Here is a 113,780-nt window from a genome sequence, read left to right as displayed (position 1 = left end):
AATTCAAGCCATGGCTGTGGGAGAAGAAGAGAAGGAGAGGGTAGGGGTAAGGGTGGAGAAGCAGATGGCCACTTCTCCTGTGTGCTCTAACTAGGAATGGAGCCCAGGACTTCCACACACTGGGCCGATGCTCTACTGCTAGGCCAATTGGCCAGGGCCCTCCTTTCCTAGTAATTGTTGAATTGTCCTTCACTTGTGCAATGCACGTGCACATACAAGTGCACACCCACTTGGATAGCTATGCAAGTAACTTGACTCACAATGACAAGATGATTTATCCTATTTTTTAACCACTGGTGCCAATCTGGTCTACTTAATAAGAGGTTGAAGCAGTCTCAAAACTAAGTAACCTGAGAAGGAATTAAAAAAACAAAGATGATGGAGGTTGGAGGAGGTTAGCAGGATATAACATGGATGTCTCTACATACCTAAAGCCCAACATAGACAGCAGGAAATAAATTGATTTAGTCTGTGTAGTCCCCAGAGGAGACTCAGGATCCTTGGTGAAGTTGCAAAGTAGGCAGGTATAGACTCAATATGAATGAAACTAGTAACTTCCTACTTACTACAGATTTGACAATGAGTGGGCTGCCAGGGTGGTGGAGAGATTCCTCTATCTGAAGGTCCTCAAGCAGACATCAGCCCCTGGAGGAAGGATCTGGACTGAGTAGAAGACTGGCATAGAGCCCCTCTGCAATCACGTATGGACTTCAGTCACTGCTGGACAAGAAGCAGGTGCTGGAGATACAAGATTGAAAATGACACAGACACCGCTGTCTTCTGAGAACCTTTCCAACTTAGGGATTCTGTTCCTCTGGGTTCAGTGCAGGCTGAGGGCAGAACCACAGCTTATACTGCTCTTGTGTGCTCATAAAGCTAAACATAGTGCTGCAAGGCAGACCCAACAGTGAGCAGCTGGAAGGCAAGAATTATACTTTCCATCTGGGACTCCTTAGCACTGAGCAAAATGTCAGGCATTAATTTTGAAGTTAATGAATGTGTGTCCAGAGAATACTAAGTACAAGTCAATAAATGGATCCATGTAATCTACAATATTGACTCACTATTGACAGGGCCCATTCTAACCCCAGGAATCTACATTATGGACAAAGAATTGTCCAAATTTAGTAAGATGCAATTAGTGAATTACTTGACTCCAGTGGCCTCATTGCAACCATACAACCCTTGGATGGTAAGGCCACAGCTCCTCTGAACATCTCCATATCCAAGGGTACCAGCAAGCAGACCATGGGGCTCATTAGGAGATGATTTTACCTCTCATTTCACTTCTTGTCTGAAGAGTGCCACTAACTTGGTTTGGAAGATATCAAAAGTTAACGAGAGAAACCAGCAGGAGAAATGGATGTGATTCTCTGCATTGATTGGTATTCTGCTGGAAAATATTTAACCAAAAATAATGTAATCATTTACCATTTATTTACCTTCTAAACCTGAAGTAAAAATCATTTCAACACCAGCTGAGTCCTCTCTAAAGTCAACAGGTAAAGGTCTCTTCTGCAATATTGATTTCCAGGTATTTTCCACTGATGGAAAGTATGTGGGTAAATGAATTTTTTTATTCCTTTAATTGTCGACCAAACTTAATACATTTTTTTACTTTTTTCACTTTTCTTCAAATACAGTGCACAGCCATCTTCCCCATTGTGAAGAATAATGATTTGCTCACTTTTAAGCTGTGTCTAGTAGTCAGGCTCCTCAACTTTCTTTGGGCCCTGTGTTCTTCTGGTTTGGAGTTAACGTAGAAAAAGTAATTGGGTTAAATCTCGGGCCCCACCTCTGTGTGATGTGGTCAAGTTCCAGAACCTCTCTGAGCCTCTGCTTTTTCTACAGAGAACGGAAGATGAGAACAGCACCACTCCCATGGATTTATGAGGATTAAGGCACAATGCCTTTTACAGAATGAGAAATCAACATTGGTCACGGCAATGTTTTCCTGAGGGGGAGCCATTCCAGCCTCAAAAAATCCAAATCTCCTCGTGCTCTCTTTAACCCTGATATGAGTCTCTCTTTTGAGAGACAGACGTCTGAGTGGATGTCAAAGGTGCACTAAGCCATATATAGTTGGAAGTCTTCCAAACAAAAGAGAATGGAAGGTTTCCCAAGGTTTCTTTTATGATAATGAAAAGCCTACTGCAAGGATCACCATGTTTTTGAGGCCAAGTTCACACATAGGAAAACCAGCCCAAATGGTAAATGAACTCTCCTTGAAAGAGTAGAAATATTTGATAGTGTACCAACTTTTTTTAAATTCTGGGTTTAGATTATGTTTCTTCCCTAGGTCTGGGACTAGGGTGCAGCAAGGGAGAGGCCGAAGGCACAGCATTAAAGGAGGTGTGACCCTGGGAATGAGTGCCTCCTGAAATTTGGCACCTTCACCCCTCCCTTCTCCCACTCTAGTCCAGGATCTACTTTTCTTCATGCATTCCTTCAAATGCATATTTTTTCAGGGTCCGGATTTTCAGAACCAGGTCATGGTGATGGGGACAGGATTGGGGGAAAGCTTGCAGAACCCTTTCTCCACCCAAAGAAGAGGAGTAATCACCTCTGGTCACTGTGGTTTAGTAACTTTTACCACAACATGCTCAGGTTCGTGTCTCCCAACTTTGGTGCGCTGGCACTGAGTCCAAAGGGCTCTTCCAAATGACATCCAGGGCGACTGGTGCTAAGTTACAAGATATCTGACCGGTCCTTGGACAAGAGTCACTTGAATTCCATTAACCGACGTTTTACATTGGAGGAATAAATCCCAATCTGTCTCCCCAGGAAAAATATTATAATTTCATAGAATTTATAGTCAGTCGCTGGACCAGATGAGTCGAGATGAGTTCCTTCAGGGAAGATGATGTCTTCTCACCACTCTGCATCCAGGCACCTAACATCACAGATACTAGGTATTTAATAAATGCCCATGTGGATGAAGAAACACCAAACTTATCAGAAATTAATCCTTGGCCTCTCAGGGCCTAGGCCGTTTAAGTACCAGAAAGGGCAGAGCCAGGAACCTGGCCCAATGATTTAAACACCAACCACTGCCACTTCCTCCCTGCGAAAACCAATTGTTCCTCTGGCTTTTGCTGACGTACACTTGTCCATGTCCTGTTCTGTGAGAGGCTGGGCCTCTAGCTCTCACTGCCTGGCATGACTTTCACCCTCTTCTAGTTCTGCCCTTCCCCTGAGAGACGCATTTCCGCTGGCCCAGCCCTGGCAGAGACAACATCCGCAGCTCTGACCCTGAGCTTCCCGTGATCCTTCCTGTCCTGCCTCCTGCCTGCCCACCCTGCACGCTCAGTGCTGCCTTACAGGAGGGCTTTACTAACAAATCCAGAGACCTGGTGGCATCCTCAGCGGCCATCTTGAGATCTCCACCGTCAGCAGCACACACTGGGGGCTCCACCCAGCAAGCACTGCCCAGGTCCCGCTGCTCCCTCCAGGAGGTGCTCGATGCTCTTCTGCCCCTTAGACCCGTGGGTCAGCTCTCCTCCACCCGCTCTGGCAAGCCCCTGAGTCCTCCACCCACTCTCAGACACAGTGAGTGTGCATGAAGGGAATTATTTTAATCCACTGAAGTGGGCCTCAGAAAATTGCACAGTTAAGTAATTAAAATAATGGGACAAACGCCAGGAAAGAGAAATAAATGCTTATCTCCTACTGGTATGCAAAGAAGCTGGAGCAGGGTGGAGCTGGCCCAAGCGCATGCATGGGTATACGCGCTTGGCATCTGGCAGGTGAACACATTTCCAAGTTTGAAATTGGTGCCGTCAATTGAAGTGATAGCCTCCCTTTGGACTCTTTGCTAGAGTCTTGTGGAAAACATACCAAAATATCATCTATTTTCTCCTTCATTGTCAGTAAGTAAATGGTAACATTTGTTTCTAAGGCACCTGAAGAAAATTTAAGTGAGTGACCGTTTTAATTCAGCTTGACATCTAAGTTATTTTTGTTTATAAGATTGAGACATGTGGAATATTTGAGATACAACCAAAGATGTTAATAAATTACATTTTAAAAGAGCTCTGATGCTTTGCTCACATCCCAGGTCCCACCAAAGCCAGCATGGAAGCCACAGCAAGGGAAACAGAAAGCAGCCACCTGACACAGCACACCAGCCAAACACTGGGGGCTGGGGCGTGGGGTACCAACTGGCTCAGCCTTTCTGATGAGCAGTTTGGCCATAGAAATTAAATAAATAGAAAGCCAAGATTCCTAGATAAAATACGTCACTGAAGCTTTTGTTTATGATAGTGATCACCTGAGAATAAACTTAAATGTCTAACAATAAGAGAATGATTAATGGCCCTGGCCAGTTGGCTCAGTGGATAGAGCGTCGCCCGGGCCTGCAGACGTCTGGGGTTCCAGTCCCAGTCAGGGCACACAAGGGGAATGACCATCTGCTTCTCCCTCTCCATATCCCCCCCACCCCATAGCCAGTGGCTCGGCTGATTTGAGCATCGGCCCTAGATAAGGGTTGCCGGGTAGATACCGGGTAGATACTCTACCAAGAGTCTGTCTTACTGTCTTCCCTCCTCAAAAAAAAAAAAACCATTAAATAAATAGTGATATACACAATAGAATCATAGATGACCATTATCAGCATGTTTTTCTAGTCTAATAATGTGGGGAAGTATACAGTCCTAATATTAAATGGAAAAAGGAGAATACAAAGTTATATATGCATTGTGACTTAAATAATATTAAAATAACCCTTTGCATAAGAACAAAGAGACAAAAAGGAAATTCATTAAGACATAAACACTGTTTATTTCTGGGTGGCATCCTCATGATGGATGAATTTGGTTTTTTGTTTATATGTGAAAGGATAATAGGTGAAATCAGGATTTAGATTTTCATCAATTGCTTTTTCTTTTCCTAGCATCAGCAGCAAGACAGGACAATGCCTAGTGTTTTAGAAATTGTCACCCATGGAAGATCCAAGAACAAAGATACCAAAAGAAATGGTTTGAGTGTAAGACAGAAGTGATCAGAAAGGATGATCAAAAAAACTTTCCTTCATTCTCCACCCTCAGGCTGGCATGGCAACAGAACCATCCCAAGAACAGTGAAAATCCCAGAGTACAGGGGGCCCAGACGTCACCATGAGGCTTGTGGAGGAGAAGGGGCACACAGGTAGCACAGGGAGACATCACAGGGAGAAGCACCGTGAGTAGCAGGTGGCACCAGAGCAGCTGTGGTGTGTGACTGCAGAAGGTGTCTAGGTAGATGGGCTAGGGGCAGCTTATGAAGTCCCCCACACTATGGGTGGGCACAACAGCTAAATATTTCCAAGTTTAAAGAGGGAGTAGCACTTAGCTGGGGTAGCTTTCTGGCCTGTAGTCCTTAAAGAGCCCCACTGCTGAGATAAGGGGACCCCTGGTTGGGGATGCAGGAGGACTTTTTTCTATGGATTATATGGGGCAAGCAGGACCTGAGCTCATGGGGGACATGCCAGGTGGATGTGACTAAGGACAGATGAGACAGATGATGCCAGAAACCCAGCTAGGCAAAAGAAGACACCCTTTCTGCCCTTGACTCGTGATGTTTGTATTAGTCTCCCCCCACCCCGCCTTCAGGCTTGCTTCTAGCCCCAGAGGGGCGAGGAAGCAGGAGGGCAGACAGTCCTCAGTGGGCCTGGGATGTGACCCAAGTGTCTGGGAGAACAGGCCACTTGGAAGTGATTAAATTCTCACAAAAGAGGGCTCAGAGTCAGACATTTATTTGTGTTGTGGAAAATAAAATTATATTTTATACCCCTGAGCTTATGACATATGAAATATTCACTTACCACAACTATTTTTTGTGTTTTTCAAAAATTTTTTTTTACTATTGACCATATTTTATATTTTAAAAGAATATTTTTTAAAAAGCAAAAATAATCAGAAATAACAAAAGAAAGGAAAGCATAGCAACATGAGTGAAGACCCTGAAGAAAGCAGGGCACAGGCTGACGGAAAGTCACCGTGTTCTGAGCGTCATTCACCAGGTGGCCAGAGCTTGTTCTGTGTCTCTGAGAGCTGGAAGCCCCTCTCAAAGCGCACCTGGGACCCTGACCACAGCCTCTGAACTCGTGTGCTTGAGATTCTGTTCATGTAGGAGCAGCTAGGAGTACATGTGAAACTAGTCCTTCTAGCTACTTCCTGCACCCCATCACACTCCCCCCTTGTCTCCTTCCTGCCCCCCAGCAAATCAATATTAGTAAGCTCCCCTGTAGAAGGTCCCCTCTTTTTTTAAAAAACAAACAACTTTTGTTCTCTGAAGAAATAGCAAACAACAGAACAAATACGCCCCCATGCCATGGTGACCTCGAAATGTTTGAAGAACATATTGGGCTCTGTGTTAGTGCTTCCTTGCCCCAGACTAGGCCAAGCCAAGTCCTCAGAGGGTATTTTCCAAGCCTCTTGCTATCCTTCCCGCCCTTCCTGGAAGTTATACCTGGGATTGTCATGGCTACTTAAAAGGCGATGCCTGGAACCAACACTGTGGCTCTATGCTCTGGCCAGAAAGAATAACTCTAACTCTGCTAAGGCTTCAGAGGACATTCAGGAGGGGTCTGTGTTCTTAGGGGCCCCTGCAGTGTCCCAGCCGGCAGTGGGGGACTTAAACCCAAAGCCCTGCCAACGAGTGGCTGTTAGCCTAGGGCTCCCTCTGCTGCACTTGTGCACTTGCTGAGGGCCTGGGCCGCAGGGGCACAGGGCCACTGGTGCCAATCACATCCAGCCACCCAGGAGACCCAGGCCAGTGCCATTTGTGCTGTCACCTAAGGGCCCTGGCAGTGAGGTCTGGAGATAAGAGAATGAGGGAGTACAGAACTCCTTCTTGCTCTGCTGGCCACAGCCCTCCCGGCTCTGCTGTGGGGTCCCCTCTTCTCACCCCAGGTCACACTTGAGGCAGAAACATCTCCCTTCTTTCCTCCACAGATGTTACCTGGTATCTTGGCATCTCCCCTAGCCCTCCCTTCTCACTCTAGATCATCTGTACCTTTGCTACATCTGTGGGCCTTGTCCTCCCTCCAGGATCCCTCTTAGAGCAGATAACCCTCCCCGACATTAGAGGATTTTATCAAACTGCTGCACATCTCCCCTTTCCCTCACAGACCCCATATTGTGCTCAAATCTCAGTAGGAGGCACTCCTTCCGCTGTCAAACCCGGCGCTGCAGGCTGGCTGTGTCAGCCCGCCTCCCGTCCATGCACACCTCGTCCCCTCAGCCTCCCGTCCATGCACACCTCGTCCCCCCGCCTCCCGTCCATGCACACCTCGTCCCCCCACCTCCCGTCCATGCACACCTCGTCCCCTCGCCTCCCGTCCATGCACACCTCGTCCCCTCGCCTCCCGTCCATGCACACCTCGTCCCCTCAGCCTCCCGTCCATGCACACCTCGTCCCCCCGCCTCCCGTCCATGCACACCTCGTCCCCTCGCCTCCCGTCCATGCACACCTCGTCCCCTCAGCCTCCCGTCCATGCACACCTCGTCCCCCCACCTCCCGTCCATGCACACCTCGTCCCCTCAGCCTCCCGTCCATGCACACCTCGTCCCCCCGCCTCCCGTCCATGCACACCTCGTCCCCCCGCCTCCCGTCCATGCACACCTCGTCCCCTCAGCCTCCCGTCCATGCACACCTCGTCCCCCCACCTCCCGTCCATGCACACCTCGTCCCCTCAGCCTCCCGTCCATGCACACCTCGTCCCCTCAGCCTCCCGTCCATGCACACCTCGTCCCCCCGCCTCCCGTCCGTGCACACCTCGTCCCCTCGCCTCCCGTCCATGCACACCTCGTCCCCTCAGCCTCCCGTCCGTGCACACCTCGTCCCCTCGCCTCCCGTCCGTGCACACCTCGTCCCCTCGCCTCCCGTCCGTGCACACCTCGTCCCCTCGCCTCCCGTCCGTGCACACCTCGTCCCCTCAGCCTCCCGTCCGTGCACACCTCGTCCCCTCAGCCTCCCGTCCGTGCACACCTCGTCCCCTCGCCTCCCGTCCGTGCACACCTCGTCCCCTCGCCTCCCGTCCATGCACACCTCGTCCCCTCGCCTCCCGTCCATGCACACCTCGTCCCCTCAGCCTCCCGTCCATGCACACCTCGTCCCCTCAGCCTCCCGTCCATGCACACCTCGTCCCCTCAGCCTCCTCTCTTTGCTGCCTTATCATGTTCCCAGCCGACTTGGGAGCATCTCCCCCACCTGCCTCCACCACCCCATCCCCACAGGCATTGATCTGGCAGCTTCCTTGGGGGCCAGCAATGTCCTAACCTGTTTGTTTTTCCAGGGCTGATGTTTGCAAAAATTTTCTTGGAACCACAACAGAAATCATCCCACATCCTTATGCAATTCCTCCGGGAGGCTTGGACAGATAAATAAAGCCCTCTGCCCCTCCTTTGGTCTACCTTTCCTGGCAGAGCACCTGTGTTTCTCCTGACACCTCCAGCCCCTGCCCACCAGTCAGGGCCTCTCTGGAGCAGCCATGAAGTCCCTGGTCCTGGTCCTCTGCCTTGCTCAGCTCTGGGGCTGCCATTCCGCCCCTCTGACCCTGGGGCTGGGTTATAGAGAACTGAACTGTGATGACCCAGAAACAGAGCAAGCAGCCCTGGTAGCCGTGGACTACATCAATAAGAACCTTCTTCGGGGCTACAAGCACACCTTGAACCAGATTGACAAAGTGAAGGTGTGGCCTCGGGTGAGTGAACCTGCTGTATATGAGCTGAGAGAACTGGTTTGTGGAGTTTAACTGGCTATCTCAAAAGATTACGGACTTCCAGCACAAATGAAACTGCAGAGGGATAAACTGATTTTTTCCTAGGAGGGAAGGAGGGGGGCAGTGTAAGGCAAGAGAGGACACATCCTGTTCTGTCGCCATGGTTCTCAAGGAAAGTGCCGGGAGGTAGGGAGATTTGTAGGAGGAAAAAGGCTATTTTGAAGATCAAAGGTAGAAAGTCTGGCTTGCTAACAGAAACAACAACAAAAACAGTATGCAAGAGACTGAATACTAGTTGCCAAGTTAACACTGGCTGGAAATCACTCATCTTTCTCTGCTTCTATTTCTTTGAATGAAGACAGAGTGAATAAAATTTGATAACTTACCCACTACCTGCCGGGCTCTTTCACATATATTATCTCCTTAACTCCCCCCGCCCCCCAGTTCTGTGTGGTAGATATGGTCTTTACCTTACATAAGCAGAAACAGAGGACCTGACAAATCAGGCTTTATTTTTCCCATGCTCATACAATTGGTCGGCATCGGTCTGGGATTCAATTCCAGACCCGTGTTCCTTCCTCTACACAAGCTGCCTCCTAGACCCCACATTCCAGAGAGAAGTCTTGGTATGAATGAGATTTACCTCCTTACATACTAGACAAGAAACCAATGCAGTCAGTGACAATAAAGATCAAGCTAGAAAACATACCTTGGGGATCAGCTGAGAGACTTGGAAAGGTGGGGGAAAAGCAGCTGTCTACTTGTATATCTGATGAGGAAAAATCTTTTCAGCAAATGTTGATTACAATCCTTCTGCGGACAAGAACCAGTGCCAGGTGCTATATGAAATTGAACAATATGAAATTGCCATTTTTGTATATTAAAAGCAGTCAAATATTGCCATTTTAATAGTTCAACCCAATAGAAAGGTGAGAAAAGGCCTAATTAGTGCACATAAGAGGTTCATAATCTAAGAAGGAAAAGAAACTTCAGGATGCCCGGACTAACATCTGATCTCCTAATGGGACAAAATATCTAAAATCAGGAATGTCCCAGATGAATGTTAGGAGCTCTGCAACTATACTGATGTACAGAGGAAACACTGACTAGTTTAGGGGGAATAACACATAATGTGCATATATGAGGGAAACTTAATAAACAGATACTGTGGTCTTCACTAGAGACAGAGATTGCAAGTTACGTTCCTTGAGAAGCCCAGGAGTGCATGGCTCCTGTTCCCTGCAGCAATGCATGTTTTCAGGAAGTTAACTTGGGCACATCTGCACATCACAAACCATGGGCTTCCTCCAGGAGAGGAGATGCCAAGGCCTCAGGTACTAGTGAGGAAGGCAGAACAGAAATGAGAGGCAAGAAGAACTGGGGTGAAATTTTTAAAAATGGGGCAACCTCATACCTTCCTAATTTTCCAGGCTTTGAAGAAAGGATACAGAAACAGATGAACTGGCAAGAGCAGTTCCAAGGAGTGATACAAGTTCCCCTATCACTGCCTCTCCCACAACTCCTTCTGGTCTATGCTAGTGACTTACCATATTTGTCCATGAATAAGATGCTCCCATGTATAAGGTGCACCTTAATTTTGGGGCCCAAAATTTGAAAAAAAAATGTATTACATAAAGTTATTGAACTCAAGTTTTATTCATCATAAAATCATACAATTCCTCTTCACTGTCAAAACTCCCATTGATTAGCTTGTCCTCATCTATGTCCTATGACAAATCACTGTCTTCAACAATGAGTGCAGAAAATGCAAATTAAAAAACTACAACCACTGTATAAAATGCACCCAGTTTTTAGACCCCAAAATTTTGGGGTAAAGGTTGCATCTTATACATGGGGGAAATACGGTACTTCTTCCTCGGTGTCAGAGAGGGGCACCTCTTCCCCCTCACGGGCAGCAACTTTGCATCAGGCATTTTACAAACCAAAGACAAAAGTCAAAGACTTGTCCTTTAGGAAGGATAAGGAACTGGGGAAGAAAGGAGAGTAGATGATGAGAGTCATTGCCCGATTCTTCCTGGTAAACATACTTGAGCACCTGCCCAGACAACAGAGGAGCACCAGGAAAGCCTGTTGTGGTCCTGTCCGTAAGGCAGGTCAGAGCTGAGTGGAAATGAAGACTCGGAGTAGGAATGACTTCTGTCACCTCTTCAACAGGGTGTGGGTTCAAGACCAGAGGGGGCTCACACTTTGGCCTGATGAACAGGAACAGGGCAACAGGCCGCTCACCTCTTTATCCTATGTCTCCACAGCGGCCCATGGGAGAGGTGTTTGAGCTTGAAATAGACACGCTGGAAACTACCTGCCACGTAATGGACCCCACCCCCGCGGGCAACTGCTCTGTGAGGCAGCTGACGCAGCACGTGAGTGGCACTCTTAGGGTGACGTGAGAGCGATGGCCAGCCAGTTCCACGTGGCTCTGCGCAGAGCAGGCCCGTTTACCCAGCTGCCCAGCCCCCCCTCATGGCTAGCCAGTATGCAGTTTCTAAAACTGCCATTTGAAGCCACCTTCCCTGGAGCTGATCTTTGCAACAGTTCAACTTTCTCATTGTAGCTCTCCCTGCTGCCAGAGAATGTCATGTGTCGATTATCACCCAGTGAAAGTGGCTTTGTGAGGCTCACCTTTGACAGCCATGCCAGAGGGACCCACCCCTCCCTGAGTAGGAATTGAAAAGCCAGCCCCTCTCCAAGGCCCTCATTGTGGGTTTATTTCTCTAGGCTGTGGAAGGAGACTGTGATTTCCACGTGCTGAAACAGGACGGCCAATTTTCCGTGTTGTTTGCAAAATGTGATTCCAGTCCAGGTAGAGATGATTTATCTAATTTTGTTTGACCTTGTAGAGAGGGTGAGAAAGGAACCGATATTGCTATCAATGTGAGTAGCTCTAGCCACTCTGTTGGTGAGGAAAGGGAGAAGCCAGATGTCCTGGTTCTGGGACTGTAGGAAACTATTCTCAATGGAGGTGAAAACCGCCCCTTGCTGAGAGGGGCTCTACAGAAATGTCAGCACGACAGGAGCCACCTGAAAGGTTAGGAAGAAGCTGGGAAAATGCCTGAAGCCATTTGGATCATGTCTTAGCAGAGCTGGGGTGAATGCGGCGAAGAATTACAGTCCCCAACCGGTTCTTCTCTCTGTGCGTAGACTCGGCCGAGGACGTGCGGAAGGTGTGCCCAACCTGCCCCCTACTGGCTCCCCTGAACGATACCAGGGTGGTGCACGCTGTAGACGCTGCACTGACCGCTTTCAATGGTCACAAGAACGGCTCCTATTTTCAGCTTGTGGAAGTTTCCCGGGCTCAACTTGTGGTAAGACTGAAAACTATTGACAAATTGGGCGGTTTGGTGGCACTTCAGGATCGCACGTGAAAGAGCAGTGAGGGACAGAACGGGTGCAGGGGCAGCAAGGGGAAGGCAAGGAGGGTGGTAGACAAAAAGGGAATAAAAATTCTGGAGGGTAAAAGGACCCTGAGTGTCACTTGAGCCAAAAGAATCCTGACTGCCTCTCCATACTGAGCCTCTCCAACCAAACATCCTGGGGCTGTCTGTCCCAGTTCCTCAGTCTAGTTAGCACTAGGGCTTCCCGTTCAGTGTGTGTGTGTGGGGGGGGGGGGGTAAGTTTCCACATTATCCAGAAGTACTCGCCAGAAATTCAGGCGTCTCCACAGCTTTATCATCCATCACCACTGACCATCTGCAGCACTCTTTACACCCGCCTACTCACACAGATAGGCATATGTGGCAGAATCCTAAATTGCCTTTTGAATCACTGGGAAAAAAAATCTAATTATACTGTGGATAGGTTAGCACATTTGAATGCAACAGAATTCTAATATTTAAGAAAACTGACATTCTGGATACAAACCATGGCATAGTGAACAGCACTGTATAGGTGATAATTCTATTAACCAGAATATGCGCTTCTCAGAGCACTCCCTCCCCTAGACTGTACCAAATAACAGATGTTTTATAATTGTAAGTGTCCGTATGCTCCATAAGTATCTTTCATACTTTCATTTCTGTTTTTCATTTGATCCTGCTCTATACAATTTGTGGGGGGAGAAGTATTAATTAATCTCTTTACTTTCCTGCCCCATCTTGGAATAACCTGAACCTTGGGTCTCAAGGTACAGCCCCAAGGTGGGAGGCTGGGGTGGGAGAGCGGGGAGGTCCTCACTCAGGCCAGTGTGAGGGTGGCTGGCCTCTGGGTTCCTGTTTCCTATTTGAAAAGCCACCCTGCTCTGAAGGATGGGCTATGGATTCCTGCACCTGCTTTGGGGGAGACCCCTCCCCGACCTCTGTATACAAGCACTTCAGTAGAACACAAGGTTAACCCATAGCGGCCATGTTTTCTGGCTACTCACTGTGGTCTGTGAAGGGTGCTCCCTGGAGTGTGGAGTGCCATAGCCCTTGCTACTTCCCTCCAGCCTCTCTTTCCCTGCCTTTTTCATGCTAAGTCGTGTTGCCTCATGAGCACTTGCATTTATTTTCATCAGCCTTTGCCAGCTTCAACTTACGTGGAGTTTGCAGTGGTTGCCACTGACTGTGTTGCTAATGTGGTCACAGACCCAGCCAAGTGTAACTTGCCAGCGGAAAAGGTGAGTGAGCCAGGGCCTGGGGACAGCACATCTGGTTGTAGAACAGAACATCCTTAGAGCAAGCTAGTATCTTGGGGCTATGAAAGGAGATCGCAGTGTAAAAACACCTACTCCCAGTGGGGCTGGGCCATGCCAGCCTTTCCTCTGGGGTGTCACCTCTTCCCTTTAAGGCTTGTCCCTAAATCATCTCACCTACTAGAGGTCCCTGGAATTAGGAAAAAGACAGAGACTGTTCTTAACCAAGCCAAGTCATGCCTGGTTATTGGGACTGTGAAGTGCGGATTTTCTCAATATATTTCTTTTCAAGTCCTTGAGCCAATAATGTTCACTTCTAGGAATTTAGCCTAAAAAGATCATCATAGATGTTTGACAGAAATATATCTATATACACATGAAACTAATGCAAATTAATATTGAATGCAAACCGTAATTGAAAAAGAAAAAAAAATAATAAATAAAAATAAAATAAAATTGTTTTATAATTTAAAAATGTATTTATAAAGATGATTTATCATAGATATAAAATGACCCCCAATGTCTAACAAGAGAGCATCATTGAATAAAATAAGGCACATCAATAAATAGAAAATTATACAGACACTAAAAATTGTTTGCAAAGAATGATGTAAGAAAATGCTCTCATATTACACAGAATACAAAATAGAATAGTCACAATGATCCCAATTTTTATATGATATTTAACAGTATTTAAAAATGAGGAAGAAATATATGGATGTTAATGGAAGCTCTCCTGGGTTACCACCATTTGGAGGATTATGGGTGACTTCTCCCACTCTCAAAGCATTTCTGTATTAACCACATTCTAGGTAGAATTACTTTTGATATATCTTCTGTAAGCAGAAACTATAAACTTTATAAAAAGATTTTTAAAAGGGAATTAAGAATTCAAGTTGTTTTTTCTCTTTGACGGTGTATCACTGAAACTGGGCGTGGGGGGGGGGGCGCTATACAGTACTACTGAACCAGCTTAAATAACTCCTGTCTTTCTGGGACAGCAATATGGCTTCTGTAAGGCGACACTCACCGAGAAGGTTGGAGGGGAAGATGTTGCCGTGACCTGCACAGTGTTCCAAACACAGGTAACTGTGTCCTGGGTACACTTACCCTCATCTTCAGAATACAATGACCCCTTGACATGTATGCAGTGTGTTAGTAATTATGGGGCCTTTGCTACCCTGTCCCTCTGAGCCCCACAATGACAACTAGCACCAGGTTTGTAGAACCATCAACCACTGGAAGGATATTTCCGCCATTCCTTCCTTTCCCGTGAGCTGGTGCCCACAGGACAGAGCCACTTTTTATTTGCGGGGGTGGGAGGGTTTTCTCAGTTGCAGAGACTAGTGGCCAAATCTGCCCAGCAGCTCCCAGTGGCTGCAGGTGACACTGCTGGGGAAGGTTAGCCACCAGGTGGGGTGCTTTTGCTCCTGGGACATGTATAAGTTCACAATCCCCAGGACAATAGGCGAGAAGGGGCTACCCAAAGCCAGTTACACTCCTCTGCAGCTCTGACAACAGTCCTTTGCACCTTGGTAGTTCTTTTTTGCTAGATTCCTTGCAAATAAAAATTATTACTGTGAGAGAATTGAGTGGGGTTCCACTCAGAAGCCTGGGGGTAGGCCCTGTCTGAGAGGAGGGATATAACTCGCTGACCCAAGGAAATGATTCTCTCTCCAACCTGTGTCACCACCACAGCCTCAACCAGACAACACCAATGCACCCAACCCTGTGGCGGCCTCAGCTGAGCCTGCGCCTCCTGCTAACCCACCCCCAGCTGCTGTGGTGGTGGGACCTCTGGTGGTGGCAGCTCCCCCTCAATCCCAGCCGGTGCACCGGACACACTATGACCTTCGCCATTCCTTCACGGGTGTGGCCTCAGTGGAGTCGGCCTCAGGAGAAGCATTCCAAGTGGGGAAATCACCTGTGGTGGTGCAGCCTAGCTTGGCTGCTGCTGCCGGTCCAGTGATCCGCCCTTGCCCAGGGAGAGTCAGACACTTCAAGATCTAGAGGAAAGTCAGAGATGAGAAGGATTGGCAGAGAGAACATAGCCACCATTTCGTCCAAGCCTGAGGAGGGGTGGGGCCTTGTCTGCAATCAAAGCAAGTGCTACACGTGGTCTAGATTAATATCAAGCCTTGAATCCCAACTTATCTTCATTCTTCAGAAAACAGAAACAGAGGGGTGATGATTATGTCTGATGAAAAGAGTAAGGCTGGCAACTTGATTGCCATTGTTTTGATGCTAAGCCACCACCATCGTGTTCTCCGCCTTCTTTGACCTCACAAAAACAATTGGAACTGTGACTTTGAAAGGTGCTCTTGTCAAGCTTATATCTGCTTGTTAATAAAAGTGTCTGAAGGATCTTCCTTAATAAAGAAGGTTCTAAGCTGAAATGTAGTCATGATTATTGCCCACCTCCTCCAAGCTCATGTGTGTGGCCTGTCTTCTAACAGCCACACCGCAAGTGTCCCTAAGCAAAAATCAAAGTGAAAATAGAGACAAAATAGGGAAAAATCTGCTTTATTAATACACATAGAGAAAAGTAAGACTAGAATCTGCTCAAAACCCATGGGAGATGCCCATTTCCTTATGAGAAAATAATTCTTTTCATTTCATAAAAGGTCAAAATATTGTTAAAGAAGAACCAAGTGCCTGAACTTTGTATTGACAAACCAACAATTGTTTTCCCCAATACTCAGGGAAGGAGAGATTGGTAATTAACACAAGAACTTCACTTAAATTATATAATTTATTATATATGTTTAAAATAAGTGTTCGCCCTGGCCGGTTGGCTCAGCGGTAGAGCATTGGCCTGGCGTGCGGGGGTCCCGGGTTCGATTCCCGGCCAGGGCACATAGGAGAAGCGCCCATTTGCTTCTCCACCCCCACCCCCTCCTTCCTCTCTGTCTCTCTCTTCCCCTCCCACAGCCAAGGCTCCATGGGAGCAAAGATGGCCCAGGCGCTGGGGATGGCTCCTTGGCCTCTGCCCCAGGCGCTAGAGTGGCTCTGGTCGCGGCAGAGCGACGCCCCGGAGGGGCAGAGCATCACCCCCTGGTGGGCAGAGCATCGCCCCTGGTGGGCGTGCCGGGTGGATCCCGGTCGGGCGCATGCGGGAATCTGTCTGACTGTCTCTCCCCGTTTCCAGCTTCAGAAAAATACAAATAAAATAAAATAAAATAAGTGTTCATTGTACTGTATACACTTCATGTTATGATACAGGATTGGTCTTCCTAGCCAATCCATGTTAAAGCTTCAAGTGAAAACTCAGGTTTACAGTCTGAATAGAAGAGGAATACCTGAACAGGTAAGTCTAGCAGACATTTGTAGACACTGTTCACATGCTCAGATAACATAAAGGAATAAAGAGTTCCTACTATAGAATGGTGCCTAGACAATTTCAATTTTTGTCTGCTAGCATTAGGTTGTTCTGAGCAACCTAAGTGATGGCCCCTTCATATGGAATTTTAAAGGAGTGGGACTAACAACCAGTTGAGTGGCTTCACTTGAACCAAAAAGAGTGAACCAAACATTGACCTCACCTTATCGCTCCTGCTTGCCTAAAGGTTTTGCCATTATTCTGGTACCTAGAAATAATGCCAGGAAGGTGGGAGAACCACTAGGTATCTCAGAAGCCAGGGAAGACAAGGACGGTATGTCATCCTGGCTAAGTGCTGCAGATAGAGCAAGGAGAATGAGGACCAAGAAAAGGCCATGATTCGTTGACCTACTTTGAGGTCATGGTAACCACTGGCAGATGCAGTTCTACTAGAAGGGCTGGGTCAAAGGGCTAGTTGCAGAGGGTTTATGATAAGGAAATGATGGGGCACATGTAGTCTCTTCCAGCAGTTTGATGGTGGAGGGTGGGAGAAAAAAATGTCACTTAAAAGGATGGAAAGAAGGCTTTCTCAAGAAAGAAGAGTTTTGAGCCTATTTAGGGAAAAAGATTGAAAGAGATGGAAGAAGAAAGAAAGGAGATAATGGGGCAGGTTGCCAGGGGAGATATTTAGTGGCGAACTGGACATCAGAAGATTCGAGCAACTCTGTGAAGGATTCTAGTCCTTTCTTGAGGGAGCTTGCAAAAGGATCCTGAAGAATTGCGTTTCACCCAGTGCTGTCCTCACCTCAGTCCACCTTTGTGCACACAAGTGTGGCTGTGAGGGAGCACATGGAATATTAGCTACGATGTTTTCCATGGCAAGTGAGTGATAGATACCCAAAGTAGCTAAATAAAAAGGGAAATGTTATTGGCTTGTGTACTGAGAATTCAAGTGGATGAGTCCTACCGAAGGCACAGTCAGATCCAGGGGTTCTAAAGATGTCATATCTCCTATTCCCTCCCCTCCCCTTCCTTTTCTTCCCATCTCTCAGTAAGGATAACTGTTAGCAGTCTTGTGCCTACATAAGCATTAGTGCCTAAGCCTGAAGAAACAGTTGTGTCAGACAAGAAGGGCCAAGGAAGGAGCTATTCCAAGGGAAGAGCAGGCATGGAGGCCCAGAAGCAGGAAATAGGGTGATGTAGCCAAGGATGAGATAGGAATCTGGGCTGAAGCAAGCCAGAGCAGCGGAGGGGAGCTGTAGAGGATAAAACTGGAGATGTGGACAGGAGCCACGTCATGAGCAGCCTGAGGTCCCCAGAAGGAGATGCAATGCTATTTTCAGTGCAATGGGAAACCATTAAAGGTGGTGACATAATCTGACTTATTCTTATTTTTTATTTATTTTATTTCTTGATTTTAGAGAGAGAAGGAGAGAGCAAGAGAGAGAGAGAGAGAGAGAGAGAGAGAGAGAAACAGGAACATCGATCTGTTCCTGTACATGCCCTGATCAGGGATCAAACCAGCAACCTCTGGGCTTTGGGACAATGTTCTCACCAACAAAGCTATGCCACGAGGGCTGTAATCTGATTTATATTAAAAAAAATCACTCAGGCTTCATGGTTCTCAACCTGGGGATGGGTTGAGTTGTGGTGGGGCAGGATCATCTCCTCCTCAGAAAAATGTTTGGAAGTGGAGGCATTTACTTGGGATACTACTGGGCAGAGGCTAGGAATGCTAAACATTCTGAAATGAACGATGCAGCCTGACCAATGAAGTCCCATCAATGAACTATGACTAATAGATGCTCCAAATGCAATAGTATTCACCTGTTAGTTGCTGTAGGGAAAAAGGGGTAATCGTTGGGCAAGAGGAGCCACAAGATAGGAAGTGACTAGAGCTTTCTAGAGGAGAGATAAGTGTACCTTAGACCAAGGTGTTGGGCAGCAGATGTGGTAAAACAAAGATATGATTTGCAGGTAGAACTCCTAAGACCTGCTGATGGATTGGATGTGGGGGTGAGAAAGAGAGAGGTGAAGGATAACACTGGATTTGTGACTTGGCTAACTGGGTAGTAGATGATGGTGCCATTTCCTGAGACAGAGGAAGCAGTTCATTTCATTTGAGTTACTTCAACTCCTCCCTCCCTATCTTGAAATCATGTGGTTGATTATTTTATGTCAGGCTAACAGATACTTCTTAAGAAAACAGTGAATCTGACAGACCAGCATGATCTGGGCCAAGGTGCTTTAACTTCCATTTCTCATTGCCCTCATTATACCACCAGGTGCACATGACAGCCTGCAATGGCAGTAGGATTGAATGAGATGCTAGAAGGAGATGCTTGGAACTTTCTTGACACATTCTAGGTCCTCCTTCTTTCTGTCCTCTGAATTTGATTGTTGGGGACCAAATAAGGCAACAGGGTATTTTGCAGTTTGGACATCTAGGGGTCAGAGGTGTTGGGCCCAACCCCCCACCTCACCTGCCTAATTAAGTTAACAAAGGGCTGTGCTTCTCTGCTCCTTTTGCCCGCCCATGTTCCCTGGAAGAGACTGGAAGCTAGTTACTTCTTTGTTTAAAGTTAAGATGGTGGGGATTTTTCTGCACCTGGTGATTTTCTTGTGTTGCCTTGGAAATGTGATTGATTTGCTAATAGCCCACCTTGCTCAGAAAATAAAGATGGATGTCTTTCTGGGGGTGCCCATGACAGTAGTGACTGTTGGCAATGAGCTGTGGCATCCTCTCGAACCCATCCTGTATATATCTTTAAGTTTCTGTCTATTTTTCATTCAATTTCATACCATTTCCCGCTCCAGACCCTGGAATAGACTCGTCGCACTGGTTGCAGTATTTGGTGTCTTTAGAAGATCGTATTTTTTGACCTTCTCTTTAATGTGTACTCACTGCTTGGCAAGTCCATTTCCTATCATGATTTAAATTGTTAGTCTGACACAGATAACTTCCTACTTTACAGCTCCAGCTTGAGCCTCTCTTTTGAATTCCAACACTGCATTTCCAAATGTCTCCAGGATTTCCTTACTTGTATTTACCTAGAATAGTTTCTTATGTGATTTATTTATCTACTGTTTTAAAGTACCTGTACCTCAATTCCATGGGTTTATGTAGAAACACCAAGTCCATATGAATTTTGAAGAGTTTTATTAAAGGAGGAGATTTAGGCCCTGGCCGGTTGGCTCAGCGGTAGAGCGTCGGCCTGGCGTGTGGGGGACCCGGGTTCGATTCCCGGCCAGGGCACATAGGAGAAGTGCCCATTTGCTTCTCCACACCCCCTCCTTCCTCTCTGTCTCTCTCTTCCCCTCCTGCAGCCAAGGCTCCATTGGAGCAAGGATGGCCTGGGCGCTGGGGATGGCTCCTTGGCCTCTGCCCCAGGCGCTAGAGTGGCTCTGGTCGCGGCAGAGCGACCCCCCGGAGGGGCAGAGCATCGCCCCCTGGTGGGCGTGCCGGGTGGATCCTGGTCGGGCACATGCAGGAGTCTGTCTGGCTGTCTCTCCCCGTTTCCAGCTTCAGAAAAATGAAAAAATAAATAAATAAATAAAATAAAATAAAATAAAAAAAGGAGGAGATTTATTAAATATGCCGGCCGCATATGGCTGACATGGGGCATTTGCAAACCCAAATCATGTGTGAGCCCCGGGCCCAGCCCTTGCGGCAGGTTATATTGTTGTGAAGTACCTAAATCCATAAATTCGCGGGTGTTTGTAGAGGCACATAGTCCAAATAAGTTTTTTGAAAAGTTCTTTTAAAGGAGAGTAAATTTATTAAATATGCTGGCCGCATATGGCTGACACAGGGCAACAGACCCAAATTATGCAGCCCCCCAAAACAGTTCAGGGCTGTTTATATACTCCTAATTATACATGGGGGGGGGGGAAACCTGACATCACGGCATAAGTTTATACCTTTTTTTTTTTTTCTTTTGTTTTTTTCATTTTTCTGAAGCTGGAAACAGGGAGGCAGTCAGACAGACTCCCGCATGTGCCCGACCAGGATCCACCCAGTATGCCCACCGGGGGTGATGCTCTGCCCCTCTGGGGTGTCGCTCTGTTGCATCCAGAGCCATTCTAGCGCCTGAGGCAGAGGCCACAGAGCCATCCTCAGTGCCCGGGCCATCTTTGCTCCAATGGAGCCTCGGCTGCGGGAGGGGAAGAGAGAGACAGAGAGGAAGGAGGGGGGGAGGGGTGGAGAAGCAGATGGGAGCCTCTCCTGTGTGCCCTGGCCGGGAATCGAACCTTGGACTCCTGCATGCCAGGCCGACGCTCTACCACTGAGCCAACCGGCCAGGGCCATAAGTTTATACCTTTTGTTTAGAGTGTTAAGCCTAATCCGAGGGACTTGAAACATTGAAGACACGAACAAAATCTGTTGATTCCACACCAGAACTTTATTGTCTAGCTTGGCCAAGCAGCAGCAACTCCGACAGAAATCTGAGGGAGAGCGTGCCGGCCCTTTGTTCTACCTAGTTTTTATAGTTTTGTAAGTGGGAAGTACAGAAGCAAAAATTGTAATTAGGTGCCTTTTATCACTATTGGTTATAGTCATATGTCCTTTAGCATGATAGGACCATGTTCAATTTGCAAGCCATACATTATTTTGGAGAAAACAAAATTTACAAGTCAACACAATGGTAGAAAGATGTCTCTTTACCTATTAAAAGGCCTTCCTATATTCTCTGTTTATCCACCATCTCTCTGCCCAGAGTCTCACACATTAACCACATACATTCACATAGGAGAGGTAGTTTCTGTGGGGACAAATGCCCACAAATGGCTCATTGCTATAAGAAAAAGTTTATTTTGGCTTTTCTCTTCCTGCACCTGGCTAGCCATTCACCCCTTTCCCCACAGGTGTGGTGGAATGTCAGGGAATCCATGTTTTCCTTCCTTTTGCATTTACAATACAATGCCAAGAGCCATCCTGGTTTTAAGCCAATCACACAGTACAGAGATTATTCTCAAAATTTCTCTGCACACCTTAACCCAAATTAATAAAATGTTCTTCAAGCCTCTTAAAATATTAATATTAATTCTGCAGCTTTTGGTACTTATCAACACCTGCGGCTGAAGTGGCGCAATGGTTCCTCATAGAGATACACACATTAATTACATGCTTTCAGGAAGGGAGGGGTGGTTTCCATGGGAACAAATGCCTGCAAAATGATCTATCAGCCCAAGAAAAGATTTAATTCTTTTCTCCCTACACCTGGCTAGCCATTGACCCTTCCCCCATAGGTATGGGGGAAGGTCAGGGAATCCAAGTCTCCTTCCTCTTTCTGCATTTACAACACAATGCCATTTTATGCTAATCACACAAGCATAGAAATCACACTTACAAAATCCCTCTGCACACCTAGCCCAAATTAATAAAATGTTATTTAAATTTCCTAAAATATTAATATTAATTCTGTAGCTTTTGGCACTTTACAACAATACACATTTGTTCACACACATACAGATTGGCGGGAAAAGGAGGAGGAGGATGGGACATAATTCATTAGCAAGCTTACAAAATTTGTCTATAGGACTTATAAAAATATTTCTACACATTAAAACTTATAAGGTAATACAATAGAAAAATGTTATTTCATAGATTAAAAGATATTCCTAAATTTTCTAGTGTTCATTTGCCATTCCTTTGTTTAGAGATTACATTAATTACATGCTTTCAGGAGGGAGGGGTAGTTTCCAGGGCGCTAGGGGATAAGATGCCTGCAAATGGCTCATCAAATAAGGAAAGGTTTTTGTGGGTTTTTTGTTTTTTTATCTCTCCCTTCCTTACCTGGCTAACTATTTACCTGTTTGCTCACAGGTGTGGGGGAAGGATGAAAATCCAAATCTCCTTTCACTCTTCATTTACAATACAATGCTATCAGCCATCCTGAGTTGGTGCTAATCACACCTACAAAATCACATCTACAAAATCTCTCTGCATGCCTAGCCCAAATTAATAAAATGTGCTTTTAGCTTCCTAAACTATTAATATGAATTCTGTAGCTGTTTGGTACCTTACTACACTACGAGGTGCATGCTTGAAGACTGAGCATTCAAAATATACGTATTCTAGAAAAATTTCTTCCCAAGAATAAACATAAATTAGAGAGGATGAGTTATGGATTGCTTAAATTCACTGTGCTTTTATTGCACAGTTTTGCATTAATGCTGCTCTCTATTTTTTTTAGTCATTTTTAACATTTTTCAGAGTGCTCACTCCTAAATTAACAGTGTTGCATATGTCCCATTTGTAAGGTCGGTGGATAATGGGGAAGGTCACGTGGGGAACTCAGGCCCGGGAACTTTGGCTAGGACTGCCCACAACCAAGCGCGCCAAAAGAAACTTCCCAAGATCCCTTTGGAGAAGAGTGACACCTCCGTCAGCCAGTGAGATTTTACCACATCATATAAGCTCAACCACCCTAGGGACCCTTTAAATATCTCTCACGGGAGTCACCCTTTGCGACTTCCCTGGCCTCTGCCCCCGGGGCTAAGGAACCTCCTCGGACAGGATGCACTCTGTACTCAATAAAGCCTTTTATTATTCCACACTTCGTGGCTACAGCCCCTTTCTTCTTTCTCAGCAGGGAAAAATACCTTACATTTTGGTGCCGAAAACCCGGGAGGAGTTGAAGTCCGCAAAGACCACTCCTCTCCTCTTCCCCTTCAAGAAAGAACCAGGATCTCCGACCTTCCACCCACTTCGGTGCACGGTGCGGTAAGTCCCCTGCCTCTAGCCTTCCCCTCAGTTCTTTCCGCGCAGACTCCCTGTCCGAAACCGTAGCTACGTCAGGGACCTCTTTCCGTTCCGAGTGCGTGTGTGCCTGTGGAGACGTCCTGAGCACATCCACTTTCCCTATTCACCCATGGCCAGAGCTTGAGTTTTGGGATGCCAATTCTCAACTCTGACCACTCCGAGGACTGGGGGCAGCTGTGGGGGCATAGGAATCTCTCTCCCTAAGAAGAAGAAACTGTTCTTCTTCTCTGCTGTGGCCAGGCCACAGAACCCACTGGATTAGCCTCCTGAAGGGACTTTCAGCTTTAACACCCTCACCAATTTAACTATTGCCAAAAAAGCTGGGAGCTGGTTCGAGATCCCTTACATACAGGGCTTCTAGTTATTCACATGCCCGTCCTTAATCTCTGTGCCACCTGTTCCACCACGCAGGCCCTTTTTCTGGCCAGAGAAACCTCACCTAAAACCTCCACTCCTGATCTTTCCTTCTCCGTGGACTCCCAACTCTCTCCCCCTCCTGCCTGACCCCCGGGGGCACCTCTCTCTCAGGACTCCTCTCTGGTCCCTCTGCGGACCTCTTCGCTCGGGTCTCTTCCCTCCGAGAAACCCCTCTCCTCCCTTCACAAAATCCTGTTTCTTATTCACCACTACCATTCTCTCTTTTTCCTCCCCTGCTGGCCAGGGGCCCCTCCCTTCTCCACTGTGTTCTTAAACCCCTCCTCCGTCAGGCCATTCTCCGCCTACCATTGGCTCTTACACCGGTTTGTAGGACATCCAACCCCAATTTTCTTGCAGGAAGTTCTGGCCCTGTCCTGCCTCTAGCTCCAGCATTTCCTGTGGGATCTGGGTGCCAGGCTCCCCACGAGCCCCCCTCCTCTTGTTCTCAACCCCCAAACCCCTATCTGGGACCTGTGAACATGGCATTTAAAGTTTTTAATGGTCCCAACTAGTAAAAACAGGCCAAGGCTGTTTTCCAGGCCCACATGCAGCAGAAGGTGACTCTCCAAACTGAGGCTCTTGTGGCAACCCTGAGGCCAGCAGAGCAACAGGGGCAAGGTACAGGAATTGTCCAACCAAGTCCAAGCTGCAAAGAGAAATTTTACCAGCAGCTTGCTTTAAGTGTGACAAGCAGGACCACTGTGACCGACAGGGCCCCTGCCAGCGGCTGCCCGCTGAGCCCTGCCCTGACTGCAAGCAGTTTGGTTACTGGCGGAGCGATTGCCCCTTTGGGCAACAGGCTTTTCCTCAGCATCTCTATGTGGAGGACAAGCCGCCTGAATGGAAGGCCAAGCCAGCCAGGTGGGTGCATCACTCAAACTCCTAGGACATGGCCTGGACTCAGAGAACCCAGGGTGTGCTGCAACTAGTGGGTAAGTCCAACTCATTTCTTGTGGACATGGGAGCTGCCTTCTCTGTTTTGCCATCACACTCTGGACCTCTAGTTTCCTCACAGGTCTCAGTTATGGGAATGGATGGGACACCCCTTCTTTTCCTCTTTGCACACCACTCCTGACATGCAGTTATTCCTGCTTCGTACGCCATTCCTGGCATACAGTTTTGCCTCAAACTTGCTTCCATACAGGACCACTGGCAGTCAGAACCACTGGACCTGACCCATCTCCAGCTCACCAAAAGGCTGAACCCTGAAGATCCCCCTATTACTCCTCTTTTTAAAAAAAATCCTTACAGGACCGCATCTGCATCTGCGAAGTTTCTCAACTCACGGCCAAACAGATGTCCCTCCTGACACCCCTTAAAACAACCACCTTCCAATCTCCCCCTCCCCACAACACCCCTAATCAGCAGGAAGTAGCCAGATGAATAAACGTCGCCCCTATTCTATTTAACACAAAAGGTCAGAATGTAAGGTCGGTGGATAATGGGGAAAGGTCACGTGGGGAACTCAGGCCCGGGAACTTTGGCTAGGGCCGCCCACAACCAAGTGCACCAAAAAAAACTTCTCAGGAATCCTTTGGAAAAGAGCGACACCTCTGTCAGCCAGTGAGATTTCACCACGTCATATTAGCTCAACCACCCTAGGGACCCTTTAAATATCTCTCATGCGGGTCACCCTTTGCGACTTGCCTAGCCTCTGTCCCCGAGGCTAGGGAACCTCGTCGGACAGGATGTGCTCTGTACTCAATAAAGCCTTTTATTATTCCACACTTCATGGCTCTGGCCCCTTCCTTCCTTCTCGGTGGGGAAAAATACCTTACACCATTTACTTGCCTTCTTAGTGGATTTTTAATTACATCTAATTCATGTTCTAAGGTTGTTGAATCCCAGGTATATTATTAAATACATGTACCAATTAAAATATCTGATGGGTGTTAGGATAATACAAACATTAATTTCCCAATTAATCATTTTCATAAAATATCGCTAATGTTGACACACTCTTATCTCTGCATTGGTTTGGGGGATATTTTACCACCATCCCTGAAATGTTCATTCATCCCTGCCACTGGAATGTCCCTTCTCATTCTAGTCATTATGACTCTGACACCCCCAGGGACCCCCCCCCCATATTCACCAATAGCTTTAATGTCTTTCCTCACCAGCCCAGCCAACTTTCACACCCCTGCTGATGCCCCCCCAACATCTCTCCCTCATATTGCTTCCTCTACAGCAGGGGTCCCCAAACTTTTTACACAGGGGGCCAGTTCACTGTCCTTCAGACCGTTGGAGGGCCGGACTATAAAAAAAACTATGAACAAATCCCTATGAACACTGCACATATCTTATTTTAAAGTAAAAAAAACAAAATGGGAACAAATACATTTAAAATAAAGAACAAGTAAATTTAAATCAACAAACTGACCAGTATTTCAATGGGAACTATGGGCTTGCTTTTGGCTAATGAGATGGTCAATGTCCAGTTCCATATTTGTCACTGCTAGCCGTAACAAGTGATATGACACACTTCCAGAGTTGTGACGCATGTGTCCTGCATCACCAGAAGTAGTACTGTATGTGAGCGATGCTGCGCTTTGCGTTGCCACCACATACAGTACTTCCTGGGCATCCGCATCCTGTGCTCTCTCACTGACCACCAATGAAAGAGGTGCCCCTTCCGGAAGTGCGGCGGGGGTGGGTAAATGGCCTCTGGGGGCCACATGCGGCCCGCGGGTCATAGTTTGGGGACCCCTACTCTACAGTTTCTCTTTTTCTGCCACCCACTGTTCCCACCATCACACCCTCACAGAGCAGTTGTCCTCATCCTGATGGCAAACCTTGCTCTGCCTTGCCTGCATTTTTGTGCACCTCTCAGTCACCCTTCATCAGGTTAAGCTGGTTGTTCGGCCTCATTGAGGGCTTCAGTTCCTCTGTTTCTATGTATTAGTCCACCCGCCAATGCCTCCTAGTTTCACTTCCTTGTCTGTGAGCCCCAGGCCTACATCAGTCATTTCAATAGGACCCATACAAGCATCTTCTACAAGTCTTGACCTCTGTCTTCTGGACCACATGCCATTCCAAGGCCCAGCCCCAGCTGGACTTTTCCACTCTTGTTTATAGCCTGCTGAGTCCAGCTGAAGAGCCTCCCATAGCGCAGCTCCTAATACACAGGCAAATGTTGCTTCTCATCCTCAGCTGGGACTGCGAGGCTACCCACCTTCTCGCTCCTCACGTTTCCTCTATTTTCTATTCCACACAGTAGCTAATCCACATATCTGCCCCTCTCGAGTCCCTGAGCACAGTCCTACATCTTGGCCCTCAATAGATTGAAACTCCCAGTTTCTAAATAAAATAAATGTTCCCAGGTAAAAGTTCCCTTCTCTTCCCTCCAGCATATCTCCTGAGTTGCCAGTTGTTACCTCCTTTTTCTCTTGCTCAGATTAGATGTCTTTCTCTTCTCTCAAACTGTCCCCCCCAAAAAAAACATCCCACCTCCTCACTTTCCCTAATTACTTTGCCCTCCACAGCCTCCTTTCTACCCTCATATCAGCCTCACCTTTCCGCTGACCACAGATTTTCACATAATCCCCATCCTAAAATGTCACTCACCTGACCCTGCATCCCTTCCAAGCCATTACTCTATCCTCCCCTTTCCTTTACTATCAAACCTATCATCTTTTAAAAAATATTTACTTAATCTTTTTAAATGTTACATGCCCACTAAAGATAATTTGGAAAATATTAAAGAGCTGAAAGGAAAAAAATAAGTGCCTCCTATAGTCCGTCTTACGTCTCAGATATTCTATTAACATTTTTGTATTGTATTCATTCTACTTCCCAACCTTACTCCATAGAGGTGCTTTATGAAACAGTACAATTACCCTGTAGTTTCACAGTCTATTCAGCTATGAAACTTGTAACTTAACATTATAGCATCAACATAGGCCTCATAGGCCTGTCACTACATAGGCCTCACAAACATAATTTGTAACGACTAGTCAGTACTTCCGCAAATAGACCTACCATGGTTTACTTAACCATTCTCCTATTATTGGACATTTAGGGAGTTACCACCTTTTTACAGTTGTAAGAACAATGGCAATTGTTAGACACAAGACGACAGGCCCAAAATGGTGCTGGTTATGCTAAGTCCCATGTCACCAAACCAAGACAATTTAATTACAGTTACGGCTTTCCCAGAAATGAAATCTTAAACTAACCAATCAGGAATGACCTGATCAGTGCTAGTTAGGTAATCTGCCTGGTAGACCCCTGCCACTCTTAAAGGAAACTAGCTTTGCAATAACTAACCTGCATTTTTGCCTCGTATAACTTCTTGTTCCCACTCCTTTCTGCTTAGGAAAGTCCACGTTTTACAGCTCCTTGGAGCCCCCTCCATCTGCTAAATGTTGCCTAATTTGGATGAAATTTTGCTCACATAAACTAAAGAATTTAAATATGCCTGTTAAATTTTTAACACAATACATAATTCTCACACATAGAGTAGTTCAATATTCATGAATACTTTCTAAGGGTAGCCTCAGAAATAGAAATAATATTCCAAAAGGAAATAATTAAATGTGTGAATAAAGATTTACTCACAAGAATGTTAATTGTCGCTTTGTTTAAAACATCAGCTAATTGGAAGCAATCTGCATATCTTTCAAAAGAATTGGTTTGAATAATTGAACCAACTGGAAATGGACAATTACACAGTAATTAAAAATTAAGTTTTATGTTAAGATGTTCATAATCTATCGTGGGATTTTAAAAGGAAATTACAATATAGTAGGTACTGTATTATATTATTTTTATATAAAAATGTGTATGATATATGCATAGAAGAAAATCTAGAAGGATATCCATCAACTATTAACAGTTTAGTAGACTATTATCTTCTTCTTTACTTTCCTTTTAAAATTTTTCTAAATGCACACAAATCCCTTTGATAATATTCTGTTAATGAGAAAAATGTTAAGTAACTTGTATTTAGTTCTCTAGGCCCTCCACCAGCTTCACTAATAAGCATAAATACTTTTGAACCAAAAGGAAGAAAAGAAGAATTATCAAGTATTAGGACTTATGATTGGGTGAACATTATCACATACCTGATCCCAGTTAGTCCAGTGAAATATGAATGTTGTCCCCACTTTTATTGATGAAATACTGAGTGTCAGAGAAATAAATTGCACCTATGCTTGAAGTTACACAGCTTATGAAATATCCTATCCAACAGGTCTCCCCAACTATAAGCTCCTGCCTTTCCACTACCCCACACAGCAAGAGGTACGTCTAGGGAGTAACCACCCCTAAGGCCAGTGTCTACACTGAGAAGGGTAAAAACAAATTCATTCCTGAGGTCATTGTTCTCTGATGTAAGCCCACCAGAGGCCAGGAACCCTTGCATTGGCAGAAACTGGACGGAAGCTGTGAGAGTGTATATTGGTTTTGCACTGTGGTTAATGAATGATGTTCTATTTGAATATTGACCCAACAGGATCCACAGTGAAGGAGGACAGCAAATATTCACCGAGAGAGCACGGGTTAGGGTCTGGGGTCAACCCCTGGCTGGATGCATTGCCTCAAGCAGGCCATCTAATTTCAAACCTGCCTTGTTTATGTCATTTAAACACAGGCAGGTGTTGGCCTGCCCAGTCTCCAAGGACACATCAATGTCCAATGCTCTACAATTCTGTGATGAGACACATCCCACAGCATGTAGGAAGGGCAACACTTTAAGAGATGGAGGAAAGGAATGTGTTTTCAGTGTCTCGGAGACTTCAGTTTCACCATCAGAGAGAGATTTTCTTTTTCTTGTTTTCAAGATGTGGAAATTGATTCTTGGAAAAGTTATAAGGACAATTTCTGAAACTTTTGAGCAGCTTATTGTGTGAAACATCATTTTTTTTTCCCCCTTTTCCTACATTTTTCTTCTTCTTTTTAAGAAGCTGTGATTCCATGATAACTTCCCAGTTTTCTAGAAAATTCGTGACAGATATTTTAATGCCTTCTCTGACAGAGGGGCAGAAACTTGGCCATCCTGGCAGACCCGCAGAAGTCTCTGCCCACTCAGCTGCAAGTCCCTGAACTGCAGGAGATGCCAGACCAAATCTTTCTTAAAGGAACATTTCCTCAAAGCTTGTGTATTCTCTACTTACCGCCAGAAAGAAAAACTGACTGTTGCAGACTATCATCTCCACCTCTAAGCCTTCGCAGCCTATTTACTCTGTGTGCTTTGAGCCCCTGGATCATGAGACTTAACACCCAGTACTGCCAACATACTGCTGAGGCTCCTCCCAAACTTCTCAACTGTGTGTTTTTTTGTTTTGTTTTCCTGAAGCTGGAAACGGGGAGAGACAGTCAGACATCCACCCGGCACGCCCACCAGGGGCGATGCTCTGCCCACCAGGGGGCGATGCTCTGCCCCTCCGAGGCGTCGCTCTGCCGCGACCAGAGCCATTCTAGTGCCTGGGGCAGAGGCCAAGGAGCCATCCCCAGTGCCCGGGCCATCTTTGCTCCAATGGAGCCTTGGCTGCAGGAGGGGGAGAGAGAGACAGAGAGGAAGGAGAGGGGGAGGGGTGGAGAGGCAGATGGGCGCTTCTCCTATGTGCCCTGGCCGGGATTCGAAACTGAGTCCCCTGCACGCCAGGCCGACGCTCTACCGCTGAGCCAACCGGCCAGGGCCTCAACTGTGGTTTTTTTTTTTTTTTTCATTTTTCTGAAGCTGGAAACAGGGAGAGACAGTCAGACAGACTCCCGCATGCGCCCGACCGGGATCCACCCGGCACGCCCACCAGGGGGCAATGCTCTGCCCATCCTGGGCGTCGCCATGTTGCGACCAGAGCCACTCTAGCGCCTGAGGCAGAGGCCACAGAGCCATCCCCAGCGCCCGGGCCATCTTTGCTCCAATGGAGCCTTGGCTGCGGGAGGGGAAGAGAGAGACAGAGAGGAAAGCGCGGCGGAGGGGTGGAGAAGCAAATGGGCGCTTCTCCTATGTGCCCTGGCCGGGAATCGAACCCGGGTCCTCCGCACGCTAGGCCGACACTCTACCGCTGAGCCAACCAGCCAGGGCCTCAACTGTGTTTTGAAAGAGAAAGACAAAACAAAACTGAAAAGAAAAACTCTGTGGACATTGTAAAGTGGCAAGGTTGTGCTCATAAACAAAGGAAAGGACTTCAGAAGTTTTGTTCTCTGCTCATTTCCTACTAACTGGAAGATACTAGTGTATTGCAGAAGGGACAGAAAATGTTAAGCTCCACTCACTCGTTCTCTGCTAATCCGCCCCTGTATTCTCATCCCTCTATCACGCTCTCCTGTCCCCAGCCTCTCTCCTTCCACCCTTACTCTTATCATACCAACAGGACCTGCTCAGTTTAGCTGGGAAGTGGTCATTACCAGCAACAGGCATAACTGAGGTGTTAAATGCTGGAGGAAGAACCGTCATTCCTGCCTCTAATGCGTTGCCACAGGGTTCATTGTTAATTGTCTCTTCTCTGTGCTCATAGCTGAGCTTCCATGGAAAGAACACGTGCCAGAGCTGCAGCCCCTCCATGAGAATGGGTCATGCAATCAAGTTCTGGTTCTGATAATTTGGCAGATGTTGCCACACTGGGAGTATTGGAAAGCTCATGCTTTGTGTGGCTTAGTCATCAACCAGGGAAGAAGACACCTCCCAACAAGGCTTCGTGAGGATTAAGTGTAAGGACCTGCCCTCAGCACGCTGGCATGCAGTCGGCACTCACGGTGCTGCTCCCTCTTCTTGTCTTCGATCAGCGTATGGGCAGTACTGGTTAGGGTAGAATTTAGGCATAAATCCACCCATGGGGAGTGAAACCCATGAGAACCAGCACCTCCGGGCAAACGAAGCCACCTGTAGGGAGGCCACACCCTCCAAGTTGGCTCGTAAAGATGTTGGTGAGGTAACTTGGGAAGTGCCCGTGTCTGACCAGGTTCTGGGTGGCTCTTCAGAAGGAGACTGTCCCTAATTAAACTTTGGCCCTCTGCCTAGGACCCCGCCCGTAATGCAGGAACCAGGGTGTAGGCCTGGCACTGGAAGCCATTAATGAAAGCTGTGGCTCAGCCAAGAGCACTGGTGCCTGGCGTTCTGAAGTAACAATGCAGTCTGTTTGCAGGATATAAAAAGGTGATCAGAGAGGAAGAACTTGTCAGAGTTTGTCCAGCACTGCTGGGGAGAGGCTGGAGAGGCATTCCTCCCCCATGTAAATTAGCCACCAAGCTTCTGGTTTATACATCAGTTGCTTGTGCATAGGGTCAGTCTGAGTGGGCCTCCAGGCCTGGGCGAACTGGGTGCTCAGGAAAGATCTGCCAAGCTCAGACATCCTTGACATCTCTTCATAAACCGGCACTGCTACCTCTAACCTCATTCACAACGGTGAGTACAAGATGTGGGTTTGGAGATCCAACCTGCCTTCCTTTCTTATCTTTTAGATTCCCTTTGGTGAGGTGCTGAAGGCGAACCGCGTGCCAGGTGCTTCTGTGTGGGATTCCACCTTACCCCACATCCATCCTATGGCTTCACTGGGGCCTCGGTTTACCAGTGAGGAAGCTGAGATTCAGAGAGAGTGAGAGGCCTTTTTGTCACTCAGCTGAGGAGCAGTGGAGCTGGGATTCCAACCCAGGCTTGTTCAAGCCCACGGTCCATGTGCTAGGCCACAGCACCGTGCAGATTCTGGGAGGAAATCCCACTTTTGATGAGTGGCACTTTTTACAGGGCGGATTTGCCCCAAGAATATTTTTAATACTGAACATCCTGCTCTAAACATTCTGAGTTTTTTCATAATTGCCTAAATATGATTGATGAAAGTAAGAGAGGAAAAGAGGTTCCAGATGTACTTGAGGAGATAGGCTGCCAAAAGGTGGCCTGAGTCTACTGGGTGGATTGGCAGTGACAAATACCATCCCATTTATAGAGGAGACAGCGGAAAAGGTTGAAAGGACAGAAGGTAAACGATACCATTTACATTTGTTGCTTTTATTACTCTTGGTTCCACTTCCTTGGACACCTTCCCTGCCTTGCCCATCAGACATGTTCCTATACATCCTTCAAGCCCAGACAGAATGTGACCTCCTCTAAGAAGTGACTTCCCCAACAGAGTGGGGTTCTCCCACTGTGTCTTCCTTGGTATCCACTCATTGAGGGCAGGAACGGTGCCTTTCTCTCTGAAGCCATAGAAGCTAGACACAAACCCTGGCTATAAGACCCAAGGCAAGCTACTTAATCTTGCTCTTCCTCAGTTTCCCTCTTCTGTAAAATGGGAGTAATAGTGGTACTTACAGCCCTGGGTCTGTTGTGGATCTTAAACGAGAGAAGGAACACAAAGTGTTTAGCACGGGGCCAGGCACATCCTAAGAACTCATCAGTGATATTTATTACTATTTGTAACACTGGGCCTTGGCCCATCGAGTAGATGTACGACGTTCAAGATTTGTGGAAGGAAGAAAAGCTAAAGGAGAAAGGGGAAGAGAGTGGGAAACAACCCAACCAGCTGCAGAGATCATCTCTAACTAGGTCAGAGCCAACCTGATATTTTGGCGCTGTGGCTGCTGCACACCTTTCCCCACCATCCCAAGTCAAGACCAGGAACTCGTATCTCTCCCTTCCCAGAAACCTAATGCCCTGCAGCACACCTCACCCAGCTCTGCAGCAAACAATGCCTCACCTGTTTGACCTGTGCTGTTCTAAAACCGACCCTAAATCTCTGCCCTGAATCACACCTGTCAGGAGGAGGGACTCCAGGAGACCTGGTACCGCCCGCTTCTGGCTCAAGGAAAATCAAGTCCCTGTTTCTCCTAACCTGGCTCACCTGGTGGAAGTGACTCCATTCAGGTGGACTGGGAGAGAGGTGGCCCACTGACTCACTTGGGATCTGCACTGTGTGAGACAAGGAGCAGTCACAGCACAGACAGCAGACATTGTCCCCAGGTGTCCTGTGTACCAGGGCTGCACTAAGCACCTGCTATGCATTTTCCTGTGACCAGTCCTTCCTGCAGCCTCAGGAAAGTGGGCTCCTGCTTCTTTCCTTTGACAGGGCCCGTGCAGTCTAATCAGGTGGTCGCACGTCTCTCCTGAGCGCCGTAAATGAGACTGGGCTGAACTGAGGCATGTAGTAGCGTGAAACTAAGAATATAAACTACCTCATATTTTTATATTGATTACAAATGGAAATGATAATATTTTGAATATATAAGGTTAAACAAAATATTAAAATTAATATCATCTGTTGCTTTTTCCTTTTTTAATGTGGCTACTAGAAAATTTAAAATTAAACATGTGACTTGCACTGTGCTTCTATTAAAAAGCACTGGATTAGAGGACCACCCCTGACGATGGCCCAGCCTCCGACCCAGGTCAGTCTGTCTCCGTGGCCTTGCTCTTCACTTCTGTGCTGAAACTCCACTTGTACACTAGTACTAGAATTGTCCCAGTGCTGGGATTCAGCAGTTTGCACCGGTTCAGCAAAACCAATACCTAATTTTTTTTTTTTTTAGTTCAGTGAACTGGTTGTTAAAATGACACTTGTAATCAGGGTTCTCTCTAAAGCAGGCACTTGGGCAGCCGCCCAATGTGAAAATCACAAATTTACATTCCTTACTCTTTTTATTTTTTTTTATTTTAATTTTTTTTTTTGTTTATTCATTTTAGAGACAGGAGACAGAGAGAAAGAGAGAGAGAGAGAAGAGGGGGAGGAGCAGAAAGCATCAACTCCCATATGTGCCTTGATCAGGCAAACCTGGAGTTTCAAACCGGTGACCTCAGCATTCCAGGTCGACGGTTTACCCATTGTGCCACCGCAGGTCAGGCCATTCCTGACCCTTTTTAATGTTTATCTGCGCAACAGCGTATTCTAAGTGTCTGTAGTAATGTTTATTCTATCCATAGGCGAAAAAAATTCCAAGTGAGGATGCCAATCAAGAAGCAATATGGAAATATCTTAATTAACAGTTCTATTGTTTTTGTCAGCTATTATTTAATATTTTTTCATTAATATTTTAAAACTCTTTTATAACATAATCTAGTTTTGTGTACCTCTCTAATTTTTATTTAAGTAGTAAATGCATGAAATTATAAACCATCTTTTGGTATATCGGGGTTTTTTTGTTTGTTTTTTGTTTTTTCAGAGACAGAGAGAGAGAGTCAGAGAGAGGGATAGATAGGGACAGACAGGAATGGAGAGTGATGAGAAGCATCAATCATCAGTTTTTCATTGCGACACCTTAGTTGTTCATTGATTGCTTTCTCTTATAGGCCTTCAGCAGACCAAGTAACCCCTTGACCAAGCCAGCGACCTTGGGTCCAAGCTGGTGAGCTTTTGCTCAAACCAGATGAGCTTGCACTCAAGCTAGTGACCTCAGGGTCTCGAACCTGGGTCCTCGGCATCCCAGTCCGATGCTCTATCCACTGTGCCACCGCCTGGTCAGGCGGTATATCTTTTTTTTATACTTAAAACAGTTATTAGGGTAAAGAACTGGTTGTTAAATTATTTGAATGCCACCTCTGGGTTTTCCCCACACGTAATGGGGACCAAACATAAGAGTTCCTGGGGTGGAGCTCCCAGGGAAAAAGAAAATATGTTCCCATCTTTCTACAAGTGGATGCAACCGTGTGTGTATGTATGTGTATGTGTGTGTGTGTGTGTGAGTGAAATTTAAACCAGGTCTGTCTTACCCCAAAGATTGACCTGTTCCCTCTGCCACCTCACCCAGGGCTCCCACACTTCACAACCTAGAAAGAAGCTGGTCTCAAGTTGTTTGAGATTGGATTGAAACCCAGACCCTGGCCTGTCATGAACAAGTTTCATTGTATTGCATTCAAGGAGAACTATCTCCCGGAAGGGGACTAGGAGCCAGATAAAGAGAAAGGCAGGAATGCCCACACCTCAGAATCGAAAGGACTCTCGGCAATTCTGTGGTTCTACACCTGACCTCACAGATGAAGATGCGGGCTTCAAAAATCTTATGCCACTTGCCCTTGGTCACACAGTTAAGGGCTAAATCAGGACATTAGGTCAAAGTCTGCTTTATTCTTCCATCAGTGTTTATTACCCTTTTGTTCTGATTGTTTGGGTCTCGCCTTCATTTTAGTTGCAGTAATTGCCTTCACGGGGCACATTTGATGCAATTCCTCAGGCCTTGGACTGTCTCCTCCTGTTTGGGCCCCACCTTTTTGTGTCCTCCATCCTTCCTAACCTCTTTTCATACATCACTCCAGCCCTGTGAATATTTGTTCATTTGCTGGCTGCAAACCTTTGTTGTAGCCCAGAATTTGAGCATCTAGTTTCCATGCCCATTTCTGGTTTTCAGACCCATTTTCCTAGTGTTGCTCCTGTTTGAAAACAATGCCTATGTCCATGTCTCTTAGTCTCGTTTTTATGGACAAGAGTGTGGTGGCTACTGGGGGGGGGGGGGGTTGAGGGGAGGAGACAGGGGAGGGGAGGAGCACAAAGAAAACCAGATAGAAGGTGATGGAAGACAATTTGACTTTGGGTGATGGGTATGCAACATAATTAAATGTCAAAATAACCTGGAGATGTTTTCTCTGAACATATGTACCCTGATTTATTAATGTCACCCCATTAAAATTTTTTTTAAAGTGGCAAAAAAAAAAAGAAAACAATGCCTAATGACCATCTCAAAGGAGCTGGGATCATAAGATTGAGGTTTGTAAACCAAGCTTCAAAAATGGTTTATTGACTTGCAGAAATTAGTTAGAAACTATATCTTATTAATCTAATTAGTCTTATTAACCCTTGATTCCAGAGATCCTGATGGTTCCTGGCACTGTAGAGATGCCCAATAAGTGCTGTGGAATCTTATGTCACTACCATAATTATACTTACAACCAAGCTACCAGCTGTGTGCCAGCTGTGGGTCTAGTCCTCCATGCACATAATCTCCTATGGTGGTGCTGTGAAGAGCCCGTTTTACAGATCTGGCTACTGAGGCTTATAGCAATTAAGTGACTTTCCAAATTTATTCAGTTGGTAATTAAAAGAGTTACAGTTAGGTTACTGTTATAATACTTGATCTGATTTAAGTATTCTAAACTAGAAGGTTTCTGGTCTGGTTCTGCCACTAATTCATTTATGATTTTTGTTTAGGCACTTCACCTTCCTACATCTCAGTTTTCTCGCCTGAGGTATGTGCTGGTTAGGGTCACTAAATTCCCTTTAAGAGTACTTTTCAGTGCATCTACATACTACCCCCGAATGACCTACAATGCCATGACTTGGTTACCAAATGAGAAAAACTATTTTCCATACAATTTTTTAACAAAAATTTAAATTGTATCACAGTAGCTAATTACAGTAATACTAACAAGCAATACAAATCATTATATTTAAGTTTAAGGTGAAATTAAAGTTTTAAGCAAACATAGACAACATTAAATGCCTGCTCATGTTTAGTTCACTGCTATCAGTCATGGATTACCACACCCTGAATTTTGGTTCAGGCTAGAGTGACATTTTTATTTTTTAATTCCATTTGAAATATCTTTACTTCCAGACAAAATTTTCCTATGGCTGAGCAGTTTCTTAAAAAACAAAACAAAACAAAACAAAAAAAAACCCTCACAGATAGCAATTCTCTAGTGCAATAGTTCCTAAATTGTATTTTTTGGTTTAATAATAAGTGTTAACAAAGACCTATCTTATAGTCAAACAATGTAGGACATCGTGGTATAGATTTCTTCACCTCAAAGCTTGGGAAAGCCTTTACCATCTAATATGTCTTGAGACACCACTATAAGAGTGCACCAGCTCCAAGAATTGTTTAAACACAGAACACTGAGGATGGAATAGGAGGTGGGAGTGAGGCTGGAGGTAGGGGTTGGTATGGGGAGACTAGGTCGGGGAACATGGTTCATGACTAGGATTTTATGGACTAACTTCTGTGATATCCTAATCTAGAAGCTTCTCTCCAGTTTTGGCTCTTTTCTCTTATGACAAACTACCTCTGATGTATATGTGGGGTTTTTTTAATAGAAACTTTTTAAAGATATTTGTGTTTTGTACAGTTCTAATCAGTAGAAACTTTCTGAAGCACAAGCAGAAGCTGAAAGAGAAAAGTGAGAGTCCAGCCTTGTGGGACGTAGTGGTGTTCCAGCCTACCTGCCAATCATTACCCAGCTCTTCACAGTTTCATTAGGCCTTCGCTTTCTTATGAGTTTGCTTCCACACAGCTCCCTAGAAGGAATGTAGATCCGGACTATGATGCAGGAACTATTAACATACCATTCTTCTATTTTATTTTTTTACTTAAATGAAATCATTGTTTTTAAAAAACCCAAGTGAGACTACATAGACCACTTTCAGTCAGATCCCAAAGTGCTTTAGGAATCTCACTGCTTTTTCACATAGGTGATGTGAGGCTCGAGCCTTTCTCCTGCTCTAACAGGAATGGTAAACACAGAAGGTCAGGCAAAAAGTGTGAATTCACTGAATATTATTAGAACCATAACCCAAGCCCAGGGTAGCTATTAGTGCGGCCAAGGATATCAGCCAGAGGGAAGGTGCTTCGGGAAATGCGAGAATGGGACAGTCTGCACGTGCTGGTTCCGGTGGAGCCCTGGAGGCAAACCAGAATCAGATCGTGACCTCCTAGGAGCCTTGACCCAAGTGTTTACTATTATTTCTTAGTAAGAGATTAGGAAAGGTAAGTTTGTTTACATGTACACGTGAATATGAGATTGCTCAGGGTCGAAGGTTAGAAACATTGGCAAAGTGCTGACTCAGGGAAATCCACAGAGTTAAAATGGGAAATAAAATGGGACTTGTGTTTGATTCTGGTCACAGGTTCAGATTGTGATTACTGCTCAGCTGGGCCGTTCCTGCAGCTCCACCAGGTCTTGTTCCTCACAGAATGGGTCTGCTCCTACCGCTGGTGCTCTGCTCCTTGGCTGCGTGCTGCACAGCTAGCTCGGAGCCCTTGTCACCTTTCCTCTCCCGTAGCTGCAACGACACAGATGTACTGGCTGTGGGGAGCTTTGCCCTGCAGGATATCAACAGTGACCAAAAGGAAGGCTATGTGCTGAGCCTCAATCGAGTGAGGGATGTCCATGAACACAGACAGGCAAGTGACAGTCCCCTACCTGAGGCAGGTGTTTGCACCAGCTGCGTGAGCCAGCCAGGGGTTGAAATCTGGAGACACATGTTGGCAGGTGCTTCCCAAATTAGAAACCTGCTGAGAGCGCTCTGCTCCCCTTTGCTAAGTTGTATTATATACTCTTGTTACTGTTCCTAGGAACAAGGGCAAATAGTACCCTACCCTGACACTTGTCCAGTGTTCCACAGTTTATTAGAAATCATCACAAACATGCTAGCCTTCGGCTCTGCCATAAACCAAAGGCTATTTTGGCCAGTCTTTAGGGGTTTCTGCTTCATGTGGGATGTGGTGCCCTTTTCCACCCCTTCCCACAGGCTGGTCTGGGATCTGTGTTCTACCTCACACTGGACGTGTTGCAGACTGAGTGTCATGTGCTCAGCAAGAAGGCATGGAAGGACTGTAAAGTGAGGATGTTTCATGAACAGGTAAGTGCTACGTCCCAGGAGCTCTAGGAGAGAAACTAGATGTCACTTGTCTACAGGGTGAAGGTTGTTCAATGTGTTCCATCCTTTATATGTCCTCCTTTATAATTCCTTGGACATGGTGTCCATATCGTTATCCAATTCTATTACACGAAACAGAATTCAGTCAGAGGAATTTCTGAGAGTCCTACCGGGGTGATAAACCTGGAATTGAAAAGTTATCCTCAAATTGTTTTCTACTTCTAAGACCCTTCCATAGCCTCCAAACCTGTGTTTACATTATGAGAAGAAAAGCTGTAGCATTCTGGATGTGTGTTTAAGGAAGGCAATGGAAGCAATAATGAGAGAGCTTTATTATTTGTTTTATTTTGCCTTAATTTGTTTTAATGAACACTGATATGAAGTTTGAGGCTGGGGAAAGGAAGGGCTTATACTATGGGAGCTCTCAAAGGTGCTATGGAACGATTTCCTGGAACCATAGAACTTAAAGAACCTCAGAATTAATCCTTTAAAAATGACCATTGAAGAGGCTTAAAGATAACAATTTTTATTTGTTCTCAGTGATCATGAGTTATTTCCATTAATTGCTAAGACACGTTTGAATGCAAGATTGTGTTTAGAAGTAAACCATTCGATCATGATATTTTTTTGAATCGTTTAATAAGATTTATCAAACTGTACCTATCCGATTTTGATGAGGCATTTCTTAGAATCCCATTTATCCTGTTGTGAATTATATTTGTAAAGGTGACAGTAGCTGCTATAACACATGCCCTAAAAGTGTATGCAGATTCCAGTATGTTACAAGTTTATTTTTCACTCATGTAAAGTTCAAAATAGAAATTCCTGATCAAGAGGAGGCTTTCCTCCAGGAGTGACTTGGAGACCCAGGTTCCTTCCACATTGTGGCTCTAGACTCTTCCTGCTTCAACCCATGGCTTCTGTGGTTACCATGCTCATCTGCACAAGCTATCGAAAGAGACAGAGCAGGGAGGACAACTCATACATGAGAGATCTTAAGGGCCAGACCTGGAAGTGATTACAGTCACTTCTGCTCACCCCCCCCCCTTTTTTTTGGTAATTCTTTTCCAAGTGAGAGGAAGGGAGATAGAGAGACAGATACCAGCATGCACTCCGTCGAGGACCCATCCAGCAACCCCTGTCTGGGGCTGATTCTGCTCACCTTCTCATTGTTAGAACTCAGTTATACAATCACATCTAATTGGGAGGAGAGCTGGGAAATGTAGTCTAACTGGGTCCAAGGAGGTTAAACTGTTTATAAGCTGGCAATTTCTCATACCCAAAGCCACCAAAATTGACCTTTAAGTTTTTCATTATTTAAAAATAAAATGTGTGCTCAGTGGATAGGTTTGCCCAGCGTCTGTCCTGGGATCCATCCTGGATGGATCCATTCATCATGTCAGGGCACACATGAGAAGCAGCCATCTGCTTCTCTTCCCCTCCCTCTCCCCCTTCTCTCTCTCTTCCCCTCTCACAGCCAGTGGCTCAGTTGGTCCAAGCATCAGCCTGGGCGCTGAGGATATAGCTCAGTTAATTTCAGCATTGGCTCCAGACAGGGGTTGCCAGGTGGATCTGAGTCCAGGCGCATGCAGGAGTCTATCTCCCTTCTTCTCACTTAAAAAGATAATAAAATAAAATATCCAATTTCATTTTGGTGGTATTTTAAAAAGTCAGAGTTTATTCTAGCGATGTCATAAAATGTGTTTGTTGGTTCTAGACTTATGGTCAATGCAAAGCAATATTTTACATTAACAAGCCAAGAAGAGTTCTCCATTCACTTGCTTACAACTGTACCCTTCGCCCAGGTAAGAAAGTACGCTGATTTTGTTTATTTTAATGAAAGATCTAAAAAGAGAATTAAGCAGAGCTATGCCCAGAATATATAGCATTCTCCTGTCCTTACTTCCTATTCATACCAAGGCCAAGTTCCTAATATATCCCATATTTGCCTTCCCTGTGAAATTCAACTTGCACTGCTCTTCTTCCCACAGTTAGTCTCCTAAGTCCCCTGCAATGGTTTATTCATGAGTACTGCATTAACTCCTCAATCTTTAGTCTGATGTAAATGACATCATCTCCACACTGGTCCCCAAGCTCTTTTTCTAGCTGTCTCTGCCATTACTTTCCTGACTACACCAACTCAGACTTCATTCAACTTAATCCCTCATTAATTCATGAACATATACTGAACTTTCCAATCTCTGCATCCTGCTGTGCCTTTCCTTCTGCTGAGCAAACCCTCCCCTTATACGCCCTGCCCTTGGAACTCATATCGATTTTTTTAATTGTATATTTTATTGATTTTAATTTATTGTGTTTACATAGATTCAAGTGTCCCCCCCGAATGCATCCCCCCTCCCCCGTGTTCCCCTCAACATCCCCCTTGCCCCTCTCCCCCAAACACCCTCCCCTCTTCCCTCCAGGATTTGCTTTACTGCTTTCTATAACGCTGTGTTATGTATTTATAATTTCACCAATCTCTTTCCCTTCTCTGATCCAATCATCTCATCCCCTTTCCCTCTGTCCACTTTCCCACTGATCCCTTTGATCCCACCTCTGTCTCTATTCTGTTCCTCAGTTCACATTGTTCATTGGATTCCTCAAATGAGTAAGGTCATATGATATTTTTCTTTCTTTGACTGGATTATTTCACTTAGCATAATAGTTTCCAGATCCATCCATGTTGTCGCAAAAAGTAAGATTTCCTTCTTTTTCGTGGCCTCATAGTATTCCATTGTGTATATGTACCACAGCTTTTTAATCCACTCATCCACTGATGGACACTTTGGCTATTGTAAACAATGCTGCCATAAACATGGGATGCATTTCTTCTTTTGAATCAGTGATTTGGTGTTCTTAGGATATATTCCTAAAAGTGAGATGGCTGGGTCAAAAGGCAGTTCGATTTTTAATTGAGGAATCTCCATACTGTTTTCCACAGTGGCTGCACCAGTCTGCATTCCCACCAGCAATGCAGGAGGGTTCCCTTTTCTCCACATCCTTGCCAGCACTTATTCTGTGTTGTTTTGTTGATGAGCGCCATTCTGACTGGTGTGAGGTGGTATCTCATTGTGGTTTTAATTTGCATTTCTCTAATGATTAGTGATGTTAAACATTTTTTCATCTGCCTATTGGCCATCTGTATGTCCTCTTTGGAGAAGTGTCTATTCATTTATTTTGCCCATTTTTTGATTGGATTGTTTATCTTCCTGGTGTTGAGTTTTACAAGTTCTTTATAAATTTTGGTTATTAACCCCTTATCAGACATATTGTCAAATATGTTCTCCCATTGTGTGGTTTGTCTTTTTATTTTGTTCGTATTGTCTTTGGCTGTGAAAAAGCTTTTTAGTTTGATAAAGTCCCATTTGTTCATCCTATCCTTTATTTCACTTGTCCATGGAGATAAATCGGCAAATATATTGCTCCGAGGGATGTCCAAGAGCTTACTGCCTATGTTTTCTTCTAAGATGCTTATGGTTTCACGACTTACATTTAACATCGTGAAAGAAGCAGCGTTGACGGCGGTCCTTAAAATATCGATAATGATTTTTTAATGATGTTCTCCATTCAGGAAAGGAACAGGTTCTCCTGTTCTCATTTCTATAAAACTTAAACCTAACCACTCATGGAGCATAGACTATGCACAGCCTTGAATTGAAGTCTTACATCTTATTTCGTGTAGAATATTTTATGCCTTTTTTCTTCCCTCTACAACGACCCTGAGTTCCTATCAAGTGTAAGGAATCCAAAATATTGTTGAATAAATGAATAAATGGACTAAGAATGAAGTTGAAGCTAATGGCATTTTAAATATGCACATGCATTCATTCTGAGTTCTTTGGAAAGCAAGCATCTGGGGCATGGTAAAATCAGATATGACTACTTGTTAAACTATTAAGTGCATGTGACTCTCTTGGTGGATCTTGTTCAAGTACAGACTCTGATTCTATAGATCTGTGGTAGGGGATGAGAGTGTGTTTCTAATTAGCTCCAGGTCATAACAATACCGCTAGTTCCTGTGAGGGACAAGGCTACAGAGCAAATATTTTATTAGCCACAGTTTAAGTTTCCTGGTTGTGAAGACCAGACTTTCTTAAATTAGAAAACAACAACTAATAAAACAGATCAGGATGCAGAAGTCATGAGTACCAGACATATGTGAGGTCAGAAAGTGACATGTGGGGACAGTGCCCGGAGTGACAAGTGGTGGCTGCTAACTCTCCCATAGTGCATCCAAACACACTCAAATAAATGCACAATTGATCAATTGTTTTGCTCTGCAGAAAACAACTTGCAGACAAGTAGCCAGTCTGACTTCCTCTCTGGTTTTGTCACCCCCAGCTCCTCCCAGTCAGAAATTCTGGCTGTACCATTAGAATGAATTCTACCCAGTCAGACAGTGATGTGGCCAATTTTTGTTTCCTGGGTCACTTGCATTTTTTTTTTCTGAAGCTGGAAACGGGGAGAGACAGTCAGACAGACTCCCGCATGCGCCCGACCGGGATCCACCCGGCACGCCCACCAGGGGGCGATGCTCTGCCCCTCCGGGGCGTCACTCTGTTGCGACCAGAGCCACTCTAGCGCCTGGGGCAGAGGCCAAGGAGCCATCCCCAGCGCCCGGGCCATCTTTGCTCCAATGGAGCCTTGGCTGCGGGAGGGGAAGAGAGAGACAGAGAGGAAGGAAGGGGGGCGGTGGGGAAGCAAATGGGCACTTCTCCTATGTGCCCTGGCTGGGAATCGAACTCGGGTCCCCCACACGCCAGGCCGCCGCTCTACCGCTGATTGTTTCCTGGGTCACTTGCATTTTTTAACCAGAGGGAGAGTGCTTCCAGCTTTCATATCTCATTCACTCATTTATTCATTCAACAAGCAATTACTGAGCACTTATATTATCTTAGGTGTTGGGGACTAAAAGGTGATTGAGGCATACCAAAACTAAAATTCTCACCTTTTAAGATACTCAGCTGGCTTACAGAGTCAATAATGATAAAAGATATTGAGCTACTAATTGGGAAACGTTTTTCTACCACTATAAACACATATATTATGTGTTTTTTAATAAAATTCCTGGCATAAAAAAATTTGTGTGAGATAAAAACAATCTTGCTTTGATTTTGTTTATAAATTATGAAAGGAGTACATGCTCTTTGCAGAAAACTCACTGCTGACAGAGAAGCTTCAGTTCAGATAGTGCCTTTCCCACGCCATCCTTGCCGAAACTGAGTTACCTTTTTATTTCACTCTGCTTCTGTTGTGGTCATAGAATTCAGAGGATTAAAAGTCATTAAGGATCTTTATTTTTAAACTGCTTTCTTTGGCATCAACAGTTCCTCGAAGAAAGGTTCAGTTCATGTGCCCTGATTGCCCCAGCCCCTCTGACTTATCAGAGCCCAGAGTTCTGGAAGCTGTCACTGAGTCCCTTGCAAAATACAACAGCGAGAGCGCCTCGAAGCAGTATTCTCTCTTCAAAGTCACCAGGGCTACTAGCCAGGTAAGGCCGAAATGCCCAGTTACACAAACAATGTGTCCCATGACTGCTGCTATCAATTTCTAAACTAAGAGGAGAATATTAATGCCCTTTTTTGATTAGAATGCAGGAGCCTCTCTTCACTCCCTACTTTGGTAGACCTGATGCACATTGAATTATGTTTCAGTTTCTGAGTTATCCCATGGGATTTCCACAAGAGTTGTGGGATTTGATTTTACTTCATCATCCTTATGGCAAAAATGAAAATAGACTCATAGTTTCCTTGGTTCAATATTTACTGCTACATTCTCATACTGATTGCCCATGGAGCTCATTTACCAAGTCAACTTCTGCCCCATGTTAAGCCCTGGAGAGGATGTTGAGTTCTATGGGTTAGGGCAGTGGTTGGCAAACTCATTAGTCAACAGAGTCAGTATCAACTGTACAACGATTGAAATTTCTTTTGAGAGCCAAATTTTTAAACTTAAACTATATAGATAGGTACATTGTTATTAACTTAATTAGGGCACTCCTAAGCTGGCCAAAGAGCCGCATTCAAGGGGCCAAAGAGCTAGCTGCATGTGGCTCATGAGCCGCGGTTTGCCAACCATTGGGTTAGGGGAAATGGAGTCTCATTTGTATTTGAATTATGTTGATATTTATCATATAAAAAACACTCATCTAAAAAAAATCTACTTGAAGAAAATAAGCTCACCCAAGGGAAGTTTTCTAAATTCCATTCAAATCATTAAGAATGGAAGAAAGGAATGCTTATTATGTTTTCTAAATAACAAAATCATGATACATGGTTCAATCATGGTGGGAATTATAGGGACAACAGGAGACCTGTGTTGACAATGACTGTGGGAATGTCTGGTTTCTGTAAATGTAATGCTGTCACCCCTCAGTTATTTCTCTACATGAGAGGTTTGAGTTTTGTTTCTCAACTCTTGTTTCATACCAGTGGGTGTTTGGCCCCAGCTACTTTGTGGAATATTTAATCCAAGAGTCACCATGTACCAAATCTCAGGACAGCGCTTGTGTACTTCAGCTTCCTGACTCTGGGGTGAGTATCTACATAATGTAGGATTTGTGTTCATAGATCTATCTGTGTGTATTGAGCATAAACTATATATGAGCTGTTGTAATGCATAAGACACTTTTCTTCCCCTCAAGTAGTAACTGACTAGTTAGAAATTGTACTGGCCCAGATATAATAACGTTTGATTGTGAGGGCAGTTTTCATCAGCAATATTAAGCCTTTGCAGAAAATTCTCATAGAGGCTCTGAAGTATAGACAACTCTCCTCAGTGCTTGGTGGTAGTTCTGCTTTTATCTGAACAAATCTGTTACATTTAGAATACAGCATTGTGTTTCATTCCTTGTACTCTTCTAAGAAGGACAAAATCAAGCAGGATCTCCTTGAAAGAATGTGTCCAAGATGGGGAGAGTACCTTAAAACCATCTGACATACCTGCTAGGAACGCCAGTTGGCACAATGTGTTGTAACACAATTGGGAAAAATACATCGACAGTCTTTTCTCCTCTTATTTACTTATTTATAATAACAGCTTTATTAAGACATAATTCACACACCATGAAATTCACCTTTTTAAGGTATACAATTCAGTAGCTTTTTAGTATATTCTCAGAGTTGTGCCACCACTATCAGTATTTAATTTTAGAATATTTTCATCAGCCCCCAAAGAAATGCTATACTCATTAACAGTCATTATCCTTACCCCCTTACCCAAGTCCCTGGAAACCACTAGTCTATTTATTATCTCTATGACTTTACTTTTTTCTGAATATTTCATATAAATGAAATCATACTATATGTGACCTTTTAAATACGTCTTCTTTCACTTAGCATAATGTTTTCAAGGCTTATCCATGTTGTAGAATGTATCAACACTTCATTTCTTTTCATTATCAAATAATATTTACTGGTATGGATATACCATATATTGTTTATTCATCAGTTAATGGATATCTGAGTTTCCTCATTTGAGCTATTATAAATAATAGGTCAAATAATGTTATGAACCTTTATGTACAAGTTCTTATGTATACATATGTTATATATCTTGGATATATACCTTACACTGGTGTTGCTGGGCCATATGGTAACTCTCCGTTTAACCTTTTGACTAACTGCCAGAGTGACTGCATCAGCTTCCTGAACCCATCAGCAATACGAGGGTTTCAGTGTCTCCACATACATGCAAATACTTATTTTTATCATCTGTTTTTTATTAAAGTCTTCTTTAATAAAAAGGATCCAGAGAGAAAAAGGATGATAGGGTGATAGGATGGGATGAAAACAGAAAAGCAAATCCTGGGTATGAAGTAATATCTCATTTTGGTTGTGATTTACATTTCCTTCATGGCTAATGATGTTGAGCATCTTTTAATGTGTTTATTGAACAATTGTGTATATTCTTTGGAGAAATCTCTATTCAAATCTTTTGCCCATTTTAAAATTGGACTATTTATCTTTTTATTGTTGAATTGTAAAGAGTTCTGTACATATTCTGGATACAATCCCCTTATCAGGCATATGTTTTTTAAATATTTTTTCCATTGTCTAGATTATCTATTCACTTTCTTGATGACGTTCTTTGAAGTACAAATTTTTAAATTTTGATAAAGTTTTAGTTGTATATTGTTTCTTTTGTTGAAAGTGTTTTTGGTGTCATATGTAAAAAACCATTGTTTAATCCAAGATCACTAAGATATATTTCTATGTTTGTTTGTCTATGACCCATTTTGAGTTAATTTTTGTATATGACATGAGGTAGGAGATTCAATTTGCTCTATTGCATGTGGATAGCCAGGTGTCCCAGCACTATTTGTTCAAATGACTATTTCTTCCCTCATTTAATTGTCTTGACACACTTCCTGAAGATCAATTGGCCATATATATAGGATTTATTTCTATACCCTCAATTTTATTCCACTGATCTGTCCATCTGTCCTTACAGTACTACCACTGTATCTTGAATACTATAGCTCGTAGTAAGTTTTGAAATTGAGAAGTGTGAGTCTTCCCATTTTTTTCTTTTTCAAGGTTGTTTTCATAATAATTTTAGGAGCTGCTTGTCAGTTTCTATGTTAAAAAAACAGTTGGGGCCCTGGTCGGTTGGCTCAGTGGTAGAGCGTCGGCCTGGCGTGCAGAAGTCCCAGATTCGATTCCCGGCCAGGGCACACAGGAGAGGCGCCCATCTGCCTCTCCACCCCTCCCACTCTCCTTTCTCTCTGTCTCTCTCTTCCCCTCCCGCAGCGAGGCTCCATTGGAGCAAAGATGGCCCGGGCGCTGGGGATGGCTCCTTGGCCTCTGCCCCAGGCACTAGAGTGACTCTGGTCGCGACAGAGCGACGCCCCGGAGGGGCAGAGCGTCGCCCCCTGGTGGGCGTGCCGGGTGGATCCCGGTCGGGCGCATGCGGGAGTCTGTCTGACTGTCTCTCCCCATTTCCAGCTTCAGAAAAATACAAAAAAAAAAAAAAAAAAGACAGTTGGGAATTTGACGAGATTGCATTGAATCTGTAGATCGAGGTGGGAAGAGTTGTCATCTTAACAACACTGAGTCCTTCAATCTCTGAATATGGAATGTCTTTCCATTTGTTTAAAACAATGTCTTTCATAATTTTCAATGTACACGACTTTTATTTACAAGTATTTTTACACCTAAATATTTAATTCTCTTTGATGCTACTATAATGTATTTATCTTCTAATTTTTTTAAGGTTGTTCATTGCAAGTTTATAGAAATACAATGGATTTTTATATGCTGACTTTGTATCTTGTAAACTTGCTGAACTCATTTATTAGTCTAATAGTTTTCCAGTAGTTTCCTTAGGTTTTCTATATACAGGATCATGTCATCTGCAAATAGAAATAGTTTACTTCTTCCTTCCCAATTTGCATTTATTTATTTACTTATTGCCAATATTCCTGCCTAAAACTTTCAGTGAAATGTTGACTAGAGGTGGAGACATTCTTGTCTTCCTCCTGTTTTTAGGGGGAAAGCACTCAGTATTTTTGTAGTGTGAGGAAGGGATCAAAGCTTGTTCTTTCATTCTTTCTCCCCCTCCTGCAATCTTTTGCTTAATTCTAAATCTTCCAAGTTGTAAGAAGAATAAAAGAGGATTAGAGAAAAGAATGCAAAGTCTTTTTACATGACTAACCCTGCAGCTGTCATTTTCTCTTGGTCCTCACTGGCTCTTTTTGAAACAGGCTCCGGTGCCAGTTCTCTCACGTGGTACAGGTATGAGTTCATCTGAATGTCTTTTCCCAGGAGGGTGATAGACTCCCTAGCTGACTCCTTGGAACTACCCCTTCTCAGAGTCAGCATCACATTATTTTTTTTTTACTTTTAAATGCCCTATATCTGGAAGTCCCTTCAGGTGAGCACATTCAAAATAATACTACCTATGACATTTGCTTGTCCCACGCAAACCTCCCACATTTTTACTATGCCAGACGATGGCCATAGGCTTCCCTCATTGTCTTTTCTCCATACCATAGTAAGCTGCTTTACCTGAGATCCTGCTCTTAGACTGTACTGAGAGAGAAGCAGCCTCCAATCTCCATAGCCATATGTCCCTAAACTCTAGGATTCATATGTCAAGCTTGCCCTCAAACTCCCTTTCTGTGGTCAGGCCTCTCAATTATGGTAGTTCAACAAATCCTAGTCTGAGTGGGAGGGGCCAGACTACTTGGTACCAGTACCTGCAATCTCTCTAGAAGGTTCTCTTAGAGGCCTTCCCTTATGTAATGTGGTGATAAAGAGGAGAAGGGAAAGGCTTAAGTTCCATTCTCCAAGAACTTCCTACATTAATGGATTTTCTCACTTTAAAAAATTTCTAATCGCTTCTCGGCCTTTTGGCTAAGATCAAGTGTAAAAAATTTCTAATCTTCTCTTCATATAGTCTGGTGATAGAGTAATATTCAGACAATCTCTTTAGACCCATTTTAGTAAATTCTAATACTGTATTTTAAAAGTCTTTAGAAATTGAGGCAACATTTTATTATAATATTCTATTTACACTTGCAAATATGTGTACTCTATGACTCAAAAGTTTCTCTTCCAGTAATTTACTCTAAGGAGTTAACTAGGGAGATATCAAAATATATAGCTTCAATGTTTAAACAAAACAAATGAGATACAATCTAGTGTCCTAACAAAAGAGAACTTGTTAAATAACACAGAGGAATATTAGGTAACCATTATAAAGATCATAGAAAACTATACAATGCCATAAAAGAATTTTCACAATATAGAAAATGACAAAAGAGAGCTATAAAGTAATATATAGTATAATTTTATTTTTTAGAAGAAAAAATATGTCTGCATAGGAAAAAAGATTAGAAGAAAATAAGTCAAATCATTGCAGAAACAGGTACCTTTCATGCAATTACAGGCCTTTTTATTTTCTTTCTGTTTACCCACATTCTAAATAACTCTTACATGTATAATAAGAAAACAAAATTATTTTTAAACATAGAGAAGTTGAAGAAACTGAGAGTGGTTTTGTCTGAGAAGAGTAAATGTAGGTAGACCATGCATAAAGGGCTGCTATATATGAGAATCAAGAACAAGTTTTTTTTAATTGATTTTAGAGAAAAAGGGAGAGAGAGAAACATCGATTTGTTGTCCCACTCATGTAATGTAAGTCCTGAATGGGGATCAAACCTGCAACACTGGCACATTGGGACAATGCTCTATCCAACTGAGCTGTTCTCACAGGGTGAGAACAAGTGTTTTTAATGGACCTAAAGGTAGAGGTAAGGCCAAGAGGTAGATGTTCTACAGACACAGATTTGCACTCAACGTAAAGAATTTTCTAAAAGTTAGTTCCTCAAGAAGTCTGAAGTTTCCCATCATTGGAGACAGTGTAGCCTGTTTTGGTGGTTACTTGTAGGGACAATCTAGAGAGATTGGCTCTGAGCCTGCCCATTGCATGGTAGCAGCATAAAACTGTTGACTGACTGTGTGTCCACACAGGCAGAAAATAGGTTGAGTTTTGTTTAAGGTCATTGATAATTGTAAAACTCAACATTGTATCTTATCTTTCTTTCTCACTCACTCTCTCTTTCTTTTTTTTTTTTAGCCTGTTGGTCTTTGCACTGGTGGTCTGAGTAAAATGAACTTAAAAAAATATGTCTCCGTGACCTGTAACTTCTTTGAATCACAGGTATTTTTCATTCTAGTTATTTGTCTTCATGTACAAAAAAAAAAAAAAGTATATGATCTAAATTTTAGCTTTCCCTACCCCATCCTCTCCTTTTATTTCTTAAGATCCATTATGACCACTTTATTCAGGCTGCTCTGTGGTCACACCCACAGGATAGATGCTTAAAGACCTGTCACTCTTTGTTTTAGTCACAATGTGCTCCTGTAGAATAAATGACTCTTTCAGAAATAGGGACCTACTAGCTTGGATGGCTCAGGACTCTGAGACATTAAATTTGATGTTCCAAAGATCCTTACACTGAACTGAAAGGAGAAGTTATTTCCATGGAAAGTTTTAGTCCCTTTTTAGAAGTATTTATTGAGCACTTACTATGAGGCAGCCTGATATACATATTATTGAAAGGGTGGCTGAAATAGGCCACCAGGATTCCAGTCCCACTCAGCTACCTGTGAGCTGTGTGACCATGAGCAAATTTTTACTTCTCTGAGTCATGGTGGCCTCTTCTGTGAGTGGGATTTCAATGCCTACCTCATTCAGTTCCCTGTGAGAAACAAGTGAGAAGACGTGAATAAAGGGTGCTGGATTGGGCCCGGCACAGAATAACCAGTTAGTAAAAAGTGGCTGTTGCTGCCACTACTAGGCACAGGGAGACAGCTCCCTGGGACTTAGAATAAGCCATTTAACTTCTCTGAATCATTGTTCCATTCTAGATTTGTGAAACAAGCTCTTATCTGTTTTAATTTATGACCTTTGAACCAGAGGCCCATCCCTTTAGTTGGTCTCCCTTTGAAGCATTTCATCAGAAAGACATAGAACAGCTTAACCTGGTCCAGGTACAGCAGAGATTTCTCTGGGAGACGTCCCATTAATGAAAATGTTCTTGTTTCAGGCTCCCACCCCTGGGGGTGAAAATTCTGCTAACCAGGGACCTGCTAACCTCCCCAAGGTGGAAGAGCCCCAGCAGCAAAACACAGAACCCACCCACTCACTTTCCAAAGCTGTGTCAAGAGGATCTGTTCAATACCTTCCTGACGTGGGTGATGAGCAACCTGAAGATTCCCAGGAAAAACCTCCTGTTGAGGCCTTCCCTGTGCAGCTGGATCTAACCACAAACCCTCAGGGAGAAGCCGTTGATGTCTCTTCCCTCTTCCTGGGGCCTATGAGTGAGAAGTTGGTTGTCCTGCCTTTCCCCAAAGAACAAGACTCTGCTGAATGCCCAGGACCAACCAAGAATGCCAACCCTCTTGTTCTCCTACCATGAGAATCACATAGAGGATTCCATGGGGATACGGTGCCCTGCAGGAGGTGAGAGGTAGTGGGGAAGGGAGACAGAGAGGCAGAAGGTTTGAACATAGAGAGTGGCTAATAAAGTGTGTCTATTGGACTCTCTTGGTCTCATTATTTTGGCTGGAAGTGGAAATGAGACTGAATCCTCCACATGTACACTGCAACGCACACCTTCTAAACCATCCAAGATATCATTCCATGGATAAATGCCTCTTACATCTTCTACCCTTCCCTTTGTAACAATTACTGACTTTTAGCCAGGTGTCTCTGGTGTAGGACCTGCCACAATTAGGAATGTCCTCCTTTTCCTGGACAAGAGCTTACTATAATTTTTTTTTTTATCAAAATGAGATGAAAATTGAAGGATACCAAGAGACTGAGATTCTTCATAGAGTTTCATGCTCCTTTTATTCTATAACTATTTCAACACCAAGTATTGGTCAGCTATTGTCTTCACAACCTTCATCCTGAAGGTGGAATTTTTTTTCCTACCTGTCTATATAGTCTCCAATCCCAGAACTCGATCAAGTCCCTTAGCAATGAGGGCTGATTTGAGAGACAGTTTGCCTGTGGCCCTGTGGTTGAGCCTAGGGAGAATCAGATATTGTTCCCAGTTGTTTAGAGAAGAAATGAAGAATAACATTCTTTCCCAATTTTTTCACTTAAAAAGTGAAAACATATATGTATATAACATATATATTATATATGTATATGTATGTTTATATACATCTACACAAAGATATATGTAATATATCCAGATATACACATACATATATTTTTTGAAATATGAGAGGTGTTATGAGCTGAATTGTGACCCCCAAAATTTATATACCAACGTCCTAACCCCCATTATCTCAGAATGTGCCTGTTTTTGCACACAAGGTTTAAAGAGTAAAATGCAGTCATGAAAGAGGGATATAATCCAATATGACCGGTGTCTTTATAAGAAGAGGGGATCAAGACATCGATGAACACAGAAGGAAGACCATGTGGGGACACAGAGAGCAGGTGGCTGCCCACACAAGCCAAGGAGAGAGGCCTCAGAAGAAACCAACCCTGTGACACCTTGATTTCAAACTCGAAGCCTCCAGAACTGTGAGGAGATTTCTGTTGTTTAAGCCCCAGTTTGTGGTACTTTGTTATGGCAGCCAGAGCAAGCTAATACCGCAGGGAATCTGCGGATATAATGGTTGTCCTCTGCCCGGCAGCTGCTTCTTAAAAGAGGAACATGGGCCTTGGCATCCTTTGTTTACAAGCAGTAGGCAAATTCACACTCAGTTACTCTTATCTACTTCCTATAAGAAAAAAGTGATTAATTGGGGTGTCATGTGGAGTTTTAGACCTGTTTCAATCAGGGTCTGGCAAGGAACACAATTTGACTCAGATAGTTCAACTGAAAAGACTTGAACAAAGTGAATGAAGCCTTGTGGGCCAAGCTAAAGGAACAAGCAGGGAAGCTGAGGCACCTGGAGAAGAGCCACCATGAGACTGACTGCTCCAGGCCTGAGAAGGCTGGAGGAGGAGGGGCCTTACCCAAGCCCAAGGGGAGCAGGAGCTGCTGGCGGAGAGGCCACCTGGCAAGAGCAGCCCTGAAGAGGGATGCAGCCACTGCCAAAACCTAGTGCTGAAGTGGGAAGAGGAGGAGATAAACCTCCTGACCTATTTTCCCTCCCTCTGATAGCCTCCTCCCATTGGCTCTTTGAACCCAACAGTAAAGAATCCTGCAGGGAAGCCTGGGTCACTCAATCCACAGGAGTCCGCCTCCCTGGACAGAACCAGACACAGAAAGACAAAGAATGAATCTGGGGGCAAACAGAGGAAAACCAACGCCAATCCCATTCAGGGAGTTTCTCAAAGGTGTTCTATAACACCTTGTATACCTTTATGTTTTAGTAAAAAAAGCTGTGGCCTGACCTGTGGTGGCGCAGTGGATAAAGCGTTGACCTGGAAATGCTGAGGTCGCCGGTTCGAAACCCTGGGCTTGCCTGGTCAAGGCACATATGGGACTTGATGCTTCCAGCTCCTCCCCCCTTCTCTCTCTCTGTCTCTCTGCTCTCTCTCTCCCTCTCTCTCTCCTCTCTAAAAATGAATAAATAAATTTTTAAAAAGCCCTAAAAAAAAAAGCTGTGGAAGGACCCTGGATTTTGTGTTCCTTATTGGATAGAGAAGGGCACCATCAACAGAGAGGAAGCAGGTGGAAAAGTAAGTTTACTGGAAAGTTGATGAGTTGACTTTTTTTTTCTGATGAGAGGAGGGGAGATAGTGAGGCAGACTTCTACATATGACCAATCTGGATTCACCCAGCAACCATATCTGGGGCAGATGCTCAAGCACCAAGCTATTTTTAGTGCCTGAGGCTGATACCATCAGAGCCATCCTTAGTACCCAGGTCTACACTCGAAGCAATTGAACTGCAGGAAGGGAACAGAGAGAAAGAAGGGGGAGAGGGAGGGAGGAGAAGCAGATGGTCAATGGTCGCTTCTCCTGTGTGCCCTGGCTGGGAATCAAAACTGGGACATCCATACGCTAGGCTTATGCTTATCTACTGAGCTACCAGCCAGAGCCAGTTAACTTTCTCAAATTCAAAGAAGCATTGTTACTTACAATTACTTATCCTCTTTCAAGCATCTGACAATGCTGACTCTTGTTCTGTCCTTAAATTTTTTGAAGTAGACTTTGTCCTACATCCTCCAAGTCTTTATCCTAACTTTCTGACAACTTCTTCTAAGACATTTATGTTCCTCTTTGGCTCATCTCTTTTTTCTTTTTGTATTTTTCTGAAGTTGGAAACGGGGATGCAGTCAGACAGACTCCCGCATGCGCCCGACCGGGATCCACCTGGCACGCCCACCAGGGGGCGATGCTCTGCCCATCTGGGGCATCGCTCCGTTGCAACCAGAGCCATTCTAGCACCTGAGGCAGAGGCCACAGAGCCATCCTCAGCGCCCGGGCCAACTTTGCTCCAATGGAGTCTTGGCTGCGGGAGGGGAAGAGAGAGACAGAGAGGAAGGAGAGGGGGAGGGGTGGAGAAGCAGATGGGTGCTTCTCCTGTGTGCCCTGGCCGGGAATCAAACCCGGGACTCCTGCATGCCAGGCTGACACTCTACCACTGAGCCAACCAGCCAGGGCCTTTTTGGCTTGTCTTCTAAATGACAGTTTCCCTAACCTTTGAATCCTGATCTTTATTATTTTTTCTTACTCTGCAAACTTTATGTAGGTATGCTAACCCAATAGGCTTGACAATAGTCTACAAATACGATCATTAAGCATTCAAGGACCTTGTATTCCAATAATCAGTGCTTTGCAAATTGCTAATGTTAATCTTCTATGATGGAACTTCAAGACTGGCATTTCTAGTAATGTGGTAATAAAGTTTCCTTTGATGAATCTTTAAGAGTAACTTCTTTAACAATAAAAAAATGAATGAGCCAAATAAAAATGAACAAAAGATTTAAACAGTTACCTCACTGAAAAAGAAAAAATGCATAATGACAAATAAATATATAAAAAGATGCTCCAAATCATATGTCATTAGGGAGGCAAAAATTAAAACCATGATGACAGCACCAAATGCTGGCAAGAAACTAAACATACTGTTACCATACTATCTAGAAACTGTGCTCCTTAATATTTACCCAAATGAGTTTAAAACTTACGTACACATAAAAATTTGCACATGAATATTTATAGCAGCTCTACTCATAATTGGCCAAAATTTGGAAGCAATCTAACTACCTTTAAGTAATTGAATGGATAAACTGTGGTACGTACAGACAACGGGATATTATTCAGTGCTAAAAAGGAATGAAAAGTTAAGCCATAGTAAGACATGAAGGAAACCTAAAGGCATATCCCTAAGTGAAAATTAAATCTGAAAGGGTGACATGTCTTATGATTTCAACTCCATGATATTCTGGAAAAGGCAAAACTACAGAACAGTAAAAAGATTAGTGGGTTAGGGTATGGAGGGGTAAATAGGCAGAGCACAGGATATTTTAGGGCAGTGATATTGTATATAATACTAAAATGGTGGATAAAAGATGTTGCACATTTGTCTGAACCCATAGAATGTATGATACCAAAAGTGAAGCCTAATATTAACTCTGGACTTTGGGTAATAATGATATTGTTAATAATAACAAATGTACCACTCTATTGAGAATATTGAGTATATGGAAATCTTTTTCTTTTATTACAAAAAATCAGATGTTATAAAATTATGTCAACTGATCTAGTGATCCCCAAATAAATCAGAAACTTATAAGGACGTCCATATTAGTATTAGTTAAAAGAAGAAATAATTGGAAACTACATACATAGCCCAAAATAGGACAATAGTAATATATTAGAAGCATGTACAACATATAATACCACATGATCTCTGAAAGTAATCTTTCTTAATAATATTTAATCTGAAATTAACCTGAAGAGAAAACGCAATGTTTAAACTGTATATAACAAGAACTTGTTAAAAGCATTTCTCTTGGAGAAGGATTTGAAGAATAAGGAATGAGAGAGAAAGATTTAATTTTTTAAGTCTTTTTTTTTTTCTTAAGTGAGAAGAGGGGAGGCAGAGAGACAGATTCTTGCATGCACCCCTATCAGATCTACCTGGCAAGCCCCATCAGGGGCTGTTGCTCTGTTGCTCAGCAACTGAGCTATTTTAGCACCTGATGCAAGGCCATGGAGCCATCCTCAGTGCCAGGGGACAACTTGTTCCAACTGAGCCATGGCTGCAGGAGAGGTAGAGAGCAAGAGAGAGAGAAAGAGAAGGGAGAGGGGGAGGTGTGGAGAAGCGGATGATAACTTCTCCTGTGTGCCCTGACCAGGAATCAAACCCAGGACGTTCATATGCCAGGCCAATATCTACCACTGAGCCAACCAGCCAGGGCCAGAAGATTTAATTTTTATTTTACACATTCTGTATCCAAAATCAACTTTTATAAAGCTTATATGGCTTTTAGTAATATCCCTCAAAAATAGAGGTTATGGGTAAACATTCAACAACAATTCAGATCTTACTCTAAAGCAACAGCCTCTTAATTATTCTATTCTACCTGAACTCAGTTCCTTCGTGGTGTTAACTGTTTAACACCTCCCTTAAGTAATACAGGTGCTTTCTACTAAAGACTTCGAGTGCTATCATCCAAAGATGGGACTGAGAGTGGCAATTTCTGTCTGAGACAGGCAGGCAATGGGGGAAAATGACTTCTATCCCTAACCTCCACACCAAAGAGAAAACGCTTATGGTGAAAAACACACTTTGGGCCTGGTACTTACTAGAAATATCCAGATTTGTGCTGATCACAGTTTTACCCACTCACTAGAGGCATGTCTCAACTTTCTGTCCCCGGGACCCATTAATCATTTACAGCATGTTGAAAGACATTTTAACTAGAGGTCAAGGTGAACATCTCCAATCAGTTACACAACAAAAATGTATAAAAAGCTGTTTAATCAATAGTCCGTGTGTGTGTGTGCATGTGAGTGTGTGTTTAAAAGTCTGTGGAAAATTCTCTGCTGTGGTACACCATAGCAAGGGGTGGTTTTCACATTTTAACACAATGAAGGCATTCGCTGCAGCTCTGCTTCCCATCCTTGTGACCACGCTGCAGTATTCCTGTGCTGTGAGCCCCATAGGCTGCAATGCTACCGAGCCCCTGGCAGGGAAAGCGCTAGACCTGATCAATAAAGGACGTCTGAACGGCTACCTTTTCCAGTTGCTGCGGGTCGTTGATGCCCACTTGGACAAAGCGGTGAGGAACTACCAATGGCAGAGCTGAGTTGGAAAATGGTGCATCGTGGGCGAATGTGACTCTAGCCCCTAAGCCTACTGCTTTGCACAATGGAATGGCTTTGGTCAGGGTTTACTGTTAAATTTCTGCTGCTGCTCTAGATTATTCTTACTCTTTTCAAACTAACGTTTGTTATTTGTACATCCTTACCTATGAATCAATCTGTGAACACTTATAAGCACTGCTGCTGAGTCCAGTCAAATGCTAAGTACTATAAAAGAAAAATTAGAATGAACTGTGGGCTTTGCCCTCAAGGAAATAATAATCAGCTCACACACACACATAGACAAATTGTGTAAGGTATATTTAAGTGACCAAGTGAGTGGTATAGATGCTAGAGCAATCTAATGAAAGAAGATCTATTGTGATTTAATGAGAGAAGGCTTCCCTCCAAATAAGCAGGATTTTAACAGGGACATGGCCTGGATTAAAATTATTCCAGGAAAATTCCAGGACTGTTGCTTCTATGTGGGTAAGAAATCAGGAATGAGGGTGACAGGGAGTAATTAAACATAAGCAGGGGTATTCCAGAAGTGCTGAGTAAGATTTGGCACAGCCAGCCAGACTGGAAGAGAGAATGTAGGTTTATCTTGATGCAAAGCAAGCCTACTGCCTTCACTTAGATCTATGCTTACTTGGAGTAGATTTGGGGACTTGATAGAGATTATGAAGGGAGGCCTCCCTCCCTGACTCCTCTCCCCAGAATAACCTACCCTTTGGGAGAACCACTAAAATCAGGAAGGTCAGATAATGGACACAGGACAAGCAGATAACTTTATACATGTTAAAACATTAGGAGTGGAGGCACTATAAGGTTGCAGAGAACGAGTGCAGGGATTTAGGATTCAACCAACAAGTCTGTGACTACTAGTCCCACTCCAGGCTTTCTGCCACATTATAGGACACAGGACAAATTGGCCCAGTGCTACCGCTGAATGGTAGTGTAAAGGTTAGGTAGGGGGTAGGAGGCACAATGTGTATGGGGAGATGATTGCAGATAATGTGTACATAAACTAGAAAGCTATTTACATGCTCAGGAATGAGGAAATGAAGATCAGACCCAGACAGTGGGATTTAGGGCAATGAGCCATTTCAAAGACAGATAGTGGGATTTAGGGCAATGAGCCATTTCAAAGAAAGACCATGGGAAGCCTGATGACTGGACAGCAAAAGCAAAGGAAAAAAATCAAAGTTGATATCACATTTTTTTAAGCCCCAAACTAAGGCAATAAATAATAAACGGTGTCACTGACAAAAGACAAGATAAGGTGAGAAGGACAGCTGGTTTGTAGAAGAGAGTGGTTAGGTCTGCGGAAGTTGAAATTAAAGCAAGAAGTCCAAGTTCAGAAAATAGAGCTGGGTGAGAGGACACAATTGCATAGATCAGAGTTCGTGAAGTTGCTGCCATCACTTATAATTCTAGATTTACCCTTCCACACCTTCACCCAAGCCAATACTGCTGTCTAGTAATTGTTTTTTAAAGCTCATGGGCAGAAGCAATAACATGGCCAATAAAAAGAACATCTGGAAGTAATTTTTTCAAGCTATTTATTTAAATAAATAGATGAAGTGACACAAAGGTAGACATCTGCAATAATTTGGAAAGGAGCAGGAATTCTGTTTAAGAAATCAAGAGATGGCTTCTACTGAAAGCATACTGGGTTCCCACATGCTACTCACCTGTTGCTTTCTTGGAATTTCTCAGGAATCCACAGCTGTGTATTATTTAGTCTTAGATGTGAAAGAATCTGACTGTCCAGTTCAATCAAGGAAACACTGGGATGACTGTGAGCCAGCTATTTCTAGACGCCCATCTGATATAGTAAGTATACAAGGCACCATTCTCTTCATACCATTCCTGACTTCTGTCTTCTTTGCTTACTCGGGATAGCTATGTGCCTAGGCTACTACAGCAGAAGAGGAACATCAGTTTCTACCTTTTGACTCATGAAGATTATGTTGATCTTGAATAGTATTCTCTGGAGAGCTATACTTAGGAACCCAGTTCAAGATAAGTCAGCAGGGCTTCTGGTCCATTGGGGTAGCATGACCAGCTATGAGACCTTGGGCAAATCACCTTATGTTGCTAGACTTCCATTTCCTCAGCTACAAAGTAACAGGAATTTGGAGTAGATAGATTCTAAGATCCTTTCTGGCCCTGACAGTCTATGTGTCTAGGAACCTATGAACTTGTATTGTATTCTATGAAGAATAGAATAGACCATGCAACTAGTAAAGGGATTCAAATTCAAGCAAATCTGACCCTAGAGCCCATGCTCTCTATAATGATATTATACTGCCTTGTGTAGATTTCTGTTTTTATATATTGAATTTCTTCTTAAAATAAAAGTGCAGCAATAACAGAGGAAACTCCTCTTCTCTTCTCAAGTGGAGAGAAGTCTCATAACCAGAAATGGTCAAGTGGATTAAATTACCAGGAGGAATGGGGTCTTGTTCAGCACATTGCTCATGGGCACTCAGATCCCAGGCTCTCTGCCACAGGAGAAAAACATAGAGATAAAAAAACACAGATCTAAGATGTCAGTTCCAGAAAATAAGACATTTACATATCTAGAAATTTTAGCATTTTTACCCCTGGAAAGTGTTTGCAATATGGCCATGATCTGTTTAAGTTCCCCTCATGATCTGGTTCTCATGGGGCTTTTGGATGCCTATAGAGCATCTAACACAGAGAATCAGAGTAAGAAAATATAGGTTTTGAAAGAGGATTTCTTGAGAGAAATAACACCTAAATTTTAAAGTGATAATAGGGTATGTTGTAGCAATTTTTTGTTTCTCCATATTCAACCTGAAGGAAGCAGTAGCAATGACAAACTCCTCTTTCTTACAGGTGATTGGACAGTGTAAGGTAATAGCTACAACATGTTTGAGTGAATTTCAGGATCTCAGAATAAATTACTTCAACTGCACCACCAGCTCTGGTATGGTAATCTGTTAATATGCTACTTAATTCTAGATTAATATAAAATGCAATCATACAGTACTATTTAACATATAACACTATGATGTACATATCAAAAATGGTCCCTACCCTCATGAACTTGATTATTTCTCTCTTGAGAAGAGAAGCAAGAGGGGTTTCCTTTGTTATTTCTGCACTTTTATTTTAAGAAATTCAATATATAAAAACAGAAATCTACACAAGACATACAGTATCATCGTAGAGAACATGGGCTCTAGGGTCAGATTTGCTTGAATTTGAATCCCTTTACTAGTTGCATGGTCTTGAGGGCAAGTTACTTAATCTCTTTAAGCATTCTTCATTTGTAAAATAAAGTTAATAATAGAATTAGCTCTTTGGGTCTTTGTTAGAATTACATAAGATGCTCTGTGTAGTACACTTCTAAAGTACTTAGCACTCAGTAAGTATTGACTTCAATATCTAAAAGTTATGTGATAATAATACAGCTTACACCTAACTAGGCAATGGTGTGCAGTGAATAGAGCATTGTATTGGGATGTTGAAGACCCAGATTCAAAACCCTGAGGTCGCCGACTTGAGCGCGGGCTCATCGGCTTGAGCATGGGGTCGCTGGCTTGAGCGTGGAATCATGGACATGACCCCAAGGTTGCTGGCTTGAGCCCAAAGTCACTGGCTTGAGCAAAGGGTCACTCGCTCTGCTGTAGCCCCCCCCCCCCAGTCAAGGCACATATGAGAAGAGCAATTAATGAACAACTAAGATGCAGCAATGAAGAATTTTTTTTTTAACAGAGACAGAGAGAGGGATAGATAGGGACAGACAGGAATGGAGAGATGAGAAGCATCAGTTTTTCATTGCGACACCTTAGTTGTTCATTGATTGCTTTCTCGTATGTGCCTTGACCACGGGCCTTCAACAGACCAAGTAACGCCTTGGCTTGCACCGACCTTGGGTCTAAGCTGGTGAGCTTTTGCTCAAACCAGATAAACCCGCGCTCAAGCTGGCGACCTCGGGGTCTTGAACCTGGGTCCTTCCGCATCCCAGTCTGATGCTCTATCCACTGCGCCACCACCTGGTCAGGTAGCAATGAAGAATTGATGCTTCTTATCTCTCTCCTTTCCTGTCTGTCTGTCCCTATCAGTCTCTCTCTCTAAGTCTCTCTGTCTTTGTCAAAAATAATAATAACAATACAGTTGATAAAGCAGTTATACAAATGTCATCTTATTTAATCCCAGAACAAAACTATGAAAAGTATGATACTTTCTATTTTAGAGTTAGAATAACTGAGATTCCATGACTTGGCCTCAGGAACTCAACCACAATGTGGTGAACATAATCCTACTCTCCCAGTGTTGACTCTAAATTCCACGTTCTTTTTATTTACTTCTTCAAAAAGAATTATCACAGAATCCTTTTAAAAATAGCAAATCTTAACATGACTCAATATATAAAAATTCAACAGCCAGGCAACTCCTTCAGGAGGTTGCCTTAAAGAAGATTGAGCTTGTTATCTTCTCTCTCTGAGCAAAACTTAACCTCAGTGATGTTCTCCATCCTGGCAGAACTAGGAAGAGTTCATTAAAATATTAGTAGTTGATGAATGACGTGAGTGGAGCATCATAATAAGGTCACAACAGAGACTTGAGCATCAGAAGGATTTGGGTTTAAGTTTAGCTCTGCTGCTGAGTGGCTGATTTGCTGAAAGCAATCTCTTAGCCTCATCAATTCTCAATTTTCCCATCTGTAAAATAGGAGCTACTGTTATTCTTGCCACTATGCTTATATGTATTAAGCCCCAGCATTGACACTGCTGTCTCCAACCCAGTAACCATAAAGCCGCCATCTTCTTTCTCCAGTCTTTTCTGCACTGGCCAACGTTAAGGACAGCCCTGTGCTCTCCGATTTCTTTGAGGATACTGAGCTCTACAGAAAAGAAGCAGAGAAAGCCCTTGAGAAATACAAAGAGAAGAATGGTACTTTTGCTTCTTTCAGAGTGGACCAAGTGGAGAGAGTTGCAAGAGTGGTGAGTCCACATATGTCCAGATAGGGTCTGAGGGCCCAAGTTCCAACCTTGCAGGTACAAATGTACTGGTACTGACTCATTCTACTGGCCTCACTCAGCCAGCCGCTTTCTATTATTATAATTTAAATTTTTTCAGTTATAGTTAACTAAATTCAATATTATATTAGTTTCAGTTGTACACAAATTTAAAAGGATATATGCATCCTTCAGTTTGTTGCAGCATTATTTATAATAGTCAAGATATGGAAACAACCTAAGTGTCTGACAGAAGATTATAGAAAAAGAAGATGATGTGGTGCATATATACAATGGAATATTACTCACTCTTAAAAAATAATTAAATCTTATTGTAAGGTCAGCTGAAGGAGGACACCTGAGTTCAGGTGAAGAAAAGTTTATTAGGAGGTCATCTGCTGGGCTGACTCTTAAGGCGGAGGCCAGCAACAGGTTCTCTAACAGGTAGGGGTTAAATAGGGAACTCGAGGGTGGAGGCTGGTAGTCATTAAGGAAAAATGTAGTTTTCAGTGATTTATGTAAGATTAACCATAAGTAAGCTAGGGGACCTTCCACACCCGGGTAAGTCAATCCAGATGCCAGGGAAAAGGTGATCTGGAATGTCTAGTTTGTCAATGTCCCTTCATCCACTTAAAGGAAGAAGGTGACATAGCCCCTGCCTGCAACCCTATCACTTATCATTTGCAACAACATGAATGGGCCTAGAAGGTATTATGCTTAGTGAAATAAGCCAGAGTAAGATAAATACCAACCACTTTTTTGAGGCCCTTGCTACAGCCAAAAGAGACAGGCAGCAGATACCACAGAACTGCCCAACTGCAATTTCTTATTTTTTAGAGTTGTGGAGAGTGTGATATCTACCAGAAAGGAGGGGAAACCCAAACAAAAAAGAGCAAAAGATAGAAGAGCATATTAGGGCTGTGTGAGTCATGAAAAGCATCTGGTTCTAACCTCCTTGTATTCTGATGGAAAACAGGCTCAGAGCAACTACCTCACCACACCCAATGGTCTGGCTGGAGTTAGACAATTCTTCCTTCCGGTTCAGGGACCCAAGTGCTTCCCACCCAGAGTGGTCTTGTAGAGCGTCTCATTGATATTGTCTTGTATTTTGAAAACACAATGTAAAATAAATTATGGTACATATAAGCAACGGAATGGATACGATGCAATTACGAAAAAGAATGTTTTGGATCTATGTGCATTGGAAAGAATTTCAAGATATATTGCTAAGAGAAAAAGCAAGTTACAGAACAATACTTAGACTATGAGCCACTTTTTATTAAAGGATTAGATATTTGTGTGTATTCACAACATATTTAGGAGAAGACTAGAAGGTAAAACACATCAAAGGATGATAGTACCTCTGAGAAGAGGCTGGAGTACAGGAAGGATGACTTTTCATACTATACTTGATTATGTCTATATTGTCTGAACCTTTTCAATGAAATAGTATGCACCTTATCACTTATGTGATAAATTTTTAAAAGGCAGAGACAGTAAGAAAAATGGCACATACAGATGGTCGTGAATCCTCATAGTGCCTTTACGGTATATTAGATAGTAGGTATCTACTGACCTTTTCTTAATGTTCCTGAAACTGCTTTGATCCCATTTGTCTAGAGAGGAGGAGAAAGAACCAACTACTATGTGGACTTCTCTGTGAGGAATTGCTCCAGTAACAATTTTCCCAGGCACCATAATGTGAGTATAATAGATGTCTGTGAAATACTAGGTAATGTTTAGAGACTGCTTACTATGTGCCAGATGCCCTTCTAAAGGCTTTACATATATGTTAACCTATTACCCTCCACCACTACCGTATGAACTAGATACTATTTTTATCCCTGATTTATATATGGGGAAACTGAGGCACAGAGAATTAAGTGAACCATGAAAATATCATTTTATGAATATACATGATATATACCTAAACTTAAAACTGTTTTTTTTTTAAATACTCATAAGGATTAAAAGCTTAAGCTAAAAATAATAACTAGAATTTATTAAAAATCTACAGTCACGGGTGCTTTCATTCACTTCATCTTCTTTACTCCTCACAGTGACCCCATCTGACAAATGGGAAGGTAATGGGTTCAGCAAAGTAAGGGTCTTGCCCAATGTTCACAACCAAGCTGAGGTTAGAATCTGTTTTTGTGCTCAGTCCTTAATTGCTTATAAATTGATATGCATGTATCTGCAGGAAGATATTATGAATGATACATGGCATTGGCATAGTAACTTTACAAAATAAGTATTTACAAAACACTTCCACATATATTATTGTCTTGTTGGAGCCCTGTGATGACCCCATTGAGGAGAAACAAGTGTCTGTTTCCATTTCCCTGAGAAAGAAGGGCCTAGAAGTTTAAACACTCACCCAAGAACACTTGGCTAGAAAGTGTTAGGACACAGGATTTTAATGGTCATCTTCTGACATTCTCTGGGGCCAGAAGAGAGGGAATATTCATTATTTCCTGGCTGCTCAACTTTTCAATCTGAAATAGGTTGAGAATTCTGCTTAGTGGCCACCAGAAAAGACACCTACCTCCCCCACTCCCATCCCCAACAAACCCTTAACTGTCTTGGTGTGGGTAATCCAAACCCAGTGCAAAACCATGGAGGCTGGAGAAGAGGAGCTCAGTGCCAAGTGGGGTTTTTTCAGAATTATCTCATTTAATTAAGCCCTCCCACAGCCTGTGGGCAAATAGTATTGTACCCATTTTACAAACAAAGACTGAGTTTCAGAAATTTTACAACTTACCTGAACCTCATACAACTAGTAAATGACGAAGCCAAGATTAACATAGATCTCTCTGACTTCAAAACTGGACTCAGAATCTCAATGATTAACAGTCTCTTTGAAAAAAAAAAAAGAGTTTTCATCTTGAAACTTTGACAGCTGGGTTCAGGGATCTTTGAGGCAGAGGGGTTCCAGTCGGTTGTAGTCTCTGAACTTAGAGTAGGGCCAGCATACGGTCACTTTGACAGGGTTTGTGCAAACCCATTTTATAACTGGCTTCTTCCTATCCAATGCTTTCCTCCAAAGAACCCATTCAAGTTGTACAAATCTCTTATCTTCACCACTTTTTATTCTCTCTAGGCACAGGCAATTTAGGTCTTCCATGCAGAAGGGCTGGCCTAAAGTCAAGGCATCAAAGACATAATATTCCTTACAACTCCCATTGGGAAAGCCCAATGCTAGTGACTAGTCATAGAAGAGAAGTACGGCAATTTGTAATGAAAATCTTTGGAATCTGTACTTTTCCCAGTGTTGATTGGGAGATATTGTTAAATAACTGATGGAGATAATTGATAATATTACCCTGATTCTTCTAGGGCTCTCCTTTCTTTCCAGAATGTCTGAAAGTTCACAATTATAGCTGGGCACCTTCACACCACCTACACACCTAACACACAAATACACACACTAACAGGCTTCTCTCTTATTTATAGGTTTTTGGATTCTGCAGATTAGATTTGTCTTACAATGTAGGAAACTCTGACATGGAAACTCCAAAAGACGTTGTCATAAACTGTGAAGTCTTCAACCTTAAGGTGGGTTCCCTAAGCAGTCTTTGTTGTGAGCAGTGCCAGAATAAGGTGTAAGATTTGTCATAAAAATAAATTCATGACCAATTTAATCAACCTTTAATTAATTAGGGAATGGCCCTTGTATTTAGGACTACAGTGCTGAGTTTAGTAATCCAAGTTTTATTATTAGGCACAGAATCTAAGGAGAATAAATTTGCTTCAAATTTATTATATAAAATAAGATACAAAATATATAGTATTTTATGAGACTATCTGCGTGTAGAAACATTTGCTCTACACACAAATAGCCTTCACAATATTTTTTATATCAGCAAAAAATCTTGAAAATAATGAAAATATCCAGATGCCAAACCTAAAAAGGTGAGCAGGTTTGTCACCATGAACATGGTTGCATAGATTTTTTTTTTTTTGAATCTGAATAAGGAGGATGAAGAAGTGCTCATCCATCCTTTACGAGTAAGAGATGTTTATATCATAGAGTCTCAGAACTCTGTTGAGTGCCTAAGTTATAAAGCACTAGGTTTTCAAATGTTGGACTACAGATGAGTATAATATAATTCTACCACTTATGTTGAAATAAGAAAAATAAAGATAAGTTTTTTTTATTTAAAGAATCATCCTTTACTTTGAGAATATCTTTCTGAATGTTATCAAAATATTATTCTTATTGTGAAATGATGGTGGTAGATTACAGTTTTAGTTTGTATTTCTTTTTAAGTGAGAGGCAGGGAGATAAACTCCTGTATGTGCCCCGACTAGAATCCATCCTGCAATCTCCATTGGGGGCTGATGCTCAAATCAATAAGCTATATTTAGGACCTGAAGCTGACACACTCAGACCAACTGAGTTATCCTCAGTGCCTGGGGCCAACACTCCATCAAGCCACTGGCTGCAGGAGGAGAAGAGTGAGAGAAGGGGGAGAGGGCGAGGGAGATGGAGAGGGAGAAGGAGAGGAAGAAAGAGAGAAACAGATGGTCACCTCTCATGTGTGCCCTGACTAGGGATCAAATCCAGGACATCCATACACTGGGCCAATGCTCTATCCACTGAGCCACTGACCAGGACCTGTTTGTATTTTAAATGCCAACCTGGCTAGATAAAAATTTGAGAACCCTTTTCTAGTATACTACTTTTTTTTTGCCAGAAGAGAGAGAGAGAGAGACAGGAAGGGCAAGGGATGAGAAGCATCAACTCGTAGTTGCAGCACTTTAGTTGTTCATTGATTGCTTCTCATACATGCCTTGACCAAGGGGCTCTTGCCGAGCCAGTGACCCCTTGCTCAAGCCAGCAACCATGGACTAATGCCAATGATCTCACTCTCAAGCCAGTGACCCTGTGCTCAAGCTGGTGACTTTGGGGTTTTGAACCTGGAACCTCAGCATCCTAGGTTGATGCTCTATTCACTGTGCCACCGTCAGTCAGGCTCCACACATGAATTTTAAAAGTAGGATACCAAGGGCTGACCAATAATGGCACAGTGGATGGAGCATCGACCTGGGATGCTGAGGTCCCAGTTTGAAAACCCCAAGGGTGCTGGCTTGAGTGCAGGATCACCAGCTTGAGTGTGAGATCATCAGCATAATCCCATGGTCCCTTGCTTGAGCCCAAAGGTCACTGGCTTGTAGCTCAAGGTCACTGGCGTTAGCCAAAGGTTGCTGGCTTGAGCAAGGGGTCACTAGCTTAGCTGAAGGCCCCAGTCAAGGCACATATGAGAAGCCATAGTGAATATCTAAAGTGCCACAACTATGAGTTGATTCTTCTCCTCTCTTTTTCTTCCTGTCTGTCTCTCTCTCACTCACTAAAAATAAATAAAAATAAATAAATAAAATTTATTTGTAGAATTCAAAATATGGGAGCCATTCATCTAAATTAAGTTAAACATTTAATTTATTTTTTATTTTATATGATATATTCACTTTTTTGTGTTCTTTACCAGGAACATGAACACATCAATGATGTACAACGCCATCTGGGCCACCTTCTCCACCCTGGTGGGCATGAGCATTCTCCTGCTGGCAAGCCTCCATTTAAGCACAATAGGTCCAGAGATTACCACCATTCCCACAAGCCACATAAACTTGGATGCCCACTTGCTCTAGAAGACAAAAATCACTCAGACCAACCACCACTTCAGGCAGAAGCTCCTCCACTATTACCTTCTTTAAAACGTCATCACCTCAGTATTGGCACCAATGAAACCCATTCACCCCCTCATAATCATAGTTCCAGTGAACACCATCACTATGGACAACATCCTCATGGGCACCGTCCTCATAGACACCATCCCCATGGGCACCATCTTCATGGGCACCATTCCCGCGGGCACCATCAACATGGGCACCATCCTCATAGACACCTCCCCCATGGCCATAATTTTTATGACCATGGACCCTGTGACCCACCACCCTATAGCCAAGGTCCCCAAGATCAACATCACTGGGGCCATGGCTCACCACCTAGGCATTCAGAAGATAGAGGTCTAAGTAAAGGACCCTTCAAATGGAAACAAATTGGGCATGTGTACCGATTTCCTCCATTAAAGAAAGGTGAAGTTCTTCCTCTTCCTGAAGCCAATTTCCCAAGCTTCTCATTACCAAATCACAATCCTCAAAAGCCCAAAATTCAGCCCTTCCCTCAAATAGCCTCTGGATCATGTCCAGGGATATTCAAGATTGAGTTTTCACAGCTATCAAAGTTTCTTACATATATATTTCCAAAAGAAAATCTGAATTCCTTGAAAAATGAGTAATGTTCTGAATTAGAAGTCTAAATAAAATGTAACCAGTAATAAATGCAAATTTTCAAGTTATTTTAAATGTACTTTCATATTCAGGATAGGACAACGTGAGTGGGGAGGAGATGGCATGAGAAGTGTGAGACAAATGGAGAGAAGAGGAAAAATCTGGGTCACAGTCAGAAGTTAATTCTCTCGCTGGCTACTATACCACTTACGACAAATCCTCAGAATTTCTTTATTTCCTGAACCTCACTTTTTTAAATTCTAGCATCATTTCTCCATTAGTACTTATGCTGTAGCTGGTTGTACCAGGAAGTTATGTATTATCATATAAAGGATTCCTCTTAGAAAAGTGATCCAAATTCTCTCCTACTTCTTACTTGTAGTCTTCTAAATTTTCTTTTGGAGAAATAAGTTCTAATTTAATTATAAAGCAAACAAAGCTCAGGCTATAATTTGCAAAAAACAAAAACAAAAAGTTTACAGGCTTGAATCATGAGCATAATAAATTCAAGTGCACCAGAAATATCACTTTATTTTCAGAATACATTAATTTCTATTTTAAGTTGCCACCCTACTGGGCTAGTAGAAAACTTAACCTCAGTCTTTCTTGGAGTTCCCTCACTCTGCTGCTCCCCACACAAAGTTTGTGCCACAGTTCAAGACTCACATAGTCCAAGGTAATTGGGTGTTGGGCATGAGAAGGTGGTCTGATTCTTCATCATTGGTCCACCAGTCCCCTGCTGAGGGATGCTTACTGCCCTGTTCACATAACTCTTTGGTCTAGTTTAACTTTTACTTCAGTATCAAACTGGAATTACCAGAGTCTCTGTACCAATGAATAGGACTGCCAAGAGATTCCATGTGTGTCTTCTCTCCCTGAGATCTTGCTGTCCTTAGACTACACATTCAGAAAGCAGGGCAGAGGTGTCCTCTGCTTCCAGACCCCAAAATGCTTCTGTTCTTCTCACACCTTCCACCCAGGCGAGGAGCTTTCTAGTCTCAGAAAGTTTTCTTTATTCATTTCTGGTGCCAAGGGGCTCTTTTTCCACACTTGAATTCTCTTTCTTTTCCCTTCCTCCCAAATCAGGTTCAAACATTTAGACATAAGCTAATAAGACTTTCAGGGGTCGTCAAACTTTTTATAAAAACCGCCCACTTTTGCAGTGCTGGTAGACCTGGTCCCTACCGCCCACTAGTGGGCGTTCCAGCTTTCATGATGGGCCAATTGCGGCGCTGTTTGGTTGCACGGTAGGGACCAGGTTGACCAGCACTGCAAAAGTGGGCGGTTTTTATAAAAAGTTTGATGACCCCTGCTAGTGTCAGGTGTGTGGTGATGGCAGAAAGTAGATTCTAATCGGGGAAGGGAGAGAAAGGAAAGAAAGGAAGGGTGAGACAGACCTGAGTCAGCTCCCAGGCTGGGAGGGAGAGCAACAAGACGGAGAAGCTGAGGCGGGGGCGGAGCGGGAGTGGGTGGCTGACAGCTGGTCCTGCTCGGTCCAGGGAGGGGTGGAGAGGAACACAAGGCTGATCGTGGTGCGAGTTTCAAGTGAAGACTCAGACTCGGAAACAGGAGTTGGGGGAAGGTGGTCAAAAGATACAAACTTCCAGCCTTAAGATAAGTCAGGACTAGGAACCTAATTTACATCATGGTAACTATAGCGCCACTGTAAGGTATACAAGAAAGTGTTGAGTAGATCCTGAGAGTTATCATTACAAGGAGAAACTTTTTTTCTTTTTATTGTATTTATATGAGACAATTAATGTCAACTAACCCTATTGTGGTAATCATTTCAAAATATACCTAAACCAAAGCATCTTGCTGTATACCTCAAACTTACATAATAATGTATGTCAATTATTTCTTAGTAAAACTGGAAAGAAAATAGAACTTGGCAGTGTATTCAGGCAGAATGTAACTTTGGAGAAGGACAATCTGGGTTCTAGTCCCAGTCTTACAATTTATTGCCTATAAGATCCTAAGAAAGTTATTAAACCTCTTTGGACCTCCCCTTTCTTCTCTAAAACATAAACAAACAAACAAAAAACACGATCTTTCCCTTTCCCTCCTAGAGTACAGCTAGACTTCATTTCCTGGAGCCACAGGATGATACCAAAAAATATTGCTCACAAAAATTAGAGGATATTTTCAAAATGAATATGAAGCGATAAAATATCCCTTGATTTTTGTGAACTATATATTTAGTAACCAACATGACATCAGCACTGACCAGTAGCAGATACAACACCAGTTTGTTTTATCAATATTGTGGTATCTGCCCAAATAGCAGTTACAACAACCAGTCAGAACAGCCACCAGCCATCAGCAGCTAGGGTGGCACCCACTGCATGTCTGCTCTGCAGACTCACAGAGGTGGCTGCTTGGAGAGGGAGTAAAGAAAGGTGAAATCGCCCTGGCCGGTTGGCTCAGCGGTAGAGCGTCGGCCTAGCGTGCGGAGGACCCGGGTTCGATTCCCGGCCAGGGCACACAGGAGAAGCACCCATTTGCTTCTCCACCCCTCCGCCGAGCTTTCCTCTCTGTCTCTCTCTTCCCCTCCCGCAGCCAAGGCTCCATTGGAGCAAAAATGGCCCGGGCGCTGGGGATGGCTCTGTGGCCTCTGCCTCAGGCGCTAGAGTGGCTCTGGTCGCAACATGGCGACCCCCAGGATGGGCAGAGCATCGCCCCCTGGTGGGCAGAGCGTCGCCCCTGGTGGGCGTGCCGGGTGGATCCCGGTCGGGCGCATGCGGGAGTCTGTCAGACTGTCTCTCCCTGTTTCTAGCTTCAGAAAAATGAAAAAAAAAAAAAGAAAGGTGAAGTCCAGGGAGACCAAAAAATACATCGCTTAATAACTCACAGAAGCATTTGAGTTGTGTTTTATAATTTATAAAGTACTTTCACAAATATTGCTTGTGTTACTGAAAATATAACCTGGAAAACATAGGATTGAATGTTCTCATTCATTTCAACGAAATGCATTCGTAATATGCAAACCCACTTGCTGCAGGTGAATAATGGATTAAGCAACAAACCCTATTCTAGGGAGCTTACATTGTGCTAGAGGTTTTAGACAATATAGTGTTTATTGCTCTTCTTCTAGATTTTTGTTGTTGTTGTTACATGGTAACTAAAAAGTATATAAATGTTTAATGCTTGTTATAGTCGGTAAATTGTGGGACTGGGATTAGAACCAAGATCAGCCTCTTCCGAAGTCACATGCTTTCCCATTTATTTTACTGCCTGTATACACTGTCAAGTTCTGTTTCTGAGTCTTCACTTGAAACACTCACCATGATCAGCCTTGTGCTCCTCCCCAACTCTTCCTGGACCACGCACATCAGTCATCTCCTTACTCCCCCACTTCAGCTTCTCCATCTAAGCAGGTCCCTCTTTTTTCCCATTACAGGAACTTACCCAAGTCTGTTTCATCTTTAGTTTTATTTCCTACATCCTCTCTGACACACTCCCTTCCTGTCACACACACTAGAATCTACCTTCTGACATCACCACATACCTGAAATTGCTTCAGTAAGTCAGGAATTCTTAACCATCCCACCCTAATCCACCCTAATATTAGAATAATTTATAAGAACTAATTACAGCCCTGGCTGGTTTGCTCAGTGGTAGAGCATCAGCCCAGCATGTGAATGTCTTAGGTTTGATTCCAATGATGGCACACAGGAGAAGTGACCACCTGCTTCTCCACCCCTCTTCTCTCTTTCTTTTTTTGCTCTCTATCTCTCTCTCCCTCTCCCACAGTCATGGCTCAACTGGCTCGAGTTGGCCTTGAGTGCTGAAGGTGGCTCTGTGGCCTTGGCCTCAGGCATTAAAAATAGCCCAGTTGCAGAGCAATGGAGCAATGGCCCCAGATGGGCAGAGCATCACCTCATAAGGGGCTTGCCAGGTGGATCCCGCTCAGGGGTCTGTCTCTCTGCTTCCCTTGCTCTCACTTAATTAAAAAAAAAAGCCCTGACCCATGGTGGTGCAGTGGATAAAGTGTCTACCTAGAATGCTGAGGTCACCAGTTTGAAACCCTGGGCTTGCCCAGTCAAGGCACATATGAGAGTTGATGCTTCCTGCTCCTCCTCCTCTTTCTTTCTCCCTCTCTCCCTGTTAAAAACAAAAACAAAAAAACTAATAACCCTGAACATATATTATCTCATTTACTCAAGAAACCTTATTAAGATACTGAGATTTTTCACTTTTCCAGATGAGGGAATTGAGTCTCAGAAAGGCTATATGACCCTAATTCCCTCAGGATCACATAGCAATTAAGTAGAAGAGCTGGAGTGGAATCAAGATTAGACTTACTTTTATTTTATTTTATTTTATTTTATTTTTATTTCTATTTTCTTTAGTGAGAAGAAGGGAGGCAGAGACAGACTCTTGCATGCACCCCAACCAATCCACTGGGAAAGCCACTAGGGGGTGATGCTCTGCCCATCTGGGGCCCTTGTTCCGTTGCAACTGGAGCCATTTTTTAGCACCTGAGTCAGAGGACATGGAGCCATCCTCAGAGCCTAAGGCCAACTCACTCTAATCAAGCCATGGCTGCAGGAGGGAGAGGGAGAAGGAGAGAGAGAGAGAGAGAGAGAGAGAGAGAGAGAAGTGGAGAGGAAGGGGTGAAGAAGCAGATGGGTACTTTTCCTATGTGCTCTGACCAGGAATCAAACCTGGGACTTCCACACGCCAGGCTGACGCTCTCTCATTGAGCCAACTGGCCAGGGCCAAGGGTTAGACTTACTGACAAGCTCATGTTCCTGCCACTCAGCTACAAAGCCATCATCCAGCCGCCATTGACCCCTCTTTACCAGGGGCTCTCAGGGAGACTGAATTGCCAACTTAGAGACCATATCAACAACAACAAAAAATTCAAACATTATTTTGGGGAAAAAGAGTGTAAGAATTTAAAGCAAGCATGACCAGACAGTGGCACAGTGGATAGAGCACTGAACTGGGATGCAGAGGACCCAGGTTCAAAACCCCGAGATTGTCGGATTGAGTGTGGGCTCATCCACCTTGAGCACAGGGTTATTCGCTATAGCATGAGATCATAGACATGCCCCATGGTCGTTGGCTTGAGCCCAAAAGGTAGCTGGCTTGAGCAAGGGGTTACTCAATCTGCTGTAGCCCCTCTGGTCAAGGCACATATGAGAAAACAATCAACAAACAACTAAGATGCCACAACAAAAAATTGATGTTTCTCATCTCTCTCCCTTCCTGTCTATCTGCCCCTATCTGTTCCTCTGTCTGTCTCTCTCTGTCTCTGTCACAAACATACACACACACACACACACACACACACACACACACACACACACACACACAAGAATTGAAAGCAAATATTTAGGAAGGGCAAGCCCACACTTATCATACCCTTAGACCTCCCTTCTTTGAATAGTCTAACTTTATCAGAAAGATCACCTAGGCTTGGTGAATGAAAGACTCCCATAATGTCCACCAAACCAGAAACAAGAAACAAGGACTGGGTAAGCGGGCTTCACTCAACCCATCTCTCCTTAGGCTTCTCCCCTGTCTCCTCTACCCTTTCTACAACTAATCCAAGTGAGTGGAGAGAGGCTGGCTGGGCCAGAGATCAGATAGGATGCTCATTTCTTATTTTTAGCTGTGCCAATGTTCTGGTGTGGGATTCCCTGTATTCACTATGTCTCTGTGCATGGATGGGCTCCTCAGGTGTGCAAAGAAATTTTATTGAAAGGTGTCTGCACGTGGTTGCATTATTATCACCTGTAGTGACTTTCATGAATGACTTTGGGAAAGTCATCTGGGGAAGGGAATAACAAGTTGTTGGTGTTTTTTTTCTCCTCCTTTATTAGATACTACTTTGATTTGCTGCACAATGTTGTGCAATTGCCTGGAAATGTGCTCTGTGCTCCCCCATGCTTCCCAAATGCAAACAAGCAGGTCAACGACCCCAATGTACCAACCTGAGATCTGCTTGAATAACCCAGCAGACCCTTTGCCCTTTTATAATAAGGCAAATAGTGGACGGCAGCAGGAATCCAAGCAGGGCCCCGAAGTGCTAAGGCAGAGAGAGAAGAGAGAGAGAAGATAAGAAGCTGACGAGAGTTAACATCAGCCTCCACCTTAGCTCCCAATTCTGGGTGAAACTCCCAGAAAGAGACTGTTTAATCATGAAGTTAATTGCCATCCTTCTCCTTTGCTCCAGGCTGCTACCAAGTTTAACCCAGGAGCTCTACTCGCAACAAATCGACTGCAATGATGAGGATGTATTTAAGGCTGTGGACATAGGACTGAAGAGATTTAACAGTAGACTCACAAGTGGCAACCAGTTTGTTCTGTATCGCATAACTGAAGTCAACAAGACGGTGAGTGAGCTGTGTTTAACCTTGAGGTCATTTGGGGTTTGTACTGTAACTCAGAATCTGGGACACACACACACACGCACGCACACACACTAATCACCAAAGAACAAATTATGAAAGGTAGAAGCTTACAACTCTTAGAAAAGACCAACCCCACTCACTGGGCTGGGGGCTTGGGCAGGGTACACCTTGTCCTCACTTAGGCCACCCAGGTTGGCTTCCTGGGTGATCTGAGGAAAGGTGTGCTGCCGGGAAATGAAAGAAAGGTAGATGGAGTCATTTAAAAGGGATTATGTGGAGTGGGAGAATCCAGAAACTCACTCAGGCTGTAGCAAGAAAATTTACTGGATGAACGGCCCTAAACTAAACTATAAAGACCTCCAGATGTCAAATGGGGAGGGCATGCTTAAGGCACTATATCTAACAAATACTGTGTAATCTCAGTTATATGTGGAATCTAAACTAGTCAAGCTCAATAGAAGCAGAAAGTAGAACGGTGGCTGCCAGGGCCTGCGGGTGGAGGAAACGGAGGTGCTGGAAGGCTATATACTTTCAGTTACAAGATGAAGAGGTCCTGACGATCTAATGAACAGCGTGCTGATTGGAGCTAATAATACTGTATTGTATATTTGAATGCTAAAAAGTGTTACCACACACACAAAACAGGTAATTATGTGAGGTGATAATGTGTTAATTAGCATATTTGTAGAAACCATTTCACAATGTATATATATATATATATATATATCAAATCACCTTATGGTATATCTTATATATACAATTTGTCAATTATATCTCAATAAAGCTAAGGTGAGTGAATGGCAGTGGGGTGTGTCTAAGAGGAGTCAGAAATGAGATTAACATGGTTCTACTGCATTAGACAAAATATCTGCCATGAAGTCCCTATGGCTAAATGCATCAAGGGGTAACAGCAATGTTCTGGTTGGTTTTGAATACTTTTATCACTGATTAATACTCTCAGGTTGAAATCCTGATAGGATGTGCAAATCCAAGAAATACAAACTTTCAGACCCGAAAGGGGTGGCGTCTATGGGTGGAGTCTGGAAGGACTCTCCGGAGGGGGCCTTGGCAGCTGTCCCTTCAGCCCTCTCCCTGGGGCCCCAGGACAAGTCTCTCCCGGGGTGGCTCCGGGCCGCTCTGGGCCGCCTTCCCTCCACTGGAGCCCAGGTCTGTAGAACTCAGTCCTGCCAGTTCCAGCTCCAGTTCCAGCTCCAGCTTCACACAGTCCCAGACAGGCAACAGGTCCTTTGAGGTCTGTAATGAAAGATCTGCATTCAGATGATAATGAGGAGGAATCAGGTGGGGCAGAACATAAAAAGGTGACTCTGAAATGGAGAGGCCTGTAAATAGCCGGAAGTGGCAGCATTAGCTTAACTGGTAACAATGACAGTGACAGCGGTTCAGTTTCTTCCCCCCTAGGAACCCTCGTTACCCTAATTAAAAACCAACAACAAACAGATTCGTGAAATGAAAAGTCCAACAAATCAGATAAGCACATAAAGAATGGTGACTATGGGCCCTGGCTATTTGGCTCAGGGGTAGAGCATTGGCACAGTATGTGAATGTCCAGGTTCGATCTTGGTCAGGGCACACAGGAGAGGTGATTATCTGATTCTTTCTACCCCTCTCTTCCCCTCCCACTCTTTCTCTCTCTTCCCCTCTCCCACAACCATGGCTCTACTTCAGGGGTCGGGAACCTATGGCTCACGAGCCAGATGTGCCTCTTTTGATGACTGCATCTGGCTCGCAGACAAATCTTTAATAAAAAAAAATAACGTTAAAAATATAAAACATTCTCATGTATTACAATTCATTCATTTCCTACTGTTCATGTTCATGGTTGCGGGTGGCTAGAGCCAATCGCAGCTGTCCTCCGGGACAACACCAAATTTTTATTGGATAATGCATAACGTACACAGGTCGTTGTATGGCTCTCATGGAATTACATTTTAAAATATGTGGCGTTCATGGCTGTCTCAGCCAAAAAGTTTCCTGACCCCTGCTCTACTGGTTCCAGCAAGTTGGTGCACCCTCAGTGAGGATGGCTCTGTGGCCTCAGCCTCAGGAGCTCAAGTTGGAGCAACGCCCCAGATGGGCAGATAATCCCCTTCCTTAGGGGGCTTGTGGGAGGATCCCAGTGGGGACACATGCAAGAGTAGGACTTTCTGCCACTCCTCTTCTCACTTAGTTAAAAAAAAAAAAGAACCAAAGTAAAAAATAAAGAGATAGACTTTCAATAGTTAATTTAAATGAATTTCACTGTCTCTGTGATTGTTTACTTTGATAAAAGAAAAAAAATCCCTGGTCTTGGCCCGTTGGCTCAGTGGTAGAGCATCAGCCTGGTGTGCAGAAGTCCTGGGTTTGATTCCCGGCCAGGGCACACAGGAGAGGCGCCCATCTGCTTCTCCACCCTTCCCCCTCTCCTTTCTCTCTATCTCTTTCTTCCTTTCCTGCAGTCAAGGCTCCATTGGAGCAAAGTTGGCCTGGGTGCTGAGGATGGCTCCATGGCCTTCACCTCAGGTGCTAGAATGGCTCCGGTTACAATGGAGCAACACCCCAGACGGGCAGAGTATCGCCCCCCCAGTGAGTATACCTGGTGGATCCTGGTCGTATGCATGCAGGAGTCTGTCTCTCTGCCTCCCTGCTTCTCACTTCAGAAAAATACAAAAAAAAGTAATATATGTTTGTTTTAAAAAAATACTTAGGCAAATTGAAGAATGTTTGTTTAAATAAGAGCATAAAACACACCCATGTACTCACCACTGAGAGACAAACATCTTAACCTTTAACACCTTTGCTGCATAACTTTCCAGACTTTTAAAATCATGTATCTACATATAAGTTGGTTTCTACAAAAATAGGCTAATACTATGGATACTAACCTTTATAAGTTAAAGAATGTATATTTATAAATTACATTATGAACATTTTTCTAAGTATTTTTAACTTCCAGTATTTTTATAAATGTTTTGTTCTTGTTGAATTAAATCAATATCAAATATTCAAATTGCACCAGATCCCACTAAAATGGTTTGCTGTTGCTTCAGTTCAATGAATCCTACATATCTTTGGTTACTGTTTTTTCAGGATGACCTGGGCACATTTTATACCGTCGTGTACGAAGTCAAGGAGGGTGACTGTCCTGCTCAAAGTGACAAAACCTGGCAGGATTGTGACTACAAGGAAGCTGAACATGCCGTAAGTGTGATGTTCTGGAGCTTCCAGTTTGTTCTGTCGCGACTGCAAGATTATTCCACTAGTGCTGGGATGCTGGGTGCTGCTGAGCCTGTTTGTGAGGGGCGCACTAAGCCCTCAAATGTGTAGGAAAGTCAAATGCTTGATGTCTGTGTTCTTGTACTGACAGAAAGGGCATGGAGAGGCCAGTCATTAAATGTGGAGAGAGCCCTCCGATGAGGAGGGCACTCTTACGACCAATCAGGACTTATTGGCCAGGTCCCAGAGAGTCAGCAGATGGACATTTGGGCTAAGATCAAAGGCTGGTAGGGAAGACCATGGGTGCTTTATTCGCATAGACCTGAGTTTGAATCCTGCTCTGCCTCCAGCTGGCTGACTGCTTTGAACCCTTGGGCTCCTTTGTAAAAGGAAATCAAATTGAGCTCATTTGCTTGTTGGAGGATGAAAGGAAACACAGTCAAAGGACCTTGTTTTAATAACAATGGCTATCTCAACCAAATGCCTAACAGATGTATGCCAGACCACAGCTGGTTGTTTGGCCTTAACTGAAGGAGACCGCAGACGGTATCCTCCAGGAAGCAAGCCACTCTCTCCCCACTACACGGGCTTGCCCCTTCAGTGTCCAACACCAGCGTCCTGTGTGCAGTTGAACACTGACGTTGAACTCCAAGTCCAGAGGGGAGTTTAGCAGCCAGCTCTAGGGCATTGTGTCCATCTTGGTGAAAAAGAGGTATTCCTGGTGCTCCGAACATAAAACTACTTTAAAACCTCACTGTTTTATACTGCCTCTCCTCCCGACGTCTCAGGAATATCAGTGGATTGTAAATAATAATGATCAGGCCAAAGAACATTCATTCTTGTGTCTCAAAACTCTGTTAGAAAACATTTTGCCAAGTTTTAAATAACAGGAAAGCCATATTTAGCAACAGTACTAGGTGTGTGCTCCTCCATCTGAAAGATTAAGATAAATGTCCTCTCTGTTTTCTTCCCTTCTTTTTAGGCCACAGGAGTATGCACAGCCATTGTGAGGAAGAGCGATACCATGAAATTCTACCTGTCTTCCCAGAGCTGCCAAGTTACTCCAGGTAGCTGATGTGCCCTGGGGGGGAATGGACCGTTTCCCTGTGAGGCCAGCAGCCTTACCTAGACAAAGCCCCTTCCCAGGGGGCGCTGGGTGGCTGTAGACATGCCATTTGCAGCCGTAGTGGCTGGAGTGGCACAGAATCCTGAGGTGGGGGCCAGGCGGGGCCAGTCGTCCCCTCCACACTACCCCGGCACTCTTCCTGGAGAGCAGTGCTGTTTTAGGTATGAGCGAAGGCCCAGGGAAAAGACTGCAAAACAGGCCACCTGCCTTCAGCTGTAGTCAGCATCCCAGAGTGAGAAAAGCACAGGCTTTGAGATCAGAGCTGGCCTGGAATCTTTCAAAAGTTTTTCGCTTTTTCAGTTTCCCTTATCCTTATCTATACAAGGGGATCTCACTGCAGAGGATTGTTGTAGACTGAAACTAGATGATAGGCCTGAAGGTACAATCAGAATAATGTACTAATGATAATCAGAATAAAAGCAATAATAGCTGCCATTTATTGAGCACTTACTGCCAGCCACAGTTTTAATCACTTTACAGGTATCAGGGGTTGGGGACCTATGGCTTGCGAGCCAGATGTGGCTCTTTTGATGGCTGCATCTGGCTCGCAGACAAATCTTTAATTAAAAAAAATAATGTTAAAAATATAAAACATTCTCATTTATTATAATCCATTCATTTCCTACCACTCATGTTCATGATTGCAGGTGGCTGGAGCCAATCACAGCTGTCCTCTGGGACTACACCAAATTTTTGTTGGATAATGCGTCACGTACATGGGTCATTGTATGGCTCTCACGGAGTTACATTTTAAAATATATGGTGTTCATGGCTCTCTCAGCCAAAAAGGTTCCCGACCCCTGACATATATTAACTTCTTGAATCCTTACCATTCTTTGAAGCAAGTGTTAATATTCTAATTTTACAGATGAAGAAACTGAGGCCAACCTCAGTTAAGTATCTTGCTCAAGATCTCACAGCTAGCAATGAACAGAGTTGGTATAGTAGACCTTGTAAGTACAGAGCAACCTATGAACACTGTTAGCTCCTTCCCTCTGGTAGCAGAGCAGCTGGGAGCAGGAGAATGGGCACATCTAGGTAATGTCAACCACAAAGCCAACCCAGAATTGGCCTTCTGCAAGACATGGTTTTAGTACAGGAGACCCCAGAACAGCATCTTGAGCCACACTCTTGACCATCAGTGTAGGGGCAATTGTTCTAGTCATCCTTATGGAACCCACAAAAACTATATCCCTTGAGTTTTGGCTCAAACAAGAAGTGGCATGCAAAGAAAAACAGTCCAAAACAGAAAAGAAATCACAAATAATTAAAAAAAATTGGACTAGCTTTTTATTATTCAGTTTAAGAACTCTAGCTCCATAAGCAAAATTTCCCATGGTCCAGAACACAGCACTTACATCCTATGAAAGAAAAAAACTTCACCACACCTTCTAGGTCCACAATTACTACTAAACCCACAATCTCTCTCTTTTTTTTAATAAATTTCTATTTTAATGGGGTGACATCAATAAATCAGGGTACATATATTCAAAGAAAACATGTCCAGGTTATCTTGTCATTCAATTCTGTTGCATACCCATCACCCAAAGTCAGATTGTCCTCCGTCACCTTCTATCTAGTTTTCTTTGCGCCTCTCCCCTCCCCCTCCCCCTCTCCCTCCTTTCCTCCCCCCCCCCCGCCCCCCTTAACCACCACACTCTTGTCCATGTCTCTTACTCTCTAAACCCACAATCTCTTATCTGAAACTGCTTTTGGCCAAATATGTCTCAGAATTCATAATTTAAAATCTTTATTTTAATGTTTTAAAGTCTCCCTAGAAATGTTGGGGCAGGGTGGAAAATCGTTCTGTCACCCAGAAAAACTGAATTTGCATTTTTTTTTTTTTTTGTATTTTTCTGAAGCTGGAAACGGGGAGAGACAGACAGACTCCCACATGCGCCTGACCGGGATCCACCCGGCACGCCCACCAGGGGCGACGCTCTGCCCACCAGGGGGCGATTCTCTGCCCCTCCCGGGCATCGCTCTGCCGGGACCAGAGCCACTCTAGCGCCTGGGGCAGAGGCCAAGGAGCCATCCCCAGCGCCCAGGCCATCTTTGCTCCAATGGAGCCTTGGCTGCGGGAGGGGAAGAGAGAGACAGAGAGGAAGGAGGGGGTGGTGGTGGAGAAGCAAATGGGCGCTTCTCCTATATGCCCTGGCTGGAAATCGAACCCGGGTCCCCCGCACTCCAGGCCGATGCTCTACTCCTCTTACTCTCAAAAGGCTGCTCCACCTCTTCTCTGACCCCAATCAGAACTGCCGCCCAGGTCAGCAAAGCAGCCTCTAGTCTCTTCTCCCTCCCCCCATTCTCCTACGGGGTGCATCAATCTTTTGTTCTCCCATTAGTAATTCTCTCACCTTTCCCATGTAATTCCCCTCCAGTTTTTTTTAACTCTGCCCACTACCCTGAAGCAACCTAACTTCTGCAAGGCGAACAGTGAAGAAAGCTATGAATACCCAGTAAATCCTTATTCTGAGACACATTCTTATGGTATGAAAGCCAAGAAACAGTTGCAAGGGGAGTTGTGCTGACCTGCTCACAACCGAGGGCCTCCTAATTCTGTTTGGATCTTACATACTCAGACAGCAAGAGCCCCGGACAAAGGAGCCTTAGGAAGCTCACGATTTTCCCTTCTCTACAGTGTGAGCCTCTACTGACGAGCAGGTTAGGACTGTTACAAACATTACTTGGTAGCTTAAAGCAAACTCAAAAATATTTTACATCATTTTATTGAAACCCCTTCAGTGGCACCCCATGGTTACTGACGACCACTCTTAATTCACTTTACTGTGTCATTGAACACCCTGAAATTATGTGGACAATGTTGTGAGTACCTGCATTTTCCTGGAGAGGATGCCATAGCTTTCATCAGGTTCACCAAGAAGCCCATGACCCTTGGGGAAATAGTCTGTAACCCCTGGCTTCCAGAGTACTATTCACACTCAACAGCGGAGGACTCTGTCTACCAATTGCTTAGACCTCAATCATCACTCCCTGCCTCCCGCTTTTAGCGCTGGTAAAATGTATGCCCCTGGCTGGGGAGCTCGGTTGGAGCATTGTCCTGAAGCACAGAGGTTGCCGGTCTGATGCCCGGTCAGGGCGCATCCTCTCTCCCTCTCTCTCTCCCCACCTCTTCTCTCTTCCTCTCTCGCTAAAATCAACACATTAAAAAAAAGTAATTTAAAAATAGTTTATTTCCACCAATGTACGGTATATATATATATTTTAAATGTGTATACACCACGCCCCACACGGCTGCCCCTGACTCATCTGCTCTAGAGAGCCATTTGTTCTTTCTCAGGCTTCACCTCATGTTGCCCAGTTGACCTTGACTGCTTTTCACCCTGCTTTTTACCTCTTCTCAGGCGAACAGGCCTCTTTTCAGGAAACGCTTTCCTGAACTCACTCTGGCTCCTGCCATTCCAAGCTCTTGCCGAATTATTATATATTGGAATATCCGTCTGCAGTTCTGTCTCTCCCACTCGACTTTGCCCAGCTCCTTCACTGCCGTGACCATTACTAACAAATTCATATACTCACATGGTCTAGCTCAGCACTTGGCCTATTATAGCAGGTGCAAAATGTGTACATTTATTGAATTAAATTGATACAAAAAATATTATACCCTGAACCAGGCTTCAAGGAGCTTTAAGTAACACTGAAAAACAAATAATAATACATGTATAATGTTTTACTTTTTTTATGAGGACAAATTCATGTATTCTATAATTTACAATGACTTTTAAATAAATTTAAAGTAATTATGCACAATAGCATGCATGTAAGATGTTCCTAAGTCAATGACAGGTTTTTTCCTTCTGACTGACTAATACGTGCTAGAATTTATTAGAAAGTTTGTTTACTGGGGCCTTCGAAATATCTTCCTTATTTAGGGCCATGTATCTGAATGTAGGTTTTGCTTATTAACGCTGCCCTTTCGCCTACTCTTCCTTTGTCAAGCCGAGGGCCCTGTGGTGACCTCCCAGTATAACTGCCTTGGCTGCGTGCATCCCATATCAACTTCCAGCCCTGACTTGGAGCCTGTGCTGAAACATGCCATTCAACACTTTAACAACCACACTGATCATTCCCACCTCTTTCTTCTTAAAGAAGTAAAAAGGGCCCATAAACAGGTTTGTTCTTTAAGTTTTTATTTTGCATGGTATTGTTAAAATTTGTTAGATCTTTACATCTCAGGTTTCATTACCTAAAATAAACCATTGGTCAAAAGAAAACATGATTCCACGACTGGCGGTGAGGGAGCTCTCTATGTTCTCATCCGACTAGCATAGGAGGCAAAGAGCTTTCTCTTTAGTCAAAGTGATTTGGATACTGCAATATGTAAAAGGGGGAAGTGTGGCTAATCAGACCCCCTGCTCTGAGATCAGTTTTAATGAATGGGTCGTCAGCATTACATGTTCTTAGAGATGGTGAAATGAAAAAGTCCTGTGCCGCGGACCAGCGCAGTTTGTAATTCTGGGTCTTGAGTGAGAACGGTGCGGAATTAAGAAAACAGACTCATTAAGAAAAAAAGGATGGGGCCCTGGCCGGTTGGCTCAGTGGTAGAGCGTTGGCCTGGCGTGCGGAAGTCCCGGGTTCGATTCCCGGCCAAGGCACACAGGAGAGGCGCCCATCTGCTTCTCCACCCCTCCCCCTCTCCTTCCTCTCTGTCTCTCTCTTCCCCTCCCGCAGCCGAGGCTCCATTGGAGCAAAAGATGGCCGGGGCACTGGGGATGGCTCCATGGCCTCTGCCCCAGGCGCTAGAGTAGCTCTGGTTGCAACAGAGCGACACCCTGGATGGGCAGAGCATCGCCCCCTGGTAGGCCTGCCGGGTGGATCCCGGTCGGGCGGATCCCGGTCGGGCGCATGCAGGAGACTGTCTGCCTCCCCGTTTCCAGCTTCAGAAAAATACAAAAAAAAAAAAAAAGGAAGAAAAAAAGGATGGGATCGGGAGACCTCTTCAATGCTGATGGCAGTATAGCCATATGCAAATCGAGGAAGCCCTTGATACAAAGTTACACAGCTGAGGCTAAAACAGGAACTCTCCCAAGGCATGAACAGGAATCCCGCCACCTTGCATAAGCGAAAACAACTAACATCTAAACAAACAAAGAGTAAGAGGAAGGGCATGTAAATTGGTTCCAGCAACTTAAGCAAGCAAGTGAAGTGGGTGCAAATACTCAGCATCACAGCCAATATGGAGGTGGAGGGGGGAGAACTTAGCCTTTTGCTAAGCCTCGAATTTACAAAGGCTTTTTGCCACTTGCAGTCTACAACAGTTCTGGTCTGAAGGTTTTCAGAAATCTATATCATCACCTAGCTACTGTGAGTCTAACATGGCTCCAAAATATTAAATGGTACCCCAAAAGGTTGACACAGCTTTCAGAGTACCTTCTAAATTATAGTTTTCATATCATCAGGAAAAAAAGTAAATACTTGTAAATCTGGTCTTTTCTTTGACTCAGTTCACTGTCTTTACTGAGTTCCTTGTATTTTAGTAGCTAATTGCTAATTATGAGGGACTCACTTTGGTCTTGCTTTTAAATTTCTTCAAATTTTTGATTGATTGATTTTAGAGAGAGACAGAGAGGAATAGGAAGAGGGAGAGAGAGAGAGAGAAGCATTCATGTGTAGTTCCACTTAGTTGTGCACTCATTGGTCGCTTTCCATATGTGCCCCAACCGGCTTTGAACCCACAACCTCGGTACCTTGATGTTTTGGGATGATGCTCTAACAGAGCTAACTGGCCAGCACCAGCATTCCCTGCCTTTAACTGACCCTCCAACTGGCCTTTATGCAAGATGTATGTTCAACTCAATTATGCTTATATACAGATATCAGGATTGAACTAGCTCAAGATAAAGCAGAAGAAAACTTATTGTCTGACAGTCTAGGAGCCTGAGAACCTCCCAGTAAAGGCTATACTAGCTCCAAAGTTTTCTTTAACCATCTAGAAGAACATTATTGATATTTCACAAAATGCAATAGGATGTTATTTTTCTGCTGCCAGGCAGAGGAAATAGTGCTAGGTTTCACTTAAGGAAATATAGTAACTCCACCTATATATTGCTTTTTGTTTTCAGTTGTATAGGAATGTGTGTGTGTGTGTGTGTGTGTGTTTTGAAGAGTGTGAGAGTCATAAAGTGCTCAATATTTATTCAGTCATGATTTTTGCCTAGTCATTTATATTTTTGAGTACTTGTGATATGCCAGCAGTATTCTAAGCTCCTCATAACACTGTGAATAATGATTAAATTGCCCTTTAACTATTTAATTCAAAATTGTTTCAGGTGGTGGCTGGATGGAACTATGAAGTTACTTATTCAATTGAGCAAACTAATTGTTCCAAGAAGAATTTTCTATTCTTAACTCCAGACTGCAAATCCCTTCCCAACGGGGTAAGTAGGCAAAAATCTAATTATAAAGTTATTAGCATTTGGTGCCCAATATTTACAGGTGAGGGAATACTCAGCGATATAGGAAGACATAGTCACTAAAATTTTAGATGATGTTTATGAATTCACAGTCACATTCACCATGTCACTGGGCAAGCTGCCTTACCTACCCGATCAAAAAATCTGTACATGTAGCAATAAGCAGGGCTTGAGATAAAATGATGACCTGTCAAGTTCGTCTGTTCATGTCTGCTCACTTTCCTGTCTCCCTTTCTTCTCATGTGTTCAACATCCTTCCAGTGCTCCTGAGCTCTATGCAGGACAGTCCCTTACTTCAAACTTGTCTCTGCTTTTTTCTTACCTTCCCTCCCCTTCCTTTATTTTTAATAAACACATCATGAGCCTCCCTCCACTTAAATATTTTATTGATTTCAGGGAAACAGGAAGGGAGGGAGGAAGAGAGAGAAAGAAAGAGAGAGAGAGAGAGACAGGAATGTTGATCTGTTCCTGTATGTGCCCTTACCGGGGATCAAACTGGCAATCCTTGAGCTTCCAGATGATGCTCTAACCAACTGAGCTAACCAGCCAGGGCTTCCTCCCCCTACTTTTTCTCTCTCTTTCTCTCTGAAATAAAAAAATAATTAAAAAATAAAGAATAGACTGACATCTGTCAGAGGGGAGGAAGAATGAGGTGCTAGGTAAAAATATGAAAAAATTAAGCAAAAAAACCCCCAAAAATAAAAACTCATAGACACTGACAGTCACCTCTGGTATAGTGATTACCAGAGGGAAAGGAGGTTGGGGGCAGGTACAAGAGGGTAAAGGGGTGATGAATGGTGACAGAAGGAAACGATGAACACACAATATAATATGCGGATGGTGTATTATAGAATTGTACACTTGAAAGCTATGTAATTTTATTAACCAATGCCACCCCAATAAATTCAATAAAATTTTTTTAAAGAAATAAAGAGAAGAAATTGGTGTTAGAATTTAGCAAATGCTTTAAATATGTATTGAACTAATATGTTATGTATTTCTAATTTAATGTTACATTGTTTGGACAACTTTCATAATTGTCCAATTGTTTGGACAACTCTGGATTCTTAAATTTAGTATTAATTATTCTTTAAATATGTATTTGGATTTTATTTCTAATTTATTTAAGAATTCTATGCCTATATTTAAAAGTGAAAGTGATTTGATAGTCTTATAGGTATGTGCATTCTAGTTTTCCAGGTTTTGGTATCCAGATTATAGTTTTCTAGAATGAATCAGGTGTGTGTTACATGCAGTTAAGTCAGCTCTGACTCCTGGAGACCCTGTGAATGGGTGATGACCACACTGTCCTGACCTCAACAGCTCTGCTGAGAGTCTGTAGACTCATTTCTATGACTTCTTTTATGGCATCATTCCATCTCATATTTGGTCTTCCTCTTTTCCTGTTTCCTTCTATTTTTGAGTTAGGTAGTTTGTCACTATTTTGAATTAGGTAGTTTGCCACTATTTTCTATATTCAGAAAAGTTTATATAGCATGGAAATATGTTTCTTTAATTTTAAACATTATTATTATTATTAGTAGTAGTAGTAGTAGTATTTTGCAAGAGAGAGAGTGACAGAAAGGGACAGACAGACAGGAGGAAAGACAAATGAGAAGCATCAACTTGTTGTGGCACCTTAGTTGTCCATTGATTACTTCTCATATGTTCCTTAACCAGGGGGCTCCAGCAAAGCGAGTGACCCCATGGTCAAGCCAGCAACCTCTGAGCTCAAACCAGCGACCATGGGGTCATGTTTATGATCAAAATTGTTTCAGGTGGTGGATGGATGTAACTATGAAATTACTTACTCAATTGAGCAAACGAATTGTTCCAAGAAGAATTTTCTATTCTTAACTCCAGACTGCATATCCCAAAGCTGGTGAGCCCGCACTCAAGCCAGCGACCTCGGGGTTTCAAACCTGGGTCCTCAGCATCCCTGTTCAATGCTTTATTCATTGTGCCATTGTCTGATCAGTATAAATTATTAATTTATAAAACATCTATGTTGTTTGGAAGTGAGAAGTGGGATGGAAGGTAAAAGTAATGATAGCATTCTCTAGTCCTTCCATCATTAGTTCATTTAAGCTTTGTTCTTGTTTTTAAATCAGTGTTGGTTATTTATACTTTTCCAAAAAATTATCTATTTCTTTGGGATTTAAATTAGCATACACTTGTTCATTATTATTCTCTTATATTTTTATACTTTAGTATTCTTTGCAAGGTTACCTTTTTTTTTTTTTTGCATTTGACTTTTTCCTTACCAGAAGAATGGTCATTTGGTTTGTATTAATGCTAGTGCTTTCTGGTTTTTTAGTTCATCAGTTTTGCTTTATTGTTTACTCCTTTTTGTTTTGCTTAAGGCTATTTATTATTATTTTTCTTTTTCTAACTTCTTGAGATAAACACCTAGACTTGACATTGTTTTGTTTGTTTTTTTGCTTCTCTTTTTACTGACTTTTTAAATGTTTTATTGAATTTAGAGAGAGAGTAAAGGAGAAAGAGAGAAACATCAATTTGTTCTTCCACTTATTTATGCATTCATTGGTTGATTCTTGTATGTGCCCTGACCAGGGATTGAGTCCGCATCCGGAGGATGCTCTAAGCAACTGAGCTACCTGGCCTGGGCTTGCCTCTCTCTTTTTTAATAATTATGAAAGCATATAAAGCCATGAGTTAAATTCTATATGATGCTCTGACAACATTATGTAAAATTCTCATTTTTCTTGTTTTGTATTTTATATTCTTCTTTTTCCAAGGAAAACCTTAACTATTTAGGTATGTGTGTTTAGATTTCTAAGTAGTTTTTTGTTTATTTGTTTAAACATTGATTTTTAGAGATTTTCTTCTTTCTGATGCTGAGATCAAAGAGCATAACCCTTATTTTTAATTTGAAAATGTATAGACCTTTCTGGGCACCCAATATAAAAGCAATTAAAAATATCTGTATCATACTTATAAAAATATAATTTAAATCATGTGCATCATCTGAAAATATCATTTAAGTAAATTTTTATCATGTTACTCAAGTCTTCTATGGCCTTATTAATTTTTATACATTTTGTTTGTCTTAGATTTATAGTTGTATATTAAATTTCCCCACCATCATTATTTCAATCTATTTTTATTCATATATCTAATTTCTGCTTTATGTATTTTGACTCCATGCTTCTAGACTGTACCTTTTATAAAGATATAATTATGTTTTCTTTATCGTAAGTTTTTTGTTACCTTGAATTTTACTTTATCCAATATTAATAATACTCTAGCTCCTTTTTTGTTTCTATTTGCTTCATATAGCTTTGTTCATCCATTATGTTTAATCTTCCTTTATCTTTTATATTACATGATACTATTCTTGAAAATGTGAATACATTAATTTTGTTTTTAACTTAATCTGAATGTCTTTGCTTTTCTAAAAGAAATTTTACTCATTCAGTGTTATGATTATTATTCTTATACTAAGTATTCTTGTCATCTTGTTTCATGTTTCTATGTGTTTGTGTATAGGCATTTATTGTTGATGCTAATATCTAATTGTTTCTTCTTCTCGCTTTTGCAATTAGACTATGCTTTGTTTTCTATGTAAACTCAACATCCTATATTTAATTTTACTAGTCATTTGCTATAAAAGTTCTTAAAAAATTTTAAACTTATGCACTTATGTACTTTTTTAAAAACTAGGATAACGGTGAATGCACAGATCATGCATACATGAACCTTCAGGAGAAAATTACTTCCTTCTCACAGAAGTGTGATGTTTTTCCAGGTAAAAGATAATACGTGTTTATGCTTTAATTGTGCATATTGATCTCAGACAACTGGCTGCAACTCATTTTTAATTACTCAGAATAAAATTCTTTCAATTAAGGATTTTTTTTTCTCCTGCATGTTATAATGGAGGGTGGCAGGGAGAGGAAGAAAGGGAGATAGTGTGTTTATGGTTAAGCCAGTATTTCTTATACCAAGGGTTGGCTTTTTGCCTGACCAGGCTGTGGCACAGTGGATAAAGCATCAGATACAGAATACAGAGAGAGGACCAGGTTTGAAACCCTGAGGTTGCCAGCTTAAGCATGGGCTCTTCCAGGTTGAGCGCAAGTTCACCAGCTTGAGTATGGGGTCGCTGGCTTGAGCATAGGATCATAGATGTGATCCCATGGTCACTGCCTTAAGCCCAAAGGTCTCTGGCTTGAGCCCAAGGTTGCTGGCTAGAGCAAGGGGTCACTCACTCTGCTATAGCCCCTCCACCCTGGTCAAGGCACATATGAGAAAGCAGTCAATGAACAACTAAGATGCCACAACAAAGAATTGATGCTTCTCATCTCTCTTCCTGCCTGTCTGTCTCTGTCTGTCCCTCTCTCTATCTCTCTGTCTCTCTGTCTCTGTCTTTCTTGAAAAGTTGGCTTTTCTCATACTTGGAAAATATTTGCATACATTCCGCAATAAGAAGCATTACTGAAGTTGCCTACTCATCAGAATCATAAGACTTAAAATTTTCCCACTAGAGAGCCATTCCTTTAAGTTAAGCACTGCTTTTTACACATTCTTTCAAAAAATGCAAAAACTGAGGAAAAGTGCAGCATATTGATTGAGTCACTAACACCTTCCAATGGAAAGTTTCCCTAAATACAGTTGATTCAGTAGAGGAAAAGGGGAGAGGCAGTAAAGCGAAGGTCAGATAGTCAACCTCCACCTACTCACTACTGGGCTCTGGCTGCCACCTGACTCTATAAATGGATGCTGGACCATGTGCGGGAGAGGTAGGAGGCTAGACTGCTCCTTCAGAGACACACTGACTTAAAACCTGATTCTTTCAGGGGAGGATTTCGTACTACCACCTCCCAGAAAGTGCCTGGGCTGCCCCAAAGAGCTACCTGTCGACAGCCCAACGCTGGAGGAGCCTCTGAAACATTCCATCGCAAAGCTTAATGCAGAAAATAATGGATCTTTCTATTTCAAGATTGACACTGTGAACAGAGCAACATCACAGGTCTGTAAATTATGTTACAAAAATAGTGGTAGTATAGTCTATGTGAAAATTGCTTACTAATTTTGCCACTGATCTTGGCTTTGGGTTGAGGAATAGTATACCCGGTGAAAGAAATATGAATTCAAGTCTCAACCTTGCTGCATGCTTGATGTGTGATCTTGAACAAGTCATTTAGAACCTTCTCTCCATTTTCTGTCTGTAAAAAAACTGGCGTGAGGATCAAATAAGATAATATATGTCAATGCATTATCTTTTTAAATTCTAAAGTGTTATATAAATTCTAGCAACTATCATATAATTAATAAAATGTAGGGCTAGGAAAAACTGCTTTTTAGACTCATTTCTTATTGTAGCATCACTTAGAACCTTGGGCTCAGCCACATCAGTCAGTCTGTCAACCAGTGGTGGAATTCAAATAGTTTAACAATCAGTTCTCTGCCCTAATGATCGTTTTAAGTATAAAAAAACTATATACTGAAAGGTAGTTTATTAGTTCATGCATTTAATACTTAAATAAGAACTATAAAAGAGGTACACAAAACTAGATTATAAGAGTTTTAAAATATATATATAAATATTAAATAATACCTGACCAAAAACAATAAAACTTTTATTTAAGATATTTCCATATTGCTTCTTCTTCTTCTTCTTCTTCTTTTTTTTTGAGAGGCTAGAAGGCAGAGAGATGCATGTACCCCGACCGGGATCCACCCGGCAAGCCCCCTCCAGGATGATGCTCTGCCCATCTTGAGTGGCTGTGCCATTGCTCAGCAAAGCTATACTGCTCACAAAAAATTAGGGGATATTTCAAAATGAATATGAAGCGATAAAAAAAGAAGTATTTGATTTTTTTTATTAAACAAGAACATCAGAAAAGCAAACAAGTCAAAGAAAGTTATTCGATTATGTAAATGTATGCAAAACCAACTTTTATTTCATTGGTGAAATGCATTATACAAAAGGCTGAAACTACTATCTGCACGTTCATATTCATTTTGAAATATTCCCTAATTTTTATAAGCAGTATATTTTAGTGCCTGAGGCGAGTCCATGGGGTTATCCTCAGTGCCCAGGGTCAACTTGCTCAAACCATTGAAGCCATGAGTGCAGGAGGAGAAGGGAGAGAAAGAGAGAGAAAAAAAAAAATAGTAGGAGAGGAAGGGTAGAGATGCAGATGGTCACTTCTCCTGTGTGCCCTGACTGGAAATCGAACCTGGGACTTCCATAGCCGGGCCTACACTCTACCACTGAGTCAACTGGCCAGGGCCTTCATATTGCTTCTTGATTGGCATCCTCACTTGCAATTATTTCACCTATGGATGGAATGAACTTACTATGGGTGCTGTTGTACAGATGAAAGTTAAAAAAGACTAAGGAATGTAAATTTGTGATTTTCACACTGGGCGGCTGCCCAGGCACCCACCTTAGAGAGAACCCTGATTAAAGTGCCATTTTAACAACCAGTTCGCTGAACTTGACAAAAAATTAGGTATCAGTTCTGTCAAACCGGTGTGAACCAGCTGAATCCCACCATGGCTGTCATCACCCCCACTCTCTGCACATTCTCACTTCTATGTCATTTCCCCCTGCCTGGGTGTCTTTCCAGCCCACAAACCTACCCTCTAGGGATTTGTCTTTTCTTCCATACCCTGAGAAGGAGTGTCCTAGTCTAAGAGGAAACCCAGTTCTAGCACAGTATCAGCCACTCATGTCATTCAGACACACTCAGTCTTTGTGACCGCATTTGTAAAATGAGTGTCTATATGAGGAAAGCCCAAATTTCTTCCAACTCCAACAGCGTATGAATAATCTATTCATGAACAGATTCCTATTCTAAACCTCAAAACTGACCTCCCTAAATATAAACTAAAGAAAAGGAATCCAAATAGAACTAAACTGTTATAGCAAACCAACATGATCTTTACCAATCTGATGAAAAAAGAAAAAAAAACTTCACTTAAAACAGTTCCTACTTTTAGTTCAGTAATGAATTTCTAGAAATCTAAAATAGACTCTTTATAGATAATGATATTCACTGCAGCTTTAACTGTATAAGAAAAAATTGTAAACTGTCAAAATGATCAATAATACAGAAATGATTAAATAATGTCTGGCATATCGTTAAAATGGAGTATCAAGTGGTAATTTTAAATCATTTTAGTGAGGAGCTCTTGATGTAGGAAATGCCTTGTTTTAAAATATGCACTGGGGCCTGACCAGGCAGTGGCACAGTGGATAGAACGTCAGACTGGGATGCAGAGGACCCAGGTTCGAGACCCCAAGGTCGCCAGCTTGAGCGTGGGCTGATCTGGTTTGAACAAAAATTCACCAGCTTGGACCCAAGGTCACTGGCTCAAGCAAGGGGTTACTCGGTCTGCTGAAGGCCTGCGGTCAAGGCACATATAAGAAAGCAATCAATGAACAACTAAGGTGTCGCAATGCGCAATGAAAAACTAATGATTGATGCTTCTCATCTCTCCGTTCCTGTCTGTCTGTCCCTGTCTATCCCTCACTCTGACTCTCTCTCTGTCTCTGTAAAAAATAAAATAAAATAAAATAAAATAAAATAAAATAAAATAAAATAAAATATGCACTGGGGAGAGAAAGAGACCATAAAATTGAATATACATTCTGCTGTCGATTGTGTTATAAAGAAGTACAGAAAACAATTCTGAAGAGAAACAAATGCCTTCAACTATTTATAGTGGTGGCTTTAAGTGATGGCACAGTGGGCTGTTTATTCTCATCTTTTAATTTTCTGTATTAGTTTTACTACTGGGGGGAGAAAACTAAGCAAATGGTATAAAAAATAAGTCAAAACTGCCACTTTGCTCTCTCTTCTACTCAGGCACTTATTTCTGTCCCCAACACCACAACTCTTCTCCCTCATCTCACTGGCACTGGACCCACATTAGGCTTACTCATGGGGTATAAATCCGTGCTACTCTTGTGCTTATCGGCTTTTCTTCTTATTTTATGTTTCTGCTGACATTCCTTTATTCTTAACGATGCAGGAATAGTCTAGTACTCTGCCGTATATTGCATGTCAGAGGTTTGCTGTCAGGAGAGAACCATTCATTCTCAGGCATGACTAGTCCTATTAGTTCTTATGCTTCTCTGTAAATTAACTAATCAACAGCCTAGTACGTGTGTGTGTTTGTTTATGCTAAGGATGCCAGGAGAACAACAGGTAATGCTGTGAATTGAAGGGAACGGACATTCCTTCACTTGCCAAATCAATCAGGAATATTGTGAGACTCTCAAACTTGCTTGTAAGTGATGAATCTTTACTGACTTTTGCATTGAAAGAGAACAATTTGGCTGTTTGACATGCTCACTCAGGGAAGCCCTGGTGGAAGCAGCCAAGTTAGTGAAATTCGTTGACTGTGTGATGAATTTGCCAAAAGCCAATCTCCAATGACCATTTGCCAAATTGGTAAAGATTTTACAGATCTAGTTTTTCCTTGGCTTTGCATATTGAGTCCTATTTGAATACATGTCCATTTCAAGTTGGTTTCATATTTCAGATACCAAATATTTCCTAAATGCCCTGTTTGCACATGTGAACGATTGTAATTTCTGTCACAGACCACACAGCCTCTGTCCCTGCTGTTGCACATATTCCTCCTTGTTTTGCTCAGATGAATATGCTTCAAGGGTCTGTGTGCACATTCAGGAATTTTTCTTTTAACAAAGTATTAGAAATGTCAAATCTTCTGAAGCAAACAGCCAAATGACCAGACTACCAGACTACCTGCAAGTATACCAATTTATAGTCACACCACCTGGTTGTATAAGACCATTGATCATCTTTTTTTTTTTTTTTTTTTTGTATTTTTCCGAAGCCAGAAACGGGGAGGCAGTCAGACAGACTCCCACATGTGCCCGACCGGGATCCACCCGGCATGCCCACCAGAGGGCAATACTCTGCCCATCTGGGGCGTCGCTCTGCCGCAATCAGAGCCATTCTAGCGCCTGAGGCAGAGGCCACAGAGCCATCCTCAGCGCCCGGGCCAACTTTGCTCCAATGGAGCCTCTGCTGTAGGAGGGGAAGAGAGAGACAGAGAGGAAGGAGAGGGGGAGGGGTGGAGAAGCAGATGGGCGCTTCTCCTGTGTGCCCTGGCCGGGAATCAAACCCAGGACCCTGCATGCCAGGCCAACACTCTACCACTGAGCCAACCGGCCAGGGCCGACCATTGATCATCTTGATTTGAATTCTATTCCTACCAACAGTGACTGAGGCTATATGCTTCCCACACATGGCCAATACCAGTATCATTACTGGTTTTCAACTTTGGCAACATAAGGAAGATCAAAAGTGCTATTGCATTTTTTTTTTTAATGTGCATTAACTCTGATTATTAATGAAGGTAAACATTTCTTCAGGTTTCATGACCATTTTAACTTCTTTTCTGAAATACCTATTTATGTCTTTTGTTTATTTTTTAGTGTTGAGTTTTATATGCATAAGAATATTATTCCTGACTGACTGATGGCGGCACAGTAGATAGAGCATCATCCTGGGATGCTGGCCCAGGTTCAAACCCCTGAGATCACCAGCTTGAGGGAGGGCTCATCCAGCTTGAGCACAGGCTCTTTGGCTTGAGCATGGGATCATCAACATAAAACCATGGTTGCTGGCTTAAGCCCAAAGGTTGCTGGCTTGAAGCCCAAGGTTGCTGGCTTGAGCAAAGGGTCACTGGCTCAGCTGGAGCCCCCTGGTTAAGGCGCTTATGAGAAGCAATCAATAAACAACTGAACTACCTAAACTTGATGCTTCTCATCTCTCTCCCATTCAGTCCCGGTCTTGGTCTCTGTCTGTCTGTCTCTCTCTCCCCCTCACTAAAATATATGTATTAATCCTATACCATAGTTTTCCCACTTTTACTTTGTTTGCTGTGATTTTTGAGAACCAGTTTTCATTTTTGTCTGGACAGATTTAGACATTTTAGGTTTCTTTCCTCTACTTTTCATTTATGAAAGGCTTTCCTCATGCTAAGTAGATATGATGGATATTTACTTATACCTTTTGAGTTTATTTCTTTAATTTAAATTTTAATATATTTGGAATTTATTTTGCTATGTGGTACTCTCTTCTTTAAAAACGAAACTTGAGCAAGATGGGTTTAAGCAGAAAAGACTTCTGATAAGAACAACACCTTATAGTAATGGTAATGCACATACAAGGCTCTCAAATGAAGGATTGGAATCTATTTAATTCCTTCCTCTGGACCTTTAATAGAGTTGGGTCTTCAGTTGTGATTTGTGTCACTTACTGTCACGTTTCTTAGGCAACATTACCTTAATCAACATTATTGTTAAAAAGTTAGATTAAGATGCCGTCCAAAATGAGCAAGAAACTTATGATTCCCAGAATATAGACTCAAAAACTCTCTTAAAAACCATCCTCCCTGTTTTCACACATACTTGGAGTTTTAAAGTTAATTATGGAAATTTTCTTAAAAACAGAACCATGCTTACTCAGCAGAACAATGCCAGAGAAGCTAGAGGGAGAGTTCAGGGTTTTATGATTCTCTTCTCCTGCTCCTCTCATCTTTCTCCTGCTACACTTTCTCCATGCTTTTAAAAACATGAAATGGCAGAGAGACTGTTGCTGTCTGCTTTTCCAAATTAGATCATACTATAACCCTGTAACTTCATTTCTTTTTTTTTTTTTTTTTTTTGTATTTTCCTGAAGTTGGAAACGGGGAGGCAGTCAGACAGACTCCCGCATGCGCCCGACTGGGATCCACCCAGCACGCCCACCAGGGGGCGATGCTCTGCCCATCTGGAGCATTGCTCTCTTGCAACCAGAGCCATTCTAGCACCTGAGGCAGAGGCCACAGAGCCATCCTCAGTGCCCGGGCCAACTTTGCTCCAATGGAGCCTTGGCTGTGGGAGGGGAAGAGAGAGACAGAGAGGAAGGAGAGGGGGAGGGGTGGAGAAGCAGATGGGCGCTTCTCCTGTGTGCCCTGGCCGGGAATCGAACCCAGGACTCCTGCACGCCAGGCCGATGCTCTACCACTGAGCCAATCGGCCAGGGCCTTCATTTCTTTTAATAATGACCATCTCTCCAGGTCAAGAGGTATACTGATGTATTCTTTTTTAAAAATTTTTATTGATTGACTTTAAAGAGAGAGGGAAAGGGTGGGGAGAGAGAGAGAGAGAGAGAGAGAGAGAGAAAGAAAGAGAGGCATTCATTTGTTGTTCCACTTTGTTGTGTGTTCATTGGTTGCTTCTCATATGTGCCCTGACTGGGCATTGAAACATCAACCTTGGTGTTTTGGGCAATGCTCTAACTGACTGAGTTAACCAGCCAGGGCTAATATATTCCTTTTGAATAGTATATAATATTACACACACACACACACACACACACACACACACACACACATACACACACACACACACACACACTTAATTCCTAAGATTAAGTACTGAATGATTTGATTTAGAAATTAAGCCATATCAACCAACTTTTTAACATATAATTTAAAGTCATTTTACCATGCATATTTTTTAAGTGTAAGAGATATAAGATATGACATTTTTAAACAACTTTTTAAAAAATATACTTGTGATTCTGTTGAAGTCAGGGTATTTTTAAAAGCATGAGTTTACTTTTGGTATTTTAAAAAGCGTGAGTTTAATTTTTTAAATAAATAGTGTGCCTCTTCTAGAAAAAAATTAATTGAGCCACATGTTAATTGTGAAAACAGCATTGTAAATGAGTAAAACTGGAGATTAAAATGGTTTTTAATATAAAGCTCCAGTTAGAGGTGCAGTGAATGGAGCATTGTCCCAGAGCAAGGTCATCAGCTTGCCAGCTTGATATAGAAGTCACTGGTTTGAGTCTCAGTCAGCACACGTATAAAAGGCAATCGATGGGTACGCAACTAGTGAAAAACTGAGTTGATGCTTCTCTCTTTCCTTCTCCCCTCCCTCCCTCTCTCTCAAAAATAAATTAAAAAAAAATAAATAAATGAGAGAAGCAAACTAGAAAATCCAAATAATTTTCCTAACCACATCATTTAACCCACGTAATTTCTATAGTGGCACTAACTCAGCATTTCCATGATTGAAAACTTGGCAGGACAATAAGACATTCTTCAAGAAAATGTTTAAGTTGTTCTTCCTACTCTTTTTAGATTCTATTAGAACTTGAGATTTGATTGACTAATAAATCTTGCAGCTGTTGAACAATAAAACTCAGAAAAGTATGACAATAAAAATTATAGCCTGCTTTCCTTTTTCCATGAAATAAAGGAAGTTAAACCAATCAACAGTCAAATATTTTACACATGCATACAAACTAAAAGTTTAATTGTCAAGTATTTGAACTTTTTTTGCAAACTCTCATTTGGTCAGTGTGTAATTAAAATTTTAATATTGTTCCCTAAGATCCCTTAGGGTAAAAACATGATTTATTATATAATATTAATTAAGCTTCTCCTTTGTGCTAATTAATTTTCCAGGTGGTGTCTGGAACAAGATACTCTATTGAGTTCACGGCCAAGGAAACCACATGTTCCAAGGACAGTGATAAAGAGTTGATTGACAGTTGCGAGATCAATAAATTTGGAGTGAGTAGTAATGAACTCTCTACTTACTCTTTAGAAGTCTACTTGATGTTTTCTACTTGTTTAAGAATTTCATGAATAACACTGTTCTCTCTTTTTGCTTTTGTTTTCATGGATAGGAAATTCTAGACTGCAGTGCTGACGTTTACGTGGTACCTTGGGAGAACAAAGTTCATCCTACTGTCAACTGTCAAGCACTAGGAAAGGTATGATTTTAATTACAATCAGCTTGGGTAAATTTTGCTCATTCTGAAAAGTCCAATTTGAGGGTTGGAAAGAACTGTTGTTTAAATGAATTGGGGACTATCCTTTTAAAAATAGGGAGAACTCTCACATTTCTGTGCTGATCCCTCTTTTTTATGGCTAGAAAGGAAGACAGCAATCCTCTTAATCACTTTCCACACATTGTCATTGTCCCATCCTTCAGTAGGCTCTTTCTTAGTGAAGTGTAGCCCCTGCTGTAGAGAGCTCACACCGGCTATGCAGCTTTAAGGTGTGCCTGAGATGCTCCATTGGCGTCTGCTTACATCCAAGGAACTTGGGAGAGATGCAGATCTCAGACCCCACTCCACATCTACTGAATCCAAATATGCATTTTGAACATGATCCCCAGGGGATTCATACCCATGTTCAAGTGTGAGAAGCATTAGTTTATATCATCTTTTCTAATTCTTAAGAGAGCCTTGGGAGGTAAGTAATACTTTTCCCATTGTCAGGGATGAGACACTAAAAATTACAAAGATGCTGAGATGCTAGAGTGAATAATAACTATCAATTGCTTCCTCTGTCCCAGGCACTGTACTGAGGACTTTACACCTATTTTTTTCCTGACAACTCTATGAGGCAGGTGCTGTTGTTATTCCTATTTTAGAGATAAGAAAAGTGAAGCTAGTGGCACTTGGATTCAAATATAGGATAATTCAGAGCCCTCCATGTTTATAAAATGCTGATAACTAAGGGTTGGCTTATTTGACTCCAAAGACCATGTTTCTTGCACCACTAAACACTGCCTCCAGCCATCATGTTCTCGCCATTAGTGAAAGTGTAGGTAGAAATAATCCATATCTTCAATGCAAGTTGCCTCTTCTCAATTTTTGCTGACTTAGGTTTTTGCCCTGAGTAGGAATATATGTCTAACACAAACATTATCCAAAGGCTATATCAATTAATAAATAATGTGCCATGGCTTTACATAATCATAGGCTAGAGATTATGTACTTCAACTTTCCAATTTTTCCAGATGAAGAAAACACTCTCCCCCTTAGAGGAGTATTATTAAAAACAAAAATCAATACCTACAAATTATAAAGGCAATCAAAAGAAGGGAAAAAGTCATTCTCATTCTTTTGCAATATTAATATAGTGATTAAAATTTGGCAAAGACTTTCTCTACTGTAAACCAAGATAGCAGTGCCAGGTCTCAGTCCCTTCTTTATTCACTGATAGTGTGGTTTTCACAGTAATGCATTCATCTTAATATTTCCTGTTTAGACCTCATTGATGAAAAGACCTCCAGGTTTTTCACCTTTCCGATCAGTACAAGTGGAGAAAACAAAAGAAGGAACAACTGTAAGTTCACCCCACACTTCCATGGCACCTGTCCAAGATGAAGAGCAGGATTCAGACAAAGAACCAGGACCTACTCGCGAACATGGCTGGGGCCATGAAAGGCAAATAAAACATGGCCTTGGCCATGGCCATAAACATGAGCATGACCAAGGCCATGGACACCAAAGGGGACATGGTCTTGGCCATGGACATCCACAGCGACATGGCCATGGTCATGGACATCAGTGGGAACTTGATTATGATCTTGTACACCAAGAGAGGCATGGACATCGAAGGGAACATGGCCTCGCCCATGGACATGACCATGGACATGGTCATGGCCATGGAAAACATACAGATAAAAGAAAACAGAATGAAAAGCACAATGATTGGAGAACACAGCATTGGGAAAGTTCTTCTGAAGATAGTACTACATCTGCACAGACACAAGAGAAGACAGAAGGGCCAATACTCCTCCCTTCCCTAGCCCAGCCAGGTGTAGCAGATACTTTTCCTGACTTTCAGGACTTAGATCTCATTGCAACTGTGATGACTAATATACCACCAGCTCCCACAGAAAATGATGATGTTCGGATCCCTGAAATCCAGATAGAGCCAGATAGCCTTTCATTTAACCCGATATCTGATTTTCCAGAAACAGCCTCCCCTAAATGTCCTGGACACCCCTGGAAGCCAGTTAATGGAATGACTCCAACTGTGAAAGTGGAAGAATTTCATGATTTTGATCTTTCTGATGCTTTGTTTTAATGTACACAGCCATGGGTGTTTCTTTAACACTGTCAACCCCTTTTCTCTTTGTCCAAATACTCTGCTATAATGCACCAAAGCCAGGAAGTTTCAGGACAGCCTAGAGCAGGGGTCTCAAACTCAACTCAGCATGTGGGCCGCAGAGCAAGATCACAGCCATTCGGCGGGCCGCACTAGGTCTACAAAAGGCAACTGTTACGCAACACTTTTCTCACTGCAGTTGAAAACAAAAAAAAGTCAGTACAACAAGCACAATCGTACATGCAGTTTACTCAGTGTCACAAAACGACCAGAAACTGTAGTTCGCATCACAACTGCTGTTAACTAAGCTAATATCTAGCTAGGATGCTAGAGAAATGAAAAATACAAGTAGGCCCCTAGGCTTACTTAATTTTATCCAAAATATTTTGAACTTTGTGGATTAGTCTGCGGGCCACACAAAATTGTTCGGCGGGCCGCATGGGCCACGAGTTTGAGACCCCTGGCCTAGAGGGAAGTGGTGAGATTCCCACTGGGGATACCATCAATTTCTACGGACAATATAAAACTGTTTGCAGAATTCTAAATCCTTTCTGAGTCTTCCTCACAACTTTTTTTAACTAGCACAGAAAATGGACAAACAACTATGCCTTGTGGCCTACTGCATTTGCTTTTCTAATAACCAGTGTGTACCTTAGAACGGATATCATCAATTTTCATACAGAGACTCTTGCCATTCTGAATAAACTGGCATCCGGTCCCTGAACACATGTGAAAATAAGGAAAGTCAAGAGACTGAATGCTGACCTTCTTAATGGGGGAAAATAATAATAAAAACCGCCAGAGGTCAAAGAGGGACAAGAAAGACAGATTGGCCAAAAGGAGGATGGGGGAAATAACTAATTGACTTTGTTTCCAAAATGGGTTAGTTGTATCAAATAGTTACTCCCACTTGACAAAGCTATTCTTAAAGTCCTCTTTCTGAATGAGAGTGTTTCTCATAAGTCAATAATTTCTGTTTACTGTTTATTCTTTGTAACAAGGCTTTCAAATAGGAGTTTTCTGTTTGTATGTTTGTTGCTGAGACTAGAATGAGTAATCCTTAGTTTCTAGCAGCTCTGAGTTGAACGATAAGAATGGAAAGCAGAGGTAGAAATATAGAGGCAGGTTTGTGAGGGAAATCCCCATATATATATATATATATATATATATATATATACACACACACACACACACACACACACATATATATGTAAATATATATATTTTTTAACTAGCGCAGAAAATGGACAAACAATATGTAAATATATATATGTAAATATATATATATATTTGTGGGTTTTTTTTTACAGAGACAGAGAGAGAGTCAGAGAGAGAGGATAGGTAGGAACAGACAGACAGGAACAGAGAGAGATGAGAAGCATCAATCATCAGTTTTTTGTTGCGTCACCTTAGTTGTTCATTGATTGCTTTCTCATATGTGCCTTGACCATGGGCCTTCAGCAGACCGAGTAACCCCTTGCTCAAGCCAGCGACCCGGGGTCCAAGCTGATGAGCTTTTTGCTCAAACCAGATAAGCCCATGCTCAAGCTGGCGACCTCGGGGTCTCAAACCTGGGTCCTCACCATCCCAGTCCGACACTCTATCCACTGCGCTACCACCTGGTCAGGTCCTTTTTTATAACTGACAAGGGAATCTCATGAAATGTGATATAAGATCTGTTCAGAAATTTTATGAGAAAATGCCTCTCTAGCCACATTTCATCATCACATCGTCTTTCTGCTATGGCATTGAAGAGCACTGATTTTTGCAAAAAAGAACAGTATGCTTGTCTTTAATTGCTTTTCATGTGAGGGAGGCACACATTTTATAATGCTTGCTGTGTTTTACCTGGGAAACAAGACAGGGCTTTAAAGAGCTGCAGTCGCCTGTGGACGCGTGTCACTGCAATGTATTGGATGCACTTGAGCCTCTGAGTTTTATTTTACTTTAAATATTATCTGTACTTTTCAATAAAGAACCAATGATGTCAGGAACAGTTTCATCTTGTTAACGGGTTGCTTCACTCTTCTCTTATTGAGTGATAACATCAGATTAACAGAATTTTACTATACTTACAGAAGCAACTAACGCCCTGCGAGTACAAGGGCCGACCTCGCGAGGCAGGGGCAGAGCCAGCACCTGAGAGTGAGGTCTCTTGAGCAGTGAGCAGGATTTCCACGCCTGGTACAATAGCCCCGGCAACCTGTCAGCAGCCCCACATGGAAGGACAAGAAGATGGGATAGAATGTAAATAGAGAAGAATGGCAATTTATCACTCTGTCTCTGGGTGAAATAAAGTTTAATCTTGATGTTCTCACTCCCGGTTAACTCGCAGTAGTCTGCGTTCAGCCACATCCATTCTGCAGCAAAGTCCAGTTGCTCAGAGAGCACACTCCGCGTGGAGACTCTAAGCGGCACTGGCTGACCGTGGCAGGAACCCTGAGGTGGGCGGGCCCTGCCACCAGGACCTCCCCACGGGCGCTAAGTCACGGGTATGCAGGTCAGGTTTCCACCAGCAACCTAAAATATCGCTCCATCTGCCCTTCTCCCTCTTCCTGATTCCCAGTCCAAAGTTAAAAGTAATTTGTCTTGTTTTATTATTTTTTCTATGAGCTAGATAATTACGAAAAAAAGAAAAAGAAACCTTTTTTGTTATTATGATATCCACCAACTTTTCATTAGCAAAGTGTCTAACCTCTAAAGGGTTTAAAGAAAATTTAAAATTATCTTTCTGGTCCAAGCAAAGGTGAAAATAGAAATCTAATAGAATAAAAAGTGATAGAGACTTTTAATTTTCTGTAATAAAACACATTTACTCAATGGCTATTATAGCCATTTACCCTGCTAGACGATTTGTTTGGTGTGTGACTTAGTCCTCACAGCCACTCCGAGCTCCTGTGATCACTTTACTTTCAGTGAGGAAACTGTAGTTCACAATTACCTGCTCAGGGTCACAGTTAATACATGATAGAGCTGGCATTCAAATTCAGACTTTTTGAACATCATTATACCATGTTATTATGAGGCATTATTATCAATGTTGTCATGACAATAAAACACATTCCTGAACCTGAGATGATCATTAGCTCAAAACAAATACCCATGTTAATATCTCATTGTGGCTGGTGCTGTCCCGAGTGCTGCTACGGCAAACTATCACTGAGTCAAGTACAGGCACTGGGTATTTACCATATCCTCAGTGCTGCGTACTGAGAGAGAAATAAGTATTAAAAGACAGAAACCCTTTCCATCAAAACACTTACAACCAAACCACATTGGGAAGTCAGGATGAGAGCAGGTGGAACAGAGGTTTAAGCCATGCTGTGATCATTTGTGGAGCAGTAAGCAGACAAATGTGATTGGAAGGTATGGAAGCGGTGGAGGGGAAAGTTGCAAAGATGAAATGAAGTCCAGTTGAGAGTTAGATTTGAAGTAGGCAATAGAGAGCCTCTTCTAGTTCTTGAGCTGTGACATGCTACAAGAGTGTATAAATCCGTTATTCTAAAGATATTGGGGAGCACTGATTAGAGCAGGGGTCCCCAAACTTTTTACACAGGGGGCCAGTTCACTGTCCCTCAGACTGTTGGAAGGCCGGACTATAAAAAAAACTATGAACAAATTCCTATGCACACTGCACATATCTTATTTTAAAGTAAAAAAACAAAACGGGAACAAATACAATATTTAAAATAAAGAACAAGTAAATTTAAATCAACAAACTGACCAATATTTCAATGGGAACTATGCTCCTCTCACTGACCAACCCAGTGACCTTGGGATCATATCAATGATCTTGTGCTTAAGCCTTCAAGCCCCTACTCAATGAAAGAGGTGCCCTTCCAGAAGTGCGGCGGGGGCCAGATAAATGGCCTCAGGGGGCCGCATGTGGCCCGCGGGCCGTAGTTTGGGGACCCCTGGATTAGAGTGAGATGAGAGTGGACCCAGAGCAGTAGTCCAGGTACTTGAGAAGAAGAATGACCACTCAGGGATGTTACTCAACAACATGATGTATTTTCACTTTAAACCTTTGTTAGATAAAATAATCATGAGTTTCCTACTCATGATTGGACCCAGGACCAACTTTTCACTCTTTAAATATCTGAACCCGGCCCTGGCCGGTTGGCTCAGTGGTGGAGCGTCGGCCTGGCGTGTGGAAGTCCTGGGTTCGATTCCCAGCCAGGGCACACAGGAGAGGCGCCCATCTGCTTCTCCACCCCTCCCCCTCTCCTTCCTCTCTGTCTCTCTCTTCCCCTCCCGCAGCCGAGGCTCCATTGGAGCAAAAGATGGCCCGGGCGCTGGAGTGGCTCAGGTCGCAACAGAGCAACACCCCGGATGGGCAGAGCATCGCCCCCTAGTGGGTGTGCCGAGTGGATCCCGGTCGGGTGCATGAGGGAGTCTGTCTGACTGCCTCCCCATTTTCAGCTTCAGAAAAATACAAAAAAAATAAAATAAAATGAAATAAAATAAAATAAATAAATAAATATCTGAACCCTCCTCTCACTTCTAAGCTAAAGGCACACTCATGTTTCTGACTTTGGCTCTGAAACCACACAGCTTCATCCATTTGTGCTTTTCTTTCTCTCTCTATTTATTTTTTATTTATTTTGAGAGAGAGAGGGAGAGGAAGGGAGAGAGAGACAGCAAGGAGAGGGCGTGAGAAACATCAATTCACAATTGCTTCACTTTAGTTGTTCATTGATTGTTTCTCATATGTGCCTTGACCGGGAGGCTCTAGTCAAGCCAGTGACCCCTTGCTCAAACAAACAATCTTGGGCTCAAGCCAGAGACCTTAGATTTTAAGCCAATGACCTCTGGGCTCAACCCAGTGACCTTGGGATCATATCAATGATCTTGTGCTTAAGCCTTCAAGCCCCTACTCAAGCCGGTGACCTCAGAGTTTCAAACCAGGAACCTCAGCATTCAGGCTGACTCTCTATCTACTGCGCCACCACCCATCAGGCATATGCTTCTCTTTAGTGCAGAATTTAGTGCAAGAGTTTCCTCTTGGTCAGCCCAACCTACATTGTTCACATTATCTAGGCCTAGCACCTAAAGCAGGATGCCCTTACTGGCTTTTTACCCCTTCTTCCATTGCCTGTTCCTAAGCCTCATCCCGGTCTGTCCTACTCTCAGTGCTTCACCCCTGCTGGTGCTCTGTGGGAGAAGCTAGAATGCCCCAGGGCTCCTATGAGAAGACTTGAGAGAATCCAGTAGGTACAATAGGAACCACTCTTGCTGGAGTCCCAGTGTCTGTCTATAATAAGTTAGATGATCAGAAAGCTAAATAGTACCTAAACACTTTGCACAAAATGCTTTTGTTAAATTATTTACCTTCAGCCTTTATTTTATAAAATATTTTTATTTAAATCTCCATTTGACTACTACATTCTGTATTTTGCAAAACTTTAACTGAAGGTTATTTCTCAGTATTCACATTAGAGGCAATGTAGGAAAGTAATTAAGAACCAGTGTTCTGTAGTTAGACATCCTAAATCCAAAAGCTGAAAATGTATTTAATTTGTCAAGATCCCAGTTTTCTTATCTGAAATATTAGGTTAATAATATGCTCACATCATAGGGGTGTAGTGAGATTTCAAAGAGAAAATTCCTTTGGCATAATGCGTAGCACATGGCAAGCATTCAATAAAGGGTGGCTATTGTTGCATTACTAGAACATAACTAGAATTTAACTCTGGGGAAAAATATTTTTTCAGACAATAGGTGTGTTTAACAGCGCATAGATTCTTTTTCGCCTTTGCAGCCTTACACAGCTTCAAAGATTGTAATCAGCTCATATCAAGTAGCTGGTAATATCCACTCCCTCATTTTCAATTTCATGGTTCTCAACCTTGGCTGCACAGTAGAATCACCTAGGGAGCTCTAGACCATAAAAATATAAATCTTTGTGAGTTGTGCTCAGTATCAGTATTTTTCAAAAGTTCTCCATGAAATCTAATGCATCTGAAGGAGAGAACAATTGATTTAGGCCTGCCTACTCCGTTTTTTTTTTTTAATCTTAGTTATCAAGTTTTACAGTTTTCCACTTTCTCTTTCAAATACTTTGAAAATAAGAGGGTTATGAAACTCACAATGGACAGATCTGACTCCCCTTCACAGTCCCTCTGGCACCTGGATGAGCTTGTCCAGATTTCCCTAAAATCTCCGACTTGTCCTGTAGCACCAATGCCCGGGGAAGGCTAATTAGTAACTTTTCTCGGATCCTCCAACTTCTTTACCCTGGCTCTTACTTCCCTAGTTCCTCCCACAATGGTGTAAGGTCTAATTCATTGGATAAATCCTTTCCGCTGTTAAGACTCAGAGTGTGGTTCTGCTTTCCTGATCAAACCTTGACTGACACACCAGACTTTTTTACCCTATCATTTTATTTCAGAGAAACACGTTCCATTGCTTTTACATACAGGCCCAGCAATGCAACTGAACAAGAGCATCTCCTAAGAAACCAAGTAAAGCCTCTTCCTGCCCTAAGGAAATTAGGTTAGTGGGGGACACAGACACATAAAAACATATATAAAGATGACAATGGGAGGTAGAGGTGCACTTATGGGGCACTGAGAGCAGGAAGAAAAAGAGTCAACGCCCAGCAGCAGTAAGCTAGCTGAGAGAGCAGGGATGGGCCAGTCTCCTACATTTCCCCTACGTTGCCCCAGGGCTGAGTGAGGCACAGTGCCTTAACAGGAGGTTGATTTGAATTGAAGTAAACTGACTTTGTGTGTGGCACAGCGTAAAGCCCTAAGAATAGGGCACTGAACAAGCCAAACATAGTCATGCCTTCACTTAGCTAACCATCTTGTGCAGTGGTTCACAAACTTTAGCATGTATCAAAATCTCCTGGAAGCCTTGTTAAAACCTGAATGGCAGAGGCTATTTTCAGAATTTCTCATTTAGTACGTCTGTGGTGCGGCTCTGAAATTTGAGTTTCTAACGTGCCCAGAAGATGCTGGTGCTGCTGCTCTGAGGAACATACTTTAGAACTGCCAATGTAACAGTTCCCAGCCTGGCTAGGTATTAGAATCACTTGGACAACTTTTAAAAAATACTCTGCTAGGAGCATCACCCCAGACGTATTGAGTCATGTTTCAAAAGTGTTTTAAAAGTTCTTCAGGTGAGTTCAATGTGCCAGACGCATATGAAAGTCCCATACAACATTATCACATTGTTGAAACACTTTTTTTTTTTCTGTATTTTTCTGAAGCCGGAAACAGGGAGAGACAGTCAGACTCCCGCATGCCCCCAACCGGGATCCACCCGGCACGCCCACCAGGGGGCGACACTCTGCCCACCAGGGGGCGATGCTCTGCCCCTCCAGGGCGTCGCTCTGTTGCGACCAGAGCCACTCTAGCGCCTGGGGCAGAGGCCGAGGAGCCATCCCCAGCGCCCGGGCCATCTTTGCTCCAGTGGAGCCTCGGCTGCAGGAGGGGAAGAGAGAGACAGAGAGGAAGGAGAGGGGGAGGGGTGGAGAAACAGATGGGCGCTTCTCCTGTGTGCCCTGGCCGGGAATCAAACCCGGGACTTCTGCACGCCAGGCCGACACTCTACCACTGAGCCAACCGGCCAGGGCCGAAACACATTTTATAGGGAAGAAAACTGAGGCTCAGAGAAGTGAGAACAGTTGGCCAAGATCACATAGCAAGTATGAGCAGGAGAGGAAGGATGGAACCCAGCTCTCTGACCATAGTAACCCGTATAACCACAGGTGCCTGTGCCACATGGGCCTCACAGAAACAACACACCTGACTTACATTCTGAATGAGTAGAAGTTCTCTAGGCAGACAAGGAGGGGAAAGCTTTCAGGCAAAAGTACAGGCATACTTTGGGGTTTCTTTTTTTGTTTTTTGGGTTGTTTTTTTTTTTAGATTTTATTTATTCCTTTTAGAGAGAGGAGACAGACAGAGAGAGAGAGAGAGAGAGAAGGGGGAGGAGCAGAAAGCATCAACTCCCATATGTTCCTTGACTAGGCAAGCTTAGGGTTTCGAACCAGTGACCTCAGCATTCCAGGTCGATGCTTTATCCACAGCGCCACCACAGGTCAGGCCAGGCATACTTTGTTTTATTGTACTTAGCTTTACTGTGCTTCACAGATGTTGTGTTTTATACAAATAGAAGGCAAGACCCTCCACCAGCAAAATGACTGCAGCACTCGCTTCATTGTGATCCAGGCGTTATTGCTGCAGTCTGGAACCGAAACTGCAGTGTCTCTGAGGATTGCCAAAACTGAGTGCCACACCTCAAGAGGAGCCAAAGTAGAGGCTAGAGTCAAAGGTATTCTGGGATGGATTACTGAGCACTGAGCTGGTTGGGAGAGCAGGACAAGATGATAGCTGTGGCGTGCCATTCTCCAAGAGTCTGGAATTTTAACAGGAGGCAATCTAGACCAGGAAGGAAAGAAGATAGACCAAGAGAAGGAGAAAGACAGAGGCAGTGATTGCTCAGAGCTGTCCTGAAGGTTAATGGGAAGATACCTTTTCCTGCTTTGAACATCTACTATTGCTTGGTTCTGAAATCTTATCCACCCAAAACAACTTTATGCTAATTATATGTGCTAGATAAATATTAATAAACAAAAGCCAGAACATAGGATAGGTAAATGTAGGACAAAGATTGAGGTACTATATTCATATTCAAATTTTCACATAAAAGTTGAAATTCACTATTGTTCTTTATTCTTTTTTATATACTATTTTCTAGCACATACTTTAAAGCATAATGTGGAAAATTTAGAAAGTACAAAATAATGTAAAGCAGAAAATAAAAACTATTAAAATCTCACCAGCCAAAGGAAACTACTCTTGAAATTTGGGTTATAACTTTCCAGAAATGTTTTTTTCAAATGTTTGCAGGTATGCAACATATATCATGACTATTTTTAATGTCTTTAGATTTGACTCCTATATAAATCCTTTCATAATTATAATAAATATATGAATACCTTTCAATAATGATATGCTTCTGAAAAACCACAGTGCATAAGAAAATTGAGTCAGTGTGGGATTTGTTGTTGTTACTATAGCTGATATTACAAAAGATGGATTCATAAAATAGGTGGAAAACACATCTTTGAGTAGCTGACTCAGAAGACAGCCAACATTCCTTACTTTCTGATATGTGTTTCTATATTTGACAGGCGATTCAGCTTAAATATTTAATATTATTCATGTGTGTGAGGATTCTTTGTGAGAGTCCAGCCCCAGTAAGAAGCAGGTTTTCCCTTACTGCTAGTAAAATGAGCAATGGAATGAATGACTGCAAAGAGGCCGAACTCCTTTCTAAAGGTTATACAGTGTAGTTCTTCCTTTACAGGGGCCTGCTGCTCCCCAGAGGTGAAGGTCTTCAGAGGTAACAAGGCCACTGGGAGAAAGTGATTCCTTAATGAATACGTTTCCATCTTTCTTTTCCCTGTTCCAGCTACTGTATACTTCATTTTGTCTAAGTGTTTACTAATTCCTTTTGTTAACAAGCTCTGATTTTTTTTTCTATGTGAAAATCCTTATACCCAGGAGGATGTAGGACCCCAAAAGGGACTCTAGCCTCTCTGAAGCCTTTGGCAATAAAAGCTCTCTGTTTCTGAGGGACTGGTGTAGATATGCCACAACTGACAAAAGACACGAGCCTCCCTTGAAGAGACCTGTGGGTTATATAGGATAGCTCACCCATGGGAGAATTTAGAAAATAATGTCAAAAAAGTATCTCAGATTCAATAGGGCTCCTATAATTGGTTTAAAAATACCACCAAGACTTCATATGAATCTAAGAGAAAGAATCATGAAAGACTCTCAAGAAAAGTGGGACATTAGCCTGAAGAAACATCCTCCAGGCTGGGAGGGAAGGCGCATGCCTGCTGGCACTCTGCCTTCCATGCCCAATTGCAAAATTACACTATTGGCTCATAGAAATGCATCAGGTAGGTTAAAATTAGTCTTCAGGAGACTGACACTGAAAAAGGTTTTGTTTTAGAAATAGGGGACTGAGAGTAATGGCGGGGTAGGAAGCGATACCGATAAATCTCCCCCAAACCTCAACAAGATCTTCAACCAGAAACAGAAAAACCTATCCTTGGAGCCTCCAGATGTTTCGCAATACACCCAAAGGTATGATCGAGCGAAAAGTTGGCTAAATATATAACCAAACCCCGAAGGAAATAGGGAGTAAGAAATGCTCCGCCTTCCTCACTAACCTAAACAGGGCGGTTTCACTGGAAACTGAGAATATAGAAACTGAGGCGGGCAAAGGGGGTGAATAGATCCAGGCCGCGGCACAAACGGCCGAACCAGGCTGTGGCACGGAGATCCAAGCCAAGGAAAAACTGTTCCTGTGACAACCCGGGCAATACAGCTAACACTCGCGCCAAACCCAGACAAAAAAAGACAAGCTGGGCAGCCATTTTACCTGATCCCCTGGTCGGCGCGCGCAGATAGTGGGCGAGAGATTTCTTCCAAAGCCCCGGGAGGGTGCGCCCGTGTTACTCCACAGAGAGGCAGAGTCAGAGGCCTTTGTGTGGGCCGAAAGCCTCCGGGCCGCCCCAGCACCCTGGGAGAGCCACACACGGGGAGGGAGCGAGAGCTAATTCCAACACTGGAACTTTTCAGTGTGAGCGGGAGGTTTCACTCAGAGGGCAAGACTCCGGCCTCACATCCTGGTCTGCGCGCACGGAGAGTGGGCGGGAGACTCCTCCCAGCACCTCGGGAGTGGGAGCCCGTGTTGTCCCACAGAGGGGCAGAGTCGGGGGCCTTTGTGTGGACCGAGGGCGGAGTCTCAGGCCGCCCCAGCGCCTTGGAAAAGCCGCACACGGGGACGGAGTGAGAGCCAATTCCAACACTGGAACTTTTCAGTGCGGGCGGGGGGTTTCACTCAGAGGGCGAGACTTCCGGTCTAATATCCTGGTCTGCGTGCACAGATAGTGAATGAGAGTTTCCTCCAAGCGCCCCGGGAGTGGGTGCCCGCCCGTGTTACCAGACAGAGTGGCAGAGCCAGAGGTCTTTGAGTAGGCGGAAGCCCCAGCTGATTAAGCTAGCGGCTCTGACTGACTGAGCCTTACCCAGAGCCCTGTGCTGAGTGGGAATAGAGTGGGGAGTTGCCAGCTCTTTGAGCCTCTTACTATCCAGGCAGAGGCAGCAGCAACCCCATAGCTGGATTCTCAGGCTACTAATTGAGGAAGGAAAGACTAGGAGAGAGGCTCCAGGAACACGGACTCTCTCACTGTCGGAGCCTATAAATGCTAATGAGCCTCGACGAGACTGAAGCACAATACATGACATCGCCATAGACACTTATCAACTGCAAACCTCTACCTGAGCGTGCCAAAGGGGCAGAACCCGGGGTACAGAGTCACCGACCAGGAAGAGGGAGAGAAAAGAAAAAGCAAGAAGATAACCTCTCAAAATCAGAATAATCCGCAGACTTTATAACCTATCCCATTTTATTATATTTGTTCGTTTGTTTCTCTTATCTTCATCCTTGATTTTTTTTTTTCCTCCTCCAATTTGGTTGTTTAACTCTCTACCGGTCTTACTCTCTCCTCTCCTTGAACTACACTACCCATAAGTGTTACATCTCCCATTATCTTTTCTTTCCTCTTCCTTTCTCTCTATGAGGGTTGCACTCCAAAACCCTTAACTCTCTCTCTCTTTCTCTCTCCTCTTTTTTCTTCTTTTAGTGGTTTCCTCTTTTTTTTCTCTCTCTCTTTCTTTTCTCCCTCTATATTAGTTTTTTCCTTTCTCCTTTACGTCTCCTCTCATTCAAACCTCAATAACAAACAAATTATTTTATCTGGGACTCAAACTTATGTTTGTGGCATTTTGGGGGGTTTTTACTTCACCTTTTAACTCACTAGCAGTGCTCCCATCCCTGGCTCTCCATTTTATCAAGCTCTTGTTCCACTAAATATAATAGTAATTTTTTAATTTGTCCCCCCATTTTCCTGTTTCCCTCTTACTCCTCTCATCATAACTCTTAGTCAACCAACACCTAAACGCAAATCATTTTATTCTTGATCCAAATTTTCTCATTATTTGCTTTTTGTGGGTCCATACCCCCCCTTTTTTATTTTATTTTTTATTTTTCATTATTTTTTTTCTTGCCCCTTTATTACTTTTCCCCAATTCAGGCCCTCCATTACAGGCATTGTTTGTTCTATTGAATACAATATAATTCACAGTTCACCACAAGATTTTCTCAAGAAAGAGGGGAGAAGAGAGGAGAGGAAAAAAGGAGGGGGGAGGAATAATTTCCTTTTTTTAAATTTTTATTTTATTTTATTTTTCTTTATTTCATTATGAATTTTTAAAAAAAACAACAACTTTTTTCGATTTTTTTAAACTTTTTATTTTTTATTATATCTCATTAATAC

At 43.0% G+C, this 113,780-nt stretch overlaps 4 protein-coding genes across 6 annotated transcripts; all 4 read left to right on the top strand.

Moving 5' to 3' along the window:
- The first annotated feature begins 8,379 nt into the window (after window positions 1–8,379).
- Window positions 8,380–15,724, top strand: AHSG (alpha 2-HS glycoprotein). Its single transcript, XM_066347368.1, has 7 exons — window positions 8,380–8,683; window positions 10,972–11,082; window positions 11,438–11,522; window positions 11,861–12,024; window positions 13,212–13,313; window positions 14,330–14,413; window positions 15,027–15,724. The coding sequence occupies exons 1-7, from the start codon at window positions 8,471–8,473 to the stop codon at window positions 15,336–15,338; spliced, it is 1,071 nt and encodes a 356-aa protein (XP_066203465.1). The 5' UTR covers window positions 8,380–8,470; the 3' UTR covers window positions 15,339–15,724.
- Window positions 15,725–32,024: 16,300 nt separating this feature from the next.
- On the top strand, window positions 32,025–52,402 carry FETUB (fetuin B). The gene is made up of 9 exons (XM_066347592.1): window positions 32,025–32,180; window positions 36,907–36,944; window positions 38,602–38,878; window positions 39,226–39,336; window positions 41,072–41,159; window positions 44,682–44,845; window positions 45,786–45,887; window positions 50,935–51,018; window positions 51,908–52,402. The coding sequence occupies exons 3-9, from the start codon at window positions 38,669–38,671 to the stop codon at window positions 52,277–52,279; spliced, it is 1,131 nt and encodes a 376-aa protein (XP_066203689.1). The 5' UTR covers window positions 32,025–32,180; window positions 36,907–36,944; window positions 38,602–38,668; the 3' UTR covers window positions 52,280–52,402.
- A 5,376-nt stretch (window positions 52,403–57,778) lies between these two features.
- HRG (histidine rich glycoprotein) lies at window positions 57,779–69,445 on the top strand. The gene is made up of 7 exons (XM_066347046.1): window positions 57,779–58,061; window positions 59,806–59,922; window positions 60,952–61,042; window positions 62,899–63,065; window positions 64,701–64,781; window positions 66,534–66,635; window positions 68,570–69,445. The coding sequence occupies exons 1-7, from the start codon at window positions 57,870–57,872 to the stop codon at window positions 69,380–69,382; spliced, it is 1,563 nt and encodes a 520-aa protein (XP_066203143.1). The 5' UTR covers window positions 57,779–57,869; the 3' UTR covers window positions 69,383–69,445.
- A 5,895-nt stretch (window positions 69,446–75,340) lies between these two features.
- KNG1 (kininogen 1) lies at window positions 75,341–103,733 on the top strand. 3 transcript variants are annotated; one of them, XM_066347222.1, is made up of 11 exons: window positions 75,345–75,718; window positions 78,824–78,934; window positions 79,932–80,016; window positions 84,036–84,208; window positions 86,366–86,473; window positions 90,194–90,278; window positions 91,327–91,499; window positions 98,975–99,082; window positions 99,199–99,285; window positions 100,571–100,648; window positions 103,495–103,733. In XM_066347222.1, the coding sequence occupies exons 1-11, from the start codon at window positions 75,524–75,526 to the stop codon at window positions 103,573–103,575; spliced, it is 1,284 nt and encodes a 427-aa protein (XP_066203319.1). In that variant the 5' UTR covers window positions 75,345–75,523; the 3' UTR covers window positions 103,576–103,733. The 3 variants fall into 3 exon arrangements, with proteins under 3 accessions (XP_066203318.1, XP_066203319.1, XP_066203320.1); XM_066347221.1 differs by lacking the exon at window positions 103,495–103,733 and having other exon boundaries at window positions 75,341–75,718; window positions 100,571–101,498; XM_066347223.1 differs by lacking the exon at window positions 100,571–100,648 and having other exon boundaries at window positions 75,346–75,718.
- The last annotated feature ends 10,047 nt before the right edge of the window (window positions 103,734–113,780 follow it).

The sequence above is a fragment of the Saccopteryx leptura genome, chromosome 8, assembly GCF_036850995.1.
Source record: "Saccopteryx leptura isolate mSacLep1 chromosome 8, mSacLep1_pri_phased_curated, whole genome shotgun sequence".
NCBI lineage: Eukaryota > Metazoa > Chordata > Mammalia > Chiroptera > Emballonuridae > Saccopteryx > Saccopteryx leptura.
This window is presented reverse-complemented; position numbering and strand designations above follow the sequence as displayed.

Excerpts from the sequence above, each read along its gene's own strand:
- KNG1 (XM_066347221.1), top strand. The coding sequence starts at position 75,524 with ATGAAGTTAATTGCCATCCTTCTCCTTTGCTCCAGGCTGCTACCAAGT. Across the intron at positions 86,474-90,193 it reads GCAAATCCCTTCCCAACGGG|GATAACGGTGAATGCACAGA; the intron begins GTAAGTAGGCAA and ends TTTAAAAACTAG. Across the intron at positions 91,500-98,974 it reads TGAACAGAGCAACATCACAG|GTGGTGTCTGGAACAAGATA; the intron begins GTCTGTAAATTA and ends TTAATTTTCCAG.
- FETUB (XM_066347592.1), top strand. The coding sequence starts at position 38,669 with ATGGGTCTGCTCCTACCGCTGGTGCTCTGCTCCTTGGCTGCGTGCTGC. Across the intron at positions 44,846-45,785 it reads TCACCAGGGCTACTAGCCAG|TGGGTGTTTGGCCCCAGCTA; the intron begins GTAAGGCCGAAA and ends GTTTCATACCAG. Across the intron at positions 45,888-50,934 it reads TTCAGCTTCCTGACTCTGGG|CCTGTTGGTCTTTGCACTGG; the intron begins GTGAGTATCTAC and ends TTTTTTTTTTAG.
- HRG (XM_066347046.1), top strand. The coding sequence starts at position 57,870 with ATGAAGGCATTCGCTGCAGCTCTGCTTCCCATCCTTGTGACCACGCTG. Across the intron at positions 59,923-60,951 it reads CTAGACGCCCATCTGATATA|GTGATTGGACAGTGTAAGGT; the intron begins GTAAGTATACAA and ends TCTTTCTTACAG. Across the intron at positions 63,066-64,700 it reads TGGAGAGAGTTGCAAGAGTG|AGAGGAGGAGAAAGAACCAA; the intron begins GTGAGTCCACAT and ends CCATTTGTCTAG.
- AHSG (XM_066347368.1), top strand. The coding sequence starts at position 8,471 with ATGAAGTCCCTGGTCCTGGTCCTCTGCCTTGCTCAGCTCTGGGGCTGC. Across the intron at positions 11,083-11,437 it reads TGAGGCAGCTGACGCAGCAC|GCTGTGGAAGGAGACTGTGA; the intron begins GTGAGTGGCACT and ends TTATTTCTCTAG. Across the intron at positions 14,414-15,026 it reads GCACAGTGTTCCAAACACAG|CCTCAACCAGACAACACCAA; the intron begins GTAACTGTGTCC and ends TCACCACCACAG.